This window comes from Callithrix jacchus, chromosome 9 (genome assembly GCF_049354715.1).
Source record: "Callithrix jacchus isolate 240 chromosome 9, calJac240_pri, whole genome shotgun sequence".
NCBI lineage: Eukaryota > Metazoa > Chordata > Mammalia > Primates > Cebidae > Callithrix > Callithrix jacchus.
In genome coordinates this window covers 22,043,363-22,187,541 of record NC_133510.1, presented here as the reverse complement: position 1 = coordinate 22,187,541, position 144,179 = coordinate 22,043,363, and the positions used below count along the sequence as shown (strand labels likewise).

The window sequence follows — 144,179 nt, the reverse complement described above, 5'->3', positions numbered from 1 at the left end:
ATAATAATGCCTACCTTATAGTGTTCTCATAAGGATTAAATGAGTTACTGAAGACAGAGTGCTTGGCAAGTAGTAAACATTCAATAAATGTGAGGACATATAAGATGAGATGAGACATTGAATTTAAGCAAAGTAAGTCTTTGACCTGACCTCATTTCTGCTTTTGTAGAATGCGGCCATTGTACAGTGTGCAGTCTCTATGATTCTAAGTTCATAAAGCCTGTTTCTATGGTTAGATTGTCAAAGTTCCAGGTCAGAGACAGGATCAGTTGTTAGAAAAGCAAATGGTCGTTTTCTTGTTGGCAGGACAATGATTTGCATTGTTCCAGGAAGGAGGAAGGAACATAAATGTTTTGCTATGAACTGGCCTCTGCCTAATTGATCTGGCATTGTGTAATTTACCAAAACCATATTTGCTTAGTTTTGTCCAATACAAACACGGGGAAATGCTTCCTCACCTACTCCCTACTCCAGGACTCAAACAAAACAAAACAAAACAAAAAATTCAAGTGGTATTGAGCTCTTATAAAGGCCAGGCATTTCTTTTGTGAACTAAATATTGTTTAAATATGAAAGGAGTTACTGGGGATTAGAATATATTTTAGAGTTCGTCTAACACTAATGTTTTTGTTAAAAGCCTTCTAAAGATCTGAACTGCGTGTATTTTCTTTTATTGACCAGTTATATCTTAAAGTATTATAAAATAGTAAAGAGAGGAGCTTCAAAGAAAGATAGAATAAAAAAGAAATGGAGCCTCTTTTTTTTTTCTGGTAAAATCTTTATTATTCAAAATGGTCCTGACCAAGAATAATACACTCTTACTTTTAATCATGTGCCAGTTGTGAAGAAATAACACAGTTTCACAAATTAATGCCTTGTAGAGCTAAACTGTTGATGGCCCAGCTAAGCAAGTTACTCCATTTCCATTACCTGTGACTCTTTTTTTTAAATTGCATTTTAGGTTTTGGGGTACATGTGAAGAACATGCAAGATAGTTGCATAGGTACACACATGGTAGTGTGATGTGCTGCTTTCCTCCCCATCGCCTATATCTGGCATTTCTCCCCATGCTCTCTCTCCCCAACTCCCCACCCCCCACGGTCCCTCCTACAGACCCCAGTGTGTGATGCTCCTCTCCCTGTGTCCATGTGTTCTCATTGTTCAACACCCACCTATGAGTGAGAACATGTGGCATTTGGTTTTCTGTTCTTGTGTCAGTTTGCTGAGAATGGTGGTCTCCAGGTTCATCCATGTCTCCTACGTCAGCATCCCAAGTAGCTGGGATTACAGGCATGAGCCACCAATGCCCAGCTAATTTTTGTATTTTTTAGTAGATACGGGGTTTCACCATGTTGGCCAATATGTAAAATCTATAGGAACACAGAAGGAAGAAGGCACACAACGAATCTTTTTTTATAGAATGGTGAAGAACTGAAACTTAAAACAAACGAAGTGTAGCTGGTAGATGTGAGTGAGAAGTCCAAGCAAATAGAAAAGCCACAGCCAAGTGGTGAGTTCCTTCTACGCTTAGGACATATCTGTCTTAACTCAGAAACCACACCCAATCTTGTTAATAGCTTAAAATTCTCTTAGGAGGAAATAAGTACTTTTTAACTGCTTACATTTAGCAAGAAATATTTTGTTTATAATTCTGAATTTGAATGAGCTAGTTATGGTGTACCCAGGCGGTAAATAACAGATGAGGTAGAGAATAAATAGAATGATAGTGCCACGCCATCTTTAATCCTTAGAGGCTTCACTCACACTCCCAACTTACTGCACTCTCCTATTTTACTGCACTCTTCCAATATGACTGACCATCTTCCAGGTCTGTGGGTGGAGAGAGAGAAGATATTTCACTGAAAACACTGTCCTTATATTCTCAATTTTCTCAGAGAATATGCTTCTCTTCTTGTATTTGTCACCACTGAGCATTAGAGCTCCCCCAATTATACAACCTTTTTTTTTTTTGTATTTTCTTACTGTGGTTAAAAAAACACGTAACATAAAATGTGCCAATATAACCATTTCTAAGTGTAGAGTTCACTAATGTTAAGTTATTGGCATTGTTATAAAACAGATCTCCAGAACTTTTTCCTCTTACAAAACTGAATCAATGTTCTCTTAAAACAATAATCCCTCATCCCTTGCTCCTCTCAGTGCCTGGAAATCACTATTTTACTTTTTTTCTCTATGAATTTTACTTCTCTAAGTAACTCATATACGTAGAATAATACATTATGTGTCTTTTTTTTTTTTTTGAGACAAAGTCTCACTCTGTATCATAGGCAGGAGTGCAATGGCAAGATCTCAGCTCACCGCAACCTTCACCTCGCAGGTTCAAGAGATTCTCCTGCCTCAGTTTCCCAAGTATCTGGGATTACAGGTGATCGCCACTATGCCCAGCTAATTTTTGTATTTTTAGTAGAGACTGAGTTTCACCATGTTTGTCAGGCTGGTCTCGAACTCCTGATCTCAGGTGATCTGCCCACCTCGGCCTCCCAAAGTGCTGGGATTACAGGCATAAGTCACTGCACCTGGCTGTTTTTTTAAAGCTGGCTTATTTCACTTGGCATAATGTTCTCAAGGTTAATCCATGTTGCAACATGTGATTTCCTTCCTTTTTAAGGCTGAATAATATTCAATTGTATGTATATACCACATCTTAGCCCCTCACCTGCTAATGGACACTTGAGATACTTCTACTTTCTGGCTCTTATGACTAGTACTGCTATGAAAATGAGTGAACAAATATCTCCTTGAGACTGATTTAGTCCAATTTCAGGCTCTACTATGATGGCAAGCACTTTCTTGGGGAGAAATGCTTTGAGTCCATCCACGATCTGGTGACTGATGGCTTGATTACTCTCTATATTGAAACCAAGGCAGCAGAATACATTGCCAAGATGACGATAAACCCAATTTATGAGCACATAGGATACACAACCTTAAACAGAGAGCCAGCATACAAAAAACATGTCAGTCCTGAAAGAGACACATGATGAGAGAGATTCTACAGGCCAGGATGGGGTGTCAGAGAAAAGGGTAAGCTACTATGAAACCACACTTTGTCTTTTTCTGTTCAGGGTTCTTTTAAGAAAGCCATTATTGCCAGAAGAGATTGGTGTCTCCACAGTGCTTTGGAAAGTACCTGCATTTTTCTTAATGTCTAGTTTCTGTGGTGCTGAGCTTTGCATATAACTAATTCTTGTTCTAATAAAATATGTTGGGTGTAAAAAACAAAACAAAATAATGAAATACCAAGACTCGGTAGTTTATAAAGAATAGAAAATTATATCTTACAGTTCTGGAAGCTAGAAAGTCCACAATCAAGGTGCTGGCATTTGCTGTCTGGTGAGGACCTTTTTGCTGCATCCTCACATGGCAGAAGGGGTGAAAAATGCAAAAAGTATGAATCCTGTGTCTTCACATGGCAAAAGGCAGAAGAGCACAAAGGGTCTAAAGCTAGTTCTCTCCATCCGTTATAAAAGACACTAATCCATTTATAAGGCTGGAGCCCTCATGACTCAAACCTTCCCCAAAGACCTCACCTCTTAATACCGCCACAATGCAGATAGTTTCAGCAGGAATTTGGAGGGGGCACATTCAAACCACAGCAGAGACCCTGCTTTCATTTTTTTTTCTTTTCTTTTCGGATATACACCCAGAAGGAGGATTGCTGGGTCATAGGGTAATTCTATTTTTAGGTTTTTGAGGAATTACCATGCCATCTTTTATAGTGGGGGCACCATTTTATAATCCCACCAATAATGCATAAGACTTCCAATTTCTCCACATCCTTACCAACCATGATTTTGTGTTTTATTTCACTTTGTTTAATGGTAGGAATCCTAATGGGTTTGAAGTGATATCTCATCTTGGTTTTAATTCTAACATCCCTTCTATGTCTGGTTCTGATGCTTGCTTTTTCATTTATTTTTTGCTTAAAATTTTTTTTCTTGATAGCCTGACAATATACCAGAAAAGGAACTGCTGCAATTTGATCTTTAGTAACATGATGGTGAGGTGTGGGGAGAGGGGAAGTATGGTTAGATCTCAGGTTTTTAGTGAGGCCTCTGGACTGTGAGCTTCATAAATGTTTCTATTTTTCTTTTCCATCCCACTTAGGTCAGAGAGGATGGCTAAGGACTGCTAAAGTTGGATATTTCTCTTCTCCCATGTGGAAGGCTAGAGCTGACAAGAGTTGAATAACCCTTCTTCTAGGTCAGTTACACTCTTAATTATACTCCAGCAGTTTACCTCTTGTTTTACTATTTTCTTCTGAGGACAGAACCTTTTTAAGAAGAACACAGTGTACAACAAGAAAAAAAAGAAAAAAAGAACACAGTGCTCTGGTATATTTCAAATGATTCCTTTCTTTCTTTCCCTGCTGAACGCATGAGAGGGTTTTTCTCTGATACTTATTCTGAGAACCTGGTCAAGCTCCTGGAGGTAAATCTCACAAAATTGTAGGCTCCTCCCATGCCTGGGTCCACCTGGAGTTTGTAACTCTCTAAGTTGTCTGCACTGGGCCAGCAGCATCTCATCAATTATAGTCCAGGTTTTCCTCTCCCAGCGCTGGCTCCCATGATAGATTCTCTTCCTGAATCTCTGTATTTTCCTGTCTGCCTCTTCAAACCTGGATGCAGCCATTTGCTGTTTGTTCACTGCTCTTACAAACATACTCTTCCAGGATATGAAGAGTGGTTGATTTGTCAACCTGTTCAACTTTCTCTTATATTTAATCTGAAGTGGCAACTTCCAAACTCCTTCTGTGCAGAACTGGAAACTGGAATTTTTTTCTCATTGTGGTTTTGATTTGAATTTTCCTGATGATTAGTGAAGTTGAGCAACTGTTTATATGCTTGTTGGTCATTTATATGTCATATTTGAAGAAATGTTTATTCAAGTTCTTTGCCCATTTTTTAATCAGGTGATTTGACTTTTGCTGTTGAGTTACAGGAGTTCTTTGTATATTCTGGATATTAATCTCTTATCAAATTTTAGATATGAAAATCTTTTCTTCTATTCCACAGGTTGCCTTTTCACTCTCCTTTTTTTTTTTTTTTACTTAGACAGCATCTCAGCCTGTTTCCCAAGTTGGAGTATAACGGTGGAATCTCAGAGCACTGCAATCTCTGCCTCCTGGGTTCAAGTGATTCTCCTGCCTCAGCCTCCTTAGTAGCTGAGATTATAGGCACATGCCAACATACCCAGCTAATTTTTTGTATGTTTAGTAGAGATGTTCACCATGTTGGCCAGGCTGGTCTCGAACCCCTGACCTCATTATCTGTCTGCCTATGCCTCTTAAAGTGCTGGGATTACAGGTGTGAGCCACTGCACCTGGACTCTTTTCACTCTGTTGATTGTGTCCTTTGTTGCACAAAAGTTTTTAAGATTCATGTAGTCTCACTTGCCTATTTTTTGTTTTATTGCCTGTGCTTTAAGTGTCATATCCAACAAATCATTGTCAAGTTCAGTGTCATGAAGCTTTCCCTATATGTTTTCTTATAGAAATTTAATAAATTTAGGTTTTATGTTTAGTTCATTAATATATTTGGAGTTAATATTTGTATATGATGTAAAATAAAAGCTCAACTTCCATCTTTTGCATGTAGATATTCAGTTTTTTCAATACCACTTGTTGAAGAGACTGTTTTTCCCACTGAGTCGTCTTGGTATCCTTGTCAAAATTATTTGACCACAAGCATAAAGGTTTAATTTATGGGCCATGTATTCTATTCAAGTGGTCTATTTGTCTGTCTTATGCCAGTACCACACTGCTTTGATTATCATAGATTTGTAATATGTTTTGAAATCAGGAAATGTGAGTCCTCCAACTTTGTTCTTTTTCAAAATTGTTTTGATTATTCAGAGTCCTTTGATATTCCAAATAAATTTCAGGATACATTTTTCAGTTTTTTCAAAAGATCCCATAAGGGTTTTGAAAAGCATTGCATTGACTTTATAGGTCACTTTTGATATTATGAACAATTTAACACTATTAAGTTATTTAATCCATAAACACAGAGTATCTTTCATTTATTAGTGTCCATATTAATTTCATTCAGCAATATTTTATGGTTTTCAGTGTATAAGCTTTTTATCTCCTTGTTTAGGTTTATTCCTAAGCTTTTTATCGTTTTGAATGAAACTGTAAATAGAATTGTTTTCTTAATTTCCTTTTTGGATGGCTCATTGTTCATGTATAGAAATGCAACTGATTTCTGTGTTGGTTTAGCACCTTGCAACTCTGCTTAATTCATTTCTTAGTCCTAACAGATTTTATTGCATACGGACTCATTAGAGTTTTCTATGTATACAATTTTGTCCTCTGTAAACAGAGATTATTTTGCTTCTTCTTTTCCAACATGGATGCCTTTTATTTATTTTTCTTGCTTAATTGTTCTGGCCGGAATTTTCAGCACTATGTTGAATAGAAGTAGTGAGAGTGGGCATCTTTGCCTTGTTTCTGATATTAGAGAAAAAGCTTTTAGTCTTTTATCATTGTGTATGATGTTATCTGTGGGCTCTTTATAAATGGTCTTAATTGTGTTCACAGAGTGGCCTTCTCTTCCCATTTTGTTAAGTGTTTGAACTTGAAACAGTGTTGAATCTTGTCAAATGATGTTTCTCTATTGATTGAGACAATAGTAATTTTTGACCTTTATTCTGTGAATGTGGTATATTCCATGAATTTGTTTTCATTTATTTATTTATTTTTGAGACAGGGTCTCACTGTGTCACCCAGGCTGGAGTGGAATGGTGTGATCTTGACTCACTACAGCCTCAACCTCCTGAGCTCAAGCAATCCTCCCACACCAGCTCGTAGGTAACTGGTACTACAAGCATGTGCCCCTACACCTGGATAGTTTTTTGTAGAGGTGGAGTTTTGCCATGTTGCTCAGGCTGGCCTTGAACTCCTGAGCTCAAGCAATCTACCCACCTCGGCCTCTCAAAGTGCTGGGATTACAGGCGTGAATCATCACAGCCATATGTTGATTTTCGTATGTCAAACTATTCTTGCATTCCTGGAGTAAATCCCATTTCATTATCATATATGGCTTTTTATTTTTATTATTTTTAATTATTTTTCTTTAGCTTTTAAAGATGGGGTTTCACCATAAAGATGGGGTTTCACCATAATGGCCAGGCTGGTCTTGAACTCCTGACTTCTGGTGATCCACCCATCTTGGCCTCCCAAAGTGCTAGGATTACAGGCGTGAGCCACCATGCACAGCCCATATATGGCTTTTTAATGCACTATTGGATTTGGTTTTCTAGTATTTTGTTGAGGGTTTTTGCATTCACATTCATCAGAAATATTGGTCTGTAGTTTTCATTGCCCTGATACAAGGATCTTAGAAGCATTTCCTCCTCTTTAACTCTATGAAGTAGTTTCAGAAAAATTGGTGTTAATACTTTTGTAAATGTCGAGCAGAATCTCCAGTGAAGCCATCTGGGATTTCTTTTTAGGGAGATTTTTGATTACTAATTCAATTTCCATACCAGTTATTGATCTTTTCAGATATTTTATACCTTCATGATTCAGTCTTGCTAGACTGCATGTTTCTAGGAATGTGTACATTTCTTTTAGGTTATCCAATTTGTTGGCATGCAGTACAGGCTCACAGTATTCTCATGATCCTTTTTATTTCTATGATATCAATTGTAATATCTCTTTTATCATTCCTGATTTTATTTTCATCTTCTCTTTTTTCTTTAATCTAGCCAAGGGTTTACCAATTTTGTTGTTTTTTTTTTGTCCATTATTTTTAGTTTTTATTTTGTTTATGTCTGCTCTAATCTTTATTATTTCCCTTCTGCTAAATTTGAGTTTAGTTTGTTCTTGTTTTTTGGTTTCTTAAGGTGTAAAGCTAGGTCACTGATTGAAATCTTTTTTCTTTTTTAGCTTGTGCATTTACAACTATAGAATTTCCTTAGCATTGCTTTTGCTGCATCCCACAAGTTTAGATATATTGTGTTTTTACTCTCATTTGTCACAGTGTATTTCCTAATTTCCATTATGACTGATTTTGTGACCCTGTTGGTTATTTAAGTGTTGTCTAATTTCTAAATATTTGAGGATTTTTTAGTTTCTCTTGTGTTAACTTCTAGTTCACTATATGGTGATTGGAAAAGATCTCTTTTATGATATGAATGTTTTTGAATTTGTTAAGATGTGATTTGTGACCTAACATGAGATGTATCCTGGAGAATGTTCCACGTGCACTTGAAAAGAATGTATACCCTGGTGCTGTTGGTTGCAATGTTCCATATATATCTGTTGGGTCCAATTGGTTTATAGTGTTGTTCAAGTCTTCTATTTCCTTACTAATCTTCTGTCTGGTTCTTCTGTCAACTATTAAATGTAACTTGTTAAAGTCTTCTACTACATTGTGGTCCTGTGTTTTTCTCCCCCTCAATTCTTTCAAAGCTTGCTTGATATATTTAGGAACTCTTAGGTTTAGTGTGTAAATATTCATAATTGTAATGTATTTATGGTGAATTGAACGTTTGTCATTATATGATGTCCTTCTTTGTCTCCTGAAAGGTGATTGTTTTTGTTTTTGAGATAGAGTCTTGCTCTGTCTCCCAGACTGGAGTGCAGTGGTGTGATCCTGGCTCACTGTAACCTCTGCCTTCAAGTTCAAGCAATTCTTCTGCCTCAGCCTCCTGAGTAGCTGGGACCACAGGCACACACCTGTATTTTTTTTTGTATTTTAGTAGATACAGGGTTTCACCATGTTTCCCAGGCTGGTCTCAAACTCCTGAGCTCAGGCAATCCTCCTATCTTGGCCTCCCAAAGTGCTAGGATTATAGGCATGAGCCACCATGCTTGGCCTGTCTCCTGTAAGTTTTTAATTTCAAGTCTATTTGTTTGATATTAGAACCACTTTTGCTCTATTTTGGTTATTATTTGCCTGAAATATGGCTTTCCATTTTTTCACTTTTAACCTATATATATCTTGACATTAAGACTCATTTTGTAATTTACCTAATTGCTTTTTTAAACAAAAATAAAATACTTCACAAATTTACACATTATGCTTGTTCAAGGACCACATTAGTCTTCTGTCTTGTTCCAACTTTAGTTTATGTACTGCTGAAGAAAGCTCTGTCAAATATTTTTGCATGTCTTGTGACTTTTTTGACCCTCATTTTCTCTGATTTCCTTTGTATTATACTAATTTTTTGTATTGATATACTTCGAATCTTTTTTTCATTTTCATTTTTCCTGTATTCTATAGACATTTTTTGTGGTCATCATGGCAATTATGTAAAGCATCTTAAAACTGTAGTAGTCTATTTTAAACTGTTAACAACTTCAGTCACAAACATTGTACTACTTTGCAGCTTTGCCCCCCAAAACTTTATTGATGTCACCAAGTTACATATTTATATATTATATACCAGTTAACATACAGTTGTACTTATTTGTTGCACAGTTTTATCATTTAAAATCTATGCACCAAAATTAAGAGTACAGATTACCCTATTTGCCAATGAATTTACCTTTGGACTCTTCTTTTTGATCAAGTCTGCTATTTAATCCCTCAAATAAACCTTTCAGTTCAGTTACTGTATTTTTCACTGTAAGATTTATTGCTGAGGTAAAATGAGGAAACTGAGGCAGGTATAAAAAAGTGAGAAGCCAATTTATTCATGTCCTAGGCAACCTTCAGTGGTCCAAGAGGGGGCCAGAGAAGTCGCACCTGGCTGTTCAGGGCATGGGGTTTTATGGGGAGTGCAGGCAATTGATTGGTTACTGGGGAAACAAAGAGAAGGCATTTCTATTGGCTGTTGAGGAGCAGGAAGTACATGGAGTTAAAGTAGGAAATACATGAAACTAGCTACCATTGGTAGGTGGGCAGGACCTTGGGTATGTGGGCCTGCCGGGGTCATAAGGGGCAGGCTGTTGCTGGGCAGGGAAAGGTGGGGCTTCTTTAAAAAAATTTCTCTGCAGGGTTTTTTAACAGTGGGCTGGAGGTTGGATGCATAATTTAGTGCTGAGTGTGGGCTTGGGCATGGTATGCAGAGGCAGATGTGGGGAAGCTTTGTGGGGAAGCCAGATAATGAGCTAGGGTGATGACACAGTTATCAGGCATGGAGAGTGATGAATGTGTCCGTTTGACTCCCGGCAAGGCAACCGGCCTTACATTCACTTAATAATTTCTGCTTGGTTCTTTGTTATACTGTTATACATATATATGTAGTTTTTTTTTTTTTTTTAGACAGAGTCTTGCTCTGTCACCAGGCGCCAGGCTGGAGTGCAGTGGCATGATCTTGGCTCGTTGCAACCTCTGCCTCCTGGGTTCAAGCAATTCTCCTGTCTCAGCCTCCTGAGTAGCTGGCATGTCCCACCATGCCCAGCTAATTTTTATATTTTTATCAGAGACGGGATTTCACCATATTGGCCAGGATGCTCTTGCTCTCTTGACCACGTGATCTGCCCGCCTCCGCCTCCCAAAGTGCTGGGATTACAGGCGTGAGACACCACGCCCGGCTGTTTTGTATATTTTTAATAACCTCATCCTGTTGATGCATCATTTTTCTTATTTCCTTTAGCTGTCTATCTGTGCCCTTTTTAGCTCATTGAATATCTTTATGACAATTTAAAAAATTCCTTGTCAAGCAGCTCATAGACCTCTGTTGCTTTACTTTTAAAATAGGTTTTATTTTGGTCCTTTGATTGGGCCATGTTTCTCTCCTTCTTTATATGCCTTGCGATATATATTCCTCTTTCTGAGTTTTGGGCCTTTGAAAACCACCTCTCCTAGCTTTACCAGTCAACCCAGATTGAGGTTCCAGGACCTTTGAAACTTAGGCACGTAGCTCATGTAAAGAGACCAGCAGGCAGGCTTTGTGTGGGCAATGAGGCCGTTTTATTTCACACTTGTTTGTAAGTGGGCCAAGTCCAAGAAAGGAGTTAGGCAAAGTGGGTAGGAAAGGGCACTAGTTATATAGGTTGGGGCAAATGATCAGTTAAAGGTGGTAATCTATATTGGGTAGGGGAAGGCTGACGGGATGCATGGTCTTAAAAGTAAGGGTCATTTGATACAAACAGGCATGAAGGTATCGGTATCAAGGGTATCAGTTGCAAGCAGAGGGGAGGATGCATTAAATTACATAGGTATGGGATGGGAGTCTTGAGAAACCCAACGTCCAGGGGAAAATTTTCGCAAGACTGAGCAGGAACAATGGTTGCTGGTTACAGGGGGAGAGCAATTAGTTGATGCAGAAACAAGTTGTTTCACTTCTTCCTGTGGCCACCTGGTTACATACTTCCTGGCTCCTGGGGACCATCCAGAGGTGTACATGCAGGTCGCCAAGGCTATAACAGCCAGGCTTGGACAAGGAGGCCTGACAGAAACACTTGCTCATGTCTTACTTTTCTTGGTGCTGTCCTATAAAACTGCATCTCTAACATACTGCTTGCCTTTGCTTTCAGTGCCTTCCACACTCCACTACCAGTTCCATCAGCACTGTGAGTCAGGCAAGACAGAAACCAGTTCTTCAGGCAGCCCTCAGATGAGCCACAACATTCGCTGCATGGTCCACTTTGTTGTTTCATTCAGAAAAGAGGATCTGGGGTGTTTCCTCCCAGTTGCTTCAGAGTATAATTCATAGACAAGGAGCATGAATGAGCATGTTAAATGTCACAATTTTTTTCTATTTTTGGGGGGGATGGTGTATCCTTTCTTGGTTTTACACTGGGCTGGTGCTTCAGCTTCTCCAGTAGTCTCTAGAGTTGCCACAGCAATGGCCCTGTGGGGAAGGAAGTCCTGTAGTTTTCTATTCTGCTCTCTTACTAATGCCATTCCTTCCTTTTTTCATTTTTTAAGCCTGAAGTAGATTCCCTTATCTTATGATTAACACTTGCTGACTTTTGTATCTTTACCTTCTTGGACAAAATTATCCACGTAATCACTTCTTTTTGTGGCCACCTTCTGGCCTCTGTTGTGGCTCTTTGTTTTCAACAGATCCATTGATTTTATTTTACTGTATTTTCCTGCCCACCCCATTGCCCACTGCTAACCTGGAAATGTTCAATGTCGAAAATAGGTAATGTAGTAAAAAACTTGTCCTTAAGGTTGCTTGAGCTGCTCAATATTACCTCTACTATTACTACATTATAAATCTTAGGATTACATATAATCATTCATTGTTTGAATTTTTTAGCTTTCCTATTATATTGTGTGTGTGTGCTTTGTCAATCCTCTCTCTCACTATTTATATTTTCTAGTGATAATATATTTGTAAATTCTGATATGCTTTGCTGTAAAGTATAATTTTCATAATTAGATCATCAAATGGATTCATTAGCCTAAATAGAAAAAATTATAGGTGTGAATTTTCATGAGGGTTTTATATATGTGTATATCTACATAGAGATAAAACATATATGTTTATAGGCATGTATATGTTCCTATATATTATTTATTGTAAGAATTATATTTCATATATCTTATATATAATATATAATATATTTTATATTATATATAAGAATATATTATACATAAAATATGTATATAAAATTGTTATATATTTGTGTATTATATATCTATAATATATATGATATACATATATAGAATACACACACATTAATAATTGTATAACAAGGATCTGTTGTGACAGAAGAAAATTTTGCAGGTGACTGGTTTTTGCTCTACATACTCTGTAAAAAGCAAAATGATCCATCAATAGGTTTCATGCTATGTATGGACAAGTGAAGAATTTTTTGGTTGATAGTTTCTAGCTAGTTTATACTTTTGCACCATACAGGCTTTTGCAAATATCTGTTTGAAAAGAACACCTCACCTCAAATCAGTTATTTTTGATATGCCATTGTAGATTCCTAGTAGTCACAGTCATGCTTCAGAACTTGAAGTTATACTTGAGTGCACTAAATCACTAAACCACGATCTTAATCCCCTGTTACACCATTGGACTTCTATTTACTCTATGGACCTTTCTAAAATATCTCTACACTTCTCATTTGCTTGATGCATGTTTTTTAAAGTATGGTCCATGAGCCACCTGAAATAATTTTTAGCATATTCTCCATCCAAGCTAACTGTACTTTGGGAAGAAAAAGGGGTTTATGTGACAAGAATCTGGATTAACAAGTTTTCAATTTATTCTTATATATACTATAGTCTGAGATCTTTATATGCACTTAAGCTTTATATTCTAAGGTTTGAGTATAATCCTACAAATAGATCAAATTATTCCACTCATATGACCCAGGATATCCTTTCATAATTGTGGCAGACTCTGTGCATCCTAAAAATTTGGATAAGGTATATGGCAGAACCAAATACCCTAGCACCAATAAAATAACTGTTAGTTATCAAACAGATCATTGAAGACGATTTTAATTGAAACACTAGAGTGCAAATTGTGGAACTGACACACACATCTCACTTTATCAGTGATCTTTAAGAAATAAGTGTGTGCCCTCATGACTGACATGTAATGAAAATTTTCTTCAATAAACACTTCCTGTCTCCTGAGTTCAAAGCCAGAAGACTGTTTACATTGACAAGTAATTTGGGCATTTGGCATAATTCTGCTCCAATAATAGAAAATGACTTTTAGGAAATCTCAGATTTTGCGTTTTTTTAAATTTTGTTTTTTAATTGTACTTTAGGTTCTGGGATACATGTGCAGATCATGCAGGACTGTTGCATAGGTACACACATGGCAATGTGGTTTGCTGCTTCCATTCCCCTGGCACCTACACCTGACATTTCTCCCCATGATATCCCTCCCCAACCTCCCCACATGTCCCCTGCTGTCCCTCCCTTGGCACCCCCACAACAGACCCCAGTGTGTGATGCTCCCCTCCCTGTGTCCCTATGTTCTCATTGTTCAACATCCACCTATGAGTGAGAACATGGGGTGTCGATTTTCTGTTCTTGTGTCAGTTTGCTGAGAATTATGGCTTCCATATTCATCCATGTCCCTACAAAGGATACAAACTCATCCTTTCTTATGGCTGCATAGTATTCCATGGTGAATATGTGCCACATTTTCCTTGTCCAATCTATCGTCGATGGGCATTTAGGTCGGTTCCAGGTCTTTGCTATTGTAAACAGTGCTGCTATGAACATACATGTGCATGTGTCCTTATAGTAGAATGATTTATAGTCCAGTAATGGGATTATACCATTAGCCAGTAATGGGATTGCTGGGTCACATGGCATTTCTATTTCTAGGTCCTTGAGGAAGCACCACACTGTACTCAGTGATAGTTGAACTAGTTTACACTCCCACCAACAGTGTAAAAGTGTTGCTTTTTCTCCACATCATTTCCAGCATCTGCTGTCTTCAGATTTTTTAATGATCACCATTCTAACTGGTGTGAGGTGGTATCTTAATGTAGTTTTGATTTGCATTTCTCTAATGACCAGTGATAATGAGCATTTTTTTATATGTTTGTTGGCCTCATGTATGTCTTCTTTTGTAAAGTGTCTGTTCATGTCCTTTGCCCACTTTTGAATGGGCTTTTTTTTTTTTCTTATAAATCTGTTTTAGTTCTTTGTAGATTCTGGGTATCAGTCCTTTGTCAGATGGGTAGATTGCAAAAAATTTTTCCCATTCTGTTGGTTGTCGATTCACTCTAATGACTGTTTCTTTTTCTCTGCAGAAGATGTGGAGTTTAATTAGGTCCCATTTGTCTGTTTTGGCTTTTGTTGCCAATACTTTTGGTGTTTTGGTCATGAAGTCCTTGCCTATTACTTTTTCAGTTTTATCCTATGACATCAATAAAATTGAGAATATCACATATTATTCCCCTTCACTACCACTTATATCTTCAAATATATTTGAATCCACTTTTCCACAATTTCTTTTTTTATTGTGGTAAGAACATTTAACATGAGATCTACCCTCTTAATACATTTTCAAGTGCACAATACACTACTGTTAATTAAGCACGATATTTTACAACAGATCTCTCGCTCTTATTATCTTGTACAACTGAAACTCTGTGCCTTTTGAACAGCAATTCCATTTCCCTTCCTCCCAATCAACCCACATTCTACTCTTTCTTTCTGAGAGTTTCACTATTTTGGATACCTCATATAAGTGGAATCATGCATATTCTTCCTTAGAGCCTTCCTTTTCCATTTAAGGCCAATTGTTCCATTTGCATTATAGATCCCATTCTTTCCATATCTTTGAAGTCTTGTGTTATAGATAATTGTCCAGGGCTGAAACAAGCTAATGTTTAATCTGTTGGTTTTTAGATTATTAGATCAATGAGAATACCCCATCTTGATAATGCCTTTGAAACATGTAATTGAACATTAAAAAGTTAGCCCAATATAGATTTTTTCCTATTTCAATATTTAAGACAAATCACATTCACTTCCCTCTGTATTACAATACCTAGAACTGTCAACTTTGGTCTACTTAATGAAGAGTATCAACATTAAAACCAAGGCTGGTGGGGCTGACCAGGAAGAGTTGACCTTGCATGGAACCTGTAGAAGTGATGAAGGTCAAGATTCTGAGTAAGCAAAGGGGGTCTTTTTGGTGTTATGGAGAACTGGTGCTCTTTCTTTGTAAGGATTTCACTTACACAGCTTTCGAGTAGCACAAATTTTCTATTTATAACTTTCTTTTATTTTTGAAACCCTAATAAACAATTTAAAAAGTCTGAACTCAAGAAACTCTGTAAAAAAACCAAATGGTTTAAAAAAATTTGCCCCACTTCAGGCTGGGCACAGTGACTCATGCCTGTTTTCCCAGCACTTGGGGAGGCCGCAGCAGGTAGACCATTTGGGGCCAGGAGTTCAAGACCAGCCTGGTCACTATAGTGAAACCCTGTCTTTATTAAAAAAAAACTTAGCTGGGGTTTTTTCATACCTGTAATCACAGCTACTTAGGAAGCCGAGGAATGAGAATCACTTGAACCTGGGAAGCAGAGGTCGCACTGAGCTGAGATTGCATCAGTGCACTCCAGCCTGGTTATCAGAGAGAGACCCTGTCTCCAAAATAATAATAATAAATAAGATAAGATAAAATAAAATAAAATGTGCCCCACTTCAGACCTAGTGGACTTCTTCCAATCCTCAGTACCAATGGCTTTCTTACCACAAGATGTTTAACTATGCTGTGATCTATGACTAAGATGTTTTTATTCCTCATTCCCTAGAGAATCCCTAAGGGACATAAGGTGTAAATCAATATTTTATCGCACTGAATCTGAATGGCAGTATAATCCTTTCCCACTGAAATATTTTTTATTTCATGTGGGATCTTTCTTTTTCCCTTTTCTCATCCATGTTGTATTGATTTAGTATTTGTCTTTCCTACCCAAATGTGAACTCAATGAGGGCAGGGAACAAAAAATTGTTCCCTAGTATTTTCAGTGCCTAATACTATATAACAGGGATTACTAACCCCTGGGCCATGGATCCATAATGGTCCATGGCTTGTTAGGAACTGGGCTGAACAGCAGGAGGTGAGTGGCTGGCAAGCCAGGGAAGCTTCATCTGTATTTACAGCTGCTTCCCATCACCTGCATTATTGCCTGAGTTCCACTTTCTGTCAGATTGGCAGTGGCATTAGATTCTCATAAGAGTGCAAACCTTATTGTGAACTGCACATGTGATGAATCTAGACTGCATGCTCCATATGAGAATCTAATGCCTGATGATCTGTTACTGTCTCCTGTTGCCCCCAGATGGGACAGTCTAGTTGTAAGAAAACAAGTTCAGGACTCCCACTGATTCTATGTTATGGTGAGTTGTATAATTATTTCATTATATATTGCAATGTAATAATACTAGAAATAAAGTGCACAATATATTATATATGCTTAAAATCATTGAGCCACCATGCTTGGCTCAAAAACCTATTTCATCAAAGGAGCTAAAGTAATATAAAAAGTTAAATCTGATTTATTGTTATTCATTGAATTACTATCTCTTCAGTTCTAACATAATATAACAACTCATTTACTCAAACATATATATTAGCTACCATATAAGTTAGCAGTCCCCAACTTTTTTGGAATTAGGGATTGTTTTCATGGAAGACAATTTTTCCATGGACCTGCATGGGGTCTGTGGAAAATTAGTTTTTGGGAACTAAAAAAATGGAAGCAGAGAAACCACTAAAGGAGGCTGTGGAAGAGATACACATAAAAGGCCATAGTAACTTGGTACTGAGGTGGTGCCTAGGGAGATATAATTAACAACATTTGGAATATGTTATGAAAGTGAAGCCATCTGGACTTGCTATGAAAGATAAAGAAAAGGGAGGAGTCAATCATTAGTCCTTTGTTTTTGCTAATGGTGCAAAATTAATAATTAATATGAATTTCTGAGATATATTAATGAGCAGATAATTAAGAGTTCTATGCTACATACAATATAGATAAAATATAAATTTTTTCAGACATCATGTAGCAAGGTCAAGTAGGCAATTGGAAAAATTAGTCTAGAATGCAGGGGAAAGATGGGACCCAAAGATATGAATTTGTTTTGGGCCTCATTGGCAGGTACAATTGACCCTGGAACAACATGGGGGTTAAGAGCATGGATCCCTGCAGGGCTGCAAACCAACATATAACTTGACTCCCACTATTCTTAACCACTTTTTTTGACTGGAAGCTTCTTGTTTACTGGAAGCCTTGCCAAAACCAGAAACAGTCAATTAACACATATTTGTATGTTATATACTGTATTATTTCACTAAGATAAACCAGAGTGGAAGTGTTCATCATAAAGGTTTTGTCCTTGTTTTCTTCACATTGAGTAGGCTGAGGAAGAGGAGGAAAAGGAGAGGGATGGTCTTGCTGCCTCAGGAGTGGCAGAGATGGAAGAGAATCCAATATAAGGGGACTCATGAAGTTCAAACCCATATTGTTCAGGAGTCAACTGTAGTTCATATCCATATCAAATATTGACCAAGCTTAGACAGTCTGATTCTCATAAATCAGTAACTACAGTTACACTGTAGTTACAGAAATCAGTAACTACAGTGCTATTTATCTTAAAGCTACATAGTGTTTATTTATTATTACTTTTAGAATCAGCAGATTCTCTTCAAGTTTCTCTTAAAAACTTTTGATGTGTCTCCATAGGGGACTTAAACCAAAAGTCCCAATATAATTTTCCCCTGAGCTTTACATACTTTTACAAGGCATTTAGATTCAAAACCTAAATCCTGTTTTTTTCTCTTATGAAAAAATGTATTTTTTCAATATTTTCTCTTATGAAACAAATAAGTAGCTTTTGTTAGAGCTTGCGAGCGCTTAAGAACTCTAATGTCTATAAATCATAAAGGATTATACACTCTGCTTTGGTCATAAGAACTTGTACTGCCTATATTCTTTTTTTTAAATCATTATAATCATACATACTTAAAGGATACAATTTGGCCGCACACAGTGGGCTCACACCTGTATTCCTACCATGTTGGGAGGCCAAGATGGGCAGGTCACTTGAGCCCAAAAGTTCAACACCAGCCTGGGCAATATTGCGAAACCCCATCTCTACTAAAAATACAAAAATTAGTTGGGTGTGGTGTGCATGCTTATAATCCCAGCTACTCGGGAGGCTGAGGCAGGCGAATTGCTTCAGCCTAGGAGGTGATGGTTGCAGTGAACCATGATGGTATCATTGCACTTCAGCCTGGGTGACAGAGTGAGACTTTGTTTTTTTTTTTTTTTTTTTTTTTTTAAAAAAAAGGTGGGGAGGGGGATACTGTAAGGCCGGTTGCCTTGCGGGGAGTCAAACGGACACATTCATCACTCTCCGCGCCTGATAACTGCGTCATCACCCAAGCTCATCGGGCTTCACCACATAGCTTCCCTGCACCCGCCTTTGCATACCATACCCAAGCCCACACTCAGCTAAATTATGCATCCAACCTCTAGCCCGCTGTTAAAAAACCCTGCAGAAAAATTTTTAAAGAAGCCCCACCATACCCTGCCCAACAACAGCCTGCCCCATATGCCCCCCGCAGGCCCACATACCCAAGGTCCTGCCCGCCTACCAAAGAGATATACCTTCTCTTTGTTTCCCCAGTAGTCAATCAAGGCCCACTTACCCAGGGTCCTGCCCACCTACCGATGACAGCTAGTTTCATGTACTTCCAACTTTAACTCCATGTACTTCCTGCTCCTCAACAGCCAATAGAAATGCCTTCTCTTTGTTTCCCCAATACTCAATCAGTTGCCTGCCCTCCCCATAAAACCCCGTGTCCTGAACAACAGGGTGTGACTTCTCTGGCCCCCCCTTGGAGATTCAGGGCTCCACTGAATCTCGCCCTGGAGCTGAATAAATTAGCTTCTCACTTTCTTATACTTGCCTCAGTTTCCTCATTTTACCTTGGCAATAAATCGTACAGATGCAATTTGATGTTTCAGTACACACACACACACACACACACGCTCTATATATAGCATAATGATCAGATTGGGGCAGTGTTACCAGTACTTCATTCATTTATCTTTCTTTTTATGGTGAAGGCATTCAAAAGACTCTTATCTAACTATTTTGTAATTTACTAAATCTTACTGTAAACTATTGTCACCCTACCATGCAATAGAACACCAGAACTCATTCCTTCTTCATTCTTTTCAGATTAAATTAAATTAAAAAATATTGTAGAGTGCTAACGACTAATCCAAATGCTCAAGGCACAAAAATGTACACGACATGATCACAGCCCATATTAGCTTAAAATTTAGAGCCACTGTTCCCCTTGTTATTGTAGTCATATAATTTTCTTGCATGATTGCTGCAATTCACATTCTGTAATCAGAGTATAGCTCTCGAAATAAAGTGTTGGCTTAATCATTGTTGTTCTAATCAAATTGAATTACACGTTAACACAACTTACTAAAATTTTCCTTGCATATTTAATTCTATCTCCTCCCAGCCCAAGTCAAAAAACAAACAAACAAACCAACAAACCATGAACCCTTGGAAGAATTACATTTAGAAGTTACAAATCCTAGTCTAAATATTTAAATAAATAACATCAAGAATTTAGACCAAAAGTTTATTCTGCTAGGTCTGTTTTTTGACATACTAATGAAACTGACCATCTCTGCTGCAGTTTTGCTAATATGTTCTAGAAGTAATCTCAAGAATTACTAATAGCCCTATTAGATTATGTTTAGGATGGATAGTTCAATATATAATTTGCCAACATATTATATTGAGTTTACACAAATAAACACACACAAGCTATCATAATAAGTTTATATAGAAACTGTTTTAGGATACATTTTTATTCTGGAAGATACATAATGAATCATATTTTATATCAAGGTAAGACTATCTTTTGCTTCAATATTTTGATAGTGAAGAGCACTGGTGCATCAATAAAATACTTGTATATTAAATTAAAGATGTTTTGTGAACTAGTTGTGCCTTGAAGACTTACATGTCTTGGTATTTGATACTGTCATTCTTAGATATAATTAGCTCCAGGTTGTTGTTTCTGCTGGAGCTAACAACCTGGAGCTAATTATCTCTAACTCTATTCTTATAAGAGTGAAACCAGAACTTCAAACGTAAGCAAAATTGATTGGTTGAATGATTGAGTGTTACAAAAGTTATGCAATGAAGGGCCTTCATGTTTTTGACATCCATTTTTATTAGATTCTTCTTTTCTGGAGATTAGGTATGTGAGAAGCTCAGAGAAATAATTTTAGGAGAGCCAAGCAGAATTTCTATATCTAAATCCATGTTACTTACATAGAATATGATGTTCTTTAAGTATTAAAATCTGTAAATCTGTAGATGACCAACCAATACGAGTAAAGAAAAAGTCTGATCCTTCTTGAAATAAATTATCTAAGCCATCTGTATTTAGAGACGAAATGTATTGGTCAGATCTCTCCTGCTAATGTGAGCAGTATAGCAATTTATTTTGTTTATTTGTTGTGTTTTTGTTTTATTTTGTTTTGTTTTTGCTTGTGGTAAAGCTCATGGATCATTAAGATTCTTTACAATTTGGTCTTAATTTCATAAATTGAGGAATCTGATGCATTGATGGAACAAGGTGGGAGGGTAACATTCTCCTTCTGTTAAATATAAAGACTGTGTTGTGGAATGTGGAGGGGCTCCATGAGATCCATTTAGTTCCATTCATCCTCCTGTCCCCAAACGTGATTTACATTTATCAGTAAATGTATTGTTTCTTAAGAATTTGGCTATGTTAATCCCAGAGGCCTAGATGTGGGAATCTCCAAATGGCCAGATAACAGTCTCAGCTTCCAATTCAGTGGAACTATTCTTAAGCATGTTAATGAAAATATACTTCTTTCCTGGATCCTCAAATGTGTGAATGAAAAAGGCTCCTATTACTGAGGATGGAAAACAGGTATTTTGCAAAAGCCACTACCTATCCATACCATGGTTCCCACACTCATATATTCTATCTCTGGAAGAGACAGAACCAAGCCCTTTAATATAATTAATTCCTCAACTTCCTTGCGATCAGTTCCTTAATATGTCTTGTTATAAATTCCTGATCATCTTGTTACACATTTGTTAAGGCTTATAAAATAGTGTACATCTTTACCTCAGGCCATTTGTGGATTTGTCATATACTTTGATAATTTCCCAACATATGTGTTTCACTTCCAATAAAGAAGTTAGAAGACTCCATTCCCAGATTACCTTGAATCCAGGGGGCAGGTAAATGACCGACTCAACCAATGAGAAGCACTGTTGGAGCAGGCCATGGAAGAGTTTATTTTCAGGGAAGCGTCAGTGTAATAGCAACTGCAAGTTCATTGAGGATAAGATAGGCAGAAACTTCTCACATCTACTCCAATGTGTTTATTCCACACATCCAGGAGCCACAGTGTGAATTCTGATCATTGCTAGACATGCCAATTATACCTACACATTTGGAAACTGGATACATAACCAGAATATGGATCCAGTCTCTGTTAGACCTACAATGAAGACAATTTGGCCCCAAATTCTAGTTGTTCCTGATAGTCATAATCTTTGCCACTCACCTTAAATGTTATTAGTGAGGTACTATTCAATATTTTATAGAATATTTAGACATTTCTCTTTCCAGGAGCTTATGTGCTTTGGTAATCAGGCTGGGTACCCTTGAGAAAGTTAGGAGGGAGACGTTAGGGATGGGTGTCTGCCTAACTGAAGTGGACTCCAATGAAAATTATACAAATATTAAGGTGTGAAAATTCAGCAGGTCATATCACACACTGGTGAAAAGATAAATCAAATAATCTCCTGTTCTCCACTGACAAAGTCCTCATTGACAGCAAGCATTTGGGGACCATAAATTTCCACTGCTATAGAATGGTACCAGGCTGATCACTTCTAAAAGTTCTGGGAAAATTAAAGAAAAGAAAAAGAAGCTAGGAACTCTAAATTAGCCCTTATCATCCAGAGTTCTGTAATAGAATTATCCCGAATTCTCCAATACAGTCACTGAATGTAATAAACCAGCATTACATTTATTGATGCATAAATAGTACCATTCTCTTCTGTGTATCCTGAATGGTACTATTTATGCATCAAATAGTATCTTGAAACATTCTCTGTGGAGTTAAACAATTAAGTGATTTTCTCATATAACTCAGTTGACAAAGGTTGCTCTAAATTTTGGTTGGAGACATATATTGAAAAGTGAATACTTTCAATTTTTATGTTAAAACTCCCAGTTGTTGCAGAGCAGTTCTGTAATCAAAATGCCTCATTATTATATATGCTAAGATAGAGGCTAATTTGCCTGTGAGGAATTTTTTTAAAATTGCTGACTGTGGTAAAAGGTTGGGAAAGATGTCTTCCAAGATGTTTCCTAAAGCAAAGTTCTACAATAATTAAAGTCATTACTTACTGAACACTTAATGTGTTCCAGATACTTCTAAGTGCTTTACGTGTGAATCTCCGTTGAAGCTCACTATCAGTCGTAAGTGGTAATTACTATTGCTATTGTACCTGTTTTGCAAATGAGAAAACTGAGGGAATAGAGGGATTAGTTAAATCATTGAAGGTCAGGTAGCTAATAAGGGGCAGATTCAGAATAAGAACTCATCAGCCTGGCTTCAGGGACCATACTTCTTAACCACTAAGAATATTGCTTTCTTAGGTTGTATATGTAATGTGGTCTGCCCTGATATTCAAATATTTATATTCTGAGTCTGAAATTTTTGATACGCCTGTGATTCTCATATATAACTTTATCTCTGAAGCCTGTTTTCCTTAGTTGAGTTAGTTGCCAATAGTTAAATTAGTCTCTGAGTTCATTACCAGTTATGGCTTTTTTTTAGAATTTAATGAACATAAGACGCTATTATTAAAAAGTTAGAAAGTAACAGATGCTGGGGAAATTGCAGAGAAAAGGGAATACTTGTACACTATTGGTAGGAATGTAAATTAGTTCAGCCATTGTGGAAAACAGTATGGCATTTCCTCTAAGAGCTAAAAACAGAGCTACCATTCAACCCAGCCTTCCCATTACTGGGTATATACTCAAAGGAAAGTAAATCATTCTACCATAAAGACACATGCACATGAATGTTCATTGCTGCAAAATTTACAACAGCAAAGCCATGAAATTAACCTAAATTTCCATCAATGACAGATGGGATAAAGAAAATGTGGTATGTATACACCATGGAAAAAAATAAAAAAAGAGCCATAAGAAAGAAAGAGATCATGTCTTTTGTGGGAACATGGATAAAACTGGAGGCCATTATCCTTAGCAAACTAAGACAGGAACAAAAAACCAAATACTGCATGTTCTCACCTGTAAGTGGGAGAGAAATGGTAAGAACACATGAACACAAAGAGAGAAACAGACACTGGAGCCTCTTTAAGGGTAGAGGGTGGGAGAAGGGAGAAGAGAAGGAAAAAACAACTATTGAGTACCAGGTTGAGAATCAGCATCATGAAATAATCTGTACAACAAACTCCTGTGCCACGAGTTTACTTATACAACAAACCTGCATATGCACCTCCAAACCTAAAATAAAAGCAAAAAAAAAATAGTCCGTGCACATGGTTGAACTCAGGTTGTAAGTAGAAAGGGGTTCTTTGGGGTATAAAAAGAAAACTGCCATTTAAACTTTTTTTCTCATAAACTATTTGTACTGAAATAGATTATAGATTATAAGTGGGCAAGAACTATGTTATGTGTTGTTGTACCTAACTGTGGCTATAGCTTGCAACCCACTGAATGCCCAATATGCACCTTCTTGATAGCAAATATTTAATAATAACATGATGATAATAAATAGATGGACTAATCAGTTCATGAAAACTTATTCCAAAATAACTTAATATTAATGTGAGAAAGAACATAAAAATAACCTTGCGGGCCGGGCGCGGTGGCTCAAGCCTGTAATCCCAGCACTTCGGGAGGCCGAAATGGGTGGATCTCGAGGTCAAGAGATCAAGACCATCCTGGTCAACATGGTGAAACCCCGTCTCTCAAATTTTTTTGAAACACAAAAAAATTAGCTGGGCATGGTAGCCTGTGCCTGTAATCCCAGCTACTCAGGAGGCTGAGGCAGAATTGCCTGAACCCAGGAGGCAGAGGTTGTGGTGAGCTGAGATCGTGCCATTGCACTCCAACCTGGGTAGCAAGAGTGAAACTTTGTCGCAAAATAATAATAATAATAATATTAATAATAACCTTGCATTCTGTGATTTCCGATTTTTTCCAAGTTATCAGAGCCACAGCTCTGTCTTGTGAGAGTAAGAATGAGGGCTATTTATTTTGTGATGTTACAGGTCTGCCTACATCAGTGCCCACCACGAAAACTGTTGCTATGTTATCAAGAATTTAAAGGTAAGAAATCGCAGGTATGTAGGTAAATTTTTAGATTCTATTTAGAAGATCATTTTCTTGTAGGGGTTTAAGTATTATTATATTTTGTAAATATTGAGAATGCTTATCTAGATAATTCTTGGAGAATTAAACAAAGCAATGTTGAAGATATTCTGCTTATATATTGCATTAAAATTCAGTTTATACTTGGTTTGAAGTGGAAGTGCAAAATTTAGCCTCAAGACATGTATATTTAATTTGAATTGTCCAAACAGGTTCGGGGTTTGTAGATTTTGAATATTTTTGAATATTGAGTAAATTTTGTAATAATAGTATTTTTTTCCATTCACATTCTGAGAAAATATATCGGCACTGACAAATGCAGGCATGCTGAATGAGTAATGAAATTAATTTGGTTTGTATTGGTCAGAATCCATTTAGGAGATAGAAATTATATCGGCAATTGAACAGGAAACTTTGTATAAAGAATTATTGGTGTGCAGGCTCCTCAACCGTGTTCCGGTTCTGCCGGGGGACACAGCCCATCTGGCAGCGTCGCTCCCTGAGTGCTCCTGAGGGGGCCGCCAGGCCTTGTCTTTTAGCAGTTGTTGAGCCACTACTACCAGAACTGAGCGCTGCAGCCACAGTCCCAATCGCCTTGTTTGGTCGACAGGATCCTCAGAGTGCCCAGAGAGTACAACCGCTCACCCGGCCAAGAGAGCCCCAGACTGAATTGAGCTGAGGGAAGATGGCAGCCTCTGGGGTGGAGAAGAACAGCAAGAAGAAGACCGAGAAGAAACTTGCTGCTCAGGAAGAAGCTAAATTGTTGGGGGGTTTCATGGGCGTCATGAATAATATGCGGAAACAGAAAACATTGTGTGATGTGATCCTCACAGTCCAGGAAAGAAAGATACCTGCTCATCGTGTTGTTTTTGCTGCAGCCAGTCATTTTTTAACTTAATGTTCACTACTAACATGCTTGAATCAAAGTCCTTTGAAGTCGAACTCAAAGATGCTGAACCTGATATTATGGAACAACTTGTGGAATTTGTTTATACTGCCATAATTTCCGTGAACAGCAACCATGTTCAGTCTTTGTTGGATGCAGCAAACCAATATCAGATTGAACCTGTGAAGAAAATGTGTGCTGATTTTTTGAAAGAACAAGTTGATGCTTCAAATTGTCTTGGTATAAGTGTGCTAGCGGAGTGTCTAGATTGTCCTGAATTGAAAGCAACTGCAGATTGCTTTATTCATCAGCATTTCACTGAAGTTTACAAAACTGATGAATTTCTTCAACTTGATGTCAAGCGAGTAATACATCTTCTCAACCAGGGCACTCTGACTGTGAGAGCAGAGGATCAGGTTTATGATGCTGCAGTCAGGTGGCTGTAATACAATGAACCTAATCGCCAGCCATTTATGGTTAATATCCTTGCTAAAGTCAGGTTTCCTCTTATACCAAAGAATTTCTAAAGTAAAACTGTACAAGCTGAACCACTTATTCAAGACAATCCTGAATGCCTTAAGATGGTGATAAGGGATACTCATGCTTCTTGTTATGGAGCCATACTTCAAGAACTACCCACAGGCTACATGCAGACTTGAGCTAATGTGTTTTTCACAGTTGTAAATGACTGTAAAATAAACAATGAACGTTCTACAGAAACCATATGCGGTCTTCAAAGTCTGTCTTTCCCTCTACAAAAAAAGTTTTCAAACCTTTGACCTAGAGCATGCATCAACATTCCTTGGCCTCTGAAATATCCAGCTGTTGAATGCAAAAGAGCTTCTACTCAAACTGCAATGGGAGAAATAATAAATATGTTCATTAATTCACCAACTATTCTCTGAATGAGTTTCCTTTCTCTATCCTTTTTACAAAGACCCAACATAGCCTCATTTATAGAAATGTTTTGCATGTATCAGGTATTTTTAGGCCATCCATGCTGGCTGAGGCCTGCAGTCCCAGTGCTTTGGGAGACTGATGTGAGAGGACTGCTGAGCCTAAGAGTTGAAGGTTATTCTGAGCTGTGATGGCGCTTCTCCATCCAGCCCAAGTGACAGAGTAAGACCCTGGCTTTAGAAAAAAAATGGCCAAAGGATGATCCAAGATGTCCTTGTAGGAGCAGCTCAGGATTGCAGCTCCCAGTGAAAGTGCAGAGGGTGAGTGGATGCCACATTTCCAGATGGATCTTTATTGCCCACAGACCAGGAGATTCCCAGGCGGAGGAGCCCATGGGTCACCAGCACAGCTATTTTGGCCAGTGTGGCAATTTTGCTGGCACCCCAGTGCGGCTGTTCTCTGTACAAAATACACTGGTATGGTTGCCATTTTAAGCTGGGGATTAAAGCTTCGGGAAGCCAGAGTTGCCCATTCATCTAATTAAACGGGACAGAAACAGGGAGCCAGGCCAGGAGACTCCTGGACAGCTCCATTGTTTCAGCTGGCACAGTGGGTCACCACATGGGAAATCACACAGATCCTGGTGTCTTGTAAGCAGGCAACTGGAATGCCTGGAAGAGAGTCAACCATTCAACTTAAAAAAAAAAAGGCTCTGAGACAGGGAGCCAAGTGATTAGGCTCGGTGGGTCCCACACCCACAAAAACCAACCAAACAACAACAATAAAACCCCCAGCAATTGAAAACAGCCTGGGCTGAGAGTTTCACACCAAGCACAGCTGAACCTGGGATGGTCCAGCTCTGTGGGGGAGGGGCATCTACCATAACTGAGGCACTCCACCCCTACGAAGGTAGTCGGCCATTGCTGAGGCAGCCCGCCATTACCAAGGCAACTGGCCACTACAGAGAGAGTCTGCCATTGCAGAGGTGGGCCACCACTGCTGAGGCATTTCTAACTACACCCATATAAACAGGACTGCAGGGAAGTTCACACAGCAGCAGGGTGGAGCCAGTAGCAGCTCAGCAAAGCCTCTGCAGGCAGACAGTGACTAGGCTGCCTCCTTGCTGGGCAGGGCAGCCCTGAAAAAAAAGGCAGAAGCACAACAGAAACTCATAAATAAAGCACTAACTCCCCAGGACAGAGCACCTGGGGAAAAAGGGGAGTTTATAAACTCTGCTGCAGCAGACTTAAACGTACCTGCCCAACATCTCTGAAAAATAGAGCTCACAGCTCAGCCCTTGAGCTGCTATAAAAAACAGACTGTCTCCTCAAGCAGATCCCTGACCTCTCTACATCCAAAGAGTCACCTCGTAAAGGACTGTTCAGACTGACATTTGGCAGGCATCATTCTGGGACAAAGATAGCAGAAGAAGAAACTGGTAACAACCTGTACTGTTCTGCAGCTGCTGCAGGTGATCCCCAGGCAAGCAGAGCCTGGAGTGGACCTCAGCAGTCCTACAGCACAGGGCCAGAATGTTAGAGTGAAAACTAAGAAACAGAAATAACTTCATCATCAACAATCTGGACGTCCACTCAGAAACCCAATCTGAAAATCAGCAACCACAAAGACGACAGGTGGATAAATCCACAAAGATAAGAAGAAACAAGTGCAAAATAAAGAAAAACACCTGAAACCAGAACACCTCTCCTCCTACAAGGGATAAGAACACCTCACCAGCAAGGGAACAAAGCTGGATAGAGAATGAGTGTGATGAAATGACAGAATCAGACTTCAGAAGGTGGGTAATGAGAAACTTCCATGAGCTAAAAGAACATGTTCTAACTCAATGCAAAGAAACTAAGAACTTTGAAAAAAGATTTGAAAAAATGATAACAAGAATGGACAACTTAGAGAGGAATGTGGGTGAATTGATGGAGCTGAAAAACACAGCACGAGAACTTCGTGAGGCATGCACACATTCAACAGCTGAAATGACCAAGCAGAAGAAAGAATATCAGAGGTTGAAGATCAACTCAATGAAATAAAATGAGAAGGCAAGATTAGAGAATAAAGCACAAGACTCAAGATGGCGCTGTGAGAACAACCCAGGATTGGAGCCCGTGTTGAATTCGCAAACGGTGAGTCAGTGCTGCATTTCCAGACTGATCTTTGTTGCCCACAGAACGGGGAAACTCCCAAGTATAAAAAGACACGGGACGCCAGGCAGTAGGTCTGCCTGGCGAAGCCGGCAGGCGGGGCGGCGGCGGCCGGCCCTACCCAGCAATCCCCACAGGGCGTGCTTGTCCGGGTGCCTTGTTGAACTGGCAACCTGAGACTTGAGAGGGCTGGACTTGAGACTGAACGAGACTTGCACAGTAGCCCAGCCCAGGGGATTGCAGGGACAGATCGCTTGGGATACCCGGTGGGACGAACAAAACCGCGATTTCAAACTATCCCGGGCAGACGGTCCCAGACGCTCTGTGGGGGAGGGGCATCCACCACTACGGAGGCAACCTACCCCAACTGATATACACGCCCACTGCTGAGGCAGCCAGCCGTTGCCGAGGCAACCCGCCCCAACTGAGATACACGCCCACTGCTGACGCAGCCAGCCGTTGCCGAGGCAACCCGTCCCTACTGAGATACACGCCCACTGCTGACGCAGCCTGCCGTTGCTGAGGCAACATGCTACAACGAAGAGACTCCGCCGCAGGGCGTGGCGGAGACCACAGCAGAGCCGGCAGGAACAGCGCGAATCACACAACAGCAGGGCGGAGCCTCGGCAGCCAAACAGTGGCTAGTCTGCCTTTGAGCTGGGCAGGACACCTGATCGGACATCCAAAAATAAAGCCCAAACCCCTCAACACAGAGCATTTGAGAAAAAAAAAAGGGTTGTTTAATGAGCTGTGTTGCAGCAGAATCAAACATAGCAGCCTAACAGCCCTGAATGAACAACAGAGTGCACAGCTCAGCAATTAAACCCCTATAAAGTACAAATTGTCTCCTCAAGCAGCTCCCTGACCCCTCTATATCCAAAAGACTGTCATTAGGCAGGCATCATCCTGGGACAAAGAGAGCAGAAAAAGAAACTGGTAGCATCCCTCGCTGTGCCACGGCTACTAGAGGTGCACCCCAGACAAGCAGGGTCTGGAGCGGACTTCAACAGTCATACAGTGAAGGGGCTAGACTGGTAGAAGGAAAACCAAGTAACAGAAATATTTCATCATCAACATTCTGGGTGTCCACTCAGAGACCCAAACGAAAAGTCAGCAACTACGCAGACGACCAGCGGACAAATCCACAAAGATTGGAAGAAACCAGCGCAAAAAGGAGGAAAACACCTGAAACCAGAACACATCGCCTCCTAGAAAGGACCAAAACTCCTCACCAGCAAGGGAACAAAGCTGGATGGAGAATGACTGTGACGAAATGACGGAATTAGACTTCAGAAGATGGATAATGAGAAACTTTTGTGAGCTAAAAGATCATGTATTAAATCAATGCAAAGAAACTAAGAACCTTGAAAAAAGATTTGAAAAAAGATTCGAGGAAATGATAACAAGAATGGATACCTTAGAGAGGAATATGAATGAATTAAAGGAGCTGAAAAACACTATACGAGAACTTCGCGAAGCAAACACAAGTTTCAATAGCCGAATTGACCAAGCAGAAGAAAGAATATCTGAAGTCGAAGACCAACTCAATGAAATAAAACGAGAAACCAAGATCAGAGAAAAAAGCGCAAAAAGGAATGAACAAAGTCTCCAAGAAATGTGGGACTATGTGAAAAGACCTAACCTACGTTTGATAGGTGTACCAGAAGGGGACGAAGAGAATGAATCCCAGCTGGAAAATACTCTTCAGGACATCATCCAGGAAAATTTCCCCCACCTAGCAAGACAAGCCAACACTCAATTGCAGGAAATACAGAGAACACCACAAAGATATTCCGCAAGAAGAGCAACCCCAAGGCACATAATCGTCAGATTCAACAGGGTTGAAATAAAGGAGAGAATACTAAGGGCAGCCAGAGAGAAAGGTCGGGTCACCCACAAAGGGAAGCCCATCAGACTCACAGCAGATCTCTCGGCAGAAACACTACAAGCCAGAAGAGAGTGGGGGCCAATATTCAACATTCTTAAAGAAAAGAACTTTCAACCCAGAATTTCATATCCAGCCAAACTGAGCTTCAGAAGTGAAGGAAGAATAAAATCCTTTGCGAACAAGCAAGTACTCAGAGATTTTGTCACCACCAGGCCTGCTTTACAAGAGCTCCTAAAAGAGGCACTACACATAGAAAGGATCAATCAGTACCAGCCATTCCAAAATCACACTGAATGCTAAAGAGCTTCAACATAATGAAGAATCTACAACAACTAACAGGCAAAACAGCCACTTAGAATCAAAACGGCAGTATCAAATTCACACATAACAATATTAACCCTAAATGTAAATGGACTAAATGCACCAATCAAAAGACACAGACTGGCAAATTGGATAAAAATCCAAAACCCATCAGTGTGCTGTATCCAGGAAACCCATCTCACATGCAAGGATACACAAAGGCTCAAAATAAAGGGATGGAGGAAGATTTACCAAGCTAATGGAAAGCAAAAAAAAGCAGGAGTTGCAATTCTCATCTCTGATAAAATAGACTTTAAAGCAACAAAGATCAAAAGAGACAAAGAAGGCCATTACATAATGGTAAAAGGATCGATACAACAAGAAGAGCTAACGATCCTAAACATATATGGACCCAACACAGGAGCACCCAGATACATAAGGCAAGTTCTTAATGACTTACAGAAGGACTTAGACTCCCACACAATAATAGTGGGAGACTTTAACACTCCACTGTCAATACTAGACAGATCAACCAGACAGAAAATCAACAAGGATACCCAGGGCTTGAACTCAGACCTGGAGCAAGCAAACCTGGTGGACATTTACAGAACTCTCCACCCCAAATCCACAGAATACACATTCTTCTCAGCACCACATCACACCTACTCTAAAATTGACCACATAATTGGAAGTAAAGCACTGCTCAACAAATGCAAAACAACTGAAATCATAACAAACAGCCTCTCAGACCATAGTGCAATCAAGTTAGAACTCAGAATTCAGAAACAGACCCAGAACCGCACAGCTTCATGGAAACTGAACAACTGGCTCTTGAATGTTGACTGGGTAAACAACGAAATGAAGGCAGAAATAAAGAAGTTCTTCAAAACCAATGAGAATGAAGACACAATGTGCCAGAACCTCTGGGACACATTTAAAGCAGTCTCTAGAGGAAAGTATATAGCAATAAGTGCCCATATGAGGAGAATGGAGAGATCCAAAATTGACACCCTATCGTCAAAATTGAAAGAGCTAGAGGAGCAAGATCAAAAAAACTCAAAACCCAGCAGAAGACAAGAAATTACTAAGATCAGAGCTGAGCTGAAGGAGAATGAGACACGAAAAACCCTTCAAAAAATCAATAAATCCAAGAGCTGGTTTTTTGAAAAGATCAACAAAATAGAAAGACCACTAGCCAGATTGATTAAAAATAAAAGAGAGAAGAACCAAATAGATGCAATAAAAAATGATAAAGGGGAAATCACCACAGATTCCACAGAAATTCAAATGATCATCAGAGAATATTACAAACAACTCAATGCACATAAACTAGTAAACCTGGAAGAAATGGATAAATTCCTGGACTCCTGTGTCCTCCCAAGCCTAAACCAGGAGGAAGCTGAAACTATGAATAGACCAATAACAAGGTCTGAAGTTGAGGCAGCAATTAAGAGCCTACCTCACAAAAAAAGCCCAGGTCCAGATGGGTTCACAGCCGAATTCTACCAGACACACAAGGAGGAGCTGGTACCATTCCTTCTAAAACTATTTCAAGCAATCCAAAAAGAGGGAATCCTTCCCAAATCATTTTATGAGACCAACATCATCCTGATACCAAAACCCGGCAGAGACCCAACGAGAAAAGAAAACTTCAGGCCAATATCCATGATGAACATAGATGCAAAAATCTTCAATAAAATATTGGCAAGCCGATTGCAACAGCAAATCAAAAAACTTATTCATCATGATCAAGTAGGATTTATCCCAGGGATGCAAGGCTGGTTCAACATACGCAAGTCTACCAACGTAATTCACCACATAAACAGAACCAAAAACAAAAACCACATGATTATCTCAATTGACGCAGAGAAGGCATTTGACAAAATTCAACAGCCCTTTATGCTAAAAACCCTCAATAAACTCGGTATCGATGGAACGTATCTCAAAGTAATAAAAGCTATTTATGACAAACCAACAGCCAATATCATACTGAATGGGCAAAAACTGGAAGCATTCCCTTTGAAATCTGGTACTAGACAAGGATGCCCTCTCTCACCACTCCTATTCAATATAGTACTGGAAGTTCTAGCCAGAGCAATTAGGCAAGAAAAAGAAATAAAGGGTATTCAAATAGGAAAGGTGGAAGCCAAATTGTCTCTATTTGCAGACGACATGATAGTATACCTAGAAGACCCCATCGCCTCAGCCCAAAAACTCCTGAAACTGATAAACAACTTCAGCAAAGTCTCAGGATATAAAATCAATGTGCAAAAATCACAAGCATTCGTCTACACCAATAACAGACTTAAAGAAAGCCAAATCAAGAACGAACTGCCATTCGCAATTGCTACAAAAAGAATAAAATACCTTGGAATACAACTCACAAGGAACGTAAGGGACCTCTTCAAGGAGAACTACAAACCACTGCTCAACGAAATCAGAGAGGACACAAACAGATGGAGAAACATTCCATGTTCATGGTTAGGAAGAATTAATATCGTGAAAATGGCTATACTGCCCAAAGTAATTTACAGAATCAACGCTATCCCCATCAAGCTACCATTGACTTTCTTCACAGAACTGGAAAAAACCACCATGAACTTCATATGGAACCAAAAGAGAGCCCGCATAGCCAAGTCAATTCTAAGCAAAAAGAACACAGCGGGGGGCATCACACTACCGAATTTCAAACTATACTACAAGGCTACAGTAATCAAAACAGCATGGTACTGGTACCAAAACAGAGATATAGACCAATGGAACACAACAGAGGCACCGGAGGCAACACAACATACATACAACTATACAATCTTTGATAAACCTGACAAAAACAAGCAATGGGGCAAGAATTCCATGTTAACAAATGGTGTTGGGAAAACTGGCTAGCCATGTGCAGAAAGCAGAAACTGGACCCCTTCCTGACACCTCACACTAAAATTAACTCCAGATGGATTAAAGACTTAAACATAAGACCTGGCACCATAAAAACCCTAGAAGGAAATCTAGGCAAAACTATCCAGGACATAGGAGTAGGCAAGGACTTCATGAACAAAACACCAAGAGCATTGGCAACAAAAGCCAAAATAGACAAATGGGACCTAATGAAACTCCACAGCTTCTGCACGGCAAAAGAAACAGTCACTAGAGTGGATCGGCAACCAACAGAATGGGAAAAAATTTTCGCAGTCTACCCATCTGACAAAGGGCTGATATCCAGAATTTACAAACAACTCAAGCAGATTTACAGGAAAAAAACAAACAAGCCCATTCAAAAGTGGGCAAAGGATATGAACAGATACTTTACGAAAGAAGACATATATGAGGCCAACAATCATATGAAAAAATGCTCATCGTCACTGGTCATCAGAGAGATGCAAATCAAAACCACATTGAGATACCATCTCACGCCAGTTAGAATGGCGATCATTAAAAAATCTGGAGACAACAGATGCTGGAGAGGATGTGGAGAAAAAGGAACACTTTTACACTGTTGGTGGGAGTGTAAATTAGTTCAACCATTGTGGAAGACAGTGTGGCGATTCCTCAAGGTCTTAGAAATAGAAATTCCATTTGACCCAGCAATCCCATTACTGGGTATATATCCAAAAGACTATAAATCGTTCTACTATAAGGACACATGTACACGAATGTTCATTGCAGCACTGTTTACAATAGCAAAGACCTGGAATCAACCCAAATGCCCATTGATAATAGACTGGATTGGAAAAAGGTGGCACATATACACCATGGAATATTATGCAGCAATCAGAAATGATGAGTTCGTGTCGTTTGTAGGGACATGGATGAATCTGGAAAACATCATCCTCAGCAAACTGACACAAGAACAGAAAATGAAACACCGCATATTCTCACTCATAGGTGGGTGATGAAAAATGAGAACACATGGACACAGAAAGGGGAGTACTAAACACTGGGGTCTATTGGGGGGAAAAGGGGAGGGCCAGTGGGAGGGGGAGGTGGGGAGGGATAGCCTGGGGAGAAATGCCAAATGTGGGTGAAGGGGAGAAGAAAAGCAAAGCACACTGCCATGTGTGTACCTACGCAACTGTCTTACATGCTCTGCTCATGTACCCCAAAACCTATAATCCAATAAAAAATTAAAAAAAAAAAAAAAAAAAGAGAATAAAGCACAAAAAGAAATGAACAAAATCTCCAAGAAATATGGGACTATGAAAAGAGACCTAATCTATGTTTGATAAGTGTACCTGAATGTGATGAAGAGAATGAATCCAAGCTGGAAAATACTCTTCAGGATATTATCCAGGAAAAATTCCCCAACCTAGCAAGGCAGGACAATATTCAAGTCCAGGAAATACAGAGAACACCACTAAGATATTCCGCAAGAAGAGCAACCCCAAGGCACATAATCGTCAGATGGACCAGGGTTGAAATGAAGGAGAAAATGCTAAGGGCAGCCAGAGAGAAAGGTCGGGTCACCCACAAAGGGGAGCCCATCAGACTCACGGCAGGTCTCTCAGCAGAAACCCTAAAAGCCAGAAGAGAGTGAGGGCTGGTATTCAACATCCTTAAAGAAAATAACGTTCATCCCAAAATTTCATATCTAGCCAAACTGAGCTTCATAAGGGAAGGAAAAATAAAATCCTTTGTGAAGAAGCAAGTACTCAGACATTTTGTGAGCACCAGGCCTGCTTTACAAGAGCTCCTGAAAGAGGCACTACACATAAAAAGAAACAACCAGTACCAGTCGCTCCAAAAACACACCAAATGGTAAAGAGCATCAACAAAATGAAGAATCTGCATCAACTAAAGGAAAAAACAGCCAGCTAGCATCAAAATGGCAGTATCGAATTCACACATAACAATATTAATCCTAAATGTAAATGGGCTAAATGCACCAATCAAGAGACACAGACTGGCAAATTAAATATAAAGCAAAAACCCATCAGTGTGCTGTATCCAGTACACCCATCTCACATGCAAGGATACACAAAGGCTCAAAATCAAGGGATGGAGGAAGATTTAACAAGCAAATGGAGAGCAAAAAAAGAGCAGGAATTGCAATTGCCATCTCTGATAAAATAGACTTTAAAGCAACAAAGATCAAAAGAGACAAAGAACGACATTACATAATGATAAAAGGATCAATACAACAAGAAGAGCTAACAATCCTAAATATATACAAACCCAATACAGGAGCAACCAGATAAGTTTCTTTTAACTACAAAGAGACTTAGACTTCCACACAATAATAGTGGGGGAATTTAACACTCCATTGTCAATATTAGACAGATAACTAGACAGAAAATTAACAAGGATATCAAAGACTTGAACTCAGACCTGGAACAAGCAAACCTGATACACATTTACAGAACTCTCCAACCCAAATCCACGGAATATACATTCTTCTCAGCAACATATCGCACCTACTCTAAAATTGACCACATAATTGGAAGTAGATCACTCCTCAGCAAATGCAACAGAACGGAAATCATAACAAACAGTCTCTCAGACCACAGTGCAATCAAGTTAGAACTCAGAAATCAGAAACTAACTCAGAACCACACAGCTTCATGGAAACTAAACAACCGGCTCTTGAATATTGACTGGATAAACAATGAAATGAAGGCAGAAATAAAGAAGTTCTTTGAAACCAATGAGAAGGAAGACAGAATATACCAGAATCTCTGGGACGCATTTAAAGCAGTCTCTAAAATAAAACGTATAGCTGAGAAGAATGTACATTCTGTGGATTTGGGGTGAAGAGTTCTCTAAATGTCTATCAGGTTTGCTTGCTCCAGGTCTGAGTTCAAGCCCTGGATATCCTTGTTGATTTTCTTTCTGGTTGATCTGTCTAATATTGACAGTGGAGTGTTAAAGTCTCCCACTATTACTGTGTGGGAGTCTAAGTCTCTTTGTAAGTCATTAAGAACTTGTCTTATGTATCTGGGTGTTCCTGTATTGGGTCCATATATGTTTAGGATCGTTAGCGCTTCTTGTTGTATCGATCATTTTACCATTATGTGATGTCCTTCTTTGTCTCTTCTGATCTTTGTTGCTTTAAAGTCTATTTTATCAGAGATGAGAATTGCAACTCCTGCTTTTTTTTGCTCTCCATTTGCTTGGTAAATCTTCCTCCATCCCTTTATTTTGAGCCTTTGTGTATCCTTGCATGTGAGATGGGTTTCCTGGATACAGCACACTGATGGGTTTTGGCTTTTTATCCAATTTGCCAGTCTGTGTCTTTTGATTGGTGCATTTAGTCCATTTACATTTAGGGTTAATATTGTTATGTGTGAATTTGATACTGCCATTTTGATTCTAAGTGGCTGTTTTGCCCGTTAGTTGTTGTAGATTCTTCATTGTGTTGATGCTCTTTAGCATTTAGTGTGATTTTGGAATGGCTGGTACTGGTTGTTTCTTTCTATGTGTAGTGCCTCTTTCATGAGCTCTTGTAAAGCAGGCCTGGTGGTGACAAAATCTCTGAGTACTTGCTTCTTCACAAAGCATTTCATTTTTCCTTCCCTTATGAAGCTCAGTTTGGCTGGATATAAAATTCTGGGTTGAAAGTTCTTTTCTTTAAGGGTGTTGAATATTGGCCCCCACTCTCTTCTGGCTTGTAGGGTTTCTGCTGAGAGATCTGCTGTGAGTCTGATGGGCTTTCCTTTGTGGGTGACCCAACCTTTCTCTCTGGCTGCCCTTAGTATTTTCTCCTTTATTTCAACCTTGTTGAATCTGACGATTATATGCCTTGGGGTTGCTCTCCTTGTGGAATATCTTTGTGGTGTTCTCTGTATTTCCTGCATTTGAGTGTTGGCCTGTCTTGCTGGGTGGGGGAAATTTTCCTGGATAATATCCTGAAGAGTATTTTCCAGCTTGGATTCATTCTTTACGTCACATTCTGGTACACCTATGGAACCAAAAGAGAGCCCGCAGAGCCAAGTCAATTCTAAGCAAAAAGAACACAGCGGGGGGCATCACCCTACCGGATTTCAAACTATACTACAATGCTACAGTAATCTAAACAGCATGGTAGTGGTACTAAAACAGAGATATAGACCAATGGAACAAAACAGAGGCATCGGAGGCAACACAACGTATCTACAACCATACAATCTTGGATAAACCTGACAAAAACAAGAATGGGGAAAGGATTCCCTGTTTAACAAATGGTGTTGGGAAAACTGGCTAGCCATGTGCAGAAAGCAGAAACTGGACCCCTTTCTGAGACCTTACACTAAAATTAACTCCAGATGGATTAAAGACTTAAACATAAGACCTGGCATCATAAAAACCCTAGAAGGAAATCAAGGCAAAACCATCCAGGACATAGGAGTAGGCAAGGACTTCATGAACATAACACCAAAGCATTGGCAACAAAAGCCAAAATAGACAAATGGAACCTAATGAAACTCCACAGCTTCTGCACGGCAAAAGAAACAGTCACTAGAGTGAATCAGCAACCAATAGAATGGGAAAAAATTTTTGCAGTTTACCCATCTGACAAAGCGCTGATATCCAGAATTTACAAACAACTCAAACAGATTTACAGGAAAAAAACAAACAAGCCCATTCAAAATTGGGCAAAGGATATGAACAGATACTTTATGAAAGAAGACATACATGAGGCCAACAATCATATGAAAAAATGCTCATCATCACTGGTCATCAGAGAGATGCAAATCAAAACCACATTGAGGTACCATCTCATGCCAGTTAGAATGGCAATCATTAAAAAATCTGGAGACAACAGATGCTGGAGAGGATGTGGAGAAAAAGGAACACTTTTACACGGTTGGTGGGAGTGTAAATTAGTTCAACCATTGTGGAAGACAGTGTGGCGATTCCTCAAGGCCTTAGAAATAGAAATTCCATTTGAGCCAACAATCCCATTACTGGGTATATATCCAAAGGACTATAAATCGTTCTACTATAAGGACACATGCACACGAATGTTCATTGCAGCACTGTTTACAATAGCAAAGACCTGGAATCAACCCAAATGCCCATTGATGATAGACTGGATTGGGAAAACGTGGCACATATACACCATGGAATATTATGCAGCATTCAGAAATGATGAGTTTGCGTCATTTGTAGGGACATGGATGAATCTGGAGAGCATCATTCTTAGCAAACTGATACAGAACAGAAAATGAAATACTGCATATTCTCACTCATAGGCGGGTGATGAAAAATGAGAACACATGGACACAGGGAGGGGAGTAATAAACACTGGGGTCTATTGGGGGGAAAAGGGGAGGGCCAGTGGGGGGGAAATATGGGGAGGGATAGCCTGGGGAGAAATGCCAAATGTGGGTGAAGGGGAGAAAGGAAGCAAAACACACTGCCATGTGTGTACCTATGCAACTGTCTTGCATGTTCTGCACATGTACCCCAAACCTAAAATGCAATATAAAATTAAAAAAAAAACATGGTGGATTAGCATCCAAAAAAAAAAAAAAGAAAAGAAAACATATAGCAATAAGTTCCTACATGAGAAGAAATGAGAGATCCAAAACTGACACTTTATCATCAAAATTGAAAGAGCTAGAGGGGCAAGATTAAGAAATAACTCAAAACCTAGCAGAAGACAAAAAATAACTAAGATCAGAGCAGAACTGAAGGAGATAGAGACATAAAAAACCCTTAAAATATTAATAAATCCAGGAGCTGGTTTTTCAAAAAAATCAACAAAATAGACAGACCACTAGCCAGATTAATGAAAAAGGAAAGAGAGAATAACCAAATAGATGCAATAAAAAATGATAAAGGGGAAATCACCACAGATCCCACAGAAATTCAAACCATCATCAGAGAATATTACAAACAACTTCATGTACATAAACTAGTAAATTTGGAAGAAATGGATAAATTCCTGGACACTTGTGTCCTCCCAAGACTAAACCAGGAAGAAGTCAAAACCATGAATAGGCCAATAAAAATATCTTAAGTAGAGGCAGCAATTAAGAGCCTACCACACAAAAATAGCTTGTGTCCAGATGGGATCACAGCCAAATTCTACCAGACACACAAAGAGGAATTGTCACCATTTCTTCTGAAACTGTTTCAAATAATCCAAAAAGAGCAAACCCTTCCTAAATTATTTTATGAGAACAACATCATCCTGATACTAAAACCCGGCAGAGACTAAACAAGAAAAGAAAACTTCAGGCCAATATCCATGATGAACACAGACGCAAAAATCTTCAATAAAATACTGGCAAGCTGAGTGAAACAGCACATCAAAAAGCTTATCCACCATGATCAAGTAGGATTCATCCTGGGGATGCAAGGCTGGTTCAACATATGCAAGTCTATAAATGTAATTCACCACATAAACAGAACCAAAGAAAAAAAGCACATGATTATCTCAATTGATCCAGAGAAGGCCTTTGACAAAATTCAACAGCCTTTATGCTAAAAACCCTCAATAAACTCGGTATTGATGGAATGTATCTTAAAATAATAAAAGCTATTTATGACAAACCGACAGCCAATATCATACTGAATGGGCAAAAACTGGAAGCATTCCCTTTGAATTCTGGCATTAGACAAGGATGCCCTCTTTCACCACTCCTATTCAATATAGTACTGGAAGTTCTAGCCAGAGAATCAGGCAAGAAAAAGAAACAAAGCATATTCAAATATGAAAAGAGGAAGCCAAATTGTCTTTATTTGCAGATGACATGATAGTATATCTAGAAGACCCCATCGTCTCAGCCCAACATCTCCTGAAACTGATAAGCAACTTCAGCAAAGTCTCAGGATATAAAATCAATGTGCAAAAATCACAAGCATTCCTATACACCAATAACAGACTTAAAGAGAGCCAAATCAAGAATGAACTGCCATTCACAATTGCTACAAAGAGAATAAAATACCTAAGAATACAACTAACAAGGAATGTAACGGACCTCTTTAAGGAGAACTACAAACCACTGCTCAACAAAATAAGAGAGGACACAAACAGATGGAGAAACATTCCATGTTCATGGTTAGGAAGAATCAATATCGTGAAAATGGCCATACTGCCCAAAGTAGTTTACAGACTCAATGCTATCCCAATCAAGCTACAATTGATTTTCTTCACAGAACTGGAAAATACCACCATGAACTTCATACAGAACCAAAAGAGAGCCCACATAGCCAAGTCAATTCTAAGCAAAAAGAACACAGCAGGAGGCATCACACTATGGGAATTCAAACTATACTACAAGGCTACAGTAATCAAAATGGCAGGGTACTGGTACCAAAACAGAGATATAGACCAATGGAACAGAACAGAGGCATCGGAGGCAACACAGCATATCTACAACCATACAATCTTGGATAAACCTGACAAAAACAAGCAATAGGGAAAGGATTTTCGGTTTAATAAATGCTGTTGGGAAAACTGGCTAGCTATGTGCAGAAAGCTGAAACTGGACCTCTTCCTGACAACTGACACTAAAATTAACTCCAGATGGATTAAAGACTTAAATATATGACCTAACTCCGTAAAAACCATAGAAGAAAATCTAGGCAAAACCATTCAGGACATAGGAGTAGGCAAGGACTTCATGACTAAAACAGCAAAAGCATTGGCAACAAAAGCCAAAATAGAAAAATGGAACCTAATGAAACTCCACAGCTTCTGCACGGCAAAAGAAACAGTCATTAGAGTGAATCAGCAACCAACAGAATGGGAAAAAATCTTTGCAGTTTACCCATTTGACAAAGGGCTGATATCCAGAATTTACAAAGAACTCAAACAGATTTACAAGAAAAAAACAAACAAGCCCATTCAAAATTGGGCAAAAGATATGAACAGACAGTTTACAAAAGAAGACATACATGAGGCCAACAAATATATGAAAAAATGCTCATCATCACTGGTCATTAGAGAAATGCAAATCAAAACCACATTGAGATACCATCTCACGTCAGTTAGAATGGCGATCGTTAAAAAATCTGGAGAAAACAGATGCTGGAGAGGATATGGAGAAATAGGAACACTTTTACACTGCTGGTGGGACTGTAAATTAGTTCAACCATTGTGGAAAACATTGTGGCGATTCCTCAAGGACCTAGAAATAGAAATTCCATTTTACCTAGCAATCCTATTACTCGGTATATAGCCAAAGGACTGTAAATTGTTCTACTATAAGGACGATGCACACGAATGTTCATCGCAGCACTGTTTACAATAGCAAAGACCTGGAATCAACCCAAATGCCCATTGGTGATGGACTGGACAGGGAAAATATGGCACATATACACCATGGAATATTATGCAGCATTCAAAAGCGATGAGTTTGTGTTCTTCGTAGGGACATGGATGAACCTGGATACCATAATTCTCAGCAAACTGTCACACGAACAGAAAATGAAATACTGTATGTTCTCACTCATAGGCGGGTGTTGAACAATGAGAACACATGGACACAGGGAGGGGAGCACTACACACTGGGGTTAGTTGGGGGGAATAGTGGAGCGACGGGGGGTGGGGAGTTGGGGAAAGATAGCATGGGGAGGAAGGCAGCAAATCACACTGCCACGTGTGTACCTATGAAACTATCTTGCATGTTCTTCACATGTACCCCAAAACTTAAAATACAATTAAAAAAAGGAAAAAAATGGCTTGATTATTTTTTGATTTAAAAATATCATCTATTTTTAGATTGATAATATTTTACAATTCAAAATTTATTAAATGGATACGTAGTAAAAAGTAAGTCTCCCTATGCATATTTTTCATACTCTGGTTCTCTTACCCTGGAGATTAACATTATTATTTTGTATTTACCCTGCCAGACGTAGTCTTGAGATTGTACATATAGTCATTGACTTATGTATCTATGTGATATTGAATTTGCTATCCTAATTAAGTATTAAAATGTCCTTAATTAACAGATACTAATTAGTATCTTTTATACGTATTCATGTTTCTCTGTAAATTCCATAAATTACATAAAATGTGTATAAATAACATAAAATGTGTATTGTTGCATAAAATATACATTCTTAACACCAACAGTGTTGCCCTCTTCATACTGCTCTACATCTTGCATTTTTTTATTCCAAATTATTTCTTGGAGATCACTCCATGCATACATACTAACCTTTCTCATCTTAACAGCCACATATAATGTTCTATTATATAGACATGGCATAATTTTTAACCACTTCCCTAACAGTGAACTTTAGGTTTATAAATTCCTAGAAAGGAAATTCTTGGGTTTAAGGGTATGTACATTTATAATTTTTGTAGATTGGGCTATATCACCCTTCCCATGGTTATACCCATCTACCTCCCTACCATCAGTGGAAGAAAGTGCCGCCTCCCATGATACAACTATATTATACCCTGTGATCCAAGCGGTTTGATCTTGGCCGGTCTGATAAATGTAAAAAGTATGCTTTTAATTTGTATGTTTTTAACGGAAACACTCAAGCATCTTTTCATATGTTTAAGAGTTATTTATACTTTTTTTTCTGTAAACTATATTCAGATACTTCACCTAATTTTTGGTTAAGCTGCTGGTAATTCTTGTAAATTAATAAAGTGTCTTTTAATAGTAAAAAAAAAAAAAGAATTATCACCATGGTTGACCTTGTGAATTAATGGAAATGATTGAACATTTTTGGTTCATTATTTACAGAGAAACATGAATACGTATATAAGATACTAATTAGTATCTGTTAATTAAGGACCTTTTAATACTTAATTAGGATAGCAAATTCAGTATCACATAGACATTGCCTTATTTAACATACTCATCATTAAATTATTATTTTTTAAGCTTTAGTTAAATCTGTCATCTGTTTGCACATATATGTATCTTTATATGTGAAAATGCATGCATGGACACATTTTAAATTCTTTTTTGTAAATTTTCACATAAGTAGTTCACATTAGTAAAAATAGATTTGTCCTTTTTATGTTAAATGACCATTTTTTTATGTTTGGATAACAGATACTCATTTTCTTTTTTCTAGCAATCTATTCTGTTAACTTTGCTCTTGATGTATTTTAACAAACAACTTGTCTTTGGACATATTAAAAGTTCCTGCTAATCTTTGCCCCTTGTGGTGGTGTATCTATAAAACACAGCATTGTGTTTATATCTTGTTTCTTTTGACCATACTCAATACTCAATTTTGCCTTTCTGAAATGTAGGTCCCAAACTAGAAATAATAGAATGGTTGTGAATTCTTTTTATGTATAATCAAATTTTCAGGTTTCTTGGTAAAGCTCCCAAAAACATATTTGTTCCTTTGTTTCATTCAATGAAAATAAAAATAATCTACTTTGTATTCAAAATTTGATCATTGTACAACCACTGTGGAAATACTTTGGTTTAACAAGCATAAGACAAAATTAAAAAAACTGGTTAATCTAGAAGTACTGTCTTCTTAGATTACATATATTGAAAGATACAATATAAATATGTTTCAATGACTGTATACTTTTCAAATTAAAAGAAGCATACTCATATTTAAGCAGAGACTGATATAATTGTTTACAAAAATATTTTGCTTTTAAGAGCCTAGATTTATAAACTCTTGTCAATTATTTATAAACTCTTGTGAATTATTTATAAACTCTTATGAATTAGGGGTGCTCCTTTTTTTTTTGAGATGGGGTTTCACTCCTGTCACCCAGGCTGGAGTTTAACGGCACAATCTCAACTCACTGCAACCTTCGCCTCCCAGATTCAAGTGATTCTTTTGCCTCAGCCTCCCCAGTGGCTGGGATTACAGGCACCTGCCATTATGCCTTGCTAATTTTTTTTGTATTTTCAGTAGAGACGGGGTTTTGCCATGTTGGCCAGGCTGGTCTTGAACTCCTGACTTCAGATGATCTGCCTGCCTCAGCCTCCCAAAGTGCTGGGATTACAAGTGTGAGCCATTGCACCCAGCCAGGGCACTCTTCTTATACCTTATTAGATATATTAATAAACTTGCAGTTGTATTAAAGTTCCTGTATTATTTCTCTTGTCTTCACCTATCAGTATCCACCACTGCAACATGCTGAATCCAGGAGCACTCCTTTCTCTACTAAAGAAAAAAAAGACTCTTTCAATGATTTAATCTGTGTGAAAATATTATCTAGGCTTTACATAGGCTTATTGTAGATTTCCTTGAGTAATCCTAATTCAGTTTTGTTTTATAAAGGTTTGCATTTAAAAACAAAAACTTGAAATTATCAGGCAGGCTATACAATTACAGATTCAAATTCCATTTTGGAACATGAGACACTCCTAGAATTTATACCAGTTCATGTAACTGAGTTCGTTGTCCTCATATGAGCCTCTCAGGTAAAAAAAGAAACAAAGATCAACATTTATACAAATAATAGGCATGTTGTAGTATGCTTGGTCATTGTTTATTTTGAGGACTACCTTTCACTGAGAATGTTATTAAATACCTTGGTAAGGCTTTACTTTCTACTCAAAAACTTCATTGTTCCTATATGCAATCTTTAGTAAAAGTAGAGATAACAAATAAATTCAAAACCAAAAATTGGCAATGCTCTTAGAGACTTTAGAACTTCCATGGCCTAAAATATTACCATAAGCCTGGATGACATACATAGATTCTTTCTTAGGATTAATACCAGGCCATCCCATGAATTTAGGATACTTCCCTATGGTAAATGGATATGACTAGATATCATCAGTCTTACCATTAAACTGGTACAAAAATAATTTCTAAAATAACTACTCATGACCCTGAACAAGAAAATGTAGTCTTCTCAAAGAAACCTCATTAAAATATCTACCCTTACCCTTTTAAGGAAACAACCTTACCAGGTACGGTAACAACCAGCATAGCGGTAAAATTCCAAGAAGTTGATCCCTGGATTCATGTTTCTTTCTTTCTTTTCTTTTTTTAATTTAATTTCTATTTCTCCGAACTGAAAGCCTGTCTTTCCTCATACTGAGAAGAGTTCATTATCATTTCCATCTCTCCTGGGAATTGCATTCTCTTGCTCACATTGTAATCATAAAGGTTTTTTTTTTTAAAAAAAAGAGAAAAAGAAAGAAAAGGAATGAAGAAGAGGAAAAAAGAGGAAGAGGAGGAGGGAGAGAGAATGGGAGTGTTACCTAATTGCCCAGTCTAGAATGCAGTCTAAAAATAAGTATTGAAAACCTCCCTTATACCATCAATTGTGCTTAATAATGGACAACCAATATTTCATTTAAACCTGAGTAGGTGTGATATTGTGCTCATAAGAGTGCATATCTTGTGTGTTTAAAGTGGAGAGTTCTATACATGTTTATTAAGTTTACTTGTTCTGGATCTGAGTTCAAGTCCTGGATATTCTAATTTTCTGTCTCATTGATCTAATATTGATGTTGAAATGTTGAAATCTCCTACTACTACTGTGTGGGAGTCCAAGTCTCTTTACAAGGCTTTTGTATCCTGTATTGGGTGTGTACACATCCAGGATCATCAGCTCTTCTTGTTGTGTTGATCCTTTTACCATTATGTGTTCTTTTGATCTTTGTTGCTTTAAAATCCATTCCATCAGAGGTGAGAATTGCAACCTCTGCTATTTATTTATTTTTGTTCTCCATTTGATTGGCAAATCTTTCTCCATCCCTTTGTTTTGAATCTTTATGTATCCTTGCATGTAAGATGGGTCTGGATGCAACATACTGATGGGTTTTGGCTGTATCTTTTGATTGGGGGATTTAGTTAATTTAATTTTAGAATTACTGCCATTTGATGTTAGCTGGCTGTTTTGCCCATTAGTTGATGTAAATTCTTCATTATGTTGATGATCTTTACTTTTTTGGTATATTTTTAGATAGGCTAATCCTGGTTGTTTCTTTCTATATGTGATGCTTCTTTCAGAAGCTCTTGTAAAGCAGGCCTGGTGATAATGAAATCTGAGTACTTGCTTGTTCACAAAAGATTTTATTTTTCCTTCACTTGTGAAGCTTAATTTGGCTGGATATGAAATTCTGGGTTGAAAGTTCTTTTCTTTAAGGATGTTAAATATTGGCCCCCACTCTCTTCTAGCTTGTAGGGTTTCTGCTTAGAGCTCTTCTCTAAGTCTGATAGGCTTCCCTTTGTGGGTAAGCTGACCTTTCTCTCTGGCTACCCTTAGCATTTTCTCCTTCATTTCAACCCTGGTGAATATAACGACTATGTGCCTTGGGGTTGCTCTTCTTGAGGAATATCTTTGTGGTGTTCTCTGTATTACCTGGAGTTGAATATTGTCCTGCCTTGCTAGGTTGAAAAAGTTTTCTGAATAATATCCTGAAGAGTATCCTACAGCTTGGATTCATTCTCTTTGTGGCATTCAGGTACACCTATCAAACATAGATTAGGTCTTTTCACATAGCTCCGCATTTCTTGGAGACTTTGCTCATTCCTTTTTATCCTTTTTGCTCTATTCTTGTCTTGTTTTATTTCATTAAGTAAGTCTTCGACCTCTGATATCCTTTCTTCTGCTTGATCAATTCGGCTGTTAAAACTTGTGCATACTTTGCGAAGTTCTCGTGGTGTTTTTCAACTCCATTAATTCACTTATATTCCTCTCTATATTGTCTATTCTTGTTAGCATTTTAGGAAATATTTTTTCAAAGTTCTTAGTTTCTTTACATTGGGTTAGAACAAGTTCTTTTAACTCGCAGAAATTTCTTATCATCCACCTTCTGATGCCTACTTCTGTTAATGGAACACAGTACTTCTCCATCAGGCCTTGTTCTGTTGCTGATGAGGAACTGTGATCCCCTGTAGAGGAGAGGCATTCTGATTTTGAATATTCTCAGCCTTTTTAGGCTGGTTTCTTCCCTTCATTATAAATTTATCCAACTGTCGTCTTTGTAATTACCACCTTTCTAACTAGGTTTCTGAGTGGACATCCAATGTATTAATTCCCAGCACTGGAATCTGAGCAAAAGAAAAGTCTGCCTTAGTGTTTAGGATTTTCTCATAGCTATTCACATTAGTCATTGTTTCCTAGGATTCTCAGGAAGCAGTGGAATGATAAATTATTAAGCAGAGAAGGTACACAGTCACAAATATAATGGCGTGAACTTGTAAGATAGAGCTAATGTAAACCTCTGAAACATTCAAGTTTAACTTCATTGGAAAAGAATCCCTTTAACAAGAACCTTCACAATTACATCAAAAAAGAAAGAAAGTTTGTAAACTGGGAATTCAGTCTTCTTATTGTACTACTAACAGGTCATGTTAAAAAAAATCTTTTACGGGTCTTTGCTATTGTAAACAGTGCTGCAATGAACATTAGTGTGCATGTGTCCTTATAGTAGAACGATTTATAGTCCTTTGGATATATACCCAGTAATGGGATTGCTGGGTCAAATGGAATTTCTATTTCTAGGTCCATGAGGAATTGCCACACACCATGGAATATCATGCAGCCATCAAAAATGATGAGTTCGTGTCCTTTGAAGGGACATGGATGAACCTGGAAACCATCATTCTAAGCAAACTGACACAAGAACAGAAAATCAAACCCCGCATGTTCTGACTCATAGGTGGGTGTTGCACAATGAGAACACATGAACACAGGGAGGGGAGCATCACACCCTGGGGTCTGTTGGGGGGAAATAGGGGAGGGACAGTGGGGGGTGGGGAGTTGGGGAGAGTTAGCATGGGGAGAAATGCCAGATATGGGTGAAGGGGAGGTAGGCAGCAAATCATGCTGCCATGTGTGTACCTATGCGACAATCTTGCATGTTCTTCACATGTACCCCGAAACCTAAAATGCAATAAAAAATCTCTTAACTTCACTGAGCCACAGTTTTTCAAAATATTGAGACAATAACCACCTAATATTTAGGAGAGGCATGGAGATGAAATATAAAAATGTGGCAATGCTTCAAAAGTATGTGCTCAGTAAATATGATAAATATCTAAAGGCATGATGGATATTCAGGGTCTAAAGAATTTGGAAGCAGTGAGAAAAAGTGGCTCAGTTCATACTTATGTAGTCAGAAGTTCCTTTCATTCTCATTCCAAACAGAGGTCAATGGGTGTCTGCCGCAGCATAATATTTGTTTCAAACAAGCATGAGTCCCATGGCTCACTGAAGGTGGTAGGTGGCAATATAATTCAAACAATGGGACAGGCTGTATTAGGATTACGTTGCAAAGATGGCATGAATTCAAGACTCTTTCATTTGTCTCAAACGGATGAGGTGGTGGCAGCGTGCAGGGCCCCATCACAGCTTTTCTTTAGTCCTTTGTTCAATGTCTTCATGTAGCATCTTGGGCTGCTTTTCTGATTTCTTCCCACTGCCCAACCTTCTAGTCAAACCAAGAACTTCTTTCAACTGGGCTACTGCAGAAGTTCCCTACATTTTGTCTCTTCCACCCTTTTAATTCTTTCTTCAATTGTCAGGGTAATTTTTAAATGCCAATCTAGCCAAGTCAACAATTCATTATCCAAATGTCCCTCAGTGGTTTTCCAGGCCTTCCTTGATGAGACATCTGCCCACCTCTCCAACATCATCTCCTGTAGCTCCCACAACAGTCCTATAAAAATATTATTCTTCTCTCCTTTCTTTCCTTCCTGAAAATGAGGGCTCAGAGAGTGCAAATAAAAGCAGAGTCTAACTGGTGCTCTTTCTACTGTAACAGGATATGTTCCAGGTTTACCTGACCATTCTTGTCTTCATCAAAGCATCATCTTTCTCCTCAGAATAAAATGAGAGGTTCAACTGAATTTACTTCATCCACTTTCATATTTATGATCACATTTCAATGTTTTCAAATTTTATTTTTTACTGTGAACCACAATAAAATAAACATTTTGCATTATGACCCTATTAAGAAACAAACACAAACTATATTTAATAAATGATAAACCATGTATGAAAAGATGAAAATAAATTAATAGCAAATAGACTTTCATTTATTTGTAAATAAAATGTAGAAAATACTCCCCAGAAAGCAATATAAAAATCAAGAGAGATGGTTTTAAATAGAATGTGTATGTTTGGCTTTTCATAAACTTATTCTAGTCCAGAACATTTATTTTTAAATCATCTTAGGTTGGGTGTGGTGGCTTATGCCTCTTTCACTCCCTGCACTTTAGGAGGCCAAGGCAGGCAGATCACAAGGTGAAGAGATTGAGACCATCCTGGTCAACATGGTGAAACACCGTCTCTTCTAAAAATACAAAAAATTAACTGGGGGTGAGGTGGTGCATGCCTATAGTCCCAGCTACTTCAGAGGCTGAGGCAGGAGAATCGCTTGAATCCAAAAGGTGAAGGTTGCAATGAGCAGAAATCGTGCCACTGCACTCCAGCCTGGTGACAGAGTGAGACTTCATCTCAAAAAAACCCAAAAATCTTTATTTTAAAATCTTACACTTTATAAAGTATTTGGAATGTGGCTCATATAATGTCAAAATTTGCTAATTCAGCCAACATTTCCTTCAGTGTTTAATACTTTTCATACTTCATAAATTATTAGTATACTTTAGATAAACATTTTATGTTTTAATCTCTTGTTTTTTGACTGACAGAAAATACATTTTAAGTGCAAATTCTGCCAGTTTGACTAAATCATTTATAGACTTGTTAAATGCAACTCTCCATATTATCTTTTGTGAAAAATTAGAAGTTCTTTACAGAAATATGGTTGAAAGCCTACACACTTTTGCTTGTGAGGAAAGAAAATACCTTGCCCTTTTCTGCAAAATTAACCAGAAATTCTGCTAAAATATGAAATTTACTTGTGTTGCATCAACCCTCATACTACATTGATGGTTATTTTGACTGTCTTACACAAGAAAAAAGAATGTGACATTGAAGAGAAAACAGCAAGTAGCTCTTTTGTGGCTTATACATTTTGTCACATCCTCTCAAATACCTCTCTCTTTCACACCAGTGGTTCAAATATAGTGCAATATTTGTCACAGTGTGGGTGTCTGGGTTCTGCACTCTGATATTTACTATCTTTTGTTTCTTTTAATGTCAGCAGTGACCCACTACATTGGTCTTATTACCAATAAATAGGGTATATTTTCCCACAGTTTGAAAAACACTACTTAAGATGTTCTGTGTGCCAATGGCCTCCAGCTGGACATTATTTTTAATTTAATGTGCACATTCCAAATAAATTAGTCTATTGCCTGTCCCCTAAAACTCCATTGCAGATAAAAATGTATTTTCTTATAAAGAGCTGATGTCTTTTCATATATAGAAATTTCCAAACAACTTTGAAATCATCCACCTTCTTACCCTATTCTGAACCTCTGGAGAGTTTTTAAACCAAATTAAAACTACAAAACAATCTTCAGTGTTACTACCTTGCAGTGTAAACCTGATATAAATTGAATATTAAAATGAGCTCATCTAATACTTACTCATCAGAATTTAAAAAAGAGTCATTTATCCAATTTCATTTCTTTTTTGGTAACGAAAACTTTAATCCAATCCAAAATGGAACTGCTTTGTCATGTATCAGCTTTTGTGTGAGTGTCTATTAATGGAATAAAAGAATATGAAGTCTGCTCATCTATTCCTAGTTTGATCCCCTAAAACCCAGTTCAAGCATCACCCCGTCTCTGAAGTCTTTCCTAACTCGTCAGCATTATTTCTTCTTTGTGATATTTCTCTCTATATTTTTATCTCTATTACTGTATTCATCACCTTACATTCAATTATTTGCTTACATATCCATTAGGTCATTCAAATTGGGAAGTCAGAGTCTTCACTTCTGTTGCATAAAACCTCTAGGCTAAGGCACAGACCTATTAGTATGGTTTAATGAAAGTGCTAAGTCTTATTAAGGAATTTCGTTTAATGATTTACCAATTCTTCCTTATCTCGAATAATCAGCAAACTGGATTCTTTTGTGGAACAGTCAGCTAGACTGTTATTCCAAGGGTTGACAGCGTGAGAAAGTAACAAACGTTTCTCTCTGACTTTCTCCCAAGATATTGGGCAGTTTAAGAGAATTGGTCTCTCTAAGGTAAAAAACAGAAATAAGAAATAAATGTTATATTTCTAACCTGTCTCTGACAAACCACAACCAATCACACACACATCATTATAAATACTTAAAGTCCCAGCCTGGCCAACACAGTAAAACCCCATCTCTACTAAAAATACAAAAATGAGCTGGACATGGTGGCCAGTGCCTATAATCCCAGCTACTCGGGAGGCTGAGGCAAGAGAATCACTTGAACCCAGGAGGTGAAGGTTGCAGTGAGCCAAGATCATGCCACCACACTCCAGCCTGGGCGACAGATTGAGACTGCATCCCCCCCCCAAAAATGCTCAAAGTCTTTGATTATCACTGTGAGAACAATGAATTTGTTATAAAGTTGAAGTTTTTGAGAAGTACTGTTTATTCTGGTACCAAGAATTGGGAATTAGTGACCAGTTATCTTGAGTGTAAATGGAATCATAAAATATTAAAATAGGAAAATACCATCAGAATAATTTATACTGCCACATCTTACATTTTAAGACAGTGAGAGACAGAATAACTTGTTCAACTCTAGTCAGTCAGATGGACTATTCTAAAATCATCACCAGTGCCTATTCCACTACATGGGCAACAGCATAAAACTAATGCAAAAAGTGCTGACTTTAAATGATGCACAAAATGCATAGCAAATAATAATAATTTTCACTAAATTAATGAGAGATAAGAACATTTCTAATTGCTAAATGACGTATTTACCTACCTAATGTGATCTATTGGATAGAATTATCCAGAAGGACTTTCAGGGTTTCTTAAAACTTCTGTGAGAATGTGCGCACATTCCACTACAGTCACTCAACAGTCACCTTTGTTTTTATTAATACACGCTGGAACAAGACTAATGTGGCCACATGACGAGGGAATATAATAATAGTAAAGAATTCACTCTGTGTTTTGAGTTCTATCATTTAACTTCGGACCAAACTTAATAGCTCACTAAAATAATCAAATAATTCACATATTTTCCTATCAACAATGGGGTATCCTAGCAGAGCTCCTCATGAAGCAGCATGCCCTGCCGGTTAAGACCTTAGGCTCAGAAGTCAGACCACTTACGTATAATTCCCAGCCTCATCACTTGGTACTTATGTGACCCTCAGCAAGTTGTTGAGTGTTTTTATGCCTCAGTTTTCTCATAAAGAAAAGCAGCATGATAAGAATAACTTAACATATAGATTGTTGTGAATTGTACCTAAGGTAACACATGATATCTACCAAATATTAATTGTTATTCTTAGGAAATTCAAACCACATAATTACCTGTTGTTTTACTCATGTTCTGTTGAATGTCCACACTGCATTTTTCTCTTGATGATTTCTGTATTAACGATGTCACTAGTACATAAAGAAAAATCATTAAGAAGATTAAATGCTGAAATGTGTGGTAAGGTGGATATATTACATTTGTCACTTTGGGAAACAAAATAATCTCAACCAGCTTGACTATGGATAAAAGATAAAGGTAATAGCAATGTGGTTAAAAAAAAGATCTTACAGATACAGAAACAAATAAGTAAAAACAAAACAGGTGGACTCACACAGGCATTAGATTGACTAGATAAGTTAGTCTAAGGGCATTACTTAAGCTCTTAAATTGCCTACAGTTTCACCCAAACTTTATCATCTTCAAAATGAGTCTAATTGTTCCTGTTCCAAGAGAGGGACTATCTGCTGCAATCTGGAATTTTAGTAGGTACATAATAAACCATAAATAACTGAAAACTTTTCTTTGTTATCTTTGGTCACACTTGTGATCTTTCTAAAAAGTTCTTGGAGCACATGTATAATAACCGTGATGACTCTCAGGGCAATTAGGAAGACAAATATGAAAGGCCGGTATCCAAAGTGGATACAGACTGACTGTTAGAAGCCTTCTTTCATGACTTTTTATTCATTGATCTTTCACTAAGTTTGAGGTGGCCAAATTATGTTGAGATGCTATAATATACATGATGGAAGTAGAGTAGGTATAATGAAACAAATGATGGTGCCTCACTTACCTGAAACACTCAACCCAGTAACAACCAAGGCAAGAATAATAATCCCAGCACCGCTAAGTTTCAGGGCAAATTGGTGCCAAGGCGGACCCTGACAGACATCTGAGAAGTTAAAACAAAAACTCTGTTAACTAACTTGAGTACATCTGGTACAAAAATGTACTTGAGATGACATAGGAACAATTAGATTCAGCCCTCAAGGCTGGGGGCAGGAAACAACCTCTATCAGCTGTTCTAAAAGTACACTCCTGCAAGATGGGTTCTCAGATCCAACAGTTTGCTCCTATTTTAATAGGAACACTTATGCATGTGTGTATACAAAGGACTGATATAAGAATCAAATGAGAAAGATGTTTTGACAATTGTCAAGTGCTATACAAAAAAGAAGTGCATGTCTTAATGTAGGAAGTAAGTAAAAGCATTTTGTCCAAGAAGAAAGACCTTCATTTAGTCGAGATATTTTTTGAGGCTCTATTTTGTGCCAAGCACCGTGTTAGGTGCTGGTGATACACAGAAATTCTGATCTTGAACATGGAATCCTCTGCTTTTCTGTTGTCTAGAACAATCATCTCCAAGTTGGGTCAAATGTATGGCATTCAAGGAAGAAGGCTTTGCGACTGCATATCATTTTCAATATTATAACTAATATAACATAACATGTACTTATGTCTACAACATTGTGTAGTCTAAACAAAGTGTCAGATATCTCTGCTTTTCTCTGTAATCATATCAATTACTATATAATAAATCTGTTTCTTTGCTCCAGGATGGCTATAAAAGCCATTTCTACTTTTTCTGGTACGTTGCCCTTGACAATTAAGTTGTGCAGTCCAGTTTGCAGACCTGATAATATAATCTCTCACATTAGGATGCTGACACTTAGAGAAGTTAATTAGCTCTCTCTAAAATGGCCCTGAGGACATTGAGTTAGACATGATCAAAGACTATGGGAGGAAACATAATACACTGGAGTCGGGGTTGTGACATATGAATTATCATCTGGTACCCTTTAGGACATATGCTGTATCAGTAGAGCTGGGAGGGAAGAGTAAATACGTAGTAGAGACTCCAAGGTCCCAGGCATACATCTGAATGTGAGTAAACCCAGCTTGGTAATATTGGCCTAGAACTTCTAATGAGAGCTAGTGTGATACAATAATAGCCAAATGCAGTCAATGAGCCCAAGACAGCACCGGGATGTCTTTTCTTCCAGTTTTACATACGTAAATTATTTTACCTTTTTGTTTTCTCTTCCTCACCCTTTTCTTTCTTGAAACTCTTTGTTTGCCAAGTTAAGAAAGCTCTGTAGAGTCACTATTTTAATTGCTAAATTAATTCTATTACTAAAATTAATTTAGTAATTTTCATTACTAAAGTCTAACATTAAGAACTTTCCTATCTAGCAATCTGAGTGTCAACATACTATTTTGGAAAACATGTTCAACCTTCATAATCCACAGATTTCCTCATCTGTAAAATGTGGAATATCTACATCATAATATTTTAGAGAGGCTTACATGAAACAATTCTTCTAAATGCTGGGCACCGTGTCTGGCACATGGTAACTGTTCAATGAATAGCAGTTCTTTTTTTCTAAAAAGTTTTTTTTTTAAACTACAGTTAAAAGGCAACTTGGTGACTTTTACAAATTGTTACTCATTGATGCTAAAATTTAAGGAATTGAGTGGAGTGTTCTTTGTCTGGGAAGAATGCAATCCTGTACCATGTTTCTGTGGCAATCCCATAAGATTAGAATCAATGAAGCTACAATAAACCACTACAGAGGTCAGGCGGATGTTAGTTATCTAGAAATACCTGTCCAGGGCTATTCTTTATTTGGGTTTTAAAAAGCATGTTAAATCATCTCTGTTCCCTGTTCTAAACCTTCCAATGGCTTTCTGTCAGGCAAATCTGAGTGTGTAGAATGACTCCTACATCCCTATTCAAGCCGGCCCCCACTGCTTCACTGACCCCACCCTCTGTGGCCTCCAGACACACACTTTGCACGCATACATCTCCTACAATGTCACAGGCATGTTTTCATTTTGAGATTTTTGCACTTGTCAGTCACCTTCCTAGAAGGCTCCTCTCTCAGGAGCTTATGGCTTTGTCCCTTACTTCTGTCAGGTTTTGAACTCACGTCGTCTTCTCAGGAATGCCTTCCTTGATTATTCTGTTTGATATGCTACCCTCCCCCAAAGCTAAATTCTATTTTCAGATTCTTCTCAATAACACTAACACCATCTCATCTTTTATACCAACTCAGTTATTTGTTTATTTTGTTGTTTGCCTCCATTGTACTATAAACTCTATGAAGAAAAAGAATTTTTTGTTTTTTGTTCACTGCTGTATTCACAGCATGCCTGGCATAGAGTAGGTGCTTATTTTTGAGCAAATCAATAAACTCTAGAGGCATTTTTGCAAACACCTCATCCACTCCTCTAACAGACCAAACCTGTGGCCATTTGGCCAAAAGCAAGATAGGTTATCACTCACATGTCTCTTTCTGGTTTTGCTGACTGCCTTAGATACAATCACCATGCTACAGAGTAACCACAGCCTGAACAGTTTAACAGAGTCCCATCGTGGTTTTACAATTTTTTAATATCAGGCCAGTGTTCTATATAGTCACATTTTTTGCTCTAGCTTTTTTCTACTCTTTTTTAAAGTGTACTTTCAGAATGACATTTTATAGGATAATTATTACAATCCAAGCAGAAAAATTTTCTGCATCCATTGGTTTGAGATCATAGCAACATTTGGGAATAGTCTCATTATTTTTCTCTATATTCATTTTCTGACAATGCCTGCCCCCCACACCTTTTGGTAGATCTGAATAGAGGAAAAACATTTTTCTTTAAAAATGTTTGCTCAACCAAATCCTCCTTACAGTTATTAGAATACTCTAATTTCCTCTAAGCTTATGTGAAGGTTATAGTGAAACTTAATTGATGACTCTTTAGACTATTCTCTAAAACTTTGAGAATTCAATAGTTTAAAACTTAAACAGTCTTAAAACAGACAAGTCACATGCTTGGCATATTATGGAATTAATATCAGAATGGTAAACAATTGTAGTATTACCAAAGTCAGTAAATTCAGTTAGATGTCAGAAAAGAATCATGTGTCATAATAATTTCATGCTTATTTTCTGCCTCAGTTTCTAGTCTCTTCTCATCCATCCCCAGGCCATGCTATCCATCAGGTATCACCTCATACTGGTGTTCCCCACTTCTTTCACTCAGAATCCTAACTCTTCAGAGCCCTAGGAAAGTGCCAGTTTCCACAAATTGGAAGTAGGTTCATTACTGATATGCTCCAGTATCTTGTGGCTTAACTCCTTCTAAGCTGTGATACTTTTTAAACTAGAAACTATCAGGTAGTAATAATATTCAAATCTTTTATCTTGAATATGAATTTTTTTCCAGAGAGTTTTCCTCTCTTGAGGAGTATGTTACTCATTAAGCCTACATTATTATTATTATTTTAGACAGAGCCTTGCTGTGTCACCCAGGCTGGACTGTAGTGGCACAACTACAGCTCACTGCAGCCTTGATCTCTTGAGCTCAAGCAATCCTCCCATCTCAGCCTCCCAAGTAGCTAGGACCACAGGGATGTGCCACCACACTTGGCTTTTTTTTCTAATTGTTTGTAGAGACCAGGTTTTGCCATATTGCCCAGGTTAGTCTTGAACTCTTGGACTCAAGGGAACCACATGCCTCAGCCTACTGAAGTGCTGGGATTACAGGCATGAGCCACTACAACTGGCCTACACTTTGTATTCTGAAAGGAATATTATGAATGAAAATGCACTAGGACTTAATCACAGTATTGATATTTTGTAGAGGAATTTAGAATAATGTAGGTCATTACTACAGCAAGTTTGCAATGTGTCTTAAATATTCCTTATTTCATACATGTAAAATGTTTTTCCTTTCCTCCCTTCATTCCTTCCTCTTGTTTTTCTTTCTCTTTCTTTCTCTCTCTCTCCCTCCCTTCCTCCCTCCCTTTCTTTCTTTCTCTCTCTCTCCCTTCCTCCCTCCCTTTCTTTCTTTCTTTCTTTCTCTCTCTCCCTCCCTTCCTCTCTCTTTCTTCTCTCTTTCTCTGTCTCTCTCTCTTTCTTTCTTTTTAAATACTAATCCTTATCGAGCAGGGTAACCCATAGGCAGTGTGCCCAGGGTAGCCTAAGCTATTGTTTCTTCCAAGTCTTTTAACCAAGACTCAGTAAGAGAAGTGATGTTTGCTTTTCATGCTAACTTGATGGGAAACAAAAGAAATGTATGAGGCTTACAATTATTTTTCAAAGTTGTCATTATCTACAGGCAAGTTATGCAACACCTATCAATATAAAACTGCTGATCATCTTTAAGGCAGTGATTTAAAGCCATAAATGTAAGAGAAAAATCTAATTTTGGAAGATACACAAATGCCAAAAGGAAAAGTAAAGCCACTTACCCTGAGGAAGAGATGAAGGTGAAGAATTTTCTGGGCCTGAGTCCCTGGGTAAGTTTAAATCAGCATACGTCACCTGGTCCATTGCAGACAGAGGAAGGTGGCATTAAACTTGTGTATAAGAACAAACTCTCAATTCTGTGAGGCAAAATCAGAAAAAGGAAGTGCTCTACCTGTAAAACTTTGTTGTCTCTCTTTTGTTCCCACCTACCTACACTCCTAGTTGGGGGGTTTCTCTATAAATTACTGAGACAATCGACTTACTGCATGTTCATTATACTTAGCTGTGTAACATCTACTGTCATTAATTAATTGGCCTGTTGTTTGACAAAATTCTGGGAGGCTCTTTTGTTCTTGTTTTTCTAGCCATTTATTCTGTGTTCCTCTCTCAGGGCCAGCCAATGAGGCAATCACCTAGAGTTCCACTTAAGGGATGCCCATAAAACTCAGTAATTAACATAAATAATATTTGATGTAATTTTGTAAAAGTAAAAATTAATGCAAAAAAGTCCATAATGCTATTCAAAAGCTCTAAAATCTTTCTGAAATGCCTGTGCTCCAAAGGAAGTTGTGAAATGTAAAAAATGAAAACCTAAACTTTGAGAAAGCCCCCTGAATAAAACAACAGAAAAAGCAGTGTTCTGAAGATCAACAGTCTCCCCTTAACTTAGCTTTAAAGGCACTCTTGCACATGATAGCATTTCCACATAAGTAAAAGCATTTGGAAACTGCCAGAGTTACAGGAAGTGGATTATATGAAATTTTTATCTCTTTCAAAGATTTTCAGGTGTAGAAACTTAGAGCAAGATCTTAGGTGCTTCCAAGTCTAACATTCTTACAATATACGTTAAAAACAAAACAAAACAAAACAAAACAGGAAGGATCCAGCATGGCTGAACAGAAACAGCTCTGGAGTGCATTTCCCAGTGAGAGCAGTGCAGAGGGTGAGTGCTCACCACAATTCCAAACAAGTTTTCACTGCCCACAGACCAGGAGATTCCCAGGCTGAAAAAGTGCCATGAGTTTTCCACTTGTCAGTTTCAGCCGGTGCCATGTTGGCACTCAGAAACTCACACAAGTCTGGGCTGCCTTTTTGGCTGACTCCCGGAATGCCTGGGTGATAGAGCCACCCATTCAACTGAAAGGGAGGGGGATAAGACAGGGAGCCAGGGGATCTGGCTCGGCGGGTACCACCCCCACAAAACAAGCAATTTGAAATGCTCTGGTTTCGCACCAAGTGCAGCCAAACCCAGGACCGTCCAGCTCAGTGTGGGGAAGGGCGTCCCCCACTATGGAGGCAGTCCTCTGTGATGAGGCAGTTCACAAAGCAGCAGGGCAGAGCCTGTGGCAGCTCAGAAACACCTCTGCTGGCAAACTGTGACCTGACTACTCTGTGTGGGGCAGGACATCTATAAAAAAAGGCAGCAGCACAAGAGGGACTTATAAATAAAGCCAGTCTTCCCAGGACAGAGCATCTGGGAAATGAGGTGGTTATGAGTTCAGCTCCTGTAGACTTAAAGGTACCTGCCCAGCAGCTCTGCACAGAACAGCGGAGCTACCAGCACAGCACTTGAGCTCATATAAGGAACAGATTGCTTCCACAAGCAGCTCCCCAATCCCTGTATACCCAAAGAGACACCTCATAAAAGGGAGATCAGGCCAACATCTGGTGGGTACCCTTCTGGGTTAATGATAGCAGAGGAAGAAACCTGTGGCAACTCTTGATGTTCTGCAGCCCCCATGGGCAATCTCCAGGCAAGGGGGATCTGGAGTGGACCTCCAGCAGTCCTGCAGCAGAGTAGCCAGACTGTTAGAAGGAAAACTAAGAAGGAGAAAGAAATAGCTTCAACATTAACAAAAAGGACATCCACTCAGAGACCCCATCCAAAAGTCACCAACTACAAAGACCACAGGTAGATAAAACCACTAAGACAGGAAGAAACTAGTGCAAAAAGGAGAAAAACACCAAAAACCAGAACACTTCTCCTCCTCTAATGGATCACAGCTCCTTACCAGCTAGGGATCAAAGATGGATAGAGAATGAATTGGATGAATTGACAGACACAGGCTTGAGAAGGTGGGTAATAACAAACTTCTCAGAGCTAAAAGAACATGTTCTAACCCAATGCAAAGAAACTAAGAACCTAGAAAAAAAGTTAGATGAGATGCTAACTATAGCTTAGAGAAGAAAATAAAAGACTGATGGAGCTGAAAAACGCAGCATGAGAACTTCACGAAGCATATACAAGTTTCAATAACTGAGTTGACAAGCAGAAGAAAGAATATCAGAGACTCAAGATCAACTCAATGAAATAAAATGAGAAAGAAAAAATAGAGAAAAAAGAGTGAAAAGAAATGAACAAAGCCTCCAAGAAATATGGGATTATGTGAAAAGACCTAATCTACATTTGATAGGTGTACCTAAATGTGGCAGAGAGAATGAATTCAAGCTGGAAAACACTCGCAGCAAGAGAGAAAGGTCAGGTTACTCACAAAGGGAAGCCCATCAGACTCACAGTGGATCTCTCGGCAAAAAGTCTACAAGCCAGAAGAGAGTGAGGGGCCAATATTCAACATCCTTAAAGAAAAGAACTTTCAACCTGGAATCTCATATCCAGCCAAACTAAGATTCATAAGCGAAAGAGAAAGAAAATCCTTTATGGACAAGCAATTGCTGAGACATTTCATCACCACCAGGCCTGCTTTACAAGAGCTCCTGAAAGAAGCACTAAACAAGGAAAGGGGGCTGGGCACAGTGGCTCATGTCTATAATCCCAGCACTTTGGGAGGCTGAGGCAGGTGAATCACGAGGTCAAGAGATCAAGACCATCCTGGTCAAGATGGTGAAACCCCGTCTCTACTAAAAACACAAAAATTAGCTGGGCATGGTGGTGCATGCCTGTAGTCTCAGCTACTTGAGAGGCTGAGGCAGGAGAATTGCTTGAACCCAGGAGGCGGATGTTACAGTGAGCTGAGATTGTGCCATTGCACTCCAGCCTGGGTAACAAGAGGAAAACTCCATCTCAAAACAAAACCAAAAACAAAAAAAACAACATGTGCAAGGATGTTATCAAGCAAATGGAGAGCAAAAAAAAAAGCAGGAGTTGCAATCCCAGTCTCTGATAAAATGGATTTTAGACCCACGAAGATAAAAAGAGACAAAGAAGGGCATTACATAACGGTAAAAGGATCAATGCATCAAGAGCTAACGATTCTAAATATATGTGCACCCAATACAGGAGCACCCAGGTTCATAAAGAAAGCTATTACTGACCTACAAAGAGCCTTAGACTCCCACACAATAACAGTGGGAGACTTTAACACTCCACTGTCAATATTAGACAGATCAATGAGACAGAATCCAGGACTTGAACTCAGATCTGGACCAAGCAGACCTAATAGATATCTACAGAAATCCCCACCTCAAGTCCACAGAATATACATTCTCAGCACCACATGGCACCTACTCTAAAATTGACCATATAATTGGAAGTAAGTCACTCCTCAGCAAATGCAAAAGAACGGAAATTATAACAAAAACTCTCTCGAACCATAGTGCAATCAAGTGAGAACTCAGAATTAAGAAACTAACTCAGAACCATACAACTGCATGGAAACTGAACAACTGGCTCCTGAATGTCAACTGGATAAATGATGAAATGAAGGCAGAAATAAAGATGTTCTTTGAAACCAGCAAGAACGAAGACACAACATACCAGAATCCCTGGGACATAGTTAAAGCAGTGCCTAGAGGAAAATTTATAGCAATAAATGCCCACCAAAGAAGTGAGGAAAGATTTAAAATTGACACCCTATCATCAAAATGGAAAGAGTTAGAGGAGCAAGATCAAAAAAACTCAAAACCTAGCAGAAGACAAGAAAAAAACTAAGGTCACAGCAGAATTGAAGGAGAGAGAGACAAAAAACATCCTTCAAAAAAATCAATAAATCCAGGAGCTGGTTTTTTGAAAAGATCAACAAAATACACCACTAGCCAGATTAACAAAAAAGAAAAGAAAGAAGAACCAAATAGATGCAATAAAAAATGATAAAGGGGATATCACCACTGACTCAACAGAAATACAAATTACAATCAGAGACTACTACAAACAACTCTAAGCACATAAACCAGTAAACCTGGAAGAAATGGATAAATTCCAACATCTGGTGGGTACCCTTCTGTGACGATAATAGCAGAGGAAGAAACCTGTGGCAACACTAGCTGTTCTGCAGCTCCCACAGTCAATCCCTATGTGAGCAGGGTCTGGAGTGGACCTCCAGTGGTCCTGCAGCAGAGGAGTCAGACTGTTAGAAGCAAAGCTAAGGAGCAGAAAGAAATAGCTTCAACATCAAGAAAAAGGCCTTGCACCCTCCCAAGCCTAAACCAGGAAGAAGTTGAAACCTTGAACAGACCAATAACAAGGGCTGAAGTTGAGGCAGCTATTAATAGCCTACCAATAAAAAAATGTCCAGGTCCAAACAGGTTCACAGCTGAATTCTACCAGATGTACAAAATGGAGCTGGTACCATTCCTTCTGAAACTATTTCAAACAATCCAAAAAGAGGGAATCCTTCCCAAATCATTTTATGAGACCAACATCATCCTGATACCAAAACTCGGCAGAGACTCAACAAAAGAAGAAAACTTCAGGCCAATATCCATGATGAAAAAATCCTCAATAAAATACTGGCAAACTGATTGCAACAGCACATCAAAAAGCTTATCCATCACTATCAAGTAGGCTCCATTCTGGGGATGCAAGGCTGGTTAAACGTATGCAAGTCTATAAATGTAATCTTTGGTTACATCTGTAAACAGAACCAAAGACAAAACCCACCTGATCATCTCAATAATCGCAGAGAAGGTCTTTGACAAAATTCAACAGCCCTTTATGCTAAAAACTCTCAATAAACTAGATATTGAAGGAACATAACACAAAATAATAAAAGCTATTTATGACAAACCTACAGCCAATATCATACTGAATGGGCAAAAACTGGAAGCATTCCCTTTGAAATCCGGCATTAGACAAGGATGCCCTCTGTTACCACTCCTATTCAAAACAGTATTGGAAGTTCTAGCCAGAACAATTAGGCAAGAAAAAAAAGGGGTATTCAATTAGGACAAGAGGAAGTCAAATTGTCTCTATTTGCAGATGATATGATTGTGTATTTAGAAGACTGTATCATCTCAGCGCAGAATCTCCTTAAACTGATAAGCGACTTCAGCAAAGTCTCAGGATACAAAATCAATGTGCAGAAATCGGAAGCATTTCTATACACCAATAACAGACTAACAGAAAAAGTCTCGGGATACAAAATCAATGTGCAGAAATCGGAAGCATTTCTATACACCAATAACAGACTAACAGAGAGTGAAATCATGAATGAACTCCCATTCACAATTGCTACAAAGAGAATAAAATACCTACTAATACAACTAATGATGTAAAGGACCTCTTCAAGGAGAACTAAAAACCACTGCTCAAAGAAATAAAAGAAGACATAAACAAATGGAAAAACATTCCATGCCCATGGTTAGGAAGAATCAATGTGAAAATGGCCATACTGCCCAAAGTAATCTATAGATTCAACACAGTTCCAATCAAGTAACTAATGACTTTCTTCAAAGAACTGGAAAAAAAACCACCTTAAACTTCATATGGAACCAAAAGAGAGCCCTCATAGCCAAGACAATCATAAGCAAAAAGAACAAATCCGGAGGCATCACGCTACGTGATTTCAAACTATAATACAAAGCTACAGTAATCAAAACAGTATGGTACTGAAACCAAAACAGAGATATAGACCAATGGAACAGAGCAGAGGCCTTGGAGGCAATGCCACACATCTACAACCATCTGATCTTTGACAAACCTGACAAAAACAAGCAATGGGGAAGCAGTTCCCTGTTTAATAAATGGTGTTGGGAAAACTGGTTAGCAGTGTGCAGAAAGCAGAAACTGGACCCCTTCCTGACACCTTACACTAAAATTAACTCCAGATGGATTAAAGACTTAAACATAAGACCTAACACCATAAAAAACCCCTAGAAGAAAACCTGGGCAAAACCATTCAGGACATAAGCATAGGCAAGGACTTCATGACTGAAACACCAAAAGCATTGGCAACAAAAGCCAAAATAGACAAATGGGATCTAATTAAACCTTAGAGCTGCTGTACAGCAAAAGAAACAATCATTAGAGTGAACCAGCAACCAACAGAATGGGAAAAAGGTTTTGAGAAAAAAGTTTTGCAATCTACCCATCTGACAAAGGGCTAATATCCAGAATCTACAAATAACTAAAACAGATTTACAAGAAAAAAAAAAAACATCCAAAAGTGGGAGAAGGATATGAACACATACTTTTCAAAAGAAGACATATATGAGGCCAACAAACATATGAAAAAATGCTAATCATCACTGATTATTAGAGGAATGCAATCAAAACCACGTTGAGATACCACCTCACGCCAGTTAGAATGGCGATCATTAAAAAAATCTGGAGACGAGATGCTGGAAAGGATGTGGAGAAAAAGCAACACTTTTACACTGTTGGTGGAAGTGTAAACTAGTTCAACCATTGTTGAACACAGTATGGCTCTTCCTCAAGGACCTAGAAATAGAAATGCCATGTGACCCAACAATCCCATTACTGGCTAATGGTATAATCCCATTACTGAATTATAAATCATTCTATTATAAGGACACATGCACATGTATGTTCATAGCAGCACTGTTTACAATAGCAAAGACCTGGAACCAACCCAAATGCCCATCGACAATAGATTGGACAAGGAAAATGTGGCACATATTCACCATGGAATATTATGCAGCCATAAGAAAGGATGAGTTTGTGTCCTTTGTAGGGACAGGGATGAATCTGGAAACCGTAATTCTCAGCAAACTGACACAAGAACAGAAAATCAACACCCCATGTTCTCACTCATAGGTCGATATTGAACAATGAGAACACAGGGACATAGGGAGGGGAGCATCACACACTGGGGTCTGTTGAGGTGAGGGCCAAGGGAGGGACAGCAGCGGGAGGGTGGGGAGGTCAGGGAGGGATAACATAAGGAGAAATGCCAGATGTACGTGTCAGGGGAATCGAAGCAGCAAACCACATTGCCATGTGTGTACCTTTGCAACAATCCTGCATGATCTGCACATGTACCCTAGAACCTAAAGTATAATTAAAAAACAAAATCCAAAAAAATCCCCAGCAAAATCTGAGATTTCCTAAAAGTCATTTTCTATTATTGGAGCAGAATTATACCAAGTGCCCAAATTACTTGACAATGTAAACAGTCTTCTGACTTTGAACTCAGAAGACAGGAAGTGTTTATCGAAGAAAATTTTCCTTACATCTTAATCATGAGGACATACACTTATTTCTTAAGGATCACTGATGAAGTGAGATGTGTCAGTTTCACAATTTGCCCTCTAGTGTTTCAATTGAAATATTCTTCAACAATCTATTTGATAACTAACAGTCATTTTATTGGTGTTAGGATATTTGGTTCTGCCATATACCTTATCCAAATTTTTAGGATGCACAGTATGCCACAATTATGAAAGGATATCCTGGGTCATATGAGTGAAGTAATTTGATATAGGATTATTCTCAGCCTTTAGAATATAAAGCTTAAGTGCACTCAGACTATAGTATATGTAAGAATAAATTGAAAACTTGTTAATAATGCAGATTCTTGTCACATAAACCCCTTTTTCTTCCCAAAGTACAGTTAGCTTGGATGGAGAATATGCTAAAAATTGTTTCAGGTGGTTCATGGACCATATTTAAAGAAACATGCATCAAGTAAATGAAAAGTGTAGGCATGTTTTAGAAAGGTCCATAGAGTAAACAGAAGTCCAATGGTGTAACAGGGGATTAATATCGTGGTTTAGTGATTTATTGCACTCAAGTATAACTTCAAGTTCTGAAGCATGACTGTGACTACTAGGAATCTACAATAGCATATCAAAAATAATTGATTTGAGGTGAGGTGTTCTTTTCAAACAGATACTTGCAAAAGCCTATATGGTGCAAAAGTATAAACTAGCTAGAAACTATTAACCAAAAAAGTCTTCACTTGTCCATACATAGCATGAAACCTATTGATGGATCATTTTGCTTTTTAGTATGTAGGGCAAAACTGGTCACCTGCACAATTTTCTTCTGTCACAACAGATCCTTGTTATACAATTATTAATGTGTGTGTATTCTATATATGTATATCATATATATTATAGATATATAATATATAAATATACATTTATATGCATATTTTATGTATAATATATTCTTATATATAATATATACTATATTACATACTATGAGAATATATAATATATATAAGAATATATAATATAGAAGATATATGAAATATATAATTCTTATAATAAATAATATATAAGAACATATACATGCCTATAAACATGTTTTCTCTATATGTAGATATACACACATTTATAAAACCATCATGAAAATTCACACCTATAATTTTTTTCTATTTATGCTAATGAATCCATTTGTTGATCTAATTATGAAAATTATACTTTACAGCAAAGCATATCAGAATTTACAAATATATTATCACTAGAAAATATAAATAGTGAGAGAGAGAGGATTGACAAAGCACACACACACACACACACACACACACAATATAATAGGAAAGCTAAAAATTCAAAGAATGAATGATTATATGTAATCCTAAGATTTATAATGTAGTAATAGTAGAGGTAATATTGAGCAGCTCAAGAAACATTAAGGACAAGTTTTTGACTAGATTACCTATTTTTGACATTGAACATTTTCAGGTTAGCAGTGGGCACTGGGGTGGGCAGGAAAATACAGTAAAATAAAATCAATGGATCTGTTGAAAACAAAGAGCCACAACAGAGGCCAGAAGGTGGCCACAAAAAGAAGTGATTACGTGGATAATTTTGTCCAAGAAGGTAAAGATACAAAAGTCAGCAAGTGTTAATCATAAGATAAGGGAATCTACTTCAGGCTTAAAAAATGAAAAAAGAAAGGGATAGCATTAGTAAGAGAGCAGAATAGGAAACTACAGGACTTCCTTCCCCACAGGGCCATTGCTGTGGCAACTCTAGAGACTACTGGAGAAGCTGAAGCACCAGCCCAGTGTACAACCAAGAAAGGATACACCGCCCCCACAGAAAATAGAAAAAAATTGTGACATTTAACATGCTCATTCATGCTCCTTGTCTATGCATTATACTGTGAGGCAACTGGGAGGAAACGACCCAGAGAGATGATCCTCTCTTCTGATGGAAACAACAAAGTGGACCATGCAGCGAATGTTGTGGCTCGTCTGAGGGCTGCCTGAAGAGCTGGTTTCTGTCTTGCCTGACTCACAGTGCCGATGGAACTGGTAGTGGAGTGTGGAAGGCACTGAAAGCAAAGGCAAGCAATATGTTAGAGATGCAGTTTTATAGGACAGCACCAAGAAAAGTAAGACATGAGCAAGTGTTTCTGTCAGGCCTCCTTGTCCAAGCCTGGCTGTTATAGCCTTGGTGACCTGCATGTACACCTCTGGATGGTCCCCAGGAGCCAGGAAGTATGTAACCAGGTGGCCACAGGAAGAAGTGAAACAACTTGTTTCTGCATCAACTAATTGCTCTCCCCCTGCAACCAGCAACCATTGTTCCTGCTCAGTCTTGCGAAAATTTTCCCCTGGACATTGGGTTTCTCAAGACTCCCATCCCGTACCTATGTAATTTTCCTAATTTAATGCATCCTCCCCTCTGCTTGCAACTGATACCCTTGATACTGATACCCTCCACCCTTATCATCATGCCTGTTTGTGTCAAATGACCCCTACTTTTAAGACCATGCATCCCGTCAGCCTTCCCCTACCCAATATAGATTACCACCTTTAACTGATCATTTGCCCCAACCTATATAACCAGTCCCCTTTCCTACCCACTTTGCCTAACTCCTTTCTTGGACTTGGCCCGCTTACACCCAAGTGCGAAATAAAACGGCCTCATTGCCCACACAAAACCTGCCTGCTGGTCTCTTTACACGAGCTACGTGCCTAAGTTTCAAAGGTCCCAGAACCTCAAATTAGGTTAACTGGTAAAGCTAGGAGAGGTGGTTGTTTTTCAAAGGCCCAAAACTCAGAAAGAGGAATATATATCGCAAGGCATACAAAGAAGAGAAACATGGCCCAATCAAAGGACCAAAATAAAACTTATCCTAAAAGTGAAGCAACAGAGGTCTATGAGCTGCTTGACAAAGAATTTTTTAAATTGTTGTAAAGATATTCAATGAGCTAAAAAAGGGCACAGATAGACAGCTAAAGGAAATAAGAAAAATGATGCATCAACAGGATGAAGTTATTAAAAATATACAAAACAGTTGGGCGCAGTGGCTCACGCCTGTAATCCCAGCACTTTGGGAGGGAGGCGGGAGGCGGGCAGATCACGTGGTCAAGAGAGCAAGAGCATCCTGGCCAACATGGTGAAACCCCGTCTCTGATAAAAATATAAAAATTAGCTGGGCATGATGGGGCATGCCAGCTACTCAGGAGGCTGAGGCAGGAGAATTGCTTGAACCCAGGAGGCAGAGGTTGCAACGAGCCAAGATCGTGCCACTGCACTCCAGCCTGGCGACAGAGCAAGACTCTGTCTTAAAAAATACCCCACTACATATGTGTGTATATATAACAGTATAACAAAGAACTAAGCAGAAATTATTAAGTGAAAAATACAGTAACTGAACTGAAAAGTTTATTAGAGGGGTTAAATAGCAGACTTGATCAAAAAGAAGAGTCCAAAGGTAAATTCATGGGCAAATAGGGTAATCTGTACTCTTAATTTTGGTGCATAGATTTTAAATGATAAAACTGTGCAATAAATAAGTACAACTGTATGTTAATTGGTATATAATATATAAATATGTAACTTGGTGACATCAATAAAGTTTTGGGGGGGCAAAGCTGCAAAGTAGTACAATGTTTGTGACTGAAGTTGTTAACAGTTTAAAATAGACTACTACTATTTTAAGATGCTTTACATAATTGCCATGGTGACCACAAAAAATGTCTATAGAATACAGGAAAAATGAAAAAGATAAAAGAATCAAAGTGTATCAATACAAAAAATTAGTATAAGACAAAGGAAATCAGAGAAAATGAGGGACAAAAAAGTCACAAGACATGCAAAAATATTTGACAGAGCTTTCTTCAGCAGTACATAAACAAGTTGGAACAAGACAGAAAACTAATGGGGCCCTTGAACAAGGGTAACATGTAAATTTATGAAGTATTTTATTTTCGTTAAAAAAAGCAATTAGGAAAATTACAAAATGAGTCTTAATGTCAAGATATATATAGGTTAAAAGTGAAAAAATGGAAAGCCATATTCCAGGCAAATAATGACCAAAATAGAGCAAAAGTGGTTCTAATATCAAACAAATAGACTTGAAATTAAAAACTTACAGGACACAGGCCAGAGGTGGTGACTCATGCCTATAATCCTAGCACTTTGGGAGGCCAAGGCAGGAGGATTGCCTGAGCTCAGGAGTTTGAGATCAGCCTGGGAAACATGGTGAAACCCTGTATCTACTAAAATACAAAAAAAAAAAAAAAAAAAAAAAATACAGGTGTGTGCCTGTGGTCCCAGCTACTCAGGAGGCTGAGGAGAAGAATTGCTTGAACCTGGAGGCAGAGGTTACAGTAAGCCAAGATGGCACCACTACACCCCAGCAAGACTCCATCTCAAAAACAAAAATAAAAATCACCTTTCAGGAGACAAAGAAGGACATCATATAATGACAGACGTTCAATTCACCATAAATATATTACAATTATGAATATTTACACATGAAACCTAAGAGTTCCTAAATATATAAATCAATCTTTGAAAGAATTGAAGGGAGACTCAGTGGCGGGTGCCCAGTGCATGAGGAGGCACGGCGGCCCGAGCTCGCGGGGAAGCCCGCAGTTGCGGAAGCAGCGGCGTGGGCTGGAGCAGGGGCTGAGGGAGAGGCTGCTCTGCTGGGCGAATGTGACAAGCCCCCACCCCCACTGCCTTCCTCCCCAGAGTGCGAGGAGCCCGAGCGACCCCAGGGCCATGCCAGACCACAGACCCTGCCCAGCGGCCAGCACCCGGCTCAGGCCCAGTAGCAGAGCAGTGCGGTGGCACCATGCAGGTCACCCTGAAAACCCTCCAGTAGCAGACCTTCAAGATAGACATCGACCCCAAGGAGACGGTGAAGGCACTGAAAGAGAAGATTGAATCTAAAAAGGGGAAAGATGCCTTTCCGGTAGCAGGTCAAAAATTAATTTATGCAGGCAAAATCCTCAATGATGATACTGCTCTCAAAGAATACAAAATTGATGAGAAAAACTTTGTGGTGGTTATGGTGACTAAATCCAAACCAGTGTCAACACCGGCACCAGCTACAACTCAGCAGTCAGCTCCTGCCAGCACTAGTTACTTCCTCCACGGTAACGACAGTGGCTCCAGGCTCCAACCCCTGCGCCTGCTTTGGCGCCCACTTCCACACCAACATCCGTCACTCCAGCATCAGCGACAGCATCTCCTGAACCTGCACCTGCTAGTGCAATTAAACAAGAGAAACCTGCAGAAAAGCCAGCAGAGACCCCAGTGGCTACTAGCCCAACATCAACTGACAGTACATCAGGAGATTCTTCTGGGTCAAACCTTTTTGAAGATGCAACAAGCGCACTTGTGACTGGTTAGTCTTATGAGAATATGGTCACTGAGATCATGTCAATGGGCTATGAACGAGAGCAAGCAATTGCAGCCCTGAGAGCCAGTTTCAATAACGCTGACAGAGCAGTGGAGTATCTTTTAATGGGAATCCCTGGAGATAGAGAAAATCAGGCGGTGGTTGACCCCGCCTCAAGCAGCTAGTACTGGGGCTCCTCAGTCTTCAGCAGTAGCTGCAGCCACAGCAACTACAGCAACAACAAGTTTTGGAGGACATCCCCTTGAATTTTTACAGAATCAGCCTTAGTTTCAACAAGATGAGACAAATTATTCAACAGAATCCTTCCCTGCTCCCAGTGTTACTACAGCAGATAGGTCGAGAGAATCCTCAATTCCTTCAGCAAATTAGCCAACACCAGGAGCATTTTATTCAGATGTTAAATGAACCAGTTCAAGAAGCTGGCGGTCAAAGAGGAGGAGGAGGTGGAGATGGCAGTGGAGGAATTGCAAAAGCTGGAAGTGGTCATATGAACTACATTCAAGTAACGCCTCAGGAAAAAGAAGCTATAGAAAGGTAAAGGCATTATGATTTCCCGAAGGAGTTGTGATCCAAGCATATTTTGCTTGTAAGAAGAATGAAAATTAGGCTGCCAATTTTCTTCTACAGCAGAACTTTGATGAAAATTGAAAGGGACTTTTTTATATCTCACACTTCACACCAGTGCATTACACTAACTTGTTCACTGGATTGTCTGGGATGCCTTGGGCTCATAGCCGCAATACTTGGTATAAGGTATTAGAATGTTGGGGGTGCGGAGGGAGGGATCTAGGATATAGGGCAGGGATAAATACAGTGCATGTCTGCTTCAGTTAGCAGATGCTGCAACTCCACACAGTGTGGAAAATATTATACAACCAAACAGCAGCTTTTGCAGGTCTTTATTTCTTCTGAAAAACAGTAGGTAACTTTTTCTAGGTTTCACTCTTTTTAGTGTACTGGATCCAGAAATTTAGTGTAATGCCCTGCTTTATATTTCGTTGACTTAACATTGGTTTCAGAAAGAATCTTAGCTACCTAGAATTTACAGTCTCTGTTTCATGGCAACACTGGATAATGGCTTTGTGAAATTTAAAATATTTTTGTAGCGACTGTAAACAGAAATGCCAAATTATTGATGGTTAATTGTTGCTGCTTCAAAAATAAGTCTAAAATTAATGTGTAAGAAAGCCCATTCTTTCTTGTTAAGTACTTGGGGTGGGAGGGGAGAAAGGGAACCTTTCCTTAAAGTGAAAATAATTACTGCTATTTTAAAATTTCTTGATCATTGAATGTGAGACCCTTCTAACATGATTTGAGAAGCTATACAAGTATAGGCAGAGTTATTTTCCTGTTTATATTTGTTTTGCTTTGTTTTGAGGAAAAATTGGTAGGTGTCTAATTACTATTTACTTCATTGTTACATTGCAGTAAATGTTCTAAAACAACAAAACAACAACAACAAAAAAGAAAAAATCAAAGAGAGAAAAACACAGGACCACAATGAAGTACAAGTCTTTAACAAGTTACATTTAATAGTTGACAGAAGAACCAGACAGAAGATTAGTAAGGAAATAGAAGACTTGAACAACACTATAAACCAATTGAACCCAACAGATATTTATGGAACATTGCAACCAACAGCACCAGGGTATACATTCTTTCCTTTTTTTTTTTTTTTTTTTTTTTTTTTTTGAGATGGAGTTTCACTCTTGTTACCCAAGCTGGAGTGCAATGGCGCAATCTCAGCTCACCGCAACCTCCGCCTCCTGGGTTCAGGCAATTCTCCTGCCTCAGCCTCCCGAGTAGCTGGGATTACAGGCATGCGCCACCATGCCCAGCTAATTTTTTGTATTTTTAGTAGAGACGGGGTTTCACCATGTTGACCAGGATGGTCTTGATCTCTCGACCTCGTGATCCACCCGTCTTGGCCTCCCAAAGTGCTGGGATTACAGGCTTGAGCCACCACGCCTGGCCGGGTATACATTCTTTTCAAGTGCACATGGAACACTCTCCAGAAAACATCACATGTTAGGTCACAAATCACATCTTAACAAATTCAAAAAAATTCATATCATAAAAAGGATCTTTTCCAATCACCATATAGTGAACTAGAAGTTAACACAAGAGAAACTGAAAAATCCTCAAATATTTAGAAATTAAACAACCATTAAATAACAAGTGGGATACAAAATCAGTCATAATGGAAATTAGGAAATGCATTGTGACAAATGAGAGTGAAAACACAACATATCTAAACTTGTGGGATGCAGCAAAAGCAAAGCTAAAAAAATTTTATAGTGGTAAATGCACAAGCTAAAAAAGAAATATTTCAATCAGTGACCTAGCTTTACACCTTAAGAAACCAGAAAACAAGAACAAACTAAACTCAAATTTAGCAGAAGGGAAATAATAAAGATTAGAGCAGAGATAAACATAATAAAAACTAAAAATAATAAACAAAAACCAAACAAAATTGGTAAACCCTTGGTTAGATTAAAGAAAAAATAGAAGGTGAAAATAAAATCAGGAATGATAAAAGAGATATTACAACTGATATCATAGAAATAAAAAGAATCATGAGAATACTGTTAGCCTGTACTGCATGCCACAAATTGGATAACCTAAAAGAAATGTACAAATTCCTAGAAACATGCAATCTAGCAAGACTGAATCATGAAAATATAAAATATCTGAAAAAATCAATAACTGGTATGGAAATTGAATTAGTAATCAAAAAATCTCCCTAAAAAGAAATCCCAGAGGGCTTCACTGGAGATTCTGCTCAACATTTACAAAAGTATTAACACCAATTTTTCTGAAACTCCTTCATAGAGTTAAAGAGGAGGGAATACTTCTAAGATCCTTATATCAGGACTACAGACCAATATCTCTGATGAATGTGAATGCAGAAACCCTCAACAAAATACTAGAAAACCAAATCCAATAGCACATTAAAAAGCCATATATGATAACCAAATGGGATTTACTCCAGGAATCCAAGAATAGTTTAACATACGAAAATCAACACATGGCTGTGATGGCTCATGCCTGTAATCCCAGCACTTTGCAAGGCCGAGGTGGGTAAATTGCTTGAGCTCAAGAGTTCAAGACCAGCCTGAGCAACATGGCAAAACCCCACCTCTACAAAAAACTAGCCATGTGTAGGGGCACATGCTTGTAGTCTCAGTTACTCAGGAGCCTGGGGTGGGAGGATTGCTTGAGCTCAGGAGGTTGAGGCTGTAGTGAGTCAAGATCACACCATTCCACTCTAGCCTGGGTGACAGAGTGAGGCCCTGTCTCAAAAATAAATAAATAAATAAATAAATAAATAAAAATTAATGTAATACACCACATAATAGAATAAAGGACAAAAATTACGATTGTCTCAATCAATAGAGAAACATCATTTGACAAGATTCAACACAGTTTCAAGTTCAAACACTTAACAAAATGGGAAGAGAAAGCCACTCCGTGAACACAATTAAGACCATTTATAAAGAGCCCACAGATAACATCATACACAGTGATAAAAGACTAAAAGCTTTTTCTCTAATATCAGAAACAAGGCAAAGATGCCCACTCTCACTACTTCTATTCAACATAGTGCTGAAAATTCCGGCCAGAACAATTAAGCAAGAAAAATAAATAAAAGGCATCCATGTTGGAAAAGAAGAAGCAAAATAATCTCTGTTTACAGAGGACAAAGTTGTATACATCGAAAACTCTAATGAGTCCATATGCAATAAAATCTGTTAGGACTAAGAAATGAATTAAGCAGAGTTGCAAGGTGCAAAACCAACACACAGAAATCAGTTGCATTTCTATACATGAACAATGAGCCATCCAACAAGGAAATTAAGAAAACAATTCTATTTACAATTTCATTCAAAACAATAAAAAGCTTAGGAATAAACCTAACCAAGGAGATAAACAGCTTGTACACTGAAAACCATAAAATATTGCTGAATGAAATTAATGTGGACACTAATAAATGAAAGATACTCTATGTTTATGGATTAAATAACTTAATAGTGTTAAATTGTTCATAATATCAAAAGTGACCAACAAAGTCAATGCAATCCTTTTCAAAATTCTTATGGAATCTTTTTAAAAAACTGAAAAATGTATCCTGAAATTCATTTGGAATACCAAAGGACTCTGAATAATAAAAACAATTTTGAAATAGAACAAAGTTGGGGGACTCACATTTCCTGTCTTCAAACCATATTACAAATCTATGATAATCAAAGCAGCATGATACTGGTATAAGACAGACAAATAGGGCCAGGCGCCATGGCTCAAGCCTGTAACCCCAGTGCTTTGGGAGGCTGAGGTGGGTGGATCAAGAGACTGAGACCATACTGGTCAAAATGGTGAAACCCCGTCTCTACCGAAAATACAAAAAATGAGCTGGGCATGGTGGCGCATGCCTGTAATCCCAGCTACTCAGGAGGCTGAGGCAGGAGAATTGCCTGAACCCAGGAGGTGGGGATTGCGGTGAGCCAGGATCATGCCATTGCACTCCAGCCTGGGTAACAAGAGCGAAAGTCTGTCTCAAAAAAAAAAAAAAAAAAAAAAAGACAAACAAATAGACCACTTGAATAGAATACATGGTGCATAAATTGAACTTTTATGCTTGTAGTCAAATGATTTTGACAAGGATACCAAGAGTACTCAGTGGGGAACAACCGTCTCTTCAACAAGTTGTGTTGAAAAAACTGAATATCTACATGCAAAAGAATGAAGGTGGGCTTTTATTTTACACCATATACAAATATTAACTCAAAATATATTGAGTTAAACATAAAACCTGAATTTATAAAGGAAGGACTCAATATGGCGTGGTGAGAACAAACCAGGATTGAAGCTCTCGGTGAACGTGCGGAGGGTGAGTCAGGGCCGCATTTCCAGACGGATCTTTGTTGCCCACAGAATGGGGAAATTCCCAGGTATAAAAGAGACGCAGGACACCAGGCAGAGGTTTTGACCGGCGCTGTAGCACAGCAGCGCTCCACAGTGCTCCGCACAAAGTGCACTGGTCCGGGTGCCCTGTTGAACCAACAATCTGAGACTTGAGAGGGCAGATTGGCATATCTATCTGACTGAATGGGACTTGGACAGTGAGCCAGGCCAGGAGATTCCAGGGAAACGGCATTTGGGGTAGCGCAGTGGGACAAACAAAATGGCGATTCCAAATGCTCCGGGTGGAGAGTTTCACTGCGGGCAAAGCTGAACCCAGGACCAGCTCAGTGGGAGAGGGGCATCCGCCATTACTGAGGCAATCCGCCCCTACTGAGGTACATGCCCATTGCTGATGCAGCCTGCCATTGCCGAGGCAACCCGCCACAACAGAGAGACTGTCGCAGGGCATAGCCCATGGCAGCAGGGCGGAGACTGCAGCAGCAGGGCAGAGCCAGCAGCAACAGGGCGAACCTCACACTAGCAGGGTGGAGCCTCCACAGGAAAATAGTGACTAGACTGCCTCCCAGCTGGGCAAAACAGCGCAATGGACACTCACAAAGAAAGCCCCAACCCCCTGAGACAGAGCATCTGAGAAAATAAAAGTTTTTTGAATGAGTTCTGCTGCAGCAGAATTAAATGTAGCAGCCTAACAGCCCTGAATGAACAACAGAACTCACAGCTCAGCAAGTGAGCTCCTATAAAGTACAGGCTGTCTCCTCATGCAGCTCCCTGACCCCTCTATATCCAAAAGACTGACATTTGGCAGGCATCATCCTGGGACAAAGATAGCAGAAAAAGAAACTGGTAGCATCCCTCAATGTTCCGCAGTTGCTATAGGCACACCCAAGACAAGCAGGGCCTGGAGTGGACCTCAGCAGTCGTACAGCGAAGGGGCTAGACTGGTAGAAGGAAAACCAAGTAACAGAAATACTTCATCATCAACAATCTGGGCGTCCACTCAGAGACCCAATCAAAAAGTCAGCAACTACTCAGACGACAGGTGGATAAATCCACAAAGATGGGAAGAAACCAGCACAAAAAGGAGGAAAACACCCGAAACCAGAACACCTCGCCTCCTAGAAAGGACCAAAACTCCTCACCAGGAAGGGAACAAAGCTGGACGGAGAATGACTGTGACGAAATGACAGAATTAGACTTCAGAAGATGGATAATGAGAAACTTTTGTGTGAGCTAAAAGAACATGCAAAGAAACTAAGAATCTTGAAAAAAGACTTGAAAAAAGATTCGAGGAAATGATAACAAGAATGGGTAACTTAGAGAGGAATATGAATGAATTAAAGGAGCTGAAAAACACAATATGACAACTTCGTGAAGCATGCACAAGTTTCAACAGCCAAATTGACCAAGCAGAAGAAAGAATATCAGAAGTCGAGGATCAACTCAATGAAATAAAATGAGAAATCAAGATCAGAGAAAAAAGCACAAAAAGAAATAAACAAAGTCTCCAAGAAATGTGGGACTATGTGAAGAGACCTAACCTACGTTTGATAGGCGTACCAGAATGTGATGAAGAGAATGAATCCAAGCTGGAAAATACTCTTCAGGACATTATCCAGGAAAATTTCCCCCACCTAGCAAGACAGGCCAACACTCAAATCCAGAAAGTACAGAGAACACCACAAAGATATTTTGCAAGAAGAGAAACCCCAAGGCACATAATCATCAGATTCACCAGGGTTACCCACAAATGAATGCCCATCAGACTCACAGCAGACCTCTCGGCAGAAACCCTACAAGCCAAAAGAGAGTGGGGACCAATATTCAACATCCTTAAAAAAAAGAACTTTCAACCAAGAATTTCATACCCAGGCAGACTAAGCTTCAAAAGTTAAGGAAAAATAAAATCCTTTGCAAACAAGCAAGTACTCAGAGATTTCATCACTACCAGGCCTACTTTAGTAAAGCTCCTGAAAGAGGCACTACACATATAAAGGAACAACCAGTACCAGCCATTCCAAAAACATACCAAATGCTAAAGAGCATCAACAAAAGGAAGAATCTGCATCAACTAATGAGCAAAACAGCCATCCAGCATCAAAATGTCAGCATCAAATTCACACATTACAATATTAACCCTAAATGTAAATGGGCTAAATGCCCCAATCAAGCAACAGAGACTGGCAAATTGGATAAAAATCCAAAACCTATCGGTGTGCTGTATCCGGGAAACCCATCTCACATGCAAGGATACACAGAGGCTCAAAATAAAGGGATGGAGGAAGATTTACCAAGCAAATGGAGAGCAAAAAATAGCAGGAGTTGCAATTCTTGTCTCTGATAAAATAGACTTTAAAGCAACAAAGATCAAAAGAGACAAAGAAGGACATTACATAATGGTAAAAGAATCAATACAACAAGAAGAGCTAACGATCCTAAATATATATGGACCCAATACAGGAGCATCCAGATATATAGGGCAAGTTCTTAATGACTTCCAAAGAGACTTAGACTCCCACACAATAATAGTGGGAGACTTTAACACTCCACTGTCAATATTAGACAGATCAACCAGACAGAAAATTAACAAGCATATACAGGACTTGAACTCAGACTAGGAACAAGCAAACCTGATAGACATTTACAGAACTCTCCACCCCAAATCCACAGAATATACATTCTTCTCAGCACCACATCACACCTACTTGAAAATTGACCACACAATTGGAAGTAAAGCACTTTTCAGCAAATGCAAAACAACTGAAATCATAACAAACAGTCTCTCAGACCACAGTTCAATCAAGTTAGAACTCAGAATTCAGAAACTATCTCAGAATAGCACAGCTTCATGGAAACTGAACAACTGGCTCTTGAATGTTCACTGGATAAACAATGAAATGAAGGCAGAAATAAAGCAGTTCCTTGAAACCAACGAGAACGAAGATACAACATACCAGAATCTCTGGGACACATTTAAAGCAGTCTCTAGAGGAAAACATATAGCAATAAGTGCCCATATGAGAAGAGTAGAGAGATCCAAAATTGACACCCTAGCATCAAAATTGAAAAAGCTAGAGAAGCAAGATAAAAAAAACTCAAAACCTACCAGAAGACAAGAAATAACTAAGATCAGAGCTGAACTGATGGAGATAGAGACACGAAAAACCCTTCAAAAAAAAGTAAATCCAGGAGCTGGTTTTTTGAAAAGATCAACAAAATAGACAGACCAAGAGACAGATTAATTAAAAAAGAGAGAGAGAATAACCAAACAAATGCAATAAATAACAATAATGGAAAATCACCACAGATTCCACAGAAATTCACACCATTATCAGAGAATATTACAAACAACTCTGTGCACATGAACTAGTAAACCTGGAAGAAATGGATAATTCCTGGACACTTGCCTCCTTCCAAGCCTAAACCAGGAAGAAGTTTAAACCCTGAATAGACCAATAACAAGATCTGAAGTAGAGGCAGCAATTAAGAGCCTACCACACACAAAAAAGCCTAGGTCCAGATGGGTTCACAGCCGAATTCTACCAGACACACAAAGAGGAATTGTTACCATTCCTCCTGAAACTATTCCAAATAATCCAAAACGCGGGAATCCTTTACAAATCATTTTATGAGACCAACATCATCCTGATGAGACCCGGCAGAGACAAGAAAAGAAAACTTCAGGCCAACATCCATAATGAGCATAGATGCAAAAATCTTCAATAAAATACTGGCAAGCCAATTGCAACAGCACATCAAAAAGCTTATCCACCATGATCAAGTAGGATTCACCCTGGGGATGCAAGGCTGGTTCAACATATGCAAGTCTGTAAACATAATTTACCACATAAACAGAACCAAAAACAAAAACCACATGATTATCTCAATTGATGCAGAGAAGGCCTTTGACAAATTCAACAGCCCTTTATGCTAAAAACCCTCAATAAGCTCGGTATTGATGAAATGTATCTCAAAATGATAGAAGCTATTTATGACAAACCAACAGCCAATATCATACCGAATGGGCAAAAACTGGAAGCATTCCCTTTGAAATCCGGCACTAGACAAGGATGCCCTCTTTCACCACTCCTATTCAATATAGTACTGGAAGTTCTAGCCAGAGCAATCAGGCAAGAAAAAGAAATAAAGGGTATTCAAATAGGAAAGGAGGAAGCCAAATAGTCTCTATTTGCAGATGACATGATAGTATATCTAGAAGACCCCATCGTCTCAGCCCAACATCTCCTGAAACTGATAAGCAACTTCAGCAAAGTCTCAGGATACAAAATCAATATGCAAAAATCACAAGCATTCCTATACACCAGTAACAGACTTCAAGAGAGCCAAATGAAGAATGAACTGCCATTCACAATTGCTACAAAGAGAATAAAATACCTAGAAATACAACTCACAAGGAACGTAAATGACCTCTTCAAGGAGAACTACAAACCACTGCTCAATGAAATAAGAGAGGACACAAACAGATGGAGAAACATTCCATGTTCATGGTTAGGAAGAATCAATATTGCAAAAATGGCCATACTGCCCAAAGTCATTTAGAGATTCAATGCTATCCCCATCAAGGGGGATATGACCTTCTTCACAGAACTGGAAAAAACCACCTTAAACTTCATATGGAACCAAAAGAGAGCCTGCATAGCCAAGTCAATTCTAAGTAAAAAGAACACAGCAGGTGGCATCACACTACTGGACTTCAAACTATACTACAAGGCTACAGAAATCAAAACAGCATGGTACTGGTACCAGAACAGAGATATAGACCAATGGAACAGAACAGAGGCATCGGAGGCAACACAATATATCTACAACCATACAATCTTTGATAAACCTGACAAAAACAAGCAATGGGGAAAGGATTTCCTGTTTAATAAATGGTGTTGGGAAAACTGGCTAGCTATGTACAGAAAGCAGAAACTGGACCCCTTCCTGACACCTCACACTAAAATTAACTGCAGATGGATTAAAGACTTAAACATAAGATGTAACACCATGAAAACCCTAGAAGAAAATCTAGGCAAAACCATTCAGGACATAGGAGTAGGCAAGGATTTCATGACCAAAACAGCAAAAGTATTGGCAACAAAAGCCAAAACAGACAAATGGGACCGAATCAAACTACACAGCTTCTGCATGGCAAAAGAAACAGTCGTTAGAGTGAATCAGCAACCAACAGAATGGGAAAAAATGTTTGCAGTTTACCCATGTGACAAAGCGCTGATATCCAGAATTTACAAAGAACTCAAACAGATTTACAGGAAAAAAACAAACATAATCTAGTGCCAGATTTCAAAGGGAATGCTTCCAGTTTTTGCCCATTCAGTATGATATTGGCTGTTGGTTTGTCATAAATCGCTTCTATTACTTTGAGATACGTTCCATGGATACCGAGTTTATTGAGGGTTTTTAGCATAAAGGGCTGTTGAATTTTGTCAAATGCCTTCTCTGCGTCAATCGAGATAATCATGTGGTTTTTGTTTTTGGTTCTGTTTATGTGGTGAATTACGTTGATAGACTTGCCTATGTTGAACCAGCCTTGCATCCCTGGGATGAATCCTACTTGATCATGATGAATAAGTTTTTTGATTTGCTGTTGCAATTGGCTTGCCAATATTTTATTGAAGATTTTTGCATCTATGTTCATCATGAATATTGGCCTGAAGTTTTCTTTTCTTGTTGGGTCTCTGCCGGGTTTTGGTATCAGAATGATGTTGGTCTCATAAAATGATTTGGGAAGGATTCCCTCTTTTTGGATTATTTGGAATAGTTTCAGAAGGAATGGTACCAGCTCCTCTTTGTGTGTCTGGTAGAATTCGGCTGTGAATCCATCTGGACCTGGGCTTTTTTTTTGTGTGGTAGGCTCTTAATTGCTGCCTCGACTTCTGCCCTTGTTATTGGTCTATTCATAGTTTCAGCTTCCTCCTGGTTTAGGCTTGGGAGGACACAGGAGTCCAGGAATTTATCCATTTCTTCCAGGTTTACTAGTTTATGTGCATAGAGTTGTTTGTAATATTCTCTGATGATGGTTTGAATTTCTGTGGAATCTGTGGTGATTTCCCCTTTATCATTTTTTATTGCATCTATTTGGTTGTTCTCTCTTTTCTTTTTAATCAATCTGGCTAGTGGTCTGTCTATTTCGTTGATCTTTTCAAAAAACCAGCTCTTGGATTTATTGATTTTTTGAAGGGTTTTTCGTGTCTCATTCTTCTTCAGTTCTGCTCTGATCTTAGTTATTTCTTGTCTTCTGCTGGGTTTTGAGTTTTTTTGATCTTGCTCCTCTAGCTCTTTCAATTTTGATGATAGGGTGTCAATTTTGGATCTCTCCATTCTCCTCATATGGGCACTTATTGCTATATACTTTCCTCTAGAGACTGCTTTAAATGTGTCCCAGAGGTTCTGGCATGTTATGTCTTCGTTCTCATTGGTTTTGAAAAACTTCTTTATTTCTGTCTTCATTTCATTGTTTACCCAGTCAATATTCAAGAGCCAGTTGTTCAGTTTCCATGAAGCTGTGCAGTTCTGGGTTGGTGTCGGTATTCTGAGTTCTAACTTGATTGCACTATGGTCTGAGAGGCTGTTTGTTATGATTTCAGTTGTTTTGCATTTGTTGAGCAGTGCTTTACTTCCAATTATGTGGTCAATTTTAGAGTAGGTGTGATGTGGTGCTGAGAAGAATGTATATTCTGTGGATTTGGGGTGAAGAGTTCTGTAAATGTCTATCAGGTTTGCTTGCTCCAGGTCTGAGTTTAAGCCCTGGATATCCTTGTTGATTTTCTGTCTGGTTGATCTGTCTAATATTGACAGTGGAGTGTTAAAGTCTCCCACTATTATTGTGTGGGAGTCTAAGTCTCTTTGTAAGTCATTAAGAACTTGCCTTATGTATCTGGGTGCTCCTGCATTGGGTCCATATATGTTCAGGATCGTTAGCTCTTCTTGTTGTATCGATCCTTTTACCATTATGTAATGGCCTTCTTTGTCTCTTTTGATCTTTGTTGTTTAAAGTCTATTTTATCAGAGATGAGAATTGCAACTCCTGATTTTTTTTGCTCTCCATTTGCTTGGTAAATCTTCCTCCATCCCTTTATTTTGAGCCTTTGTGTATCCTTGCATGTGAGATGGGTTTCCTGGATACAGCACACTGATGGGTTTTGGATTTTTATCCAATTTGCCAGTCTGTGTCTTTTGATTGGTGCATTTAGTCCATTTACATTTAGGGTTAATATTGTTATGTGTGAATTTGATACTGCCATTTTGATGCTAGCTGGCTGTTTTGCCTGTTAGTTGATGCAGATTATCATTTTTTTTTTATGCTCTTTAGCATTTGGTATGTTTTTGGAATGGCTGGTACTGGTTGTTCCTATGTGTAGTGCCTCTTTCAGGAGCTCTTGTAAAGCAGGCCTGGTGGTGACAGAATCTCTGAGTACTTGCTTGTTCGCAAAGGATTTTATTTTTTCTTCACTTCTGAAGCTCAGTTTGGCTGGATATGAAATTCTGGGTTGAAAATTCTTTTCTTTAAGGATGTTGAATATTGACCCCCTAACTCTTTTCTGGCTTGCAGTGTTCCTGCCTAGATATCTGCTGTGAGTCTGATGGGCTTCCCTTTGTGGGTGACCCGACCTTTCTCCCTGGTTGCCCTTAGTATTTTCTCCTTTATTTCAACCTTGTTGAATCTGAGGATTATGTGCCTTGGGGTTGCTCTTCTTGCGAATATCTTTGTGGTGTTCTCTATATTTCCTGCATTTGAGTGTTGGCCTGTCTTGCTAGGTGGGGGAAATTTTCCTGGATGATGTCCTGAAGAGTATTTTCCAGCTGGGATTCATTCTCTTCGTCCCCTTCTGGTACACCTATCAAACGTAGGTTAGGTCTTTTCACATAGTCCCAAATTTCTTGGAGACTTTGTTCATTCCTTTTTGTGCTTTTTTCTCTAATTTTGGTTTCTCGTTTTATTTCATTGAGTTGGTCTTCAACATCAGATATTCTTTCTTCTGCTTGGTCAATTCGGCTATTGAAACTTGTGCATGCTTCACGAAGTTCTCACATTGTGTTTTTCAGCTCCTTTAATTCATTCATATTCCTCTCTAACTTATCCATTCTTGTTATCATTTCCTCATATCTTTTTTCAAGTTCCTTAGTTTTTTTGCATTGATTTAATGCATGTTCTTTTAGCTCACAAAAGTTTCTCCTTATCCATCTTCTGAAGTCTAATTCTATCATTTCGTCACAGTCATTCTCCGTCCAGCTTTGTTCCCTTGCTGGTGAGGAGTTTTGGTCCTTTCTAGGAGGCGAGGTGTTCTGGTTTCGGGTGTTTTCCTCCTTTTTTCACTGGTTTCTTCCCATCTTTGTGGATTTATCTGCTTGTCGTCTGTGTAGTTGCTGACTTTTCGATTGGGTCTCTGAGTGGACACCCAGATTGTTTCTGTTACTTGGTTTTCCTTCTACCAGTCTAGCCCCTTCGCTGTACGACTGCTGAGGTCCACTCCTGGCCCTGCTTGTCTGGGGTGCACCTCTAGCAGCTGTGGCACAGCGAGGGATGCTACCAGTTTCTTTTTCTGCTATCTTTGTCCCAGGATGATGCCTGCCAAATGTCAGTCTTTTGGATATAGGGGGGTCAGGGTGCTGCTTGAGGAGACAGTCTGTACTTTATAGGAGCTCACTTGCTGAGCTGAGAGCTCTGTTGTTCATTCAGGGCTGTTAGGCTGCCATGTTTGATTCTGCTGCAACAGAGCTCATTAAAAAACCCTTTTTTTCTCAAATGCTCTGTGTTGGGGGGTTCGGGCTTTATTTTTGGATGTTCATTGAGGTGTCCTGCCCAGCTAGGAGGCAGACTAGCTACTGTTTGTCTGCCGAGGCTCCGCCCATCTGTTGTGTCATTCACCCTATTGCTGCAGGCTCTGCTGTTCTGCTCTGGTTTCCGCCACGCCCTGCAGCAGAGTCTCTCTGTTGTAGCAGGTTGCCTCGGCAATGGCAGGCTGTGTCAGCAGTGGGCGTGTATCTCAGTAGTGACGCGTTGCCTCGGCAATGGCTGGCTGCGTCAGCAGTGGGCGTGTATCTCAGTTGGGGCGGGTTGCCTCGGTAATGTTGGACGCCCCTCCTCCACAGAGCATCTCAGACCGTCTGAATGGGGATTGTTTGGAATTGCGGTTTTGTTCGTCCAATTGGGCTACCCCAAATGCTCTGTCCCTGCAATTCCCTGGGCTAGCCCACTGTCCAAGTCTCGTTCAGTCTCAAGTCCAGCCCTCTCAAGTCTCAGGTTGCCGGTTCAACAGGGCACCCGGACAAGTGCGCCCTGTGGGAAGCGCTGGGTGGGGCCGGCCACCGCCACGCTGGCTGCCGGCTTCGCCAGGCAGAGGTACTGCCTGGTGTCCCGCGTCTCCTTTATACTTGGGAGTTTCCCCATTCTGTGGGCAACAAAGATCAGTCTGGAAATGCAGCTCTGACTCACCTCTCCACGGATTCAAAGAGAGCTCCAATCCTGGGTTGTTCTCACAGCGCCATCTTGAGTCCTCTCAAAATAGGAACACTTTTACACTGCTGGTGGGAGTGTAAATTAATTCAACCATTGTGGAAGACAGTGTGGCAATTCCTCAAGGACCTAGGAATAGAAATTCCATTTGACCCAGCAATCCCATTACTGGGTATATATCCAAAGCACTATAAATCGTTCTACTATAAGGACACATGCACACTAATGTTCATTGCAGCACTGTTTACAATAGCCAAGACCTGGACGCAACCCAAATGCCCATGGATGATAGACTGGACAGGGAAAATGTGGCACATATACACCATGGAATATTATGCAGCCATCAAAAATGATGAGTTCGTGTCCTTCATAGGGACATGAATGAACCTGGAGACCATCATTCTCAGCAAACTGACACAAGAACAAAAAATGAAATACTACATGTTCTTACTCATAGGCAAGTGTTGAACAATGAGAACATATGGACACAGGGAGGGGAGCACTACACACTGAGCTCTGTTGGGGGGAACTCGGGAGGTACATCAGGGGTGGGGAGTTGGGGAGAGATAGCATGGGGAGAAATCCCAGATATAGGAGAAGGAGAGGAAGGCAGCAAATCATACTGCCACATGTGTACCTATGCAACTATCTTGCATGTTCTTCACATGTACCCCCAAACCAAAAATGCAATAAAAAAAAGAAAGAAAAACAAATAAGGTGATGTGGATTTCTTTTCACAATGTTTGGCTTTGGGTCTAATGGTCTAATCATTTAAGATTCTTAACATCTTGTCAACTACTTTCCGGAAATTTTGTGTCAATTTAATCTCATGGCAATTATGAATACAGTGCCAATTACTTTTTTCATTATTTTATTGTGATTAAAAACACAACATGAGGTTATCTCATCAATATATTTTTAAGTACAATACATTATTGTTGACTGTACAATGTATAGCGGATCTCTAGAGCTTATCCATCTTACTTGACTGCAGCTTTATGCACATTGACTAGTAACTCATTTTCCTTCTCTACATTCCCTGGCAACCACCCTTACATGCTTTAATTCTACGAATTTCACTATTTTAGATACCTCATATAGGTGAAATAATGCAGCATTTGTCTTTCCCTGTCTGGCTTATTTCATTTAGCATAATATCCTACAGGTTCATCCATGTTGTTCCATATTTCAGAATTTCCTGCTTGAAATAGTTGTCACAGTTTATATCTACTCGTATTATGTATCTCTTAATTTTTAAGTAATTATTTTAATGGTATTATCTTTTAACTTTTGGGGGTTTTTTTTTTGAGACAGGATCTTGCTATTTTGCCCAGACTATTCCCTAACTCCTGGCTTCAAGTGATCCTCCTGCCTCAGCCTCCCAAGTAGCTGGGAATACTGGTGTGTGCAGCTATGCCTAGCTTTTGTGCTTTTACCTTTATGCCAGAACTAAAAAGGATTTGCCCATCATCATTACAGTAATGAAGTAATCTGTATTTGTCTATATATCTACCTTTACAATGAGTTTCTTGCTTTCCTATGATATTGTGTTACTCTTGTTTCAACTTGAATAACCCACTTCAGCATTTCTTATAAGGCAGGTATAGTAGTGATAATCTTTATGTTACCTGTAAACAGGTTTGTTGGGTAGTGTTCTTTATTGGCAGTTTTCTATCAGCAGTTTTGATTATTGTCCCAGTTTTTTTTGCCCTCAATGTTTGTGCTGAAAATAGTACTAATAGTCTTATGAAGTTTCCCTTACATTGACAAATCACTTTTTTCTTGCTTCTTTCAAAATTCTCTTTTTGTCTTTGATTTTTGACAATTTTATTATAATGTGTTTTGGTATAAATTTTGCAAAGCAGTCTTTTTTGGTTTGGTGTTTATTTGTTTTCAGGCTTCTTGGATATGGATGTCCACTTCCTTTCCCGGATTTGAGAAGTTTTCAGTCATTATTTCTGTGAATAAGTTTTCTGGTCTTTTCTTTCTCTCTTCTTCTAGGCCTCTACTAATGTTTATATTATTTTGTCTTACATGATCCATAATTCCCGTAAGCTTTCTTCAATCCTTTTCACTCTTGTTTTCTTTTTTTTTTTTTTGAGATGGAGTTTCACTCTTGTTACCCAGGCTGGAGTGCAATGGCACGATCTCAGCTCACCACAACCTCCGCCTCCTGGGTTCAGGCAATTCTCCTGCCTCAGCCTCCTCAGTAGCTGAGATTACAGGCGTGCGCCACCATGCCCAGATAATTTGTATTTTTAGTAGAGACAGGGTTTCACCATGTTGACCAGGATGGTCTTGATCTCTTGACCTCGGGATCCACCTGCCTCGGCCTCCCAAAGTACTGGGATTACAGGCATGAGCCACTGCATCCAGCCTGAATTATTTTCAGTGACTGTACTTAAAGTTCACCAGTCATTTCTTTTCCTAGATCTAGTCTGCTCTTGAGCTCCTCTACTAAATTTTTCAATTCAGTTATTGTGTTCCTCAGCTCCATGATTTCTTTTTGGTAGTTTAAAAAATATTTTCCAAATCTTTCCTGAAATTCTTACTTTACTAATGCATTGTTCTCTTGACCTTGGTGAGAATCTTTGACTTTCAGTTTGAATTTTCTGTCAGGTGAATCATATAACTCTGTTTCATTAGGGTTGGTCTCTAAAAATGTATCTGCTTTTCTTTTTTGAAACATCTTTCCCTACATTTTATTCTTGATTCTCTGTATTGATGTCTGTACTTTAGAAAAAGTAGGCACCTCTTCAAGTCTTCACAGACTGACTTCGTAGAGGAGAAGACCCCACAAATTAGTCCAGCCACATATTCTGGGGTCCTTACCAACTCTTCCCTCCCCAAGAAGGCCACTGTGGCTTATGCCAGCTCACTCTTTGATGAGCTAGGGTTGAGGAAGAGCTATAGTGTCTGCCATGCCAAGCTACCACCTTCATTTTCTCCCAGGTTACTGATATATGCATGACTCAGTAGGGTTCTAGGACTGATGAGTCAGATGTTCATACTTGGGCAGCCCTGGAGAAGCTGAGATACTGGACACATTGATTAAGTTTTCTATTCCCAAAGGGAAGCTGATGGAAACTTTTCATCTGCTTGCTGTGTGCTGAGCAGGGGAAGTATCCATGGCATCTATCAGCCTAAGCCATCACCTTTGTTTTTCTAAAGGTGGCTAGACTGTGCTGGAAACTTCAGAGTTCCAAGTATGGCAAGACAGAAACCAGTCCTCTGGGGAACCCCCTCAGAAAAGTTGGAGTACTGGATGCACAAATCAGTACCTTCTCTCCCCTGGGTGAAGCTGAGGGCTAGAGAGTTTCTTCCTAATTATGTGGTACTGAGAAGAGTTTTTGGTCAGAGCTTATTCTATATTTCCCTACTAGCTTTGGTAAATGTAGTTTTGCATTATCTCGTGGTGTAGTAAACTTTCAATTTGTTTCTGATTTCTCAGAAGGAAAAATTTCCATGAATTTTTGCTTAATTACTGTGTTTGTTGGAAGAAGGAGGGTCCAGGGCTTCTTACTCCACCATGTGGCTGTTGTACTCCTCCATCACAATGCTATTCCTACCTATCTTTATCACTCCCAAATATTATATTTTTATTTATCCAATATTTGCTAATTAACTAGATGAAAATAACATTTACTTATTTTTACATTTTATCCTATACGATTATGCAGTCATTTTTTTGTTTCAGGTCAAATGTATATGTACTTTTGGTTTAAGTGTGCTAAGCCAGATCAGAGCAAAAGAGTGATCACAGTTTTTGAGTTAGACCTACACAGGTGTGCTTGAATTTGTTGTGAGCTTATAAGATGATACTCCAAAGATTGGCACTCTGACATGCTGAGTACTTTGAAATGGAAAACATTGGAAGGGCCTCAGAAGCAAAGTTTCTCTTTGACTTTCTTCTATCCAGCTGTCTCTGACCCTTCTTTATCCCCTAGGCATGCCATAGAAACCAGAATTCCTCTTTCTAAAGGCTAATTATAGAAACTAGAAATATTACTCTAAGTTTACTCTATTTTTCCATGTAATCTGGCCATAAAGAAATTCTCTGACCTAGTTCTCTGATAGTAGATCATAAGAGCCTCATCCTAGAATGGGTCTTGCCCTCTACTCAGAAGGAAGGACTGCTGCACACAGAGGCCAAGATTGGAACAAACAGGTCCTGCTGGGTACGACCCCCACCCCAGTCTGTACCTTTCAATTACACTCTTTGGTCCAATCACAGTCCTACATGGCTTTCCATTCTCTATACAATCTAATCATAAAAATGGACAGTTTTCCTTGAGTCTTTGGGTTTTTACTTCCGAAATTTCCATGTCATAGAAAACTTTAGTTTGTTTTGCTTTTCTGTAAATTTGTTATGCTTTTCTCTTGTTAACCTGTCTTTTGTTATAAGAGTGTAGCTATAACCCATATGATAGATGACAAAATGTATCACGTCTTTCTGCACCTACAAATTGTACCTGTCACTTAGTAGTTGCATCACATTGGGTGCTCCAACTGTCAGTTTCCATGGACTCTAGAATCAGAGGGCATAGATTCAGGTATGAGCTTTTGCACTTACACATTCTGTTACCTTGGATAAGATATTTAAACTCTTTAAACTTTTTCTTAATCAGAATACTCCAGAGATAGTACTGCTCTGGGGAAACTGACTGAGACAATATATGTATCCGGCTTAACAGAGCTTCTGATTGCACCACTGCACTTCAGCCTGGGCAGCAGAACAAGACCTTGTCTCTCCTGCCACCCTACCTCCCCCAAAAAGAAAGAAAGAGCTTGGGCTCATGGTAGGGTAATGCCTGGAAGGCTCAATATGTGTTGACTGCACTGTCTATTTTGGACAGTGACTATAAATTAAGAATAAATTATTATATGTACAAAGTATGTGTGGCACATTTCAGTCATTCAAAAAGTGTTATTTAAGTAACTTGTAAAGTAGTGTGGAAAGTCATTATTCCAAATGTCATATTTTTGACCTAGAAGGGTTTTTCAGTTTTGCACAGGAAGCACTAAAGTTCATACAGGGCATAATGTCTGGTCTGAACTGTGGACAGCTTGACTTCTGTCTGTGTGATGTAGAAGAAGGTAGTATAATAGATATGTTACTCTGACCACTAAAACCCCTACCTTCTCCTGTAACCTGCTACCTGGAGACAGCATCTACTGAACACTTCCATTAACCTCTAATTTCTTTCACTTGCTTTAGAAGTGAATTTTCCTTTATCCATCTCCTAGCTACACCAGAGGCAGAGGCAGGAGGGTAGTACCCAGAACAGCTAACCATCTCTCCTCTCCTCACTCACCTCCTAAAAGATCTTTTCAACCCAAGGAAGTTCCTTCTCATGGTTCAGTCACCTTCAACACCACTTAATTGCTCATTTGGAGATAGAGTTGTCTTGCTCTGTCGCCCAGGCTGGAGTGCAGTGGCACAATCTTGTCTCACTGCAAACTCTGCCTCACAGGTTGAAGCAATTTCCATGTGTCAGTCTCCCAAGCAGCTGAGATTACAGGTGTCCGCTTCCACACCTGGCTAATTTTTGTATTTTAGTAGAGACAGGGTTTCACCATGTTGGCCAGGTTGGTCTTGAACTCCTGACCTCAGGTGATCTGCTGGCCTCAGTCTCCCACAGTGCTGGATTACAGGAGTGAAGCACTGTGCTAGGCCTAAGTAGAGATTCTTAAATCTGCCCCAGGCCAGTGGTCTCAGACCCTTTTCAGGCCTGATTGTTGCAGAGTCACAAGCTCCAGGGCATTAGGGAGGGTAATGGGACCCAAAAACATAAACAACCTTCTCCTGGGGCCAGGCTGTGCTGTACCTTCTTCCTCACCCTATGCAAACATCTGCTGAGCTTCTTACTCCCTCCTGTGCTGAGAGCTGACTCTCCTAAGGACTGTAGGAATCTTCCATTTTACCATTCTAGCAGTGAGTATTTTTATTTCTGTTTGTATGTCAGGACTGGAAGTTTCCAGAAGGCCCTTTAACTGTCCAATGGGACAGTTAAAGCAAATACACCTATGGAGACACAGAACCTGGCATACTTGACTAATGAAAGCAAATTCCTGGAAGCAGAGAAATAGGCCACAAGTGAGACTGGCAGTGTCAACAAAGGTCTATAAATTAAGTGATCAAGGAGTAAAAAACAATGGCTATAACCAGACAAGATCTCTAAGCATAAACTACAGTCTAGAGAGGTCTGAATGGGAAGGAGCCCCTGGAGCTTCTATTAGATGGAAGGACTTGGTCCACAGCAATTTGCTACTGCATTTTGTTCAAACCCAGTTTTCTCAGTCTGTCAACTCAGTGTGTATGCACATGGCAGACATGCTGCAGGCTGTAGTTATGCTTCTGAATTGTTGTCTTCATTCAAAGAGACTGTCTTCCACCAAAGGGATTTCTTCCTTGTTGTCTTCCCCATGATCAGCCAGTGCTTAACCAAGTTTATGATACACTTCAGAGATTGGAGAGTCTGCAGACCAATAGACAAGTTTTTCTCATTGTCATTGATCACACCTGCTGGGCAGTCCAGACGGAGGGAGCCCAGTGTGATCACTAGGTGCTCAATCTGGCCCACAACTTTGAGATGCCGGGGTAGAGAAAGCTTTTCTCCTTCATGCTTGTGGGATTTGACATGCTCCTTGAGTCCCAATCTATCCACACAGGCCGAAGCTTAGAAATTGCAAAATATCTCAAGCACTGGTCTTAGGTTTTACAAGATTAGAAATTAAGGCTTAAGAGTCATGCAGCTGGAGGCTACAAAAATCTGCTTCTGCCCAAGTTGATCCTGGGAGACAATCACTGTTATAAAACCTAAGACCAGTGTTTGAGTTATTTTGCAGACCCTGCACTTGAAGGATCAGCTGAAACCACCCAGATAAATAAAATGGTTCATCTGATATTGTGTCCCCCATTCAGGAATTGACTCAGTGCAAGAAGACAGCTTTGACTCCCTGTGATCTTATCTCTGACTCAAATGATCAGCACTCTTGACTTACTAGGAAGCAGCATCACTGTCTTGGGTAAATACCTGAGATTTGCTATCTCATGGCCACTAAAAACTAGGACACAGATACACAAGAGTGAGGTTAAAAGAAGTTTAACAGGCAAAAGAAAGAGTAAAGCTCTCTCTGCTGCACAGAGAGGGGCTCCTGAAGAAACGGGTTGCCGCTTCAGCAGTGAAATGTGGAAGGTTTTATAGATGAGCTTGAGGAGGTAGCGTCTGATTCATGTAGAGCAGGAAAGATTGGTCAGACCAGCTGTGTCATTGACATAGTGGGAGAAAAACTGGTTAGGACTAGGTGTGCTATTTGCACAATGTGTGAAGAAGCTGGTTACCTCCTTCCTAATCTTTTATTATACAGATGGTTCTCTACCTGTCCTGTGCCATGTTGCCAGTTCCTTTACTGTACTTTGGTGTGTTATTGAGAACACTGATCTGATAATCATCTGGGATTTGCTGAGGCATTTATGAATCTTCCTTATAAACCTGTAGATCTCAAACATCCAGCTTGCGAGTCATCAGAGAGGTTTATTCCTTTGAGAGCATCAAATCCTCAATTAATGATTCTTGCTTTCATCCCTCTAGTATTTGCCATGGGAGCTCCTTTTATTCTTTAATTTGAAATTCAGTAATTTTTTTTCTTCATTGACAGAGTTTCTCCCCTCACAAAACTGTTCTTTTTTTTTTTTTTTTTTTTTTTTTTGGGACGGAGTTTTGCTCTGTCACCAGGCTGGAGTGCAGTGGCGGCAATCTTGGCTCACTGCAACCTCTGCCTCCTGGGTTCAAGCGATTCTTCCGCCTCAGCCTCCTGAGTAGCTGGGACCACAGGTGCGTGCCACCACACCTGGCTAATTTCTTTTTTTGGATTTTTAGTAGAGACAGGGTTTCACCATGTTGGCCAGGATGGTCTCAATCTCTTGACCTCGTGATCCGCTCACCTCGGCCTCCCAAAGTGCTGGGATTACAGGCGTGAGCCACCGCACCCGGCACACAAAACTGTTCTTTAAGTCATAAATGTAGCCAGTCATAAATACATAAACGTTAACCTTCGGGTTGGAACTTTGTCTCTTGCAGTTTAAGGTAATGGCTATTGTAGCCCATCTGAGTTTTCTTCACTCTTATACTCGTAATTCTGGAGTTTCTTCAGATTGTGGTGTATTTCAATGTGCTCCTATGTAAGATGAAGAATTAACTACTAAAATTACATTTTCAACATACAAAAAAGAAAAGAAAAGAAGACAGAGCCTCCATTTGAGCTAGCCCTTTTCTATTGGCATAGCTGTCAGCGTTCATCAGTGCAAGCTTCCAGCTTGCTTAGTTATGTCTGCAGTTCAACTTCTCAGGCTGCTCCTTGTTAGAAAAAAAGTGATTTTGGGGGCTGCTTTTTGTTAAAATGGAAAATTCTGCCTATGATTCTGTTGTCCTTACTATCTGCCTAAATAATTTATTTCTATCACCTGTATCACTGGCTTCCTCCCACCCACCGAGTTGTCCTTAAAAACTGCTTCCAGAATGCTCTGAGAGACTGATTTGAGTTTTGACTAAAACTCTGGACTCCCACACAGCTGGCTCTGCATGAGTTACTTTTCCTCTATCGCAACTTACCTGTCTTGATAGCTTGGCTCTGTCTAGGCATTAGGCAAGGTGAATCTGTTGGGTAGCTATGTTCTCACTGCTACAACTTTTGTAAAGGTGATTTCAGTCATGCTACCATCAGTGTAGGCCTCACCTGGGAGATTGTTAGAAATGCAGAATCCTGGACCCAGTGAATATGAATGTGCAGTTTAAAAAGATCTCCAGGTAATTTATAGGTGCATTAAAGTTTTAGAACTACTGCTGTAGGTGACATGAATTCTTGATAAATTATTTTCTGATTTTCATTCTGAGGTTCCCTGGGCTGCACAAATGCGTGTGTGGATAAGGGTTGAGGAAAAGAAACACCGGTGTTTCTCTTTACACGTTTGAATTTGATGTTTGCTTGCACATTTCAATATTATATATTTTTATATGTAAAAATATATAATTTTTAAAATATATTTTTAAAAATGGAGCAGTTATTCTTAGAGTGAAACTTTCGTATTCACCTAGAAAATCCATTTCAACTATCTGAGTTAATTTACCAACAGTACCCAGAAGAGGGCGCTGCAATGCCCCCCTTTTTTTTGGTGGGTTCACCTGTGTACTGAAGTCAGAAAGTAATTGGTAAAATGTTTAAATCCACATTATTTCATTGGATGTACCAATACTTGTATTTGCTAGGTAGATATTCTTTACTGTATAGATTAGTAAAGAGGAAGACTGAACTCTTTCCCAACTCCCAAATTCGGGCTTCTTTCACAATCTGTGGTACTGCTGCGGGCTGTTATAATACCAGAAATACCAGGATATATGGAGAAGAACTGAAGCAAAATGCTGTCTTCTAAGTAATTTTGCCTACGGCTGGGCTTAATTCTTAAAAAGGTAGTTCTGCTCTTAGTTGAGTGGTCTGGCTAAATTCAAGTAGATTAAACCAATATTTATTGTGTTGCTTTGCTAGGAGCCTTTTAGCTGCTTTCAACACAATGTTATCCACATTGCTTAGACTTTGAAAACTTAAATAAAATATTCTGTTATGTGTTTGCAAGAATTTTGAGGGTGAGTTAATGTCAAGGTAACTGAACAAGGTTTTATACATGTGTAGGATGAACAAGACTGCCTTGATGTTCCCCTCAACTTGACTAAACAGACAGATTTCTTCCTGACTACAGATCCTTTACTTAGATTTACTTTAGAAATCTTCCTGAAAAAAGTTTTGCAGTTTACCCATCTGACAAAGGGCTGATATCCAGAATTTACAAAGAACTCAAATGGATTTACAGGAAAAAAACAAACAAGCCCATTCAAAAGTGGGCAAAGGATATGAACAGACACTTTACGAAAGAAGACATATATGAGGCCAACAATCATATGAAAAAATGCTCATCGTCACTGGTCATCAGAGAGATGCAAATCAAAACCACATTGAGATACCATCTCACGCCAGTTAGAATGGCGATCATTAAAAAATCTGGAGACAACAGATGCTGGAGAGGATGTGGAGAAAAAGGAACACTTTTACACTGTTGGTGGGAGTGTAAATTAGTTCAACCATTGTGGAAGACAGTGTGGCGATTCCTCAAGGCCTTAGAAATAGAAATTCCATTTGACCCAGCAATCCCATTACTGGGTATATATCCAAAAGACTATAAATCGTTCTACTATAAGGACACATGTACACGAATGTTCATTGCAGCACTGTTTACAATAGCAAAGACCTGGAATCAACCCAAATGCCCATTGATAATAGACTGGATTGGAAAAATGTGGCACATATACACCATGGAATGTTATGCAGCAATCAGAAATGATGAGTTCGTGTCGTTTGTAGGGACATGGATGAATCTGGAGAATGTCATCCTCAGCAAACTGACACAAGAACAGAAAATGAAACACCGCATATTCTCACTCATAGGTGGGGGATGAAAAATGAGAACACATGGACACAGAAAGGGGAGTACTAGACACTGGGGTCTATTGGGGGGAAAAGGGGAGGGCCAGTGGGAGGGGGAGGTGGGGAGGGATAGCCTGGGGAGAAATGCCAAATGTGGGTGAAGGGGAGAAGGAAAGAAAAGCACACTGCCATGTGTGTTCCTACGCAACTGTCTTACATGCTCTGCTCATGTACCCCAAAACCTAAAATCCAATAAAAAAATTAAAAAAAAAAAAATCTTCCCACTATAAATTCTTTCTTCTTATTTAATATTTAAATCTTTCTCTAGCCTTTATCAGTTTTACGGCCCAGAAATACCTTTCTCAAAAAACTGGGTGCCATTTCCTTGAAAAATAATAATCAAGAAAAATAGTTCCCTCATCTCCCCATCTCTGTGGGAGGGTAGGACTCTTACTTCCATATGTGCCCGTTAGCAAATACAAATGGCCTCATCATGTTGACCCACCTTCCCCACTAACATTCTCCAGGACTTTTTCACTAGCATATGCCAGGCTTTACAAACTGTCCTGCCTTTTGTTCAACAGAGTTGAATACAGTCTCCCTTCCCTATTGAAACAGGCTTGACCCTATTGCAACAATTTTGAATAAAGTCGTCCTTGACTATTTAACTTTGTTCAATGCAAATCTTCTTTGAGAATAACCTACAGAGATGCAAATACAATAAGGTTGTTGTATTAGTTACGTGCATACTGCAGGCATTCCTTACGTCTCATTATTAGAAAATAATAAGTGTAATTGAGAAATATGGATATTTTTCCTCTACACTTGAAACCACTGAAAAGTAAACCTATAAACAAAGTAACCCCTGTTCAGTGTCTTTCCCTTATATCTTCCTAAAATACATTATTCTACCATTCTTCCCACTTCAACGGCCAGTGTCTCATTTGCTGACTTTTCTTGTGTTTTCCTCTAAATGTGAAAATAAGATTTTATTCTTGGCTCTGTGAAGCCTGGCCATGAAGTAACAAACTTACTTTTGATTTTACAGGCTCATAGATGGGACTTGCCTAGTCTCAGATGAGACTTTGGACTGTGGACTTTTTAGTTAATGCTGAAATGCGTTAAGATTTTGAGGGCCTGTTGGGAAGGCATGATTGGTTTTGAAATGTGAGGACATGAGATTTGGGAGGGGCCAGGGATGGAGTGATAGGGCTTAGCTCTGTGTCCCCAATCATATCTCATCTTGAGTTGTAGCTCCCACAATTCCAATGTGTCATGGGAAGGACCCGATGGGAGGTAATTGAATCATGGGGCAGGTCTTTCCTGTGCTGTTCTCATCATAGTGAATAAGTCTCATGAGATCTGATGGTTTTATAAAGCAGAGTTTCCCTGTACAAGTTCTGTTTTGGTTACTGCCATGTACGATGTGCCTTTTGCTTTCTGCCATGATTGTGAGGCCTCTCCAGCCATGTGAAAATGTGAGTCTATTAAACATCTTTTTCTTTATAAATTACTCAGTCTTGAGTACGTCTTTATCATGAGCAGTTGGACTAACAGAGTATGGTACTAGAATAAGACATATAGACCAATGGAACAGAATAGAGAACCCAAAAATTAATCCATGTATCTACAGTCAACTGATTTTTGACAAACATATCAAAAACACTCATTGTGGACAGGACAGTCTCTTCAATAAATGTTTCTGGGAACACTGGATATCCATATGCAGAAGGTACTACTTCTAAAATGTGATCAAGGCTGTTTCGTGATCATGTAAGAAAATTTTAATCTTACTATATCCAGTGGTGCAGGATATATATGTGTATTTTTTTATTTGCATGTGGCAACAAATTATAAGTTACATTGAAGGATGATTATAGGTTTCTATGTCACAGCTAAAAACAATCGTAACACTGACAAAAAGTCATCTGCATTTTAAAAATAATTAATAATATTATTTTAGAATAGTTGTGGAAAAATCGAGGGCAAGTGCAGAATTCTCATTTATCATTTCTTCCTCCTACACAATTTCCCTTGTTATTAATGTCTCCCATTAGTGTTGTACAATTTGTCTGGATGAACAAATACCGATACATTATGAGTAAGTCCATCTTTCAGGGTTCCAGCTTTCTGTTGTATATTCTGTGGGTTTGACAAATGTATGAGATGTATCTGAAGCAGCCTCGTTGCCTGGGGTAAAAACCAAGATTCTTGGTCTCAAGGCCAAGGAAGTTGAGGTCTTGGACACACACAGAGTGAGTTTGGAGCAGGAGTCAAATAGGCAAAAGGAAAAACAGGTCTCTATTACAAAGAGGGGTCCTGAGCCTACTGCTAAGTTGTAGTAAAAATGTCAGTGTTTTTATAAATGAGCTAGTGAGGAAGGGGCTTGTGAGCAGGGGATGTCTTATCCTCCTAGGGCCCCAGGGTTTAGTTGGAACCAGGTGTACTACATGAACAGAGCAGTCTTTTTTTTTTTTTTGAGACGGAGTTTCGCTCTTCTTACCCAGGCTGGAGTGCAATGGCGCGATCTCGGCTCACCGCAACCTCCGCCTCCTGGGTTCAGGCAATTCTCCTGCCTCAGCCTCCCGAGTAGCTGGGATTACAGGCACGCGCCGCCATGCCCAGCTAATTTTTTGTATTTTTAGTAGAGACAGGGTTTCACCATGTTGACCATGATGGTCTTGATCTCTTGACCTCGTGATCCACCCGCCTCGGGCTCCCAAAGTTCTGGGATTACAGGCTTGAGCCACCGCGCCCGGCCCCGAGCAGTCTTTTATCAGCTCTTATCCCATTCCCTGACCACATAGACTCTTAGTCCGTGTTTTTTGGTCCTGCTTATCTGGGAGGGAGAGTTTCTGCTTCTGTTCCCCTACATCTTGCAGCTGCAGGCATCTTGGTACGCCTAAAGGGAAAGGAACGTGCTTATTATGACCTACTGTTTTACTGGGGTCCACCGTGTAAGTGTGAAGCTTGGTGATTTACCCGGGAGACTACCTGAACCCGCCCCAGTCCTTCTGTGTCTGAGCTGTCTTATTTGTGTTTTACTGTCTGCTCTTTCAGGCTGCTTGTTGTTAGAAGTGATTTCTTTGAGTTGCATGAGGTTAGAAAGGGAGCTATTTTTGAGCTGCTTTTTGTTAAGTTTTCTACCTGAGACTCGTTTTACCCTGTCAACCGAAATGATTTCTTTCCGCTCCTATAACATATCCACCATTACACATGGAATAGTTTCATCACCTAAAACGCTCCTGTGCCCCAGGGTGGGAATCGGCTCTGGGTCGAGGCCTCCACTGGGTTCCCCCTAATCCCTGGGCTCTGCCTCCAAATGAGGGACATGGGACAAGGGCATCCTCTGTGTCCTTATCACCAGAAAAGGGATCCACCAGACCCGGACTTGCGCTCCCAGTTGGAGGACGGTCACGTCCCTGCTGCAGGTGAGACAGGTAGTCCAGGAATTACCTTCCTGTCGATTTGGGCTTCCTGCTCGCGTCACAGGCGCCAGCAGCTGCCGGGGAAATGGAAGGCAGGGGATCCAGCCCCAAGCAGATCTCTCAGGAGCACTGGGGAGGTGGGGCCTTGCTGGGCGCAGTCTCGCCTCCCGCCCCTTCCCCCATCCCCGGGGCTGCGGTGCGGACTTGAGGCCAGGACATCGCGGGGACCGGAAGGAATTCCGTAGGTGGGGGCCCGGGTCGGCGCGGGGACCGGAAGTGGTTCCGTAGGTGGGGGTCCGAGTGAGCGCCAGAGAGCCTAGAAGCCCACTGGGCGCCCGCTTAGTCGTAGCCGCGAATCCCGCAGCCGCAACACTCCTCCCTTCCTGCTTCCCAGCCATTTCTGCAGCGCTCTGCCTTGGGGTAAAGGAGAAGCCGGCACCAGGAGCGCCAAAAAACGCGGAAAAAAGCGCCTTCGCCTCGATTTACCCAGTGTGACCGCGCCAGGGCCTTCTCAGTTGGGTGAGCATCCGTTCCGTCCAGGCGATGGAGGAAAAATCTGTCCGATGCCTCCCCACATGTCACGGGCCTCTGACCTGCCTTTGTCATCAGGGTTTGCAGAACTTTGGGGGACCTGAGAAGTGGTGTCCCCTGGACAGGCCACGGGTGTCTGTGGCTTACGGGCTTTTGAAAGGACAGGGAAAGGGAAACAGGGGATCCTAGTGGCCTGCTTTAGGGCCACCCAGTCGCCCTCTCCCCACACAACTCCCTCAGATCCAATTTGTTCGTCCAGCCTGGGGTGGAAACGTGCACATGCTGTGATCTCGAGAAGGCTTGGCATTTTATTTGGAAGATAGGCATCTTTTTGCAGCTGGCGTGAGCCCCATATTTTCTTCCCACCTTTCTTGGGGAAACTTGTTTTTAAAGGAGGTGTGCCACTGTTTTTGTAACACGGTGCTCTTAGCTGTTAGCCAGAGACTGCATGGCCCCTAAACTGTAATTTCTAATTGTAGCTAATTTGTTAGTCCTGCAAAGGCATACACTTCTTTCTTTCTTTCTTTTTTTTCTGTCCTGGAAGCAGTGCTCCACTAAACCTTCTAAATTACAGTGTTGATTACTAATACCCCCATTGCATAGCTACTTTCATGGGTCCCCCGTGGCTATATCCATGGCCATTTACTGTCACTAACCTACCTTTGTAATATCACTGTTACCAATTTTTACACTTTTCTTCAGGTACTCTATACCAGTGATTCTCAACACAGGCTTTCTTTAAGTGTCATTTGGAAGAGGGATTTCTCAGAAAATGTGGAAGTTCAAATTCCACCCCCAGAGATCCTGATTTAGTCGGTTGTACTTTATAATTGCTTTTAAAATCATGCTAGTGATTTACATGTGTAGGCAAGGTAGAGAATTATTGTTCTGTCTCTCTCCTTATAGCTGAAATAACTTCATTTCAATTTTATCTCTCAAAATCTTACTCTTCCTTTAAGATTCAGTAAAAGTGCCATCACCCCCTCATTTTTCTCCCAAGGAAAGACACTCTCTGCCCTCCACTTAGACCACAGGTAGTGCAGTTGGCAAGTTAATTATAGACCAAGTTGATGATGTCCTACTAGCATCACTGACTTTCCTATAGCTTTTCTTATTTTATGTATTCTATTTTTAGTCCCATTTCTGACCTGCCCTCTCTGTCAGAGTTTGCAGAACTTTGAGGGGCACAAGAAGGGAGTTCTCCCAGACAGGCCATGCCATCTGTGGCTTAAGGGATTTAGACCACAGATACTACATTTGGTGTGTAAATTACAGAGTGAGTTGATGCCACACTGTCCTCATTGACCTTTCTATAGCCTTTCTTAGTTATGTATTCTCTTTTTAGTCCTATTTCCCAACCCCCTACAGGCAGGTACCCATTCTGATGCATTTAATGTGTGCTATTTTATTATTTTTTTAATACAGGTATTGTTTTCTGCACAAATATATTTATTCAGTAAATATTTTTTATTTAGCATAGTGAACAGTTATATATCACAAGTGTATGCTTAATTCTCACAAAGTGAGCACCATCCATACAACCACTACTCTTCTTATGAAATAGAAGTTTACCAGCAGTGTCAAACCCTCTTGGACCCTTGCCAGTCACCTTTTTCCTTCTTGTTTCACAAAAGAATCTTCACAGATTACTTTTGTCTGTTTTTAACTTTATATATGTAACAGTTCAAGATGTATGCAGTAGTGTCTGAGTTCTTGAGCTAAATACTATGTTTTTGAGTTCATCCAAGGCATTGCCTATAGTAGGAATTTCTTCCTGTTTATTGTTGTATATTCATAGTATTAATATGCAATATGTCTCCATTAATATGCAATATGACTCATTCAAATTCCCATTACAAGGGGAATGGGAATTTGAGTTTCCAGGTTTGCTGCAAGTAATGCTATTATGACCACTTTGTGCATGCCCTTTTGTGTATATATGTGTGTTTCATGGGGAAATAGGAGTAGAATTACTAGATCAGGATTTGGTTATGTTTAACTTTAGTAGTTATGTCAGAGAGTATTACACAGTTGTTAGATTTGTTCTCCTACCAGCAGTGTATTAGAGTTCCAGTAGTAGCATATTCCCCTAAAAATATTTGTATTAGTCTTTTGTTTTAGCCATTAATAGTGGATGTTTAGTGATATCTATAAGGTTTTTTCCTTGTGTCCACTTTTATCCCTGAATCTGATAATCTTTGAATTATCTCCTCACATCTGGTACTATTTGAATTATTTGCTTATCCAGAACATTCCATGAGTTCATAATAAGAGTTAGGCAAATCATTTCTACGTCACCAGATACCAAACCGTTGACGGCTCAGTTTCAGCTTCCTTTCTAAAGGCATTTTCTAATCTGTTCTGCTAAGCTACAAGATGACAGCTGCAGAGACTTCACAGAAAATGTTAAAAATAGACCTTGCATTCAGAGATGGCTTGGAAGAGGGAGAATCTGGTAATGTAATTGATGGCATTTGAAAAAATAGAGGCAACTTTTCTTCCACTACAGCATGAAGGAAGCTGGGTTTTAGGAGCATTAGCACTTGCTAGTCTCTGTAGAAGTGATATGTTTGCAATAGGGATGGTTTGGAGAATAGATGTGTAATTGCTACATCAGTTATTGTACTGTGTATGTTACTTAAATATCTCTGGGGTAAGAGAAATGAACAATGAATTAGATTATAAGAAGATGAAGGAAAAAATGTTCTTTGTGTCTATATTGTTAGTGCTATTTTTGTTAGGTGTTGCCCTGCAAACATGGGGGCTTTTCATTTATTTATCCATGGCTTTTGATTTATAGATCCTTTGTAATTAAAAAGAGATGTGGAGATTTGAGGGTAAGAGTGAGAAGCGGACCCTGCCCACCAGCAAACCCTTTAGCATTTTAATATGTGGCAAATTTTCTAAGAACAACCGCGTAATGGGTGTATGTTTGTGCTTCAGTACAGTGGAAAGGATACCTTTTACTGAACCTCTTTTGCTTTTCAAAAACCAAAAGTACAGCTTCAGTACAGCAGAAAGGATACCTTTACTTTTGAAAGTAAAGGATACTCTTTTGATTTTGAAAAAACAGTTATTTCATTCTTTTTTTCCCTTTCATTCTCTCCTCCTCCCTCAATTTTATTTATTAAATTAACTTTTATTCAGGAGTTCAGGATACTGCATTTCATAGAAAACAGGGTACTTTTTTTTCCTCCAAACTCTGCTGGACCTGACTCTCCGCAGAGTTCTTATTTAAACAGAAATGTTCTAAAGATTGTATGGACTAACTCAAATGTTTCCAGAACTGAAACTAACTAAGCAAAATATTTACAGAACTGAAACTAAATATTTGCTACTTGGTGCAGTTGTCAAACTTGTTTTTTAAGATGCATTGTGTTGTTTTTGGATCCTGAAACTGAGTTAAAATTTTACCAGTAATATGGTTTATTTCTTAGTTCCTCTGAGGCATAATATTGTTTTTCCAATTAGAAATCTGAAGGGTATTGTGTTCAGTGTGTACTTTAAGAGTGACATGAATTTGCAGGAGTCAGGACACACCATAACAAAGACAGAAGAGAAATAAGTGAGTAAGAGAGAGAAATGAAACAAGATGCATGCGGGAATATTGTTGTAAGGCTTTTCCATAGTTCAGCTAAAAACGAGATTCTTTGTCCCACAGCCATGAAAATTCAGGCTTGCAAATGGTTTAAAGGGTGAGTGAAGCAGGGTTTTATTGGGTGAATAAGGGAAAAAGAGGGGGAAACAGGTACTCTGGCAAGGCCAGAGGACCTCTGCTGGAGCACTTTCCACCTGGCAGTTTGAATCCCAGGTTCCACACAGGAGAAAGGGGGGCCAGGCTCAGGCTCATTCCTGCTGTAAACCTTGTGAACTTCCCAAGGCTCCACCTCAGTGGGCAGGCTGGTTGGAGTTTCTCTAGGGACCCCTTCCCACCTGGCTGTCTCAGTATTAGCTGGAGGAGCCAGAGATGTAAAAAAGGAGAAGAGTACTAGGGACATTTAGAAGGTTAGTAAGAGAGGCAAATGGGAGATTTGGGGGAAATTTTAAGGGGAGAGTTGCATATTAGCTTAGTAAGAATGAAAAAGAATTATGGAAGTCTTAGTATTCTGAACCTTTAAGACAATTTTGCATTAGTGTGGAACCAGAAAGAATAAAGGTTGAGATTTTTATATGAGCAAAAATCCAAACAATATTTACTGCTTAAGATCATCCAATCGTACCCATCTTTTTCCCTGTCTAGAATCTAAGCTGAAGCTCTTTGTTATTCTTGGAGATGTATGTTAAACGAAAGAAAGTTGGCAGGGACTTTTAAAATACTACAATTTATATTCAGTAAAATTCACTCTTTTGGTGTACATTTCTATGAGTTTTGATAAACATATATTCATGTAATACCATCAGAGTCAAGCTATCGAGCCATACCCACCCACTCCGGATTCCCTCATGCTCCTGTGTAGAATGTCTCTTCCTCTACCCCCAGCCCTTGGCAACCACTGATCTGTTTTTTGTTCTTGCACTTTGGCTTTTCCAGAATGTCATATCAGCAGAATCCTGCAGTAGGTAAATGTAGAATCTGACTTTATTCACTTAGCAATAATATATTTGCAAGTCATCTTTATTATAGTATGTGTCATTTGTCAAAGAAAAACAAGTCTGAGCTTAGATAGGGAGAAACTTTATTCGAAAGGACTGTTGTAATAGAAGCAACATTGATTTTGAAAATATGTTAATGGTGTGGGAGAGAGCAGGGGAAAAAGTCTAGGGATTTCAACAGGAAATGGTGTTTTGTAGTCAGGGTAAGGCAGGATGTTTTTTCAAGTCTGTGCTTTGGGGCTTGTTAGGCAAACTTGCAGGCAAACCCATTTGGGGTCTGTCAGGAGGAGAAAAACTTGACAAAGGTTTGGCCAGCTCACACACAGTAAGAAATGGGCAATTGTGAATGTGTGATTCAATTTTTTCTTTTATTAGGGCTGAAGAATAGTTGTTTACCTCTTCACCAGCTGAAGCATATTTGAGTTCTTGCTAGTTTTTCTGATAATGAATGAAGCTGATGTAAATACTCCTTGCAGGTTTTTGGGTAAACACGTTTTTACTCTCCTTGTTTAAATACCTAGGGATAGGATGGCCAGGGCATGTGGTGCATTTACATTTATCCTAACAAACTGCTTAACTGTTTTCCAGAGTGCCTATAACATTTTGTGTTTCCAGTCATGATGCATGAAAATTCCAGTTGCATCCTGTCCATTCTGGCACTGCTATAAAGAAATAACCTGAGACCGAGTAATCTGTGAAGAAAAGAGGCTCACCATTCCACAGGCTGGGCAGGAAACATGATTCTGGCATCTGCTCAGCTTCTAGAGAGGCCTTAGGAAACTTAACAATTCATGGCAGAAGGCAGAGGGGGAGTCCACACTTCACTTGGCCAGAGTGGGAAGAAGAGAGGGAGCGGGGGAGAGTACCACACAGTTTTCAACAACCAGATCTCAAGAGGACTCACTCTTATTGCCACACAGTACCAAGAGGGAAATCCACCTCCATGATCCCATCACCTCCCACCGGGCCCCATCTCCAACACTGGAGATTACAATTCAACATAAGGTTTGGGTGGGGACAGAGATCCAAACCATATCACATTCCTTCCTCACCAGCAGTTGGTTTTGCTTCTTTTTTGTTTTCCACTCTAATAAGCATGTAGTAGTCACTCATTACGGTTTTAATTTGTATTTCTCAAATGACTGGTTATTTCAAGCATGTTTTTATGCACTTATTTGCCATTCATATCTTTAATCAAGTGTATCTCCAAATAGTTGGCTCCATTTTTAATTTTAGTGTTCTAAAATTTTAGTTTTCTTATGGTCAAGTTTTGAGTTCTTAATATATTCTAGATACAAGTCGCTTTTTAGAAAGCTGTTTTTCTGCCTTTGCTTGTCTTTTTATTACCCTTTCAAGGTTTTTTTTCATAGAGAGTTTTAATTATGTTTAAATTCAATTTATCAATTTTTAAAATATTGATAATACTTTTGGTATTGTATCTAAGAAATTTTTGCCTAATTCAAGTTTGCAAATATTTTATTTTCCTCTTTCCTTCGAATAGTTTTAGGTTTGGGGGTGTTATTATATGAGTCTGAGATTTATTTTGAGTTAATTTTCTTATAAGGTATTAGGTGTGAGTCGAGGTTCACTGTTTTGCATTAGTATACTCAATTGTTCCAGCATTACATGTTCAGAAAATACTACCCCTTACCTGCCTGATTACTTTCCACTTCTGTCAAATATCAAGTGATCATACATATTTGGATTTGTTTCTGCAATCTTTTTTCTGTTCCATTGATTTATGTGTCTGTTCTTTTGTCAATATCATACTGTCTTTGTTTCTATTACTTTGTCAATTATGAACGCAGGTTCTTTGATTTCCAAATTTGGCCATTTTTACTTCAAAATTGTTTGGCTATTCTAGTTCTTTGCTTTTCCATATAATTTTAACATTACTTTGCTTGTTTCTACAAAAAAAATGTATACTGCATTGTTTATCAGGGTTGTGCTGACTCTCTAAACCTTTTTGGGTATAATTCACATACAGAATATTGCATATTACAGTCTATGAATATCTTATGTCTCTGTGTTGGTTCAAGTCTGCTTTGATTTCTTTGTCCCTTTGGTTTGTAGCTTTCATCATACTGATCCTAAACATATTTTGATATATTTATAATAGTCTTTTGTGTTATTATATATGGCATGTTTTTATACTTAAATTTCCACTTCATAATTACAAATATCTGGAAATATATTTTTATATGTTAACATAGCTAATCCTGTAACTTTGCCAAATTCATTTATTCTGGTAATAGTTTGGTAGATTTCTTAGAATTTTACATGCAGACAACTATGTTGTCTGTAACAGCAACAATTTTATTTCTTTTGAACCTGTATGACATTTCTTTCTTTTTTCTTATCTTTTTGTCCTAATAGGACTCCAGCAAAATGTTAAATTGGATTGGTTAGAGAGAGCAGACATCTTTGCCTTATTCCTTGTCACTGGAATTCATTCTTGTATCAAGTTTTGTGCTAGCTGTAGTTTTTCTGTAGATGCCCTTTATCAAGTTGAAGAAGATTCTTCAGTTTCTAATTTGTTGAGACTACTATCGTGGATGGATATTAAGTTTTTCACATGCTCTTGCTGCATTTATTCAGATACTCATATGTTGTACCTTTCTCATTCTATTAATATGGTGAATTACACTGATTCATTTTCTGTTTTCCTTGTTGCTTCTAACCAGCTGTTTTACTACGGGACTAAATCTGGATTGTGTATGTTTGTTTTTCATCCCAATTTCTACTTTTTCCAATAACTGGAAGATTCCCTGATGATGGGGAGAATTTGATTTTTGTCTCTATCCCTCTTTGGGCCATTTTTCTTATTTTTGATCCAAGACCTTTTGTGAGAGGAGTTGGCAATAGGAGAGTTGAAGTACAGCTAAGCTTGTGTTGATTGTATGATACATTTTCTCCCTATGATCTTCCTGAGATTGAGATTCTAATATTTGTATTTTACAGGTAGAACTCTGCAGAGAAAATGCCTAGCACTTATATCTCCGGTAACTCCTATCAAGGTTTATTGTTGCTTGTTCATCATTGCAGTTCTGACTACAAGTGTGGTTGCACTTTCTATTGTTTTGTCAGGTAAGCTACTTGTTCTACAAACTGTACAATGTTATTTACATGTTTATGTTGCCAATAAATATTTATTAAGCTCCATTATTTGCCTGTCACTGTGTGAAATGCTTGAATTACATCAGCAAACAAAATACGCACAAAAGAATCCCTGCTCTTCAGGGACTTATATTCCAGCAGAAAAACACAAGTAATAATAAATAAGGGTGGAGGCGTAACAGGTTGCAATAGGTTGACAAAGCCTCCTTGGAAGATGATATTTCAGCAACCTTTTGAAAGAGATGTAGGAACCATGTGGCTACCTGGGGAACCTATTCTAAACAGAGAACATGTGGACCAAAAGCCTAAAGGAGGACTCTTCCTGGCTTGTTTGAGGAACAGCAAGGGGACTTCTGTAGGTAAAGCAGAGTGAGGATGAAGAAGAAGAGTGATACCATGGGCATTAGAAATGGAGGAACCTTGAGGATCAGTTAAAGACTTTTACCTTCAGTGTAATAGGGAGCCTTGGATGAGGAAAAGTGTATGAGAGGAATGTCGTGATGTGACTTCCATTGTAGAATAATCACTTGATTGCTGTATTAGGACTAGGTGGGGGAGGGTGGTCAGATTCTGGATATTTTGAAAGCTGGGCCAACAGTATTTTATATCAAATTGGATAAGAAGTCTTAAAAAGAGAAAAGTAAAAGATAAGTCTCTTTTCTTTTGAGCCTTGGCAAGAATGCACTTGCCATTCATTGATATGAGAAAGCTATGGGTATAGGAATTTCACTTACGGAGCTATTTCCTGACAAATTCCTATAAGAATTGTCATTTTTATTAAAAATAAAGTAATATCTCTACTTGAAATGTTTTCAGACAAACCATCTGGCCTTAAGAACTGGTGTCTTCTACTTAAGCAGATTGAGAATGCACGAAAGCACTATATACATAAAAGAACTATATACATAAAAAAAAACCCCTCATCTCTTATATATAGAGGCAATAGGTTCTCAAATGGCTTCGTCAAGAGGAAGGAAGGCTAATATGAGGGAGGATATGGAAAAATCATCCACACGGCCTTGTGAAGTACAGTACTATGGAAGTTGATGCTATAGAAATTGATTTCCTTGAAACTGTAATGTCAGTGTAAACTTCAGAAAGTCAAGGGTGCAGGTACCCAGCTGAAAACCACTGGACTGATGACTGTTGTGCTTAGGATAAGGCTCTATGTGATGAGTTAGGAAAACAACAATCACATGTGTACACTTCAAAATTGGCCTCAGGAAGGTAAGCAGAAAAATAGATAAAAGGGATGAGAAAATTTATTTATTATGTTTCATTGTGATTGTCTCAGTTTTAGCAAGAGAAGAAAAGCCAGTGATAGAGTCACATAAGTATGCTGCTTGCCCAAAAAGCTGGATTGGATTTGGGAGTAAATGTTTTTATTTTTCTGAAGACACAAGAAATTGGACTTTCAGTCAAGTCTTCTGTGTCTCATTAGAAGCCAGCCTTGCTCAGTTTGCAACTATGGAAGAACTGGTAAGAGATACTTTTGAATCATGTTTTCTGTCAAATAACTTAGGTCCCTGAGGCAGGTCAGCTGCATAGGGTTAAAGCTGAAATACGAGGAACGATCCCATTCCAGGGGCATGAGATGTGTTTTCATGTCCAACATTTGTTGAGGATGTGTTCTCTGCCTGGAACCTTGTGAGATATTTTAGATATATTTTCTCATGTAATTCTCATGGTGAACCTGCAAGATGAGTTGTATTGTTCTCATTCTATTAATAATTAAGATAATTAAATAATTTGTCATCTAGATTAAGACATATAGGGTATTGAAAGTGAGCATTAATATATTGGTGGAATGACAAGCTTAAACTGGGAATTTCCCAATCAAACTGGGATATATGCTCACTTTAAATAAAGTAATTTAGGATCAGGGACATTAAATGACTTAAACTGAGAATTGGGAATTAGTCTTACTCCAGAGCATATGCTGCTTAATTACACCACACTGCCAGTCAAAAAGAGAAGGGATAGGGAAGAGAGACTCCAGAGTAATGTGGAAGAAAGGGACACATGGTATTACTTTCTGTTTTATTATAGAATTTCCTGAAAAGATACAAAGGCCCTTCTGACCACTGGATTGGCCTTAGAAGAGAATCATACCATCACATTTGGAGGTGGACAGACAACACAGAATATAATAACATGTATGTTTTGAGACTTATCTTTCTGCTCTGTTTATGTGTGGTTATGTGTGTGAGTTGTGTTTATGAGATGAGAAATGTATCATGGAAAGCTTACTGCAATATGAGGTAAGAAATCTAAACCCTTTTTATACTCTTCTATTTATTAACTGTGTCTTTGGGAAAGCTTTACTTAACTGTGATTTCAGTAACATAACAATGACATTTGACACAATTTTACACTTTAATTCACTGATTTAAAACTGCTGAAATCCCTACTTATAATTGATTTACAATAAGTGTTCTACAATTGTAGGACACCACTGAGGAGCTGATATCTACAAGGCTGTTAAGCCCACTCTTCCAGCTGCTGCATCCATTCACAATAGGAAAGCATCCAGGGGACTCAAGGGAATCTCTCACTCCTAAAGTTTTGTCACCAGAAGGAAACTAGTAACAGTTATTTGGACTGTGAACATTTCAATGGGGTATTTTGAATATAATCATCACATTGCAGCAGATAAAATATAGGAACCCAGTCATATCCATTAATCAAAGCTAAGCCTTTTTAGGAATCTACTGTTTTTTTTGTTTGTTTTTACTTTCACACATTTATGAAACAGTTCAGGAGACTGGAAATCATCTTCACTGAAGACCACCAGTGGCAGCAGTTCATTTGGGTACAGCAGCAAGCATCAGTTAAATACCTATCAACATAGCTGGGCTTGGTATGGATGAATGATAAGCTTGTGATTTTCAAGCAAGGACCTTGAGAACATAAAAGACACTAAATACAGAAATGGTTTATATTACTATGAAGCAATATTAATGACAGGCTTTTGCTTTTCTCTTATTCACATTAAAATATGGAGGGGTGCAGATAATGATGGGGAGGAACAAATGCAGGTGTCTAACTTCCAAATATTCAATATTTTTGTGTTTGTTTTTAGGTTTCTTATCAGAGGAGTTGGAGAATGTGCCTACCTGAATGACAATGGAGTCAGTAGTGCCAGCATCTATACAGACAGAAAATGGATTTGTAGCAAGCCAAAGAGTTATGTCTACAGTTGCCAAATTAGAAACTCTTTACAGAATTTCCCTATAGATGTGTCATAACTTGTTATATATAATTAATGTATATAACACCTGGAAACACCTGGATATCCAGGCAGAAGACTGCCGTAGGGGTGGATCCCTCTTGAAGAACCTCTACTAGGGCAATGCAGAGATCCCCCACTGGGATGCTACCTGGTAGAGCTGTAAAACGAGAGCCACCATCCTCTGAGTTCCTGGAAAGCCCACACCCACTAACTTTGGGACTGTCAAGACTCACCTAAATCAGTTGAAAGCTGATTTACTGAAAGCTACTCAGTTACAGAGGAGGGTATCCTCAGAAAGCTGTCTTTGTTTTAAAGTCTTCTTTTATATATAAAAGCTAAATTATGTCTACATGTGAGTAGGCTGTCAGTGTGACACAATTTAGTACTTCATTGATATAAAGAAACTTATCTTTGTCATTTTAATGCATCTGTGCATCAAAGTATGACTATATCTTAAAAGCATGTACTGTTATGTGACATTAGGACATCTGGACATTCTTTTGTCCTTGCAGGCATTACTACACTTCCTTAGCTGTAGACATCTTATGACCATAGGTCATTTTCTTTATCCAATTCACTGTTGATAGGCATCTACACTGATTCCATGTCTTGGCTATTGTGAATAGTACAGCAATAGACTTACATGGTTCAGCTTTTATGGTAACAAAGTTGGGAATTGTTCTTCAGTTGTCATGGACCCTCAGGTCATGTAACCTGAGCATGGCCAGGTGAACCAAGTATGCAACCACAGGGGAAACCTAATTGTTCAGACTGAGGTGCAGAGGCTGAATTAAGAAGTGGGCACATGGTGGCAGGATCCAGGATCCAACTGGATGTAACTCTGGTCTCACTCCATGGCAGGATCCATTGAGAGCACAGTTTCCAGCATCACCTCATTACAAGATCCAACCAGATGGTGTCATTACCCTATGCTTATAAAACCTGACTCAACTCCCAGCTTGAGGAAGGATTGCTTTGGGAGCTTTGCCCAGTGTGCTTTTTACTTTCTGCAAGTGATGAACTCTTGCTAAATCCTCCCTGGCTGTGGTCATGGGGTTGACACTTGACAAGTCACTAACCTACCTATTGTGTGGGTAAGATTTGGAACATATTTCTTTATTTTCTTTAACTCTTGGCATTGGTGTCTGTGCACCAGATAACACAGCTTCCTTTCCAGTCTTCACAGACAGGTCTCATACAGGAGACCACCTTTACCAACCAGTCCAGATGGAAGTTCTGAGTACCACTTATACTTTCATGGTAGTTCAAGTCACAGTGTTTGTTCATAATAGTCCTCAGGTATCTAGAGTATGCCAGATCCTTTCAGTGCTCTCAGACACATGAGATAAAATCCAGTTCCTCAGGTAGCAGCCAGAAAAGCTGGGGGGCTAGTTATTTGGTCTGTCTCCTTTGCTTTTCAGAGAGAAGCTGGAAGCTGGTCTTTATCACTCTGCACTGAGCCAAAGTGGGGAGCAGTGAAAGTACCCACATGCTTATTAAAAACTGCCCTGAAAATATTTGAAGTAACAGGGCTATAACAATTACTATTTAAAAAACAACTCTTGTTTTGTTTTGTATAGCTCCAGATGTTTAACAGATGCTGGGCCCTGTCAGCTCACCAAAACAGGGAAGTTAGAAACAGTTCCTCTCTTCAACCAAGGGGTTAATAAGAAAAAAAAGAAATCAATCCCTCTAGTAATACCTAGAGAAGTACCAGACAGGTATCACAACTTCTCTAGGTATCCACTCCTCAGGGACAGGCTGAGAGATGGGAGTTAATTCCCATCCACATGGCATCATATGAGGACTGGGGGTTAATATTGCAGTGTATGCAAGTTGTTTCCTGCCAGTTCTGCTATGGATAGTTTCACACTTACCTAGGGTGCAGGAGTGGCTCATTAGTTTCTGGATTTCCAATGATGGAAATTTATCTGTGTGTTGCTGTTGAACTGATGTGTCCATGGTGAGGAATGAGAGTTTAGACCTTTTTATTCTGCCATCTGGTGACTCTGACAGTTTCTTTTAATACTCTACTATCATACAATCTAGTTACTACATTTGTAGACATTTCTCTCACATAAATGACAACTTATATTTACACAAAAGCCTGTATATAAAATGTTCATAGCAGCCTTATTCATACTAGCCAGAATCTATAAAAACCATATGGCTCACAATGATTGAATAATTAAGTAAGTGCTGTTACAGGCATGCAATGGAATACTCAGCAATATAAAGGAATGGACTATTGATGCATACAAAACTTCTTCAAAGTACTTAGGCTAAGTTAGAAGAGCCAATTACCAAAGATTGCATTTCGTATGATTAAATTTACATAACATTCTTGAAATGACAAAATTGTACAGATAGAGAATAAGGGTTATGGATAGGTGAGTGAAGAAGAAGGCATAGTATGGAGAAAAGGTGGTGTGGATCTCTGTGGTGATGGAAGAGTTTTGTTTCCTCATTGTATCCGTGGTCATTTTCTTAGTTGTGATATTCTAGTGCAGTTTTTTAGGTATTACCTTTGGGGGACACTGAGTAAAGACGTGGAATCTTTCTGTACTATTTCTTACAACTGCATCTGAATTATAACTAGCTCGAAATAAAAAGTTTAATTATAAAATAAAAACTATATTAGATGAAGCAAAAAATAGTTCATCCTTTTCATGCACACAGCGTCAGAGAGTATAACATAATTTGCAGAATACAAATTAGTGCAGAATACAAATGTAGATCATCTTGTTAAAAAATTATTAATAATTTTTAAAAAGCATTAAACCACCTTTGGGGCCCTTTGAGCCCGAGGAACTGTGCTACCACACAGATTGCATGTTCATGTAGCTGGCCCTGCAAATGAAATGATTTTTGCCTATGATTAAGTCAGCATGGACTCTTTGGGCTCAGTGAATTTGCTTCTTCAGGAAGGTAATTTTTTCTTCTTTCTCTGCTAAGCTGTTTAACAGTAGTTGCTCTGCCTAATGGGCTTCATCTTCTCTCAGATCATTTTCATGATGCACTAGGATGAAGCACACCCTTTCTCCTAGTCTTGAGGAAACATCAATATTCAGAATATTTAAACCCCAGAACTGAACAATCAGAACAGTCTTTGGCCAGTGTTCCACACTTGAGGGAAATGTCATTATCTGAGCCCTGAATAAAAAGATTGTAGATATTCTTCATATCAAAGCATCACCAGGAAGATTTTAGATGTTGAAGTTCATAATATTTCCTAAAGCAGGCATGAATTACTAGTAACTTAATAGGTATATTAACTGATGAAATTTTTTGGGCACCTTCACCTAAATCACAGATTTCATTCCCCAGAACAAACCAGCCAAGGAAAGTGCTATACTCATTTATTCATATAGATCTTGAGGCTGAGAGAGCTTAATTAACATACTGTATTTGTGTAATCATAAATTACCATAAACTAGGGGTGCTATAGTCTGAATATTTGTGCCTTCCACTCCCAAATTCATTATGTTGAAATCCTAATTCCCAAGGTGATGGCATTAGGAGGTGAAACCTTTGGTAGGTGATTAGGTCATGAGGGTAGAACACTGATGAATGGGATTAGTGCCCTTACAAAAGGGGCCCACAAAATCTCCCTTGTTCCTTCTAGCATATGAGGACACATGTAGAAGGTGCCATCAATGAATCAGAAAGTGGGCTCTCACCAGGCACCAAATCTGCCGGCATTTTGATCTTTGACTTCCAGCCTCCTGAACTGAGAAATACATTTCTGTTGTTCATAAGTTACCCATTTTATGGTATTTTATTACAACCTAAATGAACTAAGACAAGTGGTTTAAAAACAACACAAATTGTGGGGCCCCAAGATGGCTGAGAGGAGGCAACACTGGAATCAGCTCCCAGTGAATGAGATGCAGAGGGCTAAAGGACTTCATGATTCCAAGCTAGGTGCCAGGTTTTTTTTGGTGGGACTGATAGGACACTGAAAATAATAGCCCAGGGAAGGAGCTGAAGCAGGGCGAGAGCCACCCAGAGAGGGCAAACCAAGACAGGGCAGGATGTGTCCCCACCTGGAACATGCAGCCAGCTTGGTGGGTCAGGGACTTCAACCCCTTGGTGCTCCAATTCAGATCCTGTGCTTAACTTCATCCCTCTTGCAACCCAGTCCACAAGATCCCTGCCAGACTGAGGGGTGCCATGGGTTGTCGCATATCTGAGCAACAGCTCCTGCCTGGTGCTGCAAGTTGTTGGCATGGACCTGGGCAGAAGTTCGGACAAATGCCAGTGGGACAGACCCATCCCACAGAAAGAGGCAGAGTTGAAAGCAGGGAAACAGGCCATAAGGCCTGGCAGGCGCCATCCCCGTAAAACTCAAACTGAAGCCCACGCACTAGACAGCTTGGCAGCAAATACACCAGTTTGTCTGTGAAGATGGAGCGTGGGGAAGGAGAGACGCCATTGGGAAGGTGGGGCTAATCTCACCTGCAAACAGACTCCGGGGGAGGACCACCCACCCAGCAGCCTGACTGAATCTGAGGCAGCCCAGCATTGCCTCTACAGGCCAAAAAAGATATAGCTCCAAACTTAACAAAGGACATCTACTCAGAGATTCCTCCCAAAATCATCAACTTCAAAGATCTAAGGGATAAAAATCCATGAAGATGGGAAGAAACAAGCACCAAAAAAGATGAAACCATCAGAGACCAGAACACCTCTTCACCACCCAGGGGTCACAACTCCTCACAATCAAGGGAACAAAACAAGACATAGAATAAATTTGACAAATTGACAAAAGCAGGCTTAGAAGGTGGGTAATAACAAACTTCTCTGAGTTAAAAGACCATGTTCTAACCCAATGCAAAGAAACTAAGAACCTTGAAAAAAGGCTAGATGAAATGTTAACTAGAATAGCCAGCTTTGAGAATAACATAAATGACTTGATGGAGCTGAAACACAGCACAAAAACTTTGTGAGGCATACACAAGTTTTCAACAGCTGAATCAAGCAGAAGAAAGGGTATCATAGATAGAAAATCAAATCAATAAAATAAAATGAGAGGGCAAGATTAGAGAAAAAACAGTGAAAAAATTGAACAAAGCATCCAAGAACTATGGGATTATGTGAAAAGACCTAATAATCTAAGCTTGATCAGCATACCTGAATGTGATGAGGAGAATGAATCCAAGTTGGAAAACACTCTTCAAGATTTTATCCAAGAGAACTTTTCCAACTTAACAAGGCAGGCCAACATTCAAATCCAGGAAATACAGAGAACACCACAAAGATATTCCTAAAAAGAACAACCCCAAGGCACATAATTGTCAGATTCACCAGGGTTGAAATGAAGGAAAAATTTCTAAGGGCAGCCAGAGAGAAATGTCAGGTCACCCACAAAGGGAAGCCCATTGGGCAAACAGCAGATCTCTTGGCAGAAACCCTACAAGCTAGAAGGGAGTCATCCTTAAAGAAAATAACTTTCAACGCAGAATTTCATATCCAGCCAAACTAAACTTCATAAGTGAAGGACAAATAAAATACAGACAAGCAATTGCTGAGAGATTTCATTGCTACAAGACCTGTGTTACGAGAGCTCCTGAAGGCAGTACTAAACATGGAAAGGAACAACCAGTACCAACCACTGCAAAAAAGAACCAAATGGTAAAGAACAATGATGCAATAAAGGAACCGCATCAACTAATGGGCAACCAACCAACCAGTAACAAAATGGCAGGATCAAATTCAAGCATAACATATTAATGTTGAATGTAAATCGCCTAATGCCCCAATCAAAAGACACAGACTGACAAACTGGATATAAAGTCAAGACCCACTGGTGAACTGTACTCAGGAGACCCATCTCACATGCAAAGACTCAGACTCAAAACAAAGGAATGGAAGAAGATTTACCAAGCAAATGAAGAGAGAGAGAAAAAAAGCAGGGGTTGCAATCCTAGTCTCTGATAAAACAGTTTTTAAACCAACAAAGATCAAAAGAGACAAAGAAGGGCATTACATATGGTAAAAGGATCAATGCAACAAGAAGAGATAACTACATATGCACCCAATTCAGGAGCACCCAGATACATAAAGCAAGTTCTTAGAGACCTACAAAGAGTCTTAGACTCCCGCACAATAATAGTGGGGGACTTTAACACTCCACTGACAATATTGAACAGATAATGAGAGAGAAAGTCAACAAAGATATCCAGGACATGAATGCATATCTGGAACAAGTGGACCTAATAGACATTTACAGAACTCTCCACCCCAAATCCACAGAGTACACATTCCTCTCAGCACCACATCACACTTACTGTAAAATTGACCACATAATTGGAAATAAATAACTCCTCAGCAAATGCACAAGAACAGAAATCATAACAGTCTCTCAGACCACAGCACAATCAAATTAGAACTCATGATTAAGAAAAGCACACAAAACTGCACAATCACATGGAAACTGAACAACTTGCTCCTGAATGATGAAGGGATAAACAATAAAATGAAGGCAGAAATAAAAATGATCTTTGAAACCAATGAGAACAAAGACACAACATACCAGAATCTTTGGGACACAAAGCAGTGTCTAGAGGGAAACTTACAGCAATAAATGCCCACATGAGAAACAAGAAAAGATCTAAAATCAACACCCTATCATCAAAATTGAAAGAGCTAGAGGGGCAAGAACAAAGCTCAAAAGCAAGCAGAAGACAAGAAATAACTAAGATCAGAGCAGAACGGAAAGAGAGAGACACAAAAAAACCCTTCAAGAATCAATAAATCCAGGAGTTAGTTTTTTGAAAAGATCAACAAAATAGACAGAATGCTCGCTAGACTAATAAAAAAGAAAAGAGAGAAGAATCAAATAGATGCAATAAAAAATGATAAAGAGGAGATCACCACTGATTCCTCGGAAATGCAAACTACCATCAGATATTACTACAAACAGCTCTATGCACATAAACAAGCAAATCTGGAAGAAATGGATAAATTCCTGGACACTTGCACACTCCCAAGACTAAGCCAGGAAGAAGTTGAAACCCTGAATAGAACAATAACAAGGTCTGAAGTTGAGCCAGGAATTAACAGCCTACCAACCAAAAAAAAAGTCCAGGTCCATATGGGCTCACAGCCAAAGTCTAACAGATGTACAAAGAGCTGGTACCATTCCTTCTGAAACTATTCCAAACAATCAAAAAAGAGGGAATCCTCCCTAACTCTTTCCATGAGACCAACATCGTCCTGATACCAAAACCTGGCAGAGACACAACTAAAAAAGAAAACTGCAGGCCAATATCCATGACGAACATTGATGGGAAAATCATTAATTAAATACTGGCAAACCAAATCCAACAGCACATTCCAGGGATGCAAGGCTGGTTTAACATATGCAAATCTATAAATGTAATCCACCACATAAACAGAAACAAAGACAAAAACCACATGATTATCTCAATAGATGCAGAGAAGGCTTTTGACAAAGTTCAACAGCGCTTTATGCTAAAAACTCTCAATAAACTAGGTATAGATGAAATGTATCCCAAAACAATAAAAGCTATTTATGACAAACCCACAGCCAATATTATACTGAATGGGTAAAAACTAGAAGCATTCCCTTTAAAAACTGGCACTAGACAAGGATGCCCTCTCTCACCACTCCTATTCAATGTAGTATTGGAAGTTCTAGCCAGAGCAATTAGGCAAGAAAAAGAAATAAAGGACATTCAATTAGGAAAAGAAGAGGTCAAGTTGTCCCTATTCACAGACAACATGACTGTATATTTAGAAAACCCCATCATCTCAGCCCAAAATCTCCTTAAGCTTATAAGCAACTTTGGTGAAGTCTCAGGATACATAATCAATGTGCAGAAATCACAAGCATTCCTATACACCAACAACAGACAAACAGAGTCAAATCAAGAGCAAACTCCCATTTACAATTACTACAAAGAGAATAAAATACCTAGGAATACAACTAACAAAGGATGTAAAAGATCTCTTTAAGGAGAACTACAAACCACTGATCAAGGAAATAAGAGAGGACACAAACAGATGGAAGAACATTCCATGCTCATTGTTAGGAAGAATTAATATTCTGAAAATGGCCATACTGCCCCAAGTAATTTATAGATTCAACACTATCCCCATCAAGCTACCATTGACCTTCTTCACAGAACTGGAAAAAAAAAAGACTTTAAACTTCATATGGTACCAAAAGAGAGCCTGTATAGCCAAGACAATCCTAAGTAAAAAGAACAAAGCAGGAGGCATCACACTATCTGACTTCAAACTATACTACAAGGCTACAGTAATCAAAGCAGCAGGGTACTCATACCAAAACAGAGATATGGACCAATGGAATAGAGAAGAGGCCTTGGAAGCAATGCCACACATCTACAACCATCTGGTCTGTGACAAACCAGTCAAAAACAATCGATAGGGAAAGGATCCCCTGTTTAATAAGTGGCATTGGGAAAACTGGCAAGCCATATGTAGGAAGCTGAAACTGGACCCCTTCCTTACATCTTATACAAAAATAAACTCCAGATGGATTAAAGATTTAAACATAAGAACTAACACCATAAAAACTGTAGAAGAAAACCTAGGCAACACCATTCAGGACATAGGCATAGGCAAGGGCTTCATGACTAAAACACCAATAACAACAGCAACAAAAGCCAAAACAGACAAATGGGATATAATTAAACTTAAACGCTTCTGCACAGCAGAAGACACAATCATTAGAGTGAACCAGCTACCAACAGAGTGGGAAAAAATGTTTGCAGTCTACCTATCAGACAAAGGATTAATATCCAGAATCTACAAAGAACTAAAGCAGGTTTACAAGAAAAAAACCAAACCCATTCAAAAGTGGGCAAAGGATGTGAACAGATACTTTGCAAAAGAAGACATATATACAGCCAACAAACATATTAAAAAATGCTCATCATCATTGGTCATTAGAGAGATGCAAATCAAAACCACATTGAGATACCACCTCATGCCGGTTAGAATGGCAATCATTAAAAAATCTGGAGACAACAGATGCTGGAGAGAACATGGAGAAATAGGAACACTCTTACACTGCTGGTGGGAGTGTAAATTAGTTCAACCATTGTAAAAGACAGTGTGGCAATTCCTCAAGGACCTAGAAATAGAAATTCCTTTTGACCCAGCAATCCCATTACTGGGTATATAACCAAAGGATTATAAATTGTTCTATTATAAAGACACATGCACACGTATATTCACTGCAGTGCTGTTTATGTTAGCAAAGACCTGGAACCAACCCAAATGCCCAATGATAGACTGGACAAAGAAAATATGGCACATATACACCATGGAATACTATGCAGCCATAAAAAATGATGAGTTCATGTCCTTTGTAGAGACATGAATGAATCTAGAAACCATAGTTCTCACCAAGCTAATGCAAGAACATAAGACCAAACACTGCACGTTTTCACTCATAGGTGGTTGATGAACAATGAGAACACTCGGGTACAGAAAAGGGAACAACACTCACTGGGCTAGGTGGAGGGGGTGAAGGGGAGGGGAGGGGATGGACAGCAGTGGGGAGGGGAGGATGGGGAGGGATAACATCTGGAGAAATGCCTGATGTAGGAGATGGGGTCGGGGGGAGGATGGAGACAGCAAACCACCATGGCATGTGTGTACCTTTGCAACAAAACTGCAGGATGCAGGATGTGCATATGTATCCCACAGCCCAAAGTACAACTAAAAAAATAGATAGAAGAAAAAAAAACATGAATTATCTTATTGTCTAGAGATGAGAGGTGTTTAAAATGGCTAGTTAGGATGCTGCTGATAGGACTATATTTCTTTTGGAGGCTCTAGGGAAGAAGCTGTTTCCTTGCTTTCTTTCAACTTCTAGAGGCCACCTCCATTCCTTAGCTTGTGGTCCCTTGCTAAATCTTTAAAACCAGCAGCATACCATCTTCAAATCTTTGACAGTGACATTCCCATCTTCCCTGAATAAAAACCCATGTGATTAGATTAGGCCTACATGGATTATCCAAGACAATCCCTCTGTCTTTAGACACTTAACCATATTTGTCTTTTGCCATGTAAAATAACATTTTACCTGAAGGTTTGGGAATTGGGCTATTTAGGGGGTCATTATTCTGCTTTCCACATACATTTAAACAACTATCAGGCTACAAAAGTCATATTTGAATTGGGCTTGTGTTGCCCCAAAAGTTGTGTTTCTTTACACCATAATACATTGCCTTTTATATCCCTCACTTATTCAATATCATTACCATCCATCATGCTGTCACAAACAGCACTCTTGGCTCATTGCAACTTCCGCCTCTGGGGTTCAAGCAATTCTCCCTACCTCAACCACCCAAGTAGCTGGGATTACAGGCACCCACCATCATACCTGACTAATTTTTGTATTTTTTAGTAGAGACGGGGTTTTGCCATGTTGGCCAGGTTGGCCTTGAACTCCTGACCTCAGGTGATCCACCCACCTTGGCCTCCCAAAGTGTTGGGATTACAGGCATAAGCCACCACATATGGCCGATATCTTGTTTCTTAACTTCAAACATCTTCAGGTTGAGCTATCTTTTCTCCTGTATGCAAAGAGTAGTACCTAAGGAACTTCACCCAAAGAACTCCATTCACATCTGATTAAGAGATGAAATAACAGACTTATACTTAATAAGATAAGACTTTTGAGGAAGAGGCTAAGTGCATTTTGTATATCAGAGAGAGATGAAATTTGTGGCCAAATGGCAGCTCCTCACAATTTGTGTTTCCAAAGGTGGCCACAATCATATCTCCAACTACATGCCCTTTCATAATGCAATCTTGCTACTCCTCCCTCAAGCAGGGACGTCTGTCTCACTCTTCTTGAATCCTAGCTGATCTTATGATGTACTTGACCAGTCAAATGTCATGGAAGTAATACATGACTTCTGTGCCAGTTCAAAGAAACCTTGCAGCTTCTTCCTATAGTTTTTGAAGCTCTTGTTCATGGGAACTCTGAAATGTCATGTAACAAGTCTAGCTGCTCTGTTGGAGAGACCATAAAAGAAAGTCCTGAGACTACATTCAGAGAGAGAGAAAGAGAGAAAGAAAGAGGAGACAGAACAAGCAGATTCAGAATCCAGTGGAGTCTCCACATGACTCCAACCCTAGCTGCCATCTGGCTGCAATTTCATGAGAAATCTTGGCAAGACCATGAGAAATACCATCCAGCTAAGCCATGTCAACCCATGAAACTGTGAAATACATAAAACTGTTGTTTTAAGAAATTAGATTTTGGGGTGGTTTGTTATACAGTGATAACAGTGATAGATAAATTAAACAGATACTAATTCATTGTAATATGTGCCTCAATTTTAAGGATATTAAAATGTAAACATAGTATGATTTAGAATTGATGAAATAATAAAAAGAAACACATACAAATTATATGAGTAGGTAATCTGTAAAAAAAGAAATCCCAATGGCTAGTATGAAAAGATGCTTTACTCCTCTAGTAATCAGAGATGGAAAAGTTTAAACAATCAAGAAATAAGAATTTTTACTCAAAAAAAGTACAAACAGGTTTAGCACAGTGGCTCATACCTGTAATCCCAGCACTTTGGGAGGCTGAGGTGGGTGGATCACTTGAGGTCAGGAGTTTGTGACCAGCCTGTCCAGCACATGAAACACTGTCTCTACTAAAAATACAAAAATTAGCCAAACGTGGTGGTGGGCACCTACAGTCCCAGCTACTCAGGAGGCTGATGCAGGAGAGCTGCTTGGACCCAGGAGGCAGAGGTTGCAGTGAGCCAAGATTGTGGCACTGCACTCCAGCCTGGGCGACAGAGTGAGACTCTGTTTCAAAAAGAAGTACAGACAATTAGAAACCTAGATTATGATAAATATTGGCAAGAACATAGGGGAAACGGGACCCATTGTATACTACTAGGAGTGTAGATTTGTGTAGCCATTCTGATTGAATACTAAAATTAAGTCAGTATATAATTATAATCAACAATTCTAATTCTGGCTTTATAACCCAGAGAAATTATCACACAGTTTGGTAAATTGACATGTATTAGGATATTCAGAGCATTGTTCTATGCAGTAGAAGTATGATAAATATCTGTCACTAAGGGAGTGAATAAAATTTTGGTGGATGAAAATTACTTTAGCAGAATACTGCACAGAAGTTAGAAGCATGGGGCAAAATATGCAAACAGCAACACAGAAAGAAGTTTAAAGGATTGAAGGACTTCTGGTTTCTGACATGACTTATAAAGAGCTTGGAAGTCACCGCTCCCACCCTCACAGCAAAGAAAAAAACTGAAACACTGAAATTCAACATCTTTTCTTAGATCCATCACAGAATTTAGGTCATGGGCAAACCACCACCCAGAAAACTGACAGAGAGAAGCACAGTTTGGTGAGAGCAGATACCACTGCTGTAATCTGACTTGTGAGGCTTAGATCCTGTTTAAGAAGTCCCCAGAGAAGCCCAAAGACAAAAACAACAGAGGAAATTTTAGCCTCTAATAAAGACACAGGGAAAGTAAACACAGCTGACCTTATAGCTAAACATAAAACCTCACGATAACTTACCTCAGTTTCTTTTACCCAATATATAGTAATCCAAATTTCTACAAAAAACTATACAGCACATTAAAAGGCAAAAAATACATTTTGAAGAGGCCTAGCAAGTATAACAAGATTAAGATATGACAGAGATTTTGGAATTAACAAGTTGGAAATTTAAAATAATTATTATTACGCTAAGCGATCTAGTGGAAAAAGTAGACAACATGCAAGAGGAGATGGGAAATATCAGCAGAGAGATTGAAACTCTAAGAAAGAGAAATAAAGAAGAGCTAGGAACAATTCTACAGCAATTCTATTATAAAGATACTTTCACACACATGTTCACTGCAGCACTGTTCGCAATAGCAAAGACATGGAATCAACCCAAATGCCCGTCACTGATAGACTGGATGAATAAAATGTGGTACATATACATCATGGCATACTATGCAGCTGTAAAAGAAACAAGATCATGTCCTTTGTAGGGATATGGATGGAGCTGAAGGCCATTATCCTCAGCAAACTAACGCAGGAACAGAGAATCAAACACCGCATGTTCTCACTTATATGTGGGAGCTGAAAATGAGAACACATGGACACAGAGGGGAACAACACACACTGGGGCCTGTGGGGGAGGGGTAGGTGGGAGAGCATCAGGAAAAGAAACTAATGAATGGTAAGTTTAATATCTAGGTGACTGGTTGATGGGTGCAGCAAACCCCCACGGCACATGTTTACCTATGTAACAAACCTGCATGTCCTGCAAATGTAAAAAAAAAAAAAAAAGCACATATTAAAAAAAAAAGCCAAAGACAAACAGAAAATCTAGAAAGAAGCTAGAGTGAGGGCAATGCCTTGCCTAGAGAACAAAGATGAGAGTCACAGCAGACGTCTCTTCAAACACCATGCAAGCAAGAAGAGAGTAGAGTGAAATATTTAAAGTATTGGAAGAAAAAAGCCACCAACCTAGAATTGTATGTTCAGGTAAATTATTCTTTAAAAATGAAGGAAAATAAAAACTCAGAAAAACCAAAATTGAAAGAAGTTGTTGCCTTTCAAGAAATGTTGAAAGAAATTCTTGACAGAGAAGGAAAATGATATAGGTCAGAAACTTGGATCTATGTAAAGAAAGGGAGAACATTTAAAGTCTTTCATTTTTCTTCTTCTTCTTCTCCTTCTCCTTCTTCTACTTCTTTCTATTTTCATTTTGAGAGTCTTACCTTGTCACCCAGACTGGAGTGCAGTGGTGCAGTCACAGGTCATTGCAGCCTCAAATTCCTGGACTCAAGTGATCTTCCAACCTCAGCTTCCTGAGTAGCTGGGACTACAGGAACGTGCTGGCATGCACAGCTAAATTATTATTATTATTATTATTTTAAAGCTAGAGCCTTGCTCTGTCACCCAGGCTGGAGTGCCAAGGTGTGATCTCACTGTAACCTCTGCCTCCTGGGTTCAACTGATTCTCCTGCTGCAGCCTCCTGAGTAGCTGGGATTACAGGCATGTGCCACATGCCCAGCTAATTTTTGCATTTTTAGTAGAGACAGAGTTTTATCATGCTGGTCAGACTAGTCTCGAACTCCTGACTTCATGATTTGCCCACCTCAGCCTCCCAAAGGGTAGGAATTACAAACTTTTAAATTTTTGTAGAGACGTGGTCTTGCTATTTTGCCCAGACTGTCTCAAATCCCTGGCCTCAAATGATTTTTCTGCCTAGGCCTCCCAAAGCACTGGAATGACAGGCATGAGACGCCACACTTGGCTTTATTTTTAAAATTTTTAATTGACCTAATGGATAACAGTTTCTTCAAAAGATTAGTAGCAATAAAATATTATTAGCAATAAAAGTAATGGCTATGTGAAATGTGTGACAAGAATGTTAAAAGGGATGGGAGTGAGGTATGTTTTTTTGAAAAAGTATAATTGATATGCTAAGAGATGAGACAAAATGAAATAATATAAATTTCTCAGTTAAAATCTGAGAAGGCAAAGAACAAGGGAAATGAATAAAAAATAATTCAAATTAGGTAGAGATTAAATCCAAATATCTGAATGATAAATTTGAATGTGAATAGTCTAAATACATCAATTTAAAAGACAGATCTTCAGAGTGGATAAGAAAACAAGACCCGAAGGGAAGAAAGATGGTGCTGTAGGACCAACTCAGGATTGCAGCTCCCAGTGAAAGCACAGAGTGTGAGTGGATGCTGCATTTCCAGACAGATCTTTATTGCCCACAGACCAGGAGATTCCCAGGTGTGGGAGCCCTGTGGGCCACCAGCACAGCTGTTTGGGCCCGTGAGGCCGTTTGGGCAGGCATGGCTGTTTGGGCCAGTGCTGAAGCACAGAGGCACTCCATACAAAATACACTGGTTTGGTTGCCCTGTTAAACTGGCAACTGGAGATTTCAGAAGGCAGATTAGCACATTCATCTGATTAAATGGAACTTAAACAGAAAGCCAGGCCAGGAGATTCCCAGGCAACAACATTGTTTTAGCTGGCGCAGTGGGTCACTGCATGGGAAATCACACAGATCCCGGTGCCCTTTAAGCAGGCGACTGGAACACCTAGGAGAGAGTCAACTGTTAAACTTAAAAAAAAAAAAAAAGGGCTCTGAGGCAGAGAGCCAGGTGATCAGGCTCGGTGGATCCCACCCCCACAAAAACAAACAAAAAAGCAATTGGAAATGCTCAGGGTTGAGAGTTTCATGGCAAGCACAACTGAACCCAGGACAGTGCAGCTCCATGGGGGAGGGGTGTCTGCCATTACCAAGGCACTCCACGCCTACAGAGGTACTCTGTCACTGTTAACGCAGCCTGCTGTTTCCAAGGCAACCCTCCACTGCTGAGGCAACCCGTCATAACAGAGAGAGTCCGCCAGTACAGAGGCAGGCCACCATTGCCACAGCAATTCTCACCACATCCATATGAACAGGAATACAGGAAATTACACACAGCAGCAGGGCAGAGCCCACGACAGCAGGGCGGAGCCCAAGGCAAGAGGGCAGAGATCTTGGAAGTAGGGCGGAGCCCAGAGCAGTTCAGCATAGCCACTACAGGCAGGTAGTGAATAAACTGCCTCCTTGCTGGGCAGGACAGTGCAACAGATACTCCTAAATAAAGCCCTAACTCCAAGGGACAGAGCACCGGAGAAAAAAAGGGGCTTTATGAGTTCTGCTGCAGCAGACTCAAATGTACCTCCCTAGCAGCCCTGAATGAACAACGGAGCTCACAGCTCAGCACTTGAGCTCCTATAAAGTACAGACTGTCTCCTCAAGCAGCTCCTTGACCCCTGCATATCCAAAGCATCACCTCACAAAGGACTGATCAGACTGACATTTGGTGGGCATCATTCAGGGACAAAGACAGCAGAAGAAGAAACTGGTAGCAACCCTCACAGTTCTGCAGCTGTTACAGTTGTTCCCCAGGCAAGCAGGGCCTGGAGTGGACCTCAGCAGTCCTACAGCAGTGGGGCCGGACTGTTAGAAGGAAAACTAAGAAACAGAAATACTTCATCATCAACAATCTGGACATCCACTCAGAGACCCAATCGGAAAATCAGCAACTACTCAGATGACAGGTGGATAAATCCACAAAGATGGGAAGAAACCAGTGCAAAAAGGAGGAAAACACCCGAAACCAGAACACGTTGCCTCCGACAAGGGACCACTACTCCTCACCAGCAAGGGAACAAAGCTGGACAGAGAGTGAGTGTGATGAAATGACAGAAACAGACTTCAGAAGGTGGGTAATGAGAAACTTCTGTGAGCTAAAAGAACATGTTATAACTCAATGCAAAGAAACTAAGAACCTTGAAAAAAGATTTGAGAAAATGATAACAAGAATGGACAACTTAGAGAGGAATATGAGTGAAATGAAGGAGCTGAAAAACACAACACGAGTACTTTGCAAAGCATGCACAAGTTTCAACAGCCGAATTGACCAAGCAGAAGAAAGGATATCAGAAATCGAAGATCAACTCAATGAAATAAAATGAGAAGGCAAGATTACAGAAAAAAATCGCAAAAATAAAAAATGAACAAAGTCTCCAAGAAATGTGGGACTATATGAAGAGACCTAATTTATGTTTGATAGGTGTACCTGAATGTGATGAAGAGAATGAATCCAAGCTGGAAAATACTCTTCAGGACATTATCCGGGAAAACTACTCCAACCTAGCAAGGCAGGCCAATATTCAAGTCCAAAAAATACAGAGAACACCACAAGGATATTCCTCAAGAAGAGCAATCACAAGGCACATAATTGTCAGATTCACCAGGGTTGAAATGAAGGAGAAAATGCTAAGGGCAGCCAGAGAGAAAAGTCGGGTCACCAACAAAGGGAAGCCCAACAGACTCACAGCAGATCTCTCATCAGAAACCCTACAAGCCAGAAGAGAGTGGGGGCCAATATTCAACATCCTTAAAGAAAAGAACTTTCAACCAAGAATTTCATATGCAGCCAAACTAAGCTTCATAAGTGAAGAAAAAAAATTCCTTTGTGAACAAGCAAGTACTCAGAGATTTTGTCACCACGAGGCCTGCTATACAAGAGCTCCTGAAAAGGCACTACACATAGAAAGGAATAACCAATACCAGCCATTCCAAAAACATACCAAATGGTAAAGAGCCTCAACAAAATGAAGAATCTGCATCAACTATTGGGCAAAACAGCCAGCTAGCATCAAAATGGCAGTATCAAATTCACACACAACAATATTAACCCTAAATGAAAATAAGCTAAATGCACCAATCAAAAGACACAGACTGACAAATTGGATGAAAAGCCAAAACCCATCAGTGTGCTGTATCCAGTACACCCATCTCACATGCAAGGATACACAAAGGCTCAAAATAAAGGGATGGAGGAAGATTTACCAAGAAAATGGAGAGCAAAAAAAGCAGGAGTTGCAATTCTCATCTCCGATAAAATAGACTTTAAAGCAACAAAGATCAAAATAGACAAAGAAGGACATTACATAATGGTAAAAGGATTGAAACAACAAGAAGAGCTAATGATCCTAAATATATATGGACCCAATACAGGAGCACCCAGATATATAAGGCAAGTTTATAATGACTTACAAAGAGACTTAGACTCCCACACAATAACAGTGGGAGACTTTAACACTCCACTGTCAATCTTAGACAAATTAACCAGACAGAAAATTAATAAGGATATCCAGGACTTGAACTCCGACCTGGAACAAGCAAACCTGATAGACATTTACAGAACTCTCCAACCCAAATTCACAGAATATACATTCTTCTCAGCACCACATCACACCTACTCCAAAATTGACGCCATAATTGGAAGTAAATCACTCCTTAGCAAAGGCAAAACGTCTGAAATCATAACAAACAGCCTCTCAGACCATAGTGCAATGAAGTCAGAACTCAGAATTCAGAAACTAGCCCAGAACTGCACAGCTTCATGGAAACTGAACAACTGGCTCTTGAATATTGACTGGATAAACAATGAAACGAAGGCAGAAATAAAGAAGTTCTTCAAAACCAACGAGAATGAAGACACAACATACCAGAATCTCTGGGACACATTTAAAGCAGTCTCTAGAGAAAAATATATAGCAATAAGTGCCCATATGAGAAGAGTGGAGAGATCCAAAATTGACACCTTATCGTCAAAATTGAAAGAGCTAGAGGAGCAAGATAAAAAAACTCAAAACCTAGCAGAATACAAGAAATAACTAAGATCAGAGCAGAACTGAAGGAGGTAGAGACACGAAAAACCTTCAAAAAAATCAATAAATCCAAGAGCTGGTTTTTTGAAAAGATCAACAAAATAGACCACTAGCCAGACTGATTAAAAAAAAAAAGAGAATAACCAAATAGATGCAATAAAAAACGATAAAGAAAAAATCACCACAGACTCCACAGAAATTCAAACCATCATCAGAGAATATTACAAACAACTCTATGCACATAAACTAGTAAACCTGGAAGAAATGGATAAATTCATGGACACCTGTGTCCTCACAAGCCTAAACCAGGAGGAAGCTGAAACTATGAATAGACCAATAACAAGGTCTGAAGTTGAGGCAGCAATTAAGAGCCTACCACACAAGAAAAGCCCAGGTCCAGATGGGTTCACAGCCGAATTCTACCAGACACACAAAGGAACTGTTACCACTCCTTCTGAAACTATTCCAAATAATCCAAAAAGAGGGAATCCTTCCCAAATCATTTTATGAGACCAACATCATTCTGATACCAAAACCTGGCAGAGACTCAAGAGGAAAAAAAAAAAAAACTTCAGGGCCGGGCGCGGGGGCTCATACCTGTAATCCCAGCACTTTGGGAGGCCGAGGCGGGTGGATCACGAGATCAAGAGATCGAGACCATCCTGCTCAACATGGTGAAACCCTGTCTCTACCTAAAATACAAAAAATTAGCTGAGCACGGTGGTGCATGCCTGTAATCCCAGCTACTCAGGAGGCCGAGGCAAGAGAATTGCCTGAACCTAGGAGGTGGAGGTTGCAGTGAGCCGAGATTGCGCCATTGTACTCCAGCCTGGGTAACAAGAGCAAAACTCTGTCTCAAAAAAAAAAAAAAAAAAAAAAAAAAAAAAGAAAAGGAAACTTCAGGCCAATATCCATGATGAACATAGATGCAAAAATCTTCAATAAAATACTGGCAATATGACTGCAACAGCACATCAAAAAGCTTATCCACCATGGTCAAGTAGGATTTATCCCGGGATGCGGGATGCAAGGCTGGTTCAACATACATAAGTCTATAAACCACATAAACAGAACCAAAAACAAAAACCATATGATTATCTCAATTGATGCAGAGAAGGCCTTTGATGAAATTCAATAGCCCTTTATGCTAAAAACCCTCTATAAACTCGGTATTGATGGAACGTATCTCAAAATAATAAAAGCTATTTACGACAAACCAACAGCCAATATCGTATTGAATGGGCAAAAACTGAAAGCATTCCCTTTGAAATCTGGCACTAGACAAGGATGCCCTCTCTCACCACTCCTATTCAATATAGTGCTGGAAGTTCTAGCCAGAGCAATCAGGCAAGAAAAAGAAATAAAGTGGATACAAATAGAAAAGGAGGAAGCCAAATTGTCTCTATTCAAATAGAAAATGAGGAAGCCAAGTTGTCTCTATTTGCAGACGACATGATAGTATACCTAGAAGACCCCATCGTCTCAGCCCCAAATCTCCTGAAACTGGTAAGCAACTTCAGCAAAGTCTCAGGATACAAAATCAATGTGTGAAAATCACAAGCATTCCTATACACCAATAACAGACTTAAAATCACAAGCATTCCTATACACCAGTATCAGACTTAAAGAAAGCCAAATCAAGAATGAACTGCCATTCACAATTGCTACAAAGAGAATAAAATACCTGGGAATTCAACTAACAAAGAACATAAGGGACCTCTTCAAGGAGAACTACAAACCACTGCTTAACGAAATAAGAGAGGACACAAACAGATGGAGAAACATTCCATGTTCGTGGTTAGGAAAAATCAATATCGCGAAAATGGTCATACTGCCCAAAGTAATTTACAGACTCAACACTATCCCCATCAAGCTACCACTGACTTTCTTCACAGAACTGGAAAAAACCACCTTAAACTTCATATGGACCCAAAAAAGAGCCCGCATAGCCAAGTCAATTCTAAGCAAAAAGAACACAGTGGGAGGCATCACACTACTGGACTTCAAACTATATTACAAGGCTACAGTAATCAAAACAGCATGATACTAGTACCATAATGGAGATATAGACCAATAGAACAGAACAGAGGCATCGGAGGCAACACAACATATCTACAACCACGCAATCTTTGATAAACCTGACAAAAACAAGCAATGGGGAAAGGATTTCCTGTTTAATAAATGGTGTTGGGAAAACTGGCTAGCCATGTGCAGAAAGCAGAAACCAGACCCCTCCAGATGGATTAAAGACTTAAACATAAGACCTGGCACCCTAAAAACCCTAGAAGAAAACCTAGGCAAAACCATTCAGGACATAGGAGTAGGCAAGGATTTCATGATCAAAACACCAAAACCATTGGCAACAAAAGCCAAAATAGATAAATGGGACCTAAGCAAACTCCACAGCTTCTGAACGGCAAAGAAAAAAACAGTCACTAGAGTGAATCGGCAATCAATAGAATGGGAAAAAATTTTTGCAGTTTACCCATATGACAAAGGGCTGATATCCCAAATTTACAAAGAACTCAAACAGATTTACAAGAAAAAAAAACAAACAAGCTCATTCAAAAGTGGGCAAAGGATATGAACAGACACTTTACAAGAGAAGACATGCATGAGGCTAACAAACTTATGAGAAAATGCTCATCATCACGGTCATCAGAGAAATGCAAATCAAAGCTACATTGAGATACCACCTCACAACAGTTAGAATGGCAATCATTAAAAAATCTGGAGACAACAGATGCTGGAGAGGATGTGGAGAAATAGGAGCACTTTTACACTGCTGGTGGGAGTGTAAATTAGTTATACCATTGTGGAAGACAGTGTGGTGATTCCTCAAGGACCTAGAAATAGAAATTTCATTTGACCCAGCAATCCCATTACTGGGTATATATCCAAAGGCTTATAAATCATTCCACTATAAGGACACATGCACACGAATGTTCATTGCAGCACTGTTTACAATAGCAAAGACCTGGAAGCAACCCAAATGCCCATGGATGATAGACTGGACTGGGAAAATGTGTCAAATATACACCATGAAATATTATGCAGCCATCAAAAACGATGAGTTCGTTTTTTTTTAGGGACATGGATGAATCTGGAGAACATAATTCTCAGCAAACTGACACAAGAACAGAAAATGAAATACCGCATATTCTCACTCAAAGGTGGGTGATGAACAATGAGAACACATGGACACAGGGAGGGGAGCACTACACCTTGTGGTCTACTGGGGAGAATAGGGGAGGGACAGCACGTCGGGGGAGCTGGAGGGGGACAGCATGGGGAGAAATGCCAGATGTGGGTGAAGGGGAGGAAGGCAGCAAATCACACTGACACGTGTGTACCCATGTAACTATCTTGCATGTTCTGCACATGTACCCCAAAACTTAAAATGCAATTAAAAAAAGAAAGAAAAAAACAAGAAAACAAGACCCAACTATATGTAGTCTACAAAAAACTCATTGTAAATATAAAGGATAGATTGAAAATAAAGGAGAAAAATACGCCACGTTAACACTAATAATAATAATAAGGCTGAAGTGGCTATATTAATTTTAGACAAAGCACATCCTAGAGCAAGGAAAAAGGGACTATCTCTTTAAGAAATCATTACAATCCTGAGCTTTTGATACTTAACAACAGAGTGGGTATGCAAGAAGCAGAGAAAAAAACCCATAATATTGTAGGCAGGATGCATTGGAAAGGTAGGAATTCTATGGGTTACAAAACAGATGGAGTGAGTCAGTTAGAGAGGAGTGTGGGATCCTGACCACACGAGAGAAATCGGATGGCTAAACTCCAACAACGCATGCTAAAGGTTACGCAGAAGTCAGACTGACAGTAGTCATGGAGGACGGAGAACTTTGACACCAAGGACTCTGACACTTTTCTCTATTGAGAGATAATGGAGACCACAATCCTCTAGACACTATGGAAAAGAGAAACTGGGGAGAGGGGGAAAAGAAGCCTCACAATTATTGAATTTTACCAACTTACAACTGCATAGGATTAAAATTATCACCCCCCCCCCGACACACACTGATCCCCACTGGGGGCTGTTGGTGAAGACTTGATACATGGTTGAAAAATAAAGGAGCTGTACTTTCTGGATATATACAGCCTACAATACATGTTAAGTTGCACCTCAATATACAGTTTGAATATCTTTATACTCAATGCCTTCCATCCAAAAGAACAGTTCTGTGAAGGTGGAATCTATGCTTTTAGTGTTTTATCTAATCATGCTTCCTAGTGACTACTTGTATTTATGACTCTGATTGGCCCAATGTAGAAAAATGGTTTCAAGAGTAGGGGATAAATGAAAGATAAACAAGGGATTAACTGAAATAATTTCTTATGTTTGGAAAGTATCCTACTGAGTGGAAAGGTTGCGTTTACAAAGAAAGGCAAAGCAAAGACGTAAGGGAGCGACTGAAATGCACTCTGGAAGAAAGGGCCTTGAGTGAGACTTACGGTTCTGCAGAGTCTGAGTCATTGGCAGAAAGCAGGAGAAGAAGTAGCATGAGACATAAATGGAGAAGTCTGTCTTTCCCCATCGTGAGGGATAAATCTCACGGTTGTGCCCAGCTCTCTGCCCTCAGCCTCATCCCTGAGACCAGCCAAGTTTACCAGGCTTTTATGTGGCCACTATGTGCAAATAAGCCCAACCCCAAGGCCTCTGAATAGAATTCAGAATTGAGCACAGATTCCCTAAAAGGTCATTACTCTCAGTGGTTGCCTCATTTTTCTCAAGGTTAAACTCTGGCGGTTGTTGAGGCATGTCTGGAAAATAAATTTCATATTCCATTTAGAATGAGCTTTTTTTGATATGCTCTTTGAATTGGTAATAACACCCTCCTGCTTATTTCATTGATATGTGTGTTCTTTTTATATTTGCCTAAGAATCATAGTTTTATCTTTTTAAAATTATGTTTTTATCTAATATTTGTCAAAATAGAAAGTAACCATGGTTGGCCAGGTGCAGTGGCTATAATCCCAGCACTTTGGGAGACCAAGGTCGGTGTCTCGCCTGAGGTCAAGAGTTCAAGACCAGCCTGGCCAACATGGTGAAATTCCATCTCTACTAAAAATACGGAACTAGCCAAAGGTGGTCGTGCATGCCTGTATTCCCAGTTATTGAGGGAACTGAGGCAGGAGAATTGCTTGAACTAGGGAGGTGGAAGTTGCAGTCAGCCAAGATTGTGACCAATGCACCAGCCTGAGCAACAAGAGTGAAAGTCCATCTCAAAAAAAAAAAAAAAAAAGAAAAGAAAAGAAAAAAGAAAGTTACCACAGTTTATAATACTTATCTATGAGCCCAATACGAATTATAAAATATTTTATAGTAAAGTGCTCTTTAACTTATACACTTTGATAAAGGCATTCCCTTTTATTTTCAATATTTTTATTTTTTATGCCTACTATGAAAAGGCAATTTAATTTTGCATTAAGCTGCTCAGTAATATGGAAAGAGTATTTTGGGACAAGTGTTATTCAAGTGTACTGATGATGCAAGTCTTTTGTTAATATATTAACAGACTTTGAGTAATCATAGATCATTTACTGGACAAGACAAGTTTCATCCTGTCTAATTAAGTACACGTTAAATCTTGGCACATATTTTCTTAGGCAAAACTTTGCCCAACAGCAACTCGAATCCACATAGAAACCTCACCTTTAGTATCTTGAATATTCTTTGTGATTGCATTAATTCACATGCCTAAATTTTACTAGGCACGTGAGACTAAGTGAAATGCATAAAGATATTTCTCACATTATTGCTGTTTAAGTGACTTTTTATGTTTTAAATATTCTTGGCCAGGCACGGTGGCTGACGCCTGTAATGCCAGCACTTCAGGAGGCCAAGGCAGGTGGATCATGGAGTCAGGAGATTGAGACCATTCTGGCCGACGTGGTGAAACCCCGTCTCTATTAAAAATACAAAAAATTGAGCAAGTGTGGTGGTGTGTGCCTGTAGTCCCAGGACTCTGGAGGCTGAGGCAGGAGAATTTCTTGAAACCAGAAAATGGAAGTTGCAGTGAACCAGGATCCCACCACAGCACCCTAGCCTGGAGCCAGACTCAGTCTCAAAAGAAAAAAAATTATTAAGAAAGGTCTTTAACAATGCTTCTACTTTGCATTAAATAATAATCAAACATCCCTTTGGGGGTGTGTAAGACAGATTAATAAATCAACCCTTCACCCAGACATTCATGCATAGATTTGCTTTTTTATTATAAATCCTCTTTTAATTTTCCTTATTACCACAGAAGTAAACAAGGAATTTGTTTCTGGAGAACTTTAAGAACAGAGATTTGTATTTTGTGAGATAAGCTCTAAGAATAACAGAGGGCTAGAAATGGAAAACTGAACCTCACATTTCAGATTTTCTTTTTTGTTTGTTTTTTTTTTATTGCATTTTAGCTTTTGGGGTACATGTGAAGAACATGCAAGATTGTTGCATAGGTACACACGTGGCAGTGTGATTTGCTGCCTTCCTCCCCTTCACCTATATCTAGCATTTCTCCCCATGCTATCTCTCCCCAACTCCCCACCCCTGCTGTCCCTCCCCTATTCCCCCCAACAGAATTCAGTGTGTAGTACTCCCCTCCCTGTGTCCATGTGTTCTCATTGTTCAACACCTGCCTAAGAGTGAGAACATGCGGTATTTCCTTTTCTGTTCTTGTGTCAGTTTGCTGAGAATGATGTTCTCCAGGTTCATCCATGTTCCTACAAAGGACACGAACTCATCATTTTTGATGGCTGCATAATATTCCATGCTGTATATGTGCCACATTTTCCCTGTCCAGTCTATCATCCATGGGCATTTGGGTTGATTCCAGGTCTTTGCTATTGTATACAGTGCTGCAATGAACATTCGTGTGCATGTGTCCTTATAGTAGAATGATTTATATATAGTCCTTTGGATATATAACCAGTAATGGGATTGTTGGGTCAAATGGAATTTCTATTTCTAGGTCCTTGAGGAATTGCCACACTGTTTTCTACAATGGTTGAACTAATTTACACTCCCACCAGCAGTGTAAAAGTGTTCCTATTTCTCCACATCCTCTTCAGCATCTGTTGTCTCCAGATTTTTTAATGATCGCCATTCTAACTGGCTTGAGGTGGTATCTCAATGTAGCTTTGATTTGCATTTCTCTAATGACCAGTGATGATGAGCATTTTTTCATATGATTGTTGGCCTCATGTATGTCTTCTTTGTAAAGTGTCTGCTCATATCCTTTGCCCACTTTTGAATGAGCTTGTTTGTTTATTTTCTTGTAAATTTGTTTGAGTTCTTTGTAAATTCTGGATATCAGCCCTTTGTCATATGGGTAAACTGCAAAAAAATTTTTCCCATTCTGTTGATTGCTGATTCACTCTAATGACTGTTTCTTTTGCCGTGCAGAAGCTGTGGAGTTTGATTAGGTCCCATTTGTCAATTTTGACTTTTGTCGTGAACGCTTTTGGTGTTTTGGTCATGAAGTCCTTGCCTACTCCTATGTCCTGAATTGTTTTGCCTAGATTTTCTTCTAGCGTTTTTATGGTGTTATGTCTCATGTTTAAGTTTTTAATTTATCTGGAGTTAATTTCAGTGTAAGGTGTCAGTAAAGGGTCCAGTTTCTGCTTTCTGCACGTAGCTAGCCAGTTTTCCCAACACCATTTATTAAATAGGGAGTCCTTTCCCCATTGCTTGTTTTTGTCAGGTTTATCCAAGATTGTATGGTTGTAGATATGTTGTGTTGCCTCTGATACCTCTGTTCTGTTCCATTGGTCTATATCTCTGTTTTGGTACCAGTACCATGCTGTTTTGATTACTGTAGACTTGTAATATAGTTTGAAGTCTGGTAGTGTGATGCCTCCCACTGTGTTCTTTTTGCTTAGAATTGACTTGGTTATGTGGGCTCTCTTTGGTTCCATATGAAGTTTAAGGTGTTTTTTTCCAGTTCTGTGAAGAAGGTCATTGGTAGCTTGATGGGGATAGCAGTTGAATCTGTAAATTACTTTGGGCAGTATGGCCATTTTCATGATATTGATTCTTCCTAACCATGGACATGGAATGTTTCTCCATCTGTTTGTGTTCTCTCTTATTTCGTTGAGCAGTGGTTTCTAGTTCTCTTCGAAGAAGTCCTTTACGTTCTTTGTTAGTTGTATTCCTAGGTATTTTATTCTCTTTGTAGCAATTGTGAACCGCAGTTCATTCTTGATTTGGCTCTCTTGAAGTCTGTTATTGGTGTATAGAAATACTTGTGATTTTGCACATTGATTTTGTATCCTGAGACTTTGCTGAAGTTGTTCATCAGTTTCAGGAGTTTATGGGCTGAGACGATGATGTCTTCTAGATATACTATCATGTCATCTGCAAATAGAGACAATTTGGCTTCCTCATTTTCTATTTGAATACCCTTTATTTCTTTTTCTTGGCTGATTGCTCTGGCTAGAACTTCCAGTACTATATTGAATAGGAGTGGGGAGAGAGGCCATCCTTGTCTAGTGCCGGATTTCAAAGGGAATGCTTCCAGTTTTTGCCCATTCAGTATGATATTGGCTGTTGGTTTGTCTTAAATAGCTTTTATTATTTTGAGATACGTTCCGTCAATTCCGAGTTTATTGAGGATTTTTAGCATAAAGGGCTGTTGAATTTTGTCAAAGGCCTTCTCTGTGTCAATTGAGATAATTATGTGGTTTTTGTTTTTGGTTCTTTTTATGTGGTGAAATATGTTTATAGACTTGCGTATGTTGAACCAGCCTTGCATGCCCGGGATGTATCCTACTTGATCATGGTGGATAAGCTTTTTGATGTGGTGTTGCAATCGGCTTGTATTTTATTGAAGATTTTTGTGACTATGTTCATCATGGATACGGCCTGAAGTTTTCTTTTCTTGCTGAGTCTCTGCCAAGTTTTGGTATCAGGATGATGTTGGTCTCATAAAATGATTTGGGAAGGATTCCCCCTTTTTGGATTATTTGGAATAGTTTCAGAAGGAATGGTAACAGTTCCTCTTTCTGTGTCTGGTAGAATTCAGCTGTGAACCCATCTGGACCTGGGCTTTTTTTGTGTGGTAGGCTCTTAATTGCTGCCTCAACTTCAGATCCTATTATTGGTCTATTTGTGGTTTTGACTTCTTCCTGGTTTAGGGTTGGGAGGAGGCAAGTGTTGAGGAATTTAATCATTTCTTCCAGGTTTACTAGTTTATGTGCATAGAGGTGTTTGTAAGATTCTCTGATGATGGTTTGAATTTCTTTGGGATCTGTGGTGATTTCCCCTTTATCATTTTTTATTGCATCTATTTGGTTATTCTCTCTTTTCTTTTTTATTAATCTGGCTAGTGGTGTGTCTATTTTGTTGATCTTTTCAAAAAACCAACTCCTGGATTTATTGATTTTTTGAAGGGTTTTTCGTGTCTCTATCTCCTTCAGTTCTGCTCTGATCTTAGTTATTTCTTGTCTTCTGCTAGGTTTTGAGTTTTTTTGATTTTGCTCCTCTAGCTCTCAATTTTGATGATAGGGTGTCAGTTTTGGATCTCTCCTTTCTTCTCATGTGGGCACTTATTGCTATATATTTTCCGATAGAGACTGCTTTATATATGTCCCAGAGATTCTGATACGTTGTGTCTTTGTTCTTGTTGGTTTCGAAGAACTGTTTTATTTATGCCTTTATTTCATTGTTTATCCAGTCAACATTCAAGAGCCAGTAGTTCAGTTTTCATGAAGCTGTGGAATTCTGAGTTAGTTTCTGAATTCTGAGTTCTAACTTGATAGCACTGTGATCTGAGAGACTGTTTGTTATGATTTCAGTTCTTTTGCATTTGCTGAGGAGTGATTTACTTCCAATTATGGGGTCAATTTTGGAGTAGGTGTGATGTGGTGCTGAGAAGAGTGTATATTGTGTGGATTTGGGGTGGAGAGTTCTGTAAATGTCTATCAGGTTTGCTTGTTCCTAGTCTGAGTTCAAGTCCTGGATATTCTTGTTAGTTTTCTGTCTGGTTAATCTGTCTAATATTGACAGTGGAGTGTTAAAGTCTCCCAATATTATTGTGTGGGAGTCTAAGTCTCTTTGTAAGTCATTAAGAACTTGCCTTATGTATCTGGGTGCTCATGTATTAGGTCCGTATATATTTAGGATTGTTTGATGTTCTTGTTGTATCGATCCTTTTACCATTATGTAATGGCCTTCTTTGTCTCTTTTGATCTTTGTTGCTTTAAAATCTATTTATCAGAGATGGGAATTGCAACTCCTGATTTTTTTTGCTCTCCATTTGCTTGGTAAATCTTCCTCCATCCCTTTATTTTGAGCTTTTGTGTATCCTTGCATGTGAGATGGGTTTCCTGGATACAGCACACCAATGGGTTTTGGCCTTTTATTTAATTTGCCAGTCTCTGTTGCTTAATTGGTGCATTTAGCCCATTTACATTTAGGGTTAATATTGTCATGTGTGAATTTGATACTTCTATTTTGATTGTAGCAGTTGGCTGTTTTGCCCATTAGTTGATGCAGATTCTTCATTTTGTTGATGCTCTTTACCATTTGGTATGTTTTTGGAGTGGCTGGTACTGGTTGTTCCTTTCTATGTGTAGTGCCTCTTTCAGGAGCTCTTGTAAAGCAGGCCTGGTGCTCACAAAATCTCTGAGTACTTGCTTGTTCACAAAAGATTTTATTTTTCCTTCACTTATGAAGCTCAGTTTGGCTGAAAATTCTGGGTTGAAAGTTCTTTTCTTTGAGGATGTTGAATTTGGATCCCACTCTCTTCTAGCTTGTAGGGTTTCTGCTGAGAGATATGCTGTGAGTCTGTTGGGCTTCCCTTTGTGGGAAATTTAACCTTTCTCTCTGGTTACCCTTAGCATTTTCTCCTTCATTTCAACCATGGTGAATTTGATGATTATATGCCTTGGGGTTGCTTGTCTTGAGGAATATCTTTGTGGTGTTCTCTGTATTTCCTAGACTTGAATATTGGCCTGCCCTTGCTAGGTTGGGGTAGTTTTCCTGGTTAATGTCCTGAAGGGTATTTTCCAGCTTGGATTCATTCTCTTCGTCACATTCAGATACACCTATCAAACGTAAATTAGGTCTCTTCACATAGTCCCACATATTTTGGAGACTTTGTTCATCTCTTTGTGTGCTTTTTTTTCTACTTTTGCCTTCTCATTTTATTTCATTGAGTTCATCTTTGACATCTCTTATCCTTTCTTCTGCTTGGTCAATTTGGGTATTGAAACTTGTGCATGCTTTACGAAGTTCTTGTATTGTGTTTTTCAGCTCCATCAATTCACTCATATTCCTCTCTAAGTTATCCCTTCTTGTTATCATTTCCTCAAATCTTTTTTCAAGGTTCTTAGTTTCTTTGCATTGAGTTAGAATGTGTTTTTTTTAACTCACAGAAGTTTCTCATTACCCACCTTCTGAAGTATGATTCTGTCATTTCATCACACTCATTCTCTATCCAGCTTTGTTTCCTCACTGGTGAGGAATTGTGTTCCTTTGTAGGAGGTGTTGTGTTCTGGTTTCAGGTGTTTTCCTCCTTTTTGCACTGGTTTCTTCCCATCTTTGTGGATTTATCCACCTGTTGTCTGTGTAGTTGCTTATTTTCAGATTGGGTCTCTGAGTGGATGTCCAGATTGTTGATGATGAAGTTATTTCTGTTTTTTAGTTTTTCTTCTAACAGTCTGGCCCCTCTGCTGTAGTCCTACAGCAGTCCTGCTGAGGTCCACTCCAGGTCCTGCTTGCCTGGGGATCACCTGCAGCAGCTGCAGAACAGTAAGAGTTGCTACCAGTTTCTTCTTCTGCTATCTTTGTCTCTGAATGATGCCTGGCAAATGTCTGTCTGATCAGTCCTTTGTGAGGTGACTCTTTGGATACATGGGGGTCAGGGAGCTGCTTGAGGAGACAGTCTTTTCTTTATAGGAGCTCAAGTGCTGACCTGTGAGCTCCATTGTTTCTTCAGAGATGCTAGGCATTTACGTTTAAGTCTTCTGCAGCAGAACTCATAAACCCCCTTTTTTTCCCAGGTGCTCTGTCCCAGGGAGTTAGGGCCTTATTTATGAGTATCTGCTGTGCTGATGCCTTTTTTTTTTTCAGGGCTGCCCTGCCCAGCAAGGAGGCAGACTAGTCACTGTCTGCCTGCAGAGGCTTTGTGAGCTGCTGTGGGCTCTGCCCTGCTGCCCTGTGAACTTCCCTGCAGTCCTGTTTATATGGGTGTGGTTAGAACTGCCTCAGCAATGGCGGCCTGCCTCTGTAATGGCAGACTTTCTCTGTTATGGCAGGTTGCTTTGGCAATGGCAGGCTGCATCAGCAATGGCGGACTACCTTTGTAGGAGTGGAGTGCCTTGGTAATGGCAGACGCCCCTCCCCCACAGAGCTGGACCATCCTGGGTTCAGCTGTGCTTGCCGTGAAACTCTCAACCCCCAGCGTTTCCAATTGCTGTCTTTTTGTTTGTTTGTTTTTCTGGGCATGGGACCCACTGAGCCTGATCACCTGGCTCCCTGCCTAAGAGCATTTTTTTTTTTAAGTTGAATGGTTGACTCTCTCCCAAGTGTTCCAATCACCTGCTGAAAGGGCGCTGGAATCTGTGTGATTTCCCATGAGGTGACCCACTGTGTGGGCTGAAACAACGGCACTGCCCGGGAATCTCCTGGCCTGGCTCTCTGTTTCAGTCCTGTTTAATCAAATGAATGGGCTAATCTGCCTTCCTGGAGCTCCAATTGCCAGCTTAAAAGGGCTACCAGACTAGGGTATTTTGTACGAGCTGAAATGGCTGTGCTGGCCGAAACAGCCACGCTGGTGACCTGTGGGGCTCCTCTGCCTGGGAATCTCCTGGTCTGTGGGCAATAAAGATTTGTCTGGAAATGCGGCATCCACTCACCCTCTGCACTTTCACTTGGAGCTGCAATCCTGAGCTGCTCCTAAAGGGCCATCTTGGATCAAAGACCACATCTCAGATTTTCTTATTTGTATATTTTTAAAAATAGACATGAGCCCTGGATGGTCTCTAACTCATGGGCTTCAGCAATCTTCTACCCTCAGCCTCTTGAGTAGCTGGGAGTATAATTGTGACCCACTGCACTGGGCCAGATTTTAATATTTGTTGTCTTGTTTTAAATTACAGAACAAATTTTCATTGGGAAATTAAACCCTGTGGAAATATGTAACACATGTATTCTTCCTCTACTCAACCATTTGGATCTGCTTAAAAGACAATTAAAAATTTGCTAAGTAAACTTGGCCAATGAATGAAAATATATTATTTTAATTGGAGATTATAATAATTTTTTAGGACGGCCATAACAAAATACTGCAACGTGGGTGGTGTACCACAACATAAATTCATTCTCTCTTGGTTCTGGAGGGTCACAGTGCAAAGTCAAGGTATTGGTAGGATCATGATCCCACTGACCACTCTAAGAGAGAATCTGCTCCATGCCTTTCTCTTAGGTTCTGATGTTGTCAGCTGTCCTTGGTGTTCCTGTGTTTGTCTCCATCATCACACAGAGTTTTCCTTGTGTGTCTGTCCGCATCACCTTTCCTCTGTACACATATGATTTCTTCTGATAGGACACCAGTCTTACAGGGTTAAGGACCCACACTACTCCAGTATGACTTTACCTTAACTTACATCCCAATTACATCTGCACGGATGCTATTTCCAAGTAAAGTCACATTCACACATACCAGAGGTTAGGACTTAAACACATATTTTTTGGGGGACACAACTGAAACTATAACAAAGATCATTTTTATTTACCTTTCTGATAATTGTTAACAGTTTATTTTGAAAGATAGTGGCCATGATTTACCACTTAGAGCTCACTGAATAGGAAATGTACTTTTAAACAAGTTTTGCTCAAAGTCCCAATTAATAACCAAATGTTTTCCCTTCTCATTAGTTTGACTTTGGAAAAATACCAAAATCTTATTCCTTAAAGTGTTTGTGAAACATTAAACAACTCAAACTAGGTTTGGGTCAAAATGATTTTTCTATCTCATTTTTCCTACTGGTGTGTGCTGCCACCTTAGTGTTATTTCATTTCTCCTTTAACTTTCTACCTACAGAAATAGGTTCACTCAGGCACTGGCACGCTCAATCACTCCTTTGTTTTAATGAGTGCCCACAACTTCCCAGCACTGCGTTGGGTGAAGAGGCTGCACAGATAAGATTAAGATACAAGTTTGGCTTTCAAAGAGATATGAGTATGTGGATGAGAGTAAAATAAACCATTTTCAAAGTGTAGAACTGTGTAAATGTGGAATAGAGATATGTGTCCTAAATCATTTTGTTAAGCATGAAAAAAAAGAGCTCAGCTCTGCACAAATGGGTTGTGAACCTGGGATTCAGGAAAAACTTGCTTTCTTCTTCTTGCCATTGCCTGGAAGACAACTATCCACATGGCAAACCAGAACTACTCTCTTGCTTAAAATCTTTCAATGACATCGATCAGCAAATGAGAAATACTGTTCTCATTTTCACTACCTTGTGAAAAATCTTTTGTCTCATGTATACATTTTTAAATTTTTTCAAAGTATCCTACAATATATGTCCATGAAGCTAATCTTTAACTTTGTAGTTGAGTCCAAAGTTAGAAATTAAGTCAGAGTTAGAATTTGCTTCATGTGAATAGAGTAAATAAACATAAAATGAGTCTGAATAGGGAAGATTAAATGCAAAAAAATTGACACCCAGGACAATTATAAATTCATTCATATATTCAATCAAATTCCAAACAAGACATAATTGACTATGGGGATAATGAACTTAAAAGATTCTAGAGTTTTAACTTGAACAAATAATGATCTTAGTAATTCTATTAGTCCATTCTTGCATCACTAGAAAGAAATACCTGAGATTGGGTGATTTATCAAGAAAAGAGGTTTCATTGGCTCACAGTTCTGCAGGCTGTACAGGAAGCATGATGCTGGCCTCTGCTAGGATTCTCGAGGGGAGAGGCTTCAGGAAACTTACAATCATGGCAGAAGGCTAAAAGGGAGCCAGGCTTCTAATACGGTGAGAGCATGGTGAGCAAGGTGTGC

At 39.2% G+C, this 144,179-nt stretch overlaps 2 protein-coding genes and 2 pseudogenes across 11 annotated transcripts; 3 read left to right on the top strand and 1 right to left on the bottom strand.

The window, feature by feature from the left end:
* Positions 1-25,504: 25,504 nt before the first annotated feature.
* Positions 25,505-26,394, top strand: LOC100392708 (kelch-like protein 7 pseudogene; annotated as a pseudogene).
* A 24,181-nt stretch (positions 26,395-50,575) lies between these two features.
* LOC144577747 (killer cell lectin-like receptor subfamily B member 1) lies at positions 50,576-99,844 on the bottom strand. Of its 4 annotated transcripts, none has more exons than XM_078337974.1 (7): positions 99,453-99,658; positions 85,497-85,646; positions 67,642-67,789; positions 58,371-58,505; positions 53,919-54,017; positions 53,179-53,253; positions 50,576-51,895 (listed from the first exon to the last, which is right to left on the bottom strand). In XM_078337974.1, exons 4-7 carry the CDS (start codon positions 58,450-58,452, stop codon positions 51,729-51,731), a joined length of 423 nt encoding a protein of 140 aa, XP_078194100.1. In that variant the 5' UTR covers positions 58,453-58,505; positions 67,642-67,789; positions 85,497-85,646; positions 99,453-99,658; the 3' UTR covers positions 50,576-51,728. The 4 variants fall into 4 exon arrangements, with proteins under 4 accessions (XP_078194100.1, XP_078194101.1, XP_078194098.1 ...); XM_078337975.1 differs by having other exon boundaries at positions 67,754-67,789; XM_078337972.1 differs by lacking the exons at positions 50,576-51,895; positions 53,179-53,253; positions 53,919-54,017; positions 58,371-58,505; positions 85,497-85,646 and having other exon boundaries at positions 67,060-67,789; positions 99,453-99,844.
* On the top strand, positions 70,547-71,764 carry LOC100404770 (UV excision repair protein RAD23 homolog B pseudogene; annotated as a pseudogene).
* LOC118142862 (C-type lectin domain family 2 member E) lies at positions 99,625-113,551 on the top strand. Of its 7 annotated transcripts, none has more exons than XM_078337971.1 (6): positions 99,625-99,665; positions 99,819-99,943; positions 107,510-107,635; positions 108,966-109,144; positions 109,715-109,821; positions 110,748-113,551. In XM_078337971.1, exons 4-6 carry the CDS (start codon positions 109,133-109,135, stop codon positions 110,911-110,913), a joined length of 285 nt encoding a protein of 94 aa, XP_078194097.1. In that variant the 5' UTR covers positions 99,625-99,665; positions 99,819-99,943; positions 107,510-107,635; positions 108,966-109,132; the 3' UTR covers positions 110,914-113,551. The 7 variants fall into 7 exon arrangements, with proteins under 7 accessions (XP_078194097.1, XP_078194095.1, XP_078194096.1 ...); XM_078337969.1 differs by having other exon boundaries at positions 108,960-109,144; XM_078337970.1 differs by having other exon boundaries at positions 99,625-99,669.
* Positions 113,552-144,179: the final 30,628 nt, after the last annotated feature.

Excerpts from the sequence above, each read along its gene's own strand:
- LOC144577747 (XM_078337972.1), bottom strand. The coding sequence starts at position 99,822 with ATGGCTGGGAAGCAGGAAGGGAGGAGTGTTGCGGCTGCGGGATTCGCG. Across the intron at positions 67,790-99,452 it reads AAGCCCAAATCGACAGGAAG|TGCCTTCCACACTCCACTAC; the intron begins GTAATTCCTGGA and ends CTTTGCTTTCAG.
- LOC118142862 (XM_078337966.1), top strand. The coding sequence starts at position 102,332 with ATGACAGCTGCAGAGACTTCACAGAAAATGTTAAAAATAGACCTTGCA. Across the intron at positions 102,411-107,509 it reads CTTGGAAGAGGGAGAATCTG|GTAGAACTCTGCAGAGAAAA; the intron begins GTAATGTAATTG and ends TGTATTTTACAG. Across the intron at positions 109,822-110,747 it reads AACACAGAATATAATAACAT|GTTTCTTATCAGAGGAGTTG; the intron begins GTATGTTTTGAG and ends GTTTGTTTTTAG.